This window comes from Lacerta agilis, chromosome 8, assembly GCF_009819535.1.
Source record: "Lacerta agilis isolate rLacAgi1 chromosome 8, rLacAgi1.pri, whole genome shotgun sequence".
In the NCBI taxonomy this organism is placed as follows: domain Eukaryota; kingdom Metazoa; phylum Chordata; class Lepidosauria; order Squamata; family Lacertidae; genus Lacerta; species Lacerta agilis.
Genome location: NC_046319.1, coordinates 82,217,919 through 82,345,399, shown reverse-complemented (window position 1 = coordinate 82,345,399; position 127,481 = coordinate 82,217,919). Strand labels below are relative to the sequence as shown.

General features: G+C 49.0%; 1 protein-coding gene across 1 annotated transcript; it reads right to left on the bottom strand.

Moving 5' to 3' along the window:
* Window positions 1-6,736: 6,736 nt before the first annotated feature.
* On the bottom strand, window positions 6,737-81,591 carry PLEKHG2 (pleckstrin homology and RhoGEF domain containing G2). The gene is made up of 19 exons (XM_033158606.1): window positions 81,556-81,591; window positions 51,182-51,255; window positions 49,664-50,091; window positions 42,423-42,523; window positions 36,219-36,285; window positions 35,103-35,149; window positions 33,930-34,080; window positions 31,009-31,140; window positions 28,300-28,482; window positions 26,984-27,076; window positions 26,650-26,736; window positions 25,169-25,202; window positions 24,310-24,411; window positions 21,938-22,039; window positions 17,340-17,356; window positions 15,963-16,226; window positions 12,320-13,772; window positions 7,151-8,690; window positions 6,737-7,096 (listed from the first exon to the last, which is right to left on the bottom strand). Exons 2-19 carry the CDS (start codon window positions 51,228-51,230, stop codon window positions 6,742-6,744), a joined length of 5,205 nt encoding a protein of 1,734 aa, XP_033014497.1. The 5' UTR covers window positions 51,231-51,255; window positions 81,556-81,591; the 3' UTR covers window positions 6,737-6,741.
* Between the last annotated feature and the right edge of the window lie 45,890 nt (window positions 81,592-127,481).

Genomic DNA, 127,481 nt, shown 5'->3' with positions numbered 1-127,481 from the left:
AGCCGCTTCAGGTTGCACGATTTCGGATTGCTCACCGGAAGTAACGGAACAGGTTACTTCTGGGTTTTGGTGCTTGCGCATGCACAGAAGCGCTAAATTGCAATTTGCACATGCGCAGACGCAGCGGTTTGCGAACGCGCCTCACGCACGCATCGCGTTCGCAACCCGAGCGCCCACTGTAGGGTCATCTAGTCTAACCCCATGTGATGCAGGAATCACAGCTTGTCAATCAGTAAATGCAATGACAGTGGATTGGCAGGTTTTGTGCAACCAATCAGCTTCCCATAACGGGCATCTGGTTGGCCACGGTGAGAACAGGATGCTGGACTCAGGGTCGAACGAAGGTGGGCAGGGGGGTGGGTCACCCCAAGTGCCACCGGGGGGTGACAAAATGGCCCGCTGCCTACCCCCAGCTGTAGGATGGCCAAGGGTGCGTGTGTGCAATTGGTATCCCTATGGGGCGGTCTGCACCAGGTGCTGGAAAATGTTTCCTCTAGAAGCCTAGATGGCTAGATGGGCCGCTGCCTGATTCTGCAGGCTTTTTATTGCGCATGTGTTTTTTATAAATTGAATTGAATTTTCAAATTTTACACATTTTTCTATGAACATTACGTTGACCTCCCACCCCACGCCCCTTCCATGGTGTTCTACCTATGCTGTCGTTTAAATGCCGAACGTATATATTTTTAATTCTTAATCTCTAGGTTTAATCACCCTAAGTATTCATCTCAATCATTATTTCGGAGCTGTTCGTATTTCAAATCACGCTCACGTTTTCATAACACTATAAGACTTCTTTAAATATTCTACGAAATACTTCCATTCGGCTTTTTGTTCGTTTGCTGGTTAGTTACGGTTCTTAGGCAGGAAGTCCTCTGGGAATCGCTTGTAAAGTGTTGCCTGATGCTGTTGTCATGGCATTTTTGTGGGTGCAAGGCCTCTGCCTTCTGGCTCAGTTCCCCCCCCCCCCCATGCAACAGATGGACTAATGCCCCTTCTCCCAGGTGGCACAGGAATGCAGGAACTGGTACCCAGTGAAAACAAAATAAAATAAATAAATTCCTTCCAGTAGCACCTTAGAGACCAACTAAGTTTTTTCTTGGTATGAGCTTTCGTGTGCTGAAGAAGTGTGCATGCACACGAAAGCTCATACCAAGAACAAACTTAGTTGGTCTCTAAGGTGCTACTGGGAAGGATTTATTTATATGTTATAATTGTGATGATTATGGCGCACAGCTGATGAGAACCCCAAATTAACAATCTCAACATTGGGGTTTTCATCAGCTGTGCGCCATAATCATCACAATTATAACAAGCAAAGGCTTGACATATCTCGCTTTGCGTGTCATGAGTCTATCTCATATATTAATCTCAAAACAATTGCTTACATAAATGGACTTTTCTACAATATTCTAATTTTTCGAGTTTCACCTGTATGTGCAGCGCCCAGTGCGCGTCGGACCAGGCGATGTAAAGGAGCTGGACCGAAGGCCCCCCCCCCTTAAAAAAGGTCGACAAGAACAAACTTAGTTGGTCTCTAAGGTCTACTGGAAGGAATTTTTTAGTTTATTTTGTTTTGACTATGGCAGACCAACACGGCTACCTACCTGTAACTGGTACCCAGTAAGGCAGCCTCGCCTCTGGCAGCAGAAGCACCCAGGACTTTTGTTCCAGGAAGCTACACGGAGCTTTTACTTGAGGATAGAAGTTTATAAATTGACACGTGGCAGGAAAAAGAGCCGATAGAGAAACGTCCGTCCCCCCCTCCCAGAACACTAGAACTCCAACGGAGATGAACGTTTCGAAGATTCAGGGCAGAGTTAGAGGACAGCTTGCTTAAAAGCATTATTGCTATTAGGAATCCAAGAAGTTTTATAAGGGGCCTTAACCAACCAGACCACAGATTCAGGCTGGCTATTGCGGCGATGCATGCCTAGGGCAGGGGGAACAATATCATGGCTGTCCGATTACAATTCAGCAGTTGTGTCAAGAATGCATATGGCGACCTCGTGTGACCTGGTGCCACCCAGATGTTTTGGTACCCCAACACGCACCAGTCGCAGCTAGCATAATAATAATAATAATAATAATAATAATAATAATAATAATAATTGTTATTGTTATTGATACCATACCCATCTGGCTGGGTTTCCCCAGCCACTCTGGGCGGCTTCCAACAAATATAAAAATACATTAGAATATCACAGATTAAAAACTTCCCTAAACAGGGCTGCCTTCAGGTATTTTCTAAATGTCAGGTAGTTGTTTATCTCCTTGACCTCTGATGGGAGGGCGTTCCACAGGGCGGGCGCCACCACCGAGAAGGCCCTCTGCCTGGTTCCCTGTAGCTTTGCTTCTCGCAGCGAGGGAACCGCCAGAAAGCCCTCGGAGCTGGGACCCAGGTGTCCGGGCTGAACGATGGGGGTAGAGATCCTCCTTCAGGTCTACTGGGCCTTTGAGGCCGTTTTGGGCTTTCAAGATCAGCACCAACACTTTGAATTGTGCTCGGAAATGTCCTGGGAGCCAATGCAGGTCTTTCAGGACCGGTGTTATGGGGTCTCGGCGGCCGCTCCCAGTCCCCAGTCTAGATGCCGCATTCTGGATTAGTTGTAGTTTCTGGGTCACCTTCAAAGGTAGCCCCACACATAATGTTCTTCTGTAGGAGATGGGTCATCGTGGAGGAGAAACCTCCCCCCAGGTTCCCTACGCACCTTCCCTGGGGAAAAGGCATCCGCAGCAGGAGTGTTGTGCTGGGCAAATGCACAGAGGATCAGGATACCAATGGCTTTGACATATAAAATATTACCTGGCTCAGGTCCTCATTCCTCAAGGACCTCTCCTCACACAAACTGACCCGGACCCTGTGATCATCGCCTAAGGCCCTTCTTCATGTGCCTCCCCCATGAGAGGTCCAGAGGGCGGCAACAAGAGAACGGGGCCTTTTTTGTGGTGGCTCCATTTTTTATGGAATGCTCTCCCCAGGGAGGCTCACCTGGCACCTTCATTACACGTCTTCAGGTGCCAGGCAAAAAAAAATAATATCCTTTTTAACCAGACCTTTGGCTTTTAAATATCTCTGTCCGTTTTGCATGGGTCCTAATGTAGGTTTGAGGGTGGTTTTAATATATTCGCGAGTTTTTGTTAAAATACTGTAACTCTCTTTGAGTTGCCGTAGCTAAAAAACCCGGAATGATAAATCTAATAAATGATGATTGTGATGATTTCATTTCAGTGCCCGAGATAAACTCACTGCAAGCGCAAGCAAAAGGCTTGCCCAAATGAAAACAAAAAACAAAAAAACGAAAATATCCTGAATAATTTTTCAAAAACACAAAGAAAAAGACCGGCTGCAGCTTCGTGGATAAAAAGTTTCCCGTTTATTTGCTCTGGTGACGCCACTCCTTTTCGAAAGAAACAGCTCCACGTCATATTATAAATTGATTTTATGTACACCCCACGTGGGGGAAGAAGACGAAGGGGAGAAATACATCAAAATATAAAAGGAGGAGGCCGGGCGTTATCAGTGATTATTTACAAGGGTGGGGAGATTTTAAAAAAACCAGTACCCATTCTGTGGAGGTCGAGGGAACATTCCCCCCCTGCTGTTAAATTAAAAAAAACAAACCACACACACATACAACCGTTTCACTATAAATAGACATTTTTGTAAAACACGCGCACACACAAAATCCGTTAAGCCACTGCGATTCCCTAGAAAAGGCAGCTTACCCCTTGAACGAAAGTGCATACATTCATTTTCTCGCAAGATTTAAACTGAAGCAGCTCGGAAACAGCAAAAAAGAAAAAAAAAAGTGAATTAGTTTCACATCGGAAACGTTCGAAGAGCAAAAAACTGATTCTGGTCGCTGAGCCAATCGCCCGGTTGCTCCTCTGATCCGCAGGATCACAAGACCTTTGTGTGCCTCTGGCGGAAAATCCAAAGTAGACCCCCCCTTACCCCCTTCATTCTCAAGACACCCACCCACCCACCCGGGTCCAAATGGGGCACGAGGCAGCCCCAACCCCATTTGTTAAAGTAAGGCTTGTGCAGGAGATCTTCCCATTAGAACAGTGGTTCCCAAAGAAGGTGGTGGGATTACCGGGGGGGGGGAGTGGCTCTAAGAGGCAAGGGGGTACTGGGGGTAAGGTGAAGGTAAAGGGACCCCTGACCATTAGGTCCAGTCATGTCCGACTCTGGGGTTGCGGCACTCATCTTGCTTTACTGGCCGAGGGAGCCGCCGTTTGTCTGCAGACAGCTTCCGGGTCATGTGGCCAGCATGACTAAGCCGCTTCTGGCGAACCAGAGCAGTGCACGGAAACGCCATTTACCTTCCCGCCGGAGCGGTATCTATTTATCTACTTGCACTTTGACGTGCTTTTGAACTGCTAGGTTGGCAGGAGCTGGGACCGAGCAACAGGAGCTCACCCTGTCATTGCGGGGATTTGAACCGCCAACCTTCCGATCGGCAAGCCCTAGGCTCTGTGGTTTAACCCACAGCACCACCCACGCTGGAGGCACGAATGACTCTCTGGCGTCACCGGATCAACTTCGCCAACTGTGTCAAATTCATTTAAGTGAAAGCATTCAAACTGGATTTTGAGCAGGTGTGCCATTGATTGCTGCCATTTTGAATTTTATTGTGCCATCTTCCTTATTGCATCATGCAAACCGCGGGTGGCGCTGTGGGTTAAATGACAGAGCCTAGGGCTTGCCGATCAGAAGGTTGGCGGTTCGAATCCCCGCAATGATGGGGTGAGCTCCCGTTGCTCGGTCCCTGCTCCTGCCCACCTAGCAGTTCGAAAGCACGTCAAAGTGCAAGTAGATAAATAGGTACCGCTCCGGCAGAGAAGTAAACGGCGTTTCCGTGTGCTGCTCTGGTTCGCCAGAAGCGGCTTAGTCATGCTGGCCACACGACCCGGAAGCTGTACACCGGCTCCTTCGGCCAGTAAAGCGAGATGAGCGCCGCAACCCCAGAGTCGTCCGCGACTGGACTTAGAATCCTAGAGCTGGAAGAGACCCCAAGGGCCATCCAGTCCAACCCCCTGCCAAGCAGGAAACACCATCCAAGCATTCCTGACAGACGGCTGTCCAGCCTCCGCTTCAAGACCTCCAAAGAAGGAGACTCCACCACACTCCTTGGCAGCAAATCCCACTGTCCAACAGCTCTTACTGTCAGGAAGTTCTTCCTAATGTTTAGGTGGAATCTTCTTTCTTGTCGTTTGAATCCATTGCCCCGTGTCCGCTTCTCTGGAGCAGCAGAAAACAACCTTTCTCCCTCCTCTATAGGACATCCTTTGATATATTTGAACATGGCTATCATATCCCCCCTTAACCTTCTCTTCTCCAGGCATACCCAGCTCCCTAAGCCGTTCCTCATAAGGCATCGTTTCCAGGCCTTGGACCATTTTGGTTGCCCTCCTCTGGACTTAACGGTCAGGGGTCCCTTTACCTTTAAACCGCTACTCTGAATAATGCTTTTTGCAGGGTCGGGGAGTAATGGAAACCAGGTGTGTGTGTGTGTGGCTCGAAAAGTTTGGGAACCACTGGGCTAGATGGTGCCCCATGGATCAGATCTGCATCGCACTCATTTTTGGGACTCCCATAATCCACAGGGTGCGGCCATCATGGCTCACATGAACGCCACATTCTCTCTCTCTCTCTCTCTCTCTCTCGTACCTGACTTGAAACCCTTCCTGACCCATTGCCAGGTCACCCTCCTTGCCGCCTCCTTCTCAATGGTCAGATAAAAGCCCCTTTCCTTCCCAGCCCCCAGTATTCCCTTCCCAAGGAAATGGGGCCAGGGATCGTTGCATATTTCCCTTGGCGATTTCTAGCTAGCTCATCCTTCTCCAGATGTCTCTGGACATTACTTCTTCGCCCAGTGAACTATGGAACTCCCAGCTGCAGGAGGTAGCGACGGTCACCAAGTTGGGACGGCTCTAAAGGAAGACTGGGCAAAAGCACGGAGGGGTCTACTAGCCACCATGGCTATGCTCCACCTCCACGCTCAGAGGCCGCAATGCTTCCGAAGGACCGTTGCCGGAAACTGCAGGAGGGGAGAGTTGATCTTGTGTTCAAATCCTGCTTGCGGGTTTCCCATTGGGGCATCTGGTCAGCCCCTGTGAGAACAGGATGCTGGACTAGAAGGGCCATGGGCCTGATCCAGTGGCAAGGCTCTTTCTTGAGTTCCTAATGGAGCCCCCATGTCCAGAGGCAGTCTATCTTGATTCCTGGGTTCCTAGGGGGCGTTTGGCCACTGCGAGGACAGGATGATGCAGTAGATGGGGCACTGGCCTGATCCACCAGGGGTCTTCTGCTGTTCTTATGTGGGGAGCCATGACAGTTTAAAGGGGCGGTACACATGAGAAAATGACCCCCCCCCACACACACACATACACACCTGCAACAATGACCCCAATTGTTTCGGCACCCAACTCACCCAACTGCTGCTACCAGTGAACTGAAATTGACTCAAACCCAGACGAATTATTCAATCCCAACAGAGTGAGGTTGAAAGAGGGGGAGGAAGAGATCCAGACCACTTCCCCTCTTTTCACACACCCCTTCCGACCGGGGTGGGGGGTGGGGGGAAGGGAGCTGCTTTTCGTTGCCGATCTTTCGGAATGCACACTCACAATTCGTCTCCCTTAAACTCTCCCGCCACCCGGCCTTCTCGCCCCCTCCCTGGGCGCAGTGGTAGGGCTTGGTCCTGGACCCGGAAGCAGGCCCCCCCGGAAAGTTCACGTTTTGGGCCCCCCCTCTAAGGCACTGCCGTTGACCTTCCTGGCGCTCGGCTGCTCCGGGGTGGGCAGCAGCGGGTGGGTGAGGCTGACCTGGGCGTTGCTGAAGGAGGCGATCCTACCGCTGCCACCAATCTGGATATTCACCGTCGTCGAGTAACTGGCCCTCTGGTGGCCCCTCTCGGAGAGCTGCGCCGGGTCCGCGCTCATGGGGGAGTCCGATTCGGGGCAGCCCTCCCCCTCGAGCGGTCTCCTCTGGGAGCTCGGCCGGCACTCCCTGCTCACGTACTTCAGGCACAGGCCTGGCACGTTGGGCCACTTGATGCTGCCAATTTCGTGGGACCCGGAGGAGCCTCTGGGCAGGGGAGCGGGCAAGTTGTGGGGAGCCCCCTTGGCACACCTTAGCAGCACCTGGTCCCCATTTACGGCCAGGCTCTCAGCCAGCCCGCCACTGGGGAGGCTGTTTCCCCGCGGTCTCAAAGGAGGCGACGCGGTCGGCCCCGTGGCAGAGTCCGGCACCAACGGCACCGGGGAGGCGATGTGGGCGGGCGGCTGCCCGGGAGGGTGGGCGCACAAGGGGGCAAAGCTGCAGGCCCGGAGCCCGCTTGGAGGCGGGGAGCAGACTCTGGGCTTTACAGGGCAGGGCGACTGCACCCTGGAGTTGGGCTCAGAGGCGGAGGAGAAGGGGACGCCGTTCTCGAAGGCCTGGGCTGCTGCTGACAAGGCTCGGCGGCGGGGAGGAGAGAGGGGCCCGAAGCAGCGGGAATTGGCCGGCGGCACGTCTCTCGGAAACAAGCCCTCTGGCTTCCCCAGGATGGCGTGTGCCCTGGGCGCCCCCTTGGGGAGCAGAGCCAAAGGGTTTGCCAGGGGTCTCGGGAGGGTTGGTCCAGAGGCGGTCGGCAGGAACGGCACCTGCATCTCCTCGTGAGGAGGGCCGCCGTTTTTGCGGGCCAGGCTCTGGCTGATGCAGGAGGCTGCGATGTACCTGGAAATGGCCGCCGCACTCGAGGAGAGGCACCTGCGGACCGGAGAGGCGGGGAGAAGCTTCGGGAGCGGTGGCGGCGTGCGCTGCTGCCGCTGCCGGGCGGAGACCGGAGGCTCTGTTGCCGCCTGGAAACCGGGCCGTGTTGGGGAAGGGGGTTCTTGGACGGGGCAATTCTCCATGCTGCGGGGCATCGGCGCCTCTGCGGGGCCGGAGGAAGCCAACGGGAGGAGCGCCGTGGCCTTTGGGGTGGAATCCAGGGCCACACTTCCGTGGACCCCAGGCAGCGTTTTGAAGGATTCGTTGCTTGACGCTGCCAGCTCTGTACCGACTTTATCGTTCTCCGTGAAAGGTGCTGGGCCTCTCCCTGTTGAAATGCCGGCTGCCGACAGCTGCAGCCCAGAGCTTGTATGGGAGAGGCCTCCTTCCTGGTTTTGGGGGGAGGCCTGCTCTGCTGGGGGAGCAGCTGGAGAACTGGGCAAACTGGCCTTCGGTTCCTCTACAGAGCCTGGTAAGACATCTTTCATGTCCCCGGCCAGCTCAGATGCAGACGTGGTTTTCTCTGCGCTCGTGGCTCCAAGCGTTCTCTCGGTTACGGATTTGGGGTGCAGAGGAGAACCCCCCAATTTGCACCCCTCTTTGGCAAGGTGATCCACAGCAGGGCCGGGTGACAGGGAGTGTCTGGGGCTTCCTGGTCCTCCTCTGCTTTGCTTGCCTTCTGGGATCTCCTCCCTACCGGCGGGTGCCGAGGCGTCAGACCCGACGCACGAAGGTTGGGGTGCGGGGCACAGAAGTTCCTGCCGCAGCGGAGCCAGGAGTTCTGGGGGGAGAAGCGGGCGGGGCTTCTCGGCACGCAGCTCCAGGGCCGTCCCCCGGGTGGCGGCAGCGAGCGTCGTGTTCTCCTGGACTTGGACCACGTGCTGCAGGGGCTCGTGGATGAGGATGTGGCCGTAGATTCGTGGCTCACCTGCAGAAGGGGAGAGAGGGAGAGTTCAGGGTATCAACTAGGGTCGACAGCTTGCATTGGCTTAATCCATAGATCAATCAACCCAAGTGAGGGTTGATTATCGTATTTTTCGCTCCATAGGGCGAACCGGACCATAGGGCGCACCTGGTTTTTAGAGGAGGAAACAAGAAAAAAATTTCCCCTGGTTTTCCTCCTCTAGAAGCCCTGTTTTTTGAGGATCAGCTAAAAGTTTTGCAGCTTTTTTGCAAAGGGAAAAACCCTGTTTTTTGAGGATCAGCTAAAAGTTTTGCAGCTTTCTTGCAAAGGAGGAAAAGCAAAGCTCCTTTTGCAAAGGGGGAAAAGCAAAGAGGAAAAGGCCCATTTTTATGGGGTTCAACTCACATTTCTGCAGCTTCTAAAGGAAAGGGAGCCTTTTCTACAGTTTCCAGACAGATAATCTAATCAGCCAGTCCCATGTCGCTGGGGAAACAAACAACCTCCCTCTGCAGCACATTCAACAAAGGAGGGTGGGGCTGAAAGGGAGCAGGGACTCTTATCTCTCTCCCGATCTCTTGCTGATCAGCTGCTGAGCGGGGTCCTTTCAACACCCCCTTTTCTCTTTGTAAAATAAAAAGCATGATCCTCTTTTGGCTCCTGGGCAATTCAGCTCCAGGGACCACCATTCGCTCCATAAGACGCACAGACATTTCCCCTTACTTTTTAGGAGGAAAAAAGTACGTCTTATGGAGCGAAAAATACGGTAATCTTTGGAGGGTAGGTTTCTGGTTGCAGATGGTGAGGGCTGAGGTCACCCTGGCTAGTTCGCTAAGGCTACTGAGGTCTTCTTTTGGAAATGGCCTTTCCTCCTAAAACATGCATACCCTCCAACATTTCTCTGATGAAAATAGGGATGTTAATAATAATAATAATAATAATAATAATAATAATAATAATGATATCCTGCCCATCTGACTGGGTTGGCCTAGCCACTCTGTGTGGCTTCCAAGATATATAAAGACATAATAAAACATTAAACATTTTTTTTAAAAAAATCCCCATACAGGGCTGCCTTCAGCTGTCTTCTAAAAGTTGTATAGTTACTTATCTCCTTGGCTTGGGGGCTGCATTACTCCATACCCTCCAACATTTCTCGAATGAAAATAGGGTCGTCCTAATCAGAAACTGGGATGGCTTCTGTAAATCCGGGACTGTCCCTGGAAAAGGTCTGAGGGTCTGCACATGGCAGCCGTTGTTTTTTTTTTAAAGCAATTTTAGGTCCCCCATCCCTTCAAATTTTAGAGGCGCCCGAAACCCTGCTTAGTTGCTGCTCTGTGGTGCTGTTTCCTAAGGCAACGGTCGTCGCGCCCTCTGGAAGCTTCGCTGAGCTCCCCCTTTGCCCCGAGATGCAACAGGAAACGCTTGTGATTTAAGAAAAAAGTCTGCCGCCCCCACCCAAACCGGTCGCAGACTGCAAAATCTTGGAAGACGGACACAAAAGTCCAAGGGAAACAGAGACTGCAGCTGGCCTTGTTTTTGCAGACATTTCTTGCACAGTGGGAGTGGAGAGGTCAGCAATGGGGTGGGGGGTGGGGGTAGGAAGCCAAGCTCCCCACCGACTCAGAACGGCCTCCTGAAAATCAGGGAGAACAAAAAAGATCGGGGAGGGAGGCTTTAGGGCGGTGTAACAGCAGGGGGGGGGGACCAAGGGCACAGTTTGCTTTTCAGATGGAAACCACACACACACACACACACACACACAAACACGGATCCCAATCTCTGGGTCAGCTGATCTTGGAACATACGGACGTTAAGGCCAGCCAGCTGTTCTGGCAATGGCCAACCAGGTGCCCACAGGCAGGATTCGCACCCAAGAGCAGCCCTCTCCCCTCCTGCGGTTTCCGGCAACCGGTGTCGAGAAGCGTTGCTGCCTCCAGCTGTCAGAGCCATCCTGGTTAATAGCCATCAACAGCCCTCTCTTGCGTGGATTTTACTAACGCCCTTTTACTAACGGACCTTGAATTTTCTCAGGCCAAAGCAGGTCCTCATTCACTGACCTTTTCCTATAAGGCCAGCGAAATCTTTTCCAAGCCTCTTCTCCCTCCAACCCTCCCTCCCTCTCTACACTAGTGATCTTCGACCGGTGCAGACCTGGGTCACGGTCGTGGTGTCGGCAAGGCGCAAAATGTCCCGGGCCAGCCTTGTCCAACCCACCTGGGATGTCTCAGCGGGTAGAGTATCTCAAGGTCGTGGGTTCGAACCCAGCACTGGGCAAAAGATTCCTGCATTGCAGAGACTTGGACCAGATGACCCTAGGGGTCTCTCCCAACCCCACAATTCTATTATTATATTATTAACCTATCTTGGGGTCCCAAGACACTGGTTCAAGACCTGTGCTCCACAGAATAGTTTGAGCTCTGAGCCGTTTTTCCTTCCCATATTTGTTTAAAAAGTGTGGGAATGAGTGTAGCTAATCCGTCATCGCCCTGGGAAGGATGAGAGGGAACAACAGAATACGGATGATTCTTAAGGCACAGGGAATAAAAACCAAGAGCCCCTTTTTCCTGTCTCATCTTCCCTGTGGAAAATGACAAGTGGGACATGGGGGGGATAGATGATTGGGAACTCTCCCCCCACAAAAAACACCCAAATATACTGCTAGATACTTCTGTGCTATTTTTTTGTGCAAATTTGCCTTGATGGGTCCACAATTTGCATTTTTAAATTTTTTACTGTGGACCCATCAAGGCAAATCTGCACAAAATGCATACGTCAATCTAGATTTTAAGTGCCACAGAAGCCAGTCCAACTGATTTCCCATGCAAATCCTTCAGTTCATCTGCACGGCATTCCAAATCGCCCCCAAATCTGGGAGACAGCATGGCGTAGTGGTTAGAGCATCAGGCAAGGACCTTGGAGATTCCAATCAGAATCAAATTCATGTTTGGTTACCCCATCCATCACACACACACACACACACACACACACACATTAACCCTGCGTATATATATACAACTCGGTGACCCAATGACCCCCCAAATCCCCCCCAAACTCATCATGGACCCAGAAACACTGTGGCCCCATCCCTAGCAAGGTCCCCTTCCCACGCCCCCCACCCCTACACCCAGGTCCTTGCAGAGCCAGGCAGAGGCCCGGGCCAGGTAGATAATGTGCCCCCCTTTTTTTCTCTGGGGATCTCCAAAGTCTTATAAATAAGTCATTATATAAATAATAGTGCTTTTAAAAAATACACAGGGAAAAGGATTATTTTACTTATTTACATTTAAATAATGGTGAGCGATTGTGAATATGCTGACCCAGGCCCCCTTTGGAATCGGAGGCCCGGGCCAAGTGGCCCATATGACCCCCCCTCTGTTTGGGCCTGCCTACACCTTGTGGGTGAAAACAAGGAAGGCAGGAGGACGACAGGGCCTTGTCGGTGTTGGCCCCTCGCTTTGCTCATATCCCCACCCAGAGGCACGAAGAGCAGCCCGCGGACTTGTTTCGACAGCAGTGCACCCTGCGGATAGATAGACAGATATAACCCTGGGTCCTGAGGAATGCTGGGGGGGGGGGAAGGCCACATTTTCCCAGAATCCTCCGGAGGGGGGCAGGCTAGTTTCGGAAGTGCGTCACACACGGGGTTCACTCACAGTGCGGGATGGCGGCTCCTTGCTTCCCTTCCTGCACCCCGGCCAGGCTCCTGCCGAGGGTCCTCCGGTGGGGGGCCCGAGGCCTCTCCAGCCCCCGGCCCTGAGCTTTCAGGCGGCTGATTTTCTCGCTGTACATTTTCGCCAAGGCCCACACCTTGCTGATGATGCGCTCCGAGTTCTCCAGCAGACACGGGTCCCCGTTGCTCTCGTAGAGGTCCAGGGAGGGCAGGTAACCCCGAGATCCATCGCCCGCAAAAGCTGCCTGCCTCTCCTTCGCCCCCAGGCCCGGGGCTTCCTCCTCCGGATCTCTGCTCGGAACCGAGTGCGGTTCCTCCAAGTCCGAATCCTCCACGATGCACAAGGGTTCGGTGTAAACCGGCGCCTCCAGGGAGGAGGGCAATCCCCTGCCTGCCCCCTTGCCCCCTTTCTTGGGGGTGCCCAGAGAGCTCCGCTCCTTCTCCTGCCAAGCCCTCCGGATCTCCGCACAGGATTTGAACTCGGGCCCTGTAGGCAGCTCCTCCCCCTCCTCCTCCTCCAAGCCACACCCACTTCCAGAAACGTTATGGGCGGCGCCCAACTGGGTTCTACCAGATAGACCCCGCCTCTTCTCAGAATCCCCACAGAAGGCCGATTGGGCCTCGCCACCGGTGGAATCTTCGGAGCCGCCTGGCGATTGGCCGCCGTCCGAGCGGCTCCTCCCCCTCTTGGAATGTTCGGGGCTTGCGGGCAGCTGGCTCCGCCCCTCGCCGGGATCCTCGCGGCCGAAAGGCGGCTGGGCGTTACACGACCGGCTCCTGCTCCTACCGGGACTCCCGTGGCCACCAGCGCCCGGTTGTGGGCGGGGCTTCCCCAGCTTGCCCCCGCCCACTTCCGAGTCCCGGGCATCGTTCTGCCGCAAGATGCTGTTGAAGCGGAGGACGGACTCTCGCACCACGCCGGCGGGCACCGGAGGGGCGCCCTCCATCTTGCACGGACCCGGACCCTTATTTGTAGACTCTGTCCCATCGTAGTAGCTCTTGATTTTCTCAATCAGCATCCAGTCGTCCTTCGTCAAGGTGGAGTCCGCCTTCTGGTCTCGGCCCAGCGAGCTTTGGGCGCATGGGGCCGGCTGCTTCGATTGGCCAGGATCCTCGGGGGTCGGGCTTCTCCTCCCACCCGCCGCCGCCTGCCCCACGCAGGCAGCGCTGCCACCCTCTCCTGGGTTCCTGCGGGCGTCCTCCGAGGCCAAGTCCTCCAGGACGTGGAGAGGAGACGGGCCGGCGGACTCCTCCCGCTGCTGCTCCTCTTCTTCCGAGGAGTCGCTGGTGAAGGGATGACGAGGCATCGGAGGCGGCTGTTCCTGGACCGGGTCTCTCTGGGGGGCCTCTTCCCCCTCCGATCCGCGTTCTTCCACCGCCTCCTCTTCCGCCTTCTCCTCCAGCTCCTCCAACGTATCGCTTCTCAGGAGATGGTCCTGCAAGAGAAGAACGAGGTGGGTGGTGGTTACGGCCCGGGGAACTCCATGCCACTCCAAACACCGAGGCAAAAGAGGGTTAGACCACGACCCCCCCACAAGCTGTTACTTTTGTTCAACAAACCTTTAAGCAGCAGTTGGGGAAAAACATTTTGCAGGCACCTGTGGGGGTCTCTTTCAACCAACGCCCAACGTGGTGTTGTGCATCGGAGACCTGGGTTCAAATCCCTGCTCAGTCATCACGGGCGACTCTTCTCGAAAGAGGCGTGCGAGGTAATCAGAGGGCCTCTGAGCATGTACAGAGTGATTTCCCCTCTGCCACTGAAAATGTCCCTGCATGCTTAGAATTAAAGAGCAAGGCTTCCCCAGAGCTCAGAAATCAGTGTTTTCCATACCGGCTGAAGACTTTGAGACACTAGAGATGGAAGGGACCCAATGTGTCATCTAGTCCACCCCCATTGCTCAGATCTGTCTCAATGGCAACTGGGGAATAAAGTCCTCCCCCTACCGTGCCCATAACTTTTAAAATTCATAGCCTAAGGAGGTCCTCCCTGCTACCACTAAACCACAACTGAACCTGCTCATGTGTCTGTCTACCTTTAACATACTGTAATAACCAGGATTAGACCCAAGGTATTTCACTACTTCCATACAGATGCTTCAGGGGTGATCCACACATTCCCTGTGACCCCCTCCCTCCCCAAATCTACCATATTTTTCGCTCCATAGGGTGCACCGGACCATAGGGCACATCTTGTTTTTAGAGGAGGAAACAAGAAAAAATTTAAAGCCCTCTAAAAGCCCTGTTTTTTGTTTTTTTGAGGATCAGCTAAAAGTTTTGCAGCTTTTTTGCAAAGGGAAAAGCCCTGGTTTTTTGAGGATCAGCTCAAAGTTTTGCAGCTTTTTTTTTGGAAAGGGTAAAAAGCAAAGCTCCTTTTGCAAAGGGGGACAAGCAAAGAGGAAAAGCCCCATTTTTTATGGGGTTCAACTCACATTTCTGCAGCTTCTAAAGGAAAGGGAGCCATTTCTACAGTTATCAGACACATAATCTAATCAGCCAGTCACATGTTGCTGGGGAAACAAACAACCTCCCTCTGCAGCACATTTAACAAAGGAGGGCGGGGCTGAAAGGGAGCCGGGACTCTTATCTCTCTCCCGATCTCTTGCTGATCAGCTGCTGAGCGGGGTCCTTTCAACACCCCCTTTTCTCTTTGTAAAATAAAAAGCATGATCCTCTTTTGGCCCCTGGGAAATTCAGCTCCAGGGACCACCATTCGCTCCATAAAACGCACAGATATTCCCCCATACTTTTTAGGAGGGAAAAAGTGCGTCTTATGGAGCGAAAAACACGGTATATTCTGTTGCTGTAAAGTCATTGATGTTTGTGGCCATCAAAAGATCTTGCAGAAGTGAGTTCCGCAGTTTCCGAAGGAGAGGAGCGGCGGCTTCCTCTGCCTCTTACAACAACAACAACAACAACAACAACAATAAATTATTATTATTATTTATACCCCGCCCACTCTGGGCAGCTCCCAATCAAATATTAAAAACACAACACAGCATTAAACATTAAAAACTTCCCTAAGCAGGGCTGCCTCCAGATCTCTTAAAGGTAAAGGTAAAGGGACCCCTGACCATTAGGTCCAGTCATGGACGACTCTGGGGTTGCGGCGCTCATCTCGCTTTATTGGCTGAGGGAGCCGGCGTTTGTCCGCAGACAGCTTCCGGGTCATGTGGCCAGCATGACAAAGCCGCTTCTGGCGAACCAGAGCAGCACACGGAAACACCATTGACCTTCCCGCCAGAGCGGTACCTATTTATCTACTTGCACTTTTGACGTGCTTTCGAACTGCTAGGTGGGCAGGAGCTGGGACAGAGCAACGGGAGCTCACCCTGTCGCAGGGATTCGAACCGCCGACCTTCCGATCGGCAAGCCCTAGGCTCTGTGGTTTAACCCACAGCGCCACCCGGGTCCCATCCTCCAGATGTCTTAATAATAAATAATTATGCATCTCCTCCCCTAGCTTTGGACAGAATCCCCAACTTCTCTTAGAACCACAGAGCTGTAGCGTCAGAAGGTACCCCCAAGGGTCATCTAGCTCAACCCCCTTCCCCCCTTGAACCCTAGCCGACGGCGATCCTGCCTGCTGCCTGCTTTTCCTGAGTGCCCTGCGAGGCCGAGCCACTCACCTCCGGCCTCTCTTCTCCCAAAATCGGCCCGTCCCTTCCCGACTCTCCATCCAGTCCCCGTTGGCTGAGCAGTTCCAGGATCTCCTCCGTGATGGACAAATTGGCGGGGACCGGCTCCCCGGCCAGAGAGAACTCGGCCTCCCCTTCGTCCTGGTCGGACTCCTCTGCGTCCACCTCCGCCCCGCCGGACGTCACCGGGCAGGGGGGGCCAGGCGGCTGGAGGGGCTCGGCGGCCGGGAAGAGCTCTCCGTCGCTGTCGGCGTGCTGCGGAAAGGGAATGCGGCGTCACGACTGAGATATGAGCAGCAGCGTCAACATAATGCAAGGCAGCCGGAAAAGAGGTCTCTGCCCCAAGGAGGCTACCCACTTTGGCAGAGGGGCAGCGGGAGGGAAGCAGGGCACATGCAGCTGGTCCGTGGTGAGCATTTAGGGAACATGTAATGCCAAAGGAGTGCTGTGGGTTAAACCACTGAGCCGGTCAGAAGGTCGGCGGTTCAAATCCCCGCAATGACGGGGTGAGCTCCTGTTGCTCGGTCCCAGCTCCTGCCCACCTAGCAGTTCGAAAGCACGTCAAAGTGCAAGTAGATAAATAGGTACCACTCCGGCGGGAAGGTAAACAGCGTTTCCGTGCGCTGCTCTGGTTCGCCAGAAGCGGCTCAGTCATGCCGGCCACATGACTCGGAAGCTGTACGCCGGCTCCCTCGGTCAGTAAAGCGAGATGAGCGCCACAACCCCAGAGTCGTCTGCGACCGGACCTAACGGTCAGGGGTCCCTTTACCCTTTAATGCCTAAGGAGAGGCCTGGCTGCTGAATCAGGCCACCTAGCCCAGCATGCTGTTCTCGCAGGGGCCATATGGACCCCGGAATCTGGATAGACTGCCTCAGGAACTGGAAGCTCCATCGGGACATGAAAAGGGACCTGCAGCTGGACCAGGACAAATGTCCAGCTCGTCACAGAATCGTAGAGTTGGAAGGGACCCAAGGGTCATCTAGTCCAACCCCCAGCAATGCAGGGATCCAGCGTCGTAGTGGACAAAGACCACTCAGAACCGGATTACCGCTGGGATACCAGAGAAGCGGCAGAGTCGCCGTAGCATAACGGCAGCAAAAAAGAGTGGTCCCTGCCCCAAAGAGGTTGCCCATTTTGACAAGACGGACGGGAGGAGGAATGCAAGAACACGCAGTTAGTCACCATTTTGCATTTTGGGAACGTAAGGAGAGGTTTCTGGGTCAGGCCGATGGACCTTCTAGTCCAGCGTCCGGTTCTCGCAGCGGCCAACCAGACGCCTCTTTCAGGGAAACCGGCAAGCGGGATTTGAGCGCAACAGAGATGGCAGAGCCGGGGCGAGGAGGCATGCATGGCAGAGAACCACCTACCTTCATCTTGGCCACGTCTGAGAACGTCCGCAGCAGGCGACAGAGGAAAGGAAGAGGAGGAGGGAGGAGGAAAAAAAGGGCACAATCAGAGTCAGTGGCACAGCAGCCGGATTTTGTTTTAAATGACAATTCCGGAGGGGCAGCCATGCTAGTCTGTTCCAACCAAAAAATAAAATATAAAACCGAAAATTTCCTAGCGCGGATTTATTGTGGAAACGGTTTTAATGGACTGGATCCCAGTTCTCCAGGGTTAAGTATCAACTTGACAATGGGGGAGGTCTTCCCGCTCTGCCTCTTAGGGATAGGAATAGGGAACCTGCCGGAGGGCGGAGAAAGGTAGGGATGGGAAGGAAGTGTGGCATAGTGGTTAGAATCCATAGCAACGGAAAGGAAGTGTGGCGTAGTGGTTAGAATCCATAGCAATGGAAAGGAAGTGTGGCGTAGTGGTTAGAATCCATAGCAATGGGAAGGAAGTGTGGCGTAGTGGTTAGACTCCATAGCAATGGAAAGGAAGTGTGGCGTAGTGGTTAGAATCCACAGAAATGGAAAGGAAGTGTGGCGTAGTGGTTAGAATCCATAGCAATGGAAAGGAAGTGTGGCGTAGTGGTTAGAATCCATAGCAATGGGAAGGAAGTGTGGCGTAGTGGTTAGAATCCACAGCAATGGGAAGGAAGTGTGGCGTAGTGGTTAGAATCCATAGCAATGGAAAGGAAGTGTGGCAAAGTGGTTAGAATCCACAGCAATGGAAAGGAAGTGCGGCGTAGTGGTTAGAATCCATAGCAATGGGAAGGAAGTGTGGCGTAGTGGTTAGAATCCACAGCAATGGAAAGGAAGTGTGGCGTAGTGGTTAGAATCCATAGCAATGGAAAGGAAGTGTGGCAAAGTGGTTAGAATCCACAGCAATGGAAAGGAAGTGCGGCGTAGTGGTTAGAATCCATAGCAATGGGAAGGAAGTGTGGCGTAGTGGTTAGAATCCACAGCAATGGAAAGGAAGTGTGGCATAGTGGTTAGAATCCATAGCAACGGAAAGGAAGTGTTGCATAGTGGTTAGAATCCACAGCAATGGAAAGAAAGTGTGGCGTAGTGGTTAGAATCCATAGCAATGGAAAGGAAGTGTGGTGTAGTGGTTAGAATCCATAGCAATGGAAAGGAAGTGTGGCGTAGTGGTTAGAATCCACAGCAATGGAAAGGAAGTGTGGTGTAGTGGTTAGAATCCACAGCAATGGAAAGGAAGTGTGGCGTAGTGGTTAGAATCCATAGCAATGGAAAGGAAGTGTGGCGTAGTGGTTAGAATCCATAGCAATGGAAAGGAAGTGTGGCGTAGTGGTTAGAATCCATAGCAATGGAAAGGAAGTGTGGCAAAGTGGTTAGAATCCATAGCAATGGAAAGGAAGTGTGGTGTAGTGGTTAGAATCCATAGCAATGGAAAGGAAGTGTGGCATAGTGGTTAGAATCCATAGCAATGGAAAGGAAGTGTGGCGTAGTGGTTAGAATCCATAGCAATGGAAAGGAAGTGTGGCAAAGTGGTTAGAATCCACAGCAATGGAAAGGAAGTGTGGCGTAGTGGTTAGAATCCATAGCAATGGGAAGGAAGTGTGGCGTAGTGGTTAGAATCCACAGCAATGGAAAGGAAGTGTGGTGTAGTGGTTAGAATCCATAGCAATGGAAAGGAAGTGTGGCGTAGTGGTTAGAATCCATAGCAATGGAAAGGAAGTGTGGTGCAGTGGTTAGAATCCATAGCAATGGCACTTTCACAAGCAGAAAAGGAATGCTCATCGGAAAAGACAGGAAGTCTATAATTCTACTTAATATTAGCGACTAACTTTTCCCCAGGGGATGTGAATGTAATGGGCCAAATTTTTAGTTTCTGTTATGTGTGCTTAACTTTAATACAGTTGCATGGTTTTGAAGTATATGTTCTTGCACACACACAAACACACACACACAGGTATATACATACAGGTGAAACTCGAAAAATTAGAATATGGTGGAAAGGTTCATTTCTTTCAGTAATTCAACTTAAAAGGTGAAACTAATATATGAGATAGACTCATGACCTGCAAAGCGAGATATGTCGAGCCTTTATTTGTTATCATTGTGATGATTATGGCGTACAGCTGACGAGAACCCCAAATTAACAATTTCAACCTTGGGGTTTTCATCAGCTGTGCGCCATAATCATCACAATTATAACAAGCAAAGGCTTGACATATCTCGCTTTGCATGCCATGAGTCTATCTCATATATTAAACTCCAGAAGCTAATGAAAACAATTGCTTACATAAATGGAACTTTTCCACGATACAGTGGTGCCTCGCAAGACGAAATAAATTCGTTCTGCGAGTCGTTTCGTATTGCGAAAAATTCGTCTTGCGAAGCACGACCATAGGAATGCATAGGAATTTAATTCCCATAGGAATGCATTGAAATTTTCGTCTTGCGAGGCAAGCCCATAGGGAAATTCGTCTTGCGAGTCACCCTTTCGTTAGTGAATGCCTTTCGTCTAGCGAGTTTTTCATCTAGCGAGGCATTCGTCTAGCGAGGTACCACTGTATTCTAATTTTTCGAGTTTCACCTGTGTATACACACACACACACACACACATATATGTGACTTCTGGGGGGAAATGGTATCCTGGAGAAATGGGATCCCACTGCGGAAGTGATTCTCTGAAAATATATATATATTTGAAAGTATATCCGAAAACTGATCACCCACAGAACTTTTCTGTGATTATTCTCCCAGACGCTTCCCTTGCAGGAGATTCCACAACTGACAAATTCCCATATTCCCTTCTTCATTAAAAATAAAATTAAATGGTGGACCCCCCCATCAGATACCTGTGACGTTTTCAGACACAGGGTCCCTCTTAACCAAAACGTGCATTTTGGGGAACCATTTCTTAATCCAGTTGCCTGGTGCTCCCAGTAGCTAGAGGCCAGACCCACCAGTTAAAGATCAGTACCCTCCATAACGTGAAAGAGTTTGGTCCGATAGAAATGAAAATCATAGAATCATAGGGTTGAAAGGGACCCCGAGGGTTATTATTAGGCATTACATGTACAGAAATTTAAAAAAGACGATGCAAAACTTTTCCAATATATGGTAACAGCAGCCAGAATTCTAATGGCCCAAAGATGGAAACAAGATACATTGCCGACGAAAGAGGAGTGGATTATGAAAATATTGGATTATGTGGAGTTAGATAAAATGACAGGGAGAGTTAGAGAACGGCGAGATCAGAAATTTATTGAGGATTGGGGGGGGGGAAATTGTAAATTATTTGAGGGAAAATACACAACTAAATACGTTAGCAGGTTTGTAGTAAAGAATAAATATTGTTGTATGATGAAATAAGCAATGATTATGTTAGTTATGAATATCAAAGCAATGATATATGGAATAAATATAAAAACAAAGAGGGAATAATTTTGGAAACCATATGGAAGGTTTGAGGGAAGTCCTGGCCTAAGGAGGCCAAAATATAAAATGTTCAACAAGTAAATAAATTGTAAATATATTGTATGTTTGTAAAAATGAATAAAAAGGATTATGAAAAAAAAGGAAGGGACCCCGAGGGCAGGGTGGATTTGATTTAAATCAAATCGATTTAAATCACGATTTCAGTCACTAGTCAGTAAGACTTGATTTAAATCACTAGTCGGTAAGACTTGATTTAATTTTCTTTCTTTCTTTTTTAACAGAAAGAGTCGTTCTTGCTGGTATAATCTTAATATTTGCAACCCGAGGAAGGTTTCATTTTTGGAATGATAAATCCTTCAGAGTACAGTACTTCCTACAGTTATATCAAAAATTACTGATTTGGCTATACTATTAGAAATACGTAAACATTATGAAATAATTGTGAGGTTTAATAAGCTAACTGTTTGATTTGGACAACTTTTCTGCTGTGCTTTATTGGAAGGAGAAAAATTATCATTTCCTTAATAGCAATTTAAACAATTTATTTAACTAAAGCAAAGGCATTATAGCGATATGTATCCATGTTTGTTAACTGATGTGGTTAAATATTTGTTTGTTTGTGTTTTTTTAAAAACTTTGACTGAGTTTTAGCACACATGAAAAACCTAAAACAAACCCGTATTTCCTGATGAATAAGCCTTTGGACTATAATGTAACTTAAATAGAAAACTATCTTTAGAAAGATTTTTCCTCCAAAAGCATTTTATTTTAAAAATCTGATTTAAATATTTTAAAATCTGATTTAAATATTTTCAAAAAAATCTGATTTAAATAAAAAAATCTGATTTAAATATTTAAAAAATCTGATTTTTTTTAAAAATTATTTTTATCCATCCTGCCCGAGGGTCATCTAGTCCAACCCCCTGCCATGCAGGGATCGAAACACACGGTCCCCCATCCATTCCGAAACCGTACCGGACCCTGCTTAGCTTTGCAAACCTGCCGGCAGATTTACTGTTTTGCGCCGATTGTTAAGAGCGCCGCTTTTCTTGCGGCGCACTGCCCCCTAGTGCCACTCTGGAGAACGCAGGGCGCCTTTTGCAAACCTCCATCCCGGCCTGCAGAGAAATGGGGAATTCTCCGGAGAAAGAGAGAGAGTCCTGGCTTTTCCTCACCAGACTGCCTGCGGCTGCGGCGATAGGACCCACTTTTCTCCAGCTGCAAGGTGGGGCAGCTCCGCCGCGCTCGTTCGGGGCTGTACATGAACTCCGGTGGGTCTGGGGAAAAGGGAAATGGAAGTTTTATCATGTCCAGAATTTACTCACCGACTGAAGCCGCCTGGGCTCCGTGGCAAAGGCACAGGGCTCAGGCGCTGCTCTTTAACTCCATTTACTAAATTAGTTGCATGCGGGTGGCGCTGTGGGTTAAACCACAGAGCCTGGGGCTTGCCGATCAGAGGGTCGGCGGTTCGAATCCCCTCGATGGGGTGAGCTCCCGTTGCTCGATCCCAGCTCCTGCCCACCTAGCAGTTCGAAAGCACGTCAAAGTGCAAGTAGATAAATAGGGACCGCTCTGGCGGGAAGGTAAACGGCGTTTCCGTGCGCTGCTCTGGTTCGCCATAAGCAGCTTAGTCATGCTGGCCACCTGACCCGGAAGCTGCACGCTGGCTCCCTCGGCCAGTAAAGCGAGATGAGCGCCGCAACCCCAGAGTCGGACACGAGTGGACCTATTGGTCAGGGGTCCCTTTACCTTTACTAAATCAGTGGTTCCCTAATTTTTTGGAGGGGAGGCCATCGCCCGCTCGGCCTCATAAACGCACCCCCAGCGCCCACCTCCCTGCCCTATAAAAAGCGTCATTCTGATGAGCAGGTTTGCACGAGACACTAAGAAGCACGACAATGCAATAAAATCCGAAACGCAAATGGATGCAAAACTAAATTGATGTTCTGATCTAATCTTGCAGCTAAAAAGAGAGAGAATACATTGCACGGAAAGTTATTTTTAGGCATTCTTACAAGGGTGAAAGAAATTTATAGTGCTTTACTGGCCGAGGGAGCCAGCGTACAGCTTCCGGGTCATGTGGCTAGCATGACAAAGCCACTTCTGGCGAACCAGAGCAGCGCACGGAAATGCCGTTTACCTTCCTGCCAGAGTGGTACCTATTTATCTACTTGCACTTTGACGTGCTTTCGAACTGCTAGGTAGGCAGGAGCTGGGACCGAGCAACGGGAGCTCACCCCATCACAGGGATTCGAACCGCCGACCATCTGATCGGCAAGCCCTAGACTCTGTGGTTTAACCCACAGCGCCACCCACGCTGGAGGCATGGATGACACTCAAATTCATTTAAGTGAAAGCATTCAAACTGGATTTTGAGCAGGTGTGCCATTGATTGCTGCCGTTCTGAATTTTATTGTGCCATCTTCCTTATTGCGTCATGCAAACCGCGGGTGGCGCTGTGGGTTAAATGACAGATCCTAGGGCTTGCCGATCAAATCCCCGCAATGACGGGGTGAGCTCCCGTTGCTTGGTCTCTGCTCCTGCCAACCTAGCAGTTTGAAAGCCGGAGCGGTACCTATTTATCTACTTGCACTTTGACGTGCTTTCGAACTGCTAGGTTGGCAGGAGCTGGGACCGAGCAACGGGAGCTCACCCCGTCATTGCGGGGATTCGAACCGCTGACCTTCCAATCGGCAAGCCCAAGAGGCTCTGTGGTTTAACCCACAGCGCCACCCGTGTCCCTTCAATGGCCATCCAACCTCTGCTTAAAAACCTCCAAGGAAGGAGAGTCCACAACCTCCCGAGGGAGTTGATTCTACTACCACGTCAAAATGCAAGTAGAAGGTAAACGGCGGGAAGGTAAACGGCGTTTCCGTGCGCTGCTCTGGTTCGCCAGAAGAGGCTTAGTCATGCTGGCCACATGACTCGGAAGCTGTACGCCGGCTCCCTTGGCCAGTAAAGCGAGATGAGCGCCACAACCCCAGAGTCGGACACGACTGGACCTGATGGTCAGGGGTCCCTTTACCTATGAGATTGCCTGACTCCTGATTGCCTGTAAGAACATGGCCATTTAGTGTGGCACTTTGGAACTCCCTGCCTATTGATATCAAACAGGCGTCTTCGCAAGATGAGCGCCGCAACCCCAGAGTCGTCCGCGACTGGACCTAATGGTCAGGGGTCCCTTTATCTTTTTAAGATACATAACTTTGCATGTGATTTTACCCAAGGTGCAATTTTCCAAAGCAACTTTCCATAATATGAAGCATTTTTTTGTACGCCACCTTCACTAATATATACATTTATCCGCACAATTTTGCGCAGGCTGACTCGCCTGGCGAATTGCATTGCAAAATTCGGAGGCGGGTGAATTTCAAAGGCTGGCGGGATTTTCTTGGAAAACTCTGTATCGGGGGAAGTTCTCCCCTTAAATGTGAACTGCACCAAATCCCTTCCCATCCCTCCTTCATCTGCACTGAAGGGGGCTGGACTAGATGACCTTTGGGGTGTCTTCCGACTCGACAATTCTACGATTCTATGACTTCCTCACCCGATTGGCGCCGGCTTCGGCTGCACGCCACGGACTCATCAACCCGCGTAGAAGGCGAGGTCTTCTTGGGAGCCCCTGGGCTGTAGAAAACCTCCGGGGAACCTGCAGCGAATGAAAATTAAAAATGCAAATACCTTGGTTCTCAGACGCCGAAAACCCGGAAGTGTGTGTTCCGGTTTTTGAATGTTTTTTCAGAAGCCGAACATCCAATGAGGCTGTCAGCTATTTTTTCCGGGGCACCTGCACCAATCAGAAGCAGTGCCTCGGTTTTCGAACATTTCAGAAGTCAAACGGACTTCCGGAACGGATTAAATTTGGCGCTATTGTTTTTGCTGTTTATTTTGCATTTTTGTGGCATTTTCTGGTTAATTTGTTTTTGTGGCTGTGTGGAACCCTGTTCAGCTACTGATTGATTGATTGATTGACTGCGGAAATGGATAAAAAAAAAAACCACCCATCCAAACAACGACTATCATCAGTGCAGGTAAGAGAAAAAAATTATTTTTATTATCTACAATACTGTCTTATTTATTTTATAGTACAGTACACTGATTATTGCTCTCATTTTATGGGTCAATGGTCTCGTTAGAGAGTAAAATTCACGTTCAGTTGCTGTTTTAGGGTTGTTTTTAAAAGTCTGGAACGGATTAATCTGTTTTGCATTGCTTTCTATGGGAAAGCGCGCCTCGGTTTTGGAACGCTTGGATTTTGGAACGGATTAAGTGTGAGAACCAAGGCAGCTCTGTAACAAGGAGACAGGTGCCTTTGGCTTATGCAGAACAGCCCACACCTAAGATCCTATGGAAATGAAAAGCCTCAAGAGTTTGGGAAGGAGGGGGAGAGAGATTCAGGCACTCACCCTGGAAGCTGTTCTCTAACAGGACTTGCTTAGCCTGCAACAAAGAGCAAAAAGGAAGAAATAATCAGAAGGGATCAAGTGCAAGAGACAGCGTGGTGTAGAGGTTAGAAAGTCAGACGAGGATCCAGGAGACCAGGGTTCAAATCCTCGTACTTGGATATGAAGATCTGGGTGACCTTGGGCCAGTCGCTGCCTCTCAGTCTCACCTACCCCACTGGGTTGTTGTGGGGATGAAATGAGGAGGGGGAGAACCATGTAAACCACCCTTCAGCTCCAGGGAGAAAAAGGCTGCGCTGACACAGGACAGAGGACACTGCCTTATTCTGAGCCACGCTGTTCGTCCAGCCGTCTACCAGCTCCATCTGGTACGCAGGATGAGACCCTCCCTGCCTGCAGACTGTCTCGCCAGAGTGGTGCATGCTCTGGTTATCTCTCGCTTGGACTACTGCAATGCGCTCTACGTGGGGCTACCTTTGAAGGTGACCCGGAAACTGCAACTAATCCAGAATGTGGCAGCTAGACTGGGGACTGGGAGAGGCCGCCGGGACCACATAACACCGGTCCAGAAAGACCTACATTGGCTCCCAGTACGTTTCCGAGCACAATTCAAAGTCTTGGTGCAGACCTTTAAAGCCCTCAGCCCAGTAGACCTGAAGGAGCATCTCCACCCCCAACGTTCAGCCCGGACACCTGGGTCCCATCTCCGAGGGCCTTCTGGCAGTTCCCTCCCTGCAAGAAGTAGAATCCTAGAATCCTCGAGTTGGAAGAGACCCCAAGGGCCATCCAGTCCAACCCCCTGCCAAGCAGGAAACACCATCAAAGCATTCCTGACAGATGGCTGTCAAGCCTCCGCTTCAAGACCTCCAAAGAAGGAGACTCCACCACACTCCTGGGCAGCAAATCCCACTGTCCAACAGCTCTTACTGTCAGGAAGTTCTTCCTCATGTTTAGGTGGAATCTTCTTTCTTGTAGTTTGAATCCATTGCTCCGTGTCCGCTTCTCTGGAGCAGCAGAAAACAACCTTTCTCCCTCCTCTATATGACATCCTTTTCTTTATTTGAACATGGCTATCATATCACCCCTTAACCTTCTCTTCTCCAGGCTAAACATACCCAGTTCCCTAAGCCGTTCCTCATAAGGCATCGTTTCCTGGAAATAAACAACTATCTGACTTTTAGAAGACATCTAAAGGCAGCTCTCTTTAGGGAAGGACATCTGATGGGAGGGTGTTCCATAGACTGTCTGAGCTGGACCTCTGTGTCCAGGCTGGACGATTGGGGTGGAGATGTTCCTTCAGGTATACCTAGCCTCTGAGACCGTTTAGGGCTTTAAAGGTAAATCATGAAAGGCCTAGAGGGACCTCTAATTTCTCCTTCTCTCTCCCCGAGCCACACAGGTACCTCCACAAGGTCTAACGGGATTCCAGATTATCTCCCGCCAGCAGGTAACACTTGATGCAGCTACTCCTGGACTCCAGTTACCTTCTGAGGGATGGATGCCGGGTGATTCTCCACGATTAACCTCTTCAGATAATGGATCCACAGACGTTTTTCTTCCTGGTTCCTCACCTGCAGTAGCAAAGGCCAGCATTTGGGTGCATTTCCCACAGCCAGGTATCTCAGGTGTGTGAAAGTATGCCGAGAACTCCAAACTACCTAATATTAGTTTCCCGCAATGCACCTGCCGTGCAGCGCTCACACACTTGGAAATCCGCAAAGCCCCGTGCAATGTTTGCGGGCGTTTCCGTGCTTCCATTTTTGCCTTCCAGCTCAGCTCGACTTTGAACCCCCCCCCCCCAGAGCTCAGATGTCTCACCTGGACCACGTGCTGCTGTTTGGGGATGGAGAGGTCGGAGATTTTGAAGCTCATGGGGTCCTTCGTGTTCTCCTGCAGGGCCAGGTTGCAGCACTGTAGAGTCGGGGGGGGGGGGAGAGAGAGAGAGAGAGCAGGAAATGGCGCCATCTCGTCCAACCGTTGCCTTCAAACCAAACCCTCTTCCAGGACTGAGCTCTGAGATTAAAAATGAACAAGCAGGCAGAGACTCCGCCTGAAGCATGGAGGGGGCGTAAAGAGTGCCTGATTTACGGATAAGCTAAACAAGCTATAGCGTAGGGCCCCACGCTCTCAGGGACCCCCAAAAAATTTGTAAGGGGGAAAAAACACCTGGGTGTACATTTCCAAAATATAAGATAAAAAACAAATAAAATAAAACCTACGTACAGCAACAGTGTTTTGTGTTGTGTAGGCTCCTAGGATGTGAGAAATGGGCCCCGCCTGCTAGCCTGCTCCCTCAAATATCCCTGGTTTGCTCCTTTCTATATATAGGGTGCCTACATTCTGCATGGACCGGTTGCACGGCAACATGCGCAAATGAGATACCGATTAATAATAATAATAATAATAATAATAATAATAATAATAATAATAATAATATTTCTTATTTGTACCCTGCCCATCTGGCTGGATTTCCCCAGCTCTCACTGTCAGGAAGTTCTTCCTAATGTTTAGGTGGAATCTTCTTTCTTGCAGTTTGAATCCATTGCCCCGTGTCCGCTTCTCTGGAGCAGCAGAAAACAACCTTTCACCCTCCTCTATATGACATCCTTTGATATATTTGAACATGGCTATCATATTGCCCCTTAACCTTCTCTTCTCCAGGCTAAACATACCCAGCTCCCTAAGCCGTTCCTCATAAGGCATCGTTTCCAGGCCTTGGACCATTTTGGTTGCCCTCCTCTGGACACGTTCCAGCTTGTCAGTATCCTTCTTGAACTGTGCCTGTAATTCCCTGGATCTTGTTTTTATATGCTTTCCTGGTACAGTGGTGCCCCGCTAGACGAAAATAATTCGTTCTGCGAATCTTTTCGTCTAGCGGTTTTTTCATCTAGCGAAGCGGCAATGCAAACCGCGGTTTTTGCTAGACGAAAAAAAGAAAAGAAAAAAAATTTAGTCTTGCGAGGCAGCCCCATAGACTTTTTCGTCTTGCGGGGCAGCCTTCCGCTAGACGAATACCTTAATCTAGCGAGTTTTTCGTCTAGCGAGGCACCACTGTATTCTGTGACTCCACGTGCCCCCGAAATCCGGGCCTCTCATTCTCCCTCCCCACACCCTCTCCCCCCAGCCCCTCTTACAAAGATGTGGCTCTTGTAGACGAAGGCTTCTCCGCGGCGCTTGGCGATTAGGATCACCTTGCTGAGGAGGAAGAAGACCCTGTCCTTGCGTGCCCGCGGCACCCGGAACTGCCCCTCCAGGACCAGCTCCCCAAAAGCCCCCAGCTCTGGGCCTGTCCAGCCAACCAGCTGCCTCTGGATCTCCTAGAAAAAGGACGGAGGGATGGGGCAGGAGGAAGACAGGAGACAGAGATCAGTTCCCAAAGCGGAAAGAGAGTTACCAGCCGCCACCTAAGAGGATGGCCTGTTTAGAAATCAAGTTGCAGGTGAGTAGCCGTGGTGGCCTGCCATAGTCAAAACAAAATAAAAAATAAAAAAATTCCTTCCAGTAGCACCTTAGAGACCAACTGAGTTTGTTCTTGGTATGAGCTTTCATGTGCATGCACACTTCTTCAGATACCACACGAAAGCTCATACCAAGAACAAACTTAGTTGGTCTCTAAGGTGCTACTGGAAGGAATTTTTTATTTTGTTTAGAAATCACGGCAGTTTGAGCATGCCTACTGGCTGGATCCAGTACCGAGCGACATTGGATGTCCCGATTTTGCGGGGGGGGGGTTGTTCAGGTGCATTCTGGGACTTTGGGCTTGCAAAATTAAAGCGCCCCAGCATACATTCAAAAAGTAATGCCTTACGGTCTGCAAATAAAATAGAAAATTCTTTCCAGTAGCACCTTAGAGACCAACTGAGTTTGTTCTTGGTATGAGCTTTCGTGTGCATGCACACTTCTTCAGATACACTGAAACAGAAGTCACCAGATCCTTAAATATAGTGAGGAAGTGGGGAGGGGTATTACTCAGAAGGGGGGTGTGAATGTGGGATCAGCTGATAGGTGTAGGAAAACCTGTTGACGACTCTTAACGGCTGCAATTGGTCTTACAGGAAAAGGCAAGGGGTGAGATGGCTAAAGATAGCTTTGTTATGTATAATGAGATAAGAATCCAATGGCTTTGTTCAGACCAGGTTTCTCCATGGTTTTTAGTTTGGTGATTAGTTGCAATTCAGCCACTTCTCTTTCCAGTCTATTTCTGAAATAACAACACCCTGCAAATAACAACACCCTGAAGATTCTGGGTCCCGGGGAGACTAGACTGGCCTCCACCAGAGCCAGGGCCTTTTCGGTCGTGGCCCCAGCCTGGTGGAATGATCTCTCACAAGAGACCAGGGACCTGCGAGATCTGACATCCTTCCGCAGGGCCTGCAAGACGGAGCTGTTCCGCCAGGCCTTTGGCCAACGTTCAGTTTGACTCATTTTCTGTTTGTATAAGAACAAGCACGAAGGAGGTTTCTCAGCCCGCTCACAGGTCCTTATAATATCAGTGGAAAAAAGTTGGTACTGGCAAGTACTGTATTAACTGCTTTCAATTTTGACCTGAGGATTGTCATTTGCTCAGTTTTAACTTTAACTTTAATTAATTTGAATTAATCTTGGGAGGCATTTTAACCGACTGACTGCTTGTTTTTATGCACACCGTATCATTTATATGATGTTAGCCACTCTGAGCCCGGCTCTGGATGGGAGGGTGGCGTAGAAATAGAATTATTATTATTATTATTATTATTATTATTATTATTATTATTATTGAAAAGGAATAGGGAAATGCATTGCAAGGTAGGGTGTGTGTGTGTGTGTGTGTGTGTCAATGAATGTGTCAAGAGCCCAGAAGCAAATCAGGATGAATGCTCATTGTCTGTGCAAATGAATCAGAACAAATGATCAATTAAGGGAGAATGACAGAGTCTAATCGTTGTGCAAACTTCCTGCAAGCAAACTTCCTGAATGAATAGATAGTCTGGGGGGGGGGGTCATAAGCTCCATGGGGAAAGGGACCGGTTTGATTTGCTAATAATAATAATAATAATTTATTATTTCTACCCAACTAACGTAGCTGGGTTTCCCCAGCCACTCTGGGTGGCTTACAGCATACAGTGGTAGCTCCAGTTACGAACGGGATCCGTTCCGGAGGCCCGGCCACATCCCGAAAACTTTGTAACTGGAGGCGCCTTTTTACGCACGCGCGACTGAGCACTTCTGTGCACGGCGAAACCTGGAGTATACACTTCTGGGTTTGCTGCTTTTGCAACCCGAAGTTTACGTATCCAGAGGGATATGTAAGCAGAGGGACGGCTGTATATCGAAACATAATAAAACATTAAACATTAAAAGCTTTCCTAAGGTGCAATGTGTCACGCGCATTTTCAGCAATGTATAACAGATTATTTCCTCTGACACATTCAGGTTGCTGTAACGGAAGCAAGTACAATGGTGCCTCGGGTTATGTACCCGATCCGTTCTGGGGTGCCGTTCGCACCCCGAACAGTTCGCAACCCGAGCTTCCATTTTGCGCATGCGCAAAGTGCGATACCGCGCTTCTGCGCATACGCGAACTGCGCAGACCGCTTCTGCGCATGCACAGACCGCGCAGACATGCGCAGAAGCGTCTGCGCAGCAAAATTCACTTCCGGGTTTGCAGGGTTCATAACCCAAAAAAACGCAACCCAAAACGGACGTAACCCGAGGTTACCACTGTACCTGCTGAAGGATCTTCTCTGCTGTAGCACCCAGGGAGGCAAACATCTGGCCGGTCCCTTCTTGAGGACATTTAGTTATCAAATAATTCTGTTGTGCCCTCGGCACAATCAGCTCTTGAGTTTTCCCTTTTTTAATACCTGCAGCCGGGTGGCGTGCTCCTGCTTGCGCTTCATGTCGTTGATGTACCAAGCCACGGCCGTCATGGTGATGCTCGCCTCTTCCACGGCATCGTAGCCGGGACTGCTCTTGTCGTAATGCTTTGCCAGTTCCTGGGAAGGGAAGAGAAAGAGTGTGTTGCGTGACGGAGGGAGTCGGGGTGAGCCGGCAACCAATTGCACGAACCTTGTTTCTTAGAAGAAACAAGGTCTGCGCCAGAGTGCCGGGCCTAATGAATCTTCTTGGTACATCTTGCCCCAGTTGCGGAGACTGAAGGTCCCCACCTCACCACAGCCGGCTATGTCCCTTCCTCTCCAGGGAGTTTCCCAAGCAATCTGAGACTATGCCGGTGCTCCACCTTTTTCTCTTCCCACTTCATACCTCTCCTGGTCCTGGGAGACCAGGGCGGAGGGGAGCTTTTTTGTGGCAGGAGGGGGAAAGACCCTGGCTCCTTCACTGGCCTGACTCCTTCCTGCCACTTTGAACAACCACAAGCAACGCGCGGCTAATAGCGATCTAACAAAATTTTTGTAACATTATATTGTTTCACACTTCCTAAGCAGAAAGTGTGTAATCCTTGCATAAAGTCACAAATCGCAAGAGTCAAATCAACGTTCCGTGAACAAAATTAGAAAGCGTGATCAAAGCATACTGAGATGAAGGCAAATTGTCTTTCAACACTCCGAATCCTGCAAAAGTGTGGAGACAGGTGCTCCGAACGTAGAACAGTTTTTTTCCTGGATTAACGAACTGTTTCAGTGGTGATTCTTCGCCAGCAAAGAAGTTGTCAATACAGGTACTTCAAATAGCAATAGATCGGCAATCGCTGAACGGTGTCAAAAGCTGATCGACAACAAAAAAAGCTGTGAGGCAATATAATTCCAGTTGCAGGTAGGTAGCCCTGTTGGTCTGCCATAGTCAAAACAAAAAAAAAACAAAAAATTCCTTCCAGTAGCACCTTAGAGACCAACTAAGTTTGTTCTTGGTATGAGCTTTCGTGTGCATGCACACTTCTTAAGAAGTGTGCATGCACACGAAAGCTCATACCAAGAACAAACTTAGTTAAACAATACAATGGTACACATTTTTTGCTAGATCACGATTAGCAGCGCGTTGCTCGTGGTTGTTCAGAGTTTTCTGTTTTTGCAACACAGGGGCATTTCATTTCTGCCACTTGGCTTTTCAGTTCTGATCCTCTCCGACACAGACTCTCCCTGCTCACTAAGCCCTGTTGCCCCTTCAGCATCCAACCCCTTCTCTTCCCGGCCTTCTCCCTCTGTCCCTGGGCTCTGAAGTCTTTCTTCCCTTGCTGGTTTCCTCCCACCATTCCTCGGAGTCCAACCGGTTCACAACAGAGGGGCTTGCTCGCTAGGCAAAAGGCTCTGAAACTAGCCACAACGGCTGTGCTCGGCCTCCATGGCCGGACGCCGCGATGTGGCCGGACTCCAGCTGCTGGAAGCCCCAGGAGGGGCCAGCATTGCTCTTGTGTTCGAATCCTGCTTGCAGGTTTCCCCCAGGCATCTGGTCGGCCATTGTGACAAAGATGCCCTTTTACACAGCAGAACAACTGATCATAGAATCCGAGAGTTGGAAGAGACCCCAAGGGCCATCCAGTCCAACCCCCTGCCAAGCAGGAAACACCATCAAAGCATTCCTGACAGATGGCTGTCAAGCCTCCGCTTCAAGACCTCCAAAGAAGGAGACTCCACCACACTCCTTGGCAGCAAATCCCACTGTCCAACAGCTCTTACTGTCAGGAAGTCCTTCCTAAGGTTTAGGTGGAATCTTCTTTCTTGTAGTTTAAATCCATTGCCCCGTGTCCGCTTCTCTGGAGCAGCAGAAAACAACCTTTCTCCCTCCTCTAGATGACATCCTTTGATATATTTGAACATGGCTATCATATCCCCCTCTTAACCTTCTCTTCTCCAGGCTAAACATACCCAGCTCCCTAAGCCCTTCCTCATAAGGCATCGTTTCCAAGCCTTGGACCATTTTGGTTGCCCTCCTCTGGACACGTTCCAGCTTGTCAGTATCCTTCTTGAACTGTGGTGCCCAGAACTGGACACAGTATTCCAGGTGAGGTCTGACCAGAGCAGAATATAGTGGTACTATTACCTCCCTTGATCTAGACGCTATACTCCTCTTGATGCAGCCCAGAATTGCATTGGCTTTTTTAGCTGCTGCATCACACTGTTGACTCATGTCAAGTTTGTGGTCTACCAAGACTCCTAGATCCTTTTCACATGTACTGCTCTCAATGCTGAGCAAAATGTTCGACTTCCGGCCCACAACTCCAAGAAGCCAAATAAGGGACAAAGGCATTACTGCTTCCTTTTTAGCCACAATTTTACTCGAAAGGGTTCCCAACGAACTATCCTTTCGGGAAATAGACAGGGTGTAGCAGAATATCCAAATGCACACAGCCATGGTGTGACCTTATAATCCCCGACAGCTTCACCCTTGTCCTTTTAATTATTCCAGTTACTTTGAACGTTTTATACTGCGGTGCCAATAAAGGTATTTGGTTGATTGACACCGCGACAACCAGGTGCTGGACTAAATGGGCCATTGGCATGATCCAGCAGGCTTCTTATTTTCTTATGCGAAGCTGCGATCACAGCACGAGAGTCCAGGGGCTTAGATTCCCAGAGTTGATCCCTCTTCACAGGAAACTCTGGGAAATGTAGCCGTGCCTGGGAGGGGAACGGGAGATCTCTTAACAGATCCCAGCGCCCTCAACAAACTGCAACTCCCAAAATTATTGGGGGGGGGGGACAGCCATGGCATTGTAGTGCTTTAAATGTATGGTTTGAACGTGGCTCTAAACCTCCACAGCCTTCCTCCTCCTCGCGTTCCCAGTCTGCCCAGACTCTCGATAAGCCCGCCGGGGCCCAATCCTGACCTGCAGCAGCAAATGGTATTTCAGGATCCGTTGGACGGGCTTCAAGAGATACGTCTCCAGGGGCAGCAAATGTGACAGAGTGGCTTGCCTCTCGCGGAAGAACTTGGCCAGGGAGTCGTTCTCCATGCATTCCCGCAGCACCGAGACTGAGCTTGGGGAGGGCGAGAGATGGGAGGCATGGTTGGTTTTTTTATTATTACTTAAAAAAGGAAAATGAAAACAAATGACTCTGAGGGGTTGGGAAGGAAGGGGACAGGTTGGCGGAAAGGAAAGAGGGCGTTCAAAGGAAGGCCGACCTAGGATTTTGCTGAGCGGGAGTCATCTTGACTTCAACAGCTTTCGCCGAAGTTTCTAGTCCTCAGCAGGGAAGAAAAAGCTGCTCCTGGGCATTTCAAGGGCACAGAGCTTCAGCCCGTTGTGGCATGCATTGGGCGTGAGCAGGTTGGAAGGTGATAACAGTGGGACCCCGGGTTACATACAGTCATACCCCGTGTTGCGCACACCCTGGGTTGCGGACGTTCGAGTTAAGAACGCCCGCAACTCGGAAGCGTTTCCGGAGTGCGTGCGACCCCCGGATGCGCAGGACGCTTCTGCGCACTTCGCGCATGCGCAGAAGCGCTCAAATCGCGCTACCTCCGGGTATTCGGGGTTTTGTGTGTGTGTTTGGGATACGCACGCCCACATTACGCACGGCGACCCGGATCGCATTCCACTGTACTTAATACGTTCCGGGTTACAGTACGTAACCCGAACAATTCATTCTGCGCATGCGCAGACCGAAAAAACCCGAAAAACGCTCTGCGCATGTGCAAATCGCACGCGCGTCGGGTTGCGCTTCTGGGTTAGCGGAGTTCGTAACCCAAAAAGTACGCAACCCAAAGCGTACGTAACCCCAGGTACCACTGTATTTGTGAGAATAGGAGAAAGTCACCTGTCCCTGCCTATGGAACTTATGATCCATACTAATGAAAAAAGCTGGTAAATAAGGAATGGAAACTGGCGGGAGAATACAAGATGAATGAGGAGCAGAAAATGCAGCAGAGCAAGAGTGATCTGGGCAAGACTTTCCTCGAAGTGGGGGTTGAGAATGATAGGTTTGGGGGCCCCCAGGGGATTTCGGCAGGAAGGAGTTACGGGGCCCAGACATGTGCTGAGAAAGAGAGGCTTACTTACTTGGGGTAGTTCATGCAGTACAAGGTGTAGATATCGAACTCTTCACTCTGCAAGAGTTAATTGAACCACGTTAGCGTGTACTGAGGTGCATAAGGCTTGCTACTTTTTTAACAGCCAGTAGGCGGCGCTATAACCTTACTTGACGCTTGGGCTCTGGGGACTCTCTGCCTCTTCCTAATGCTCTCTGCAACCTTTTCTTAGCTCCGGGAGAGAGTGTTCTCTTTCGATTGCTTCAACAAGCCAAATCCTATACCCTCGAATTAAAGAGCGAAGGCCAAACCAAACAGCCATTTATAACGGTGTGAGACCACAGAGGATATGAGATGCAATTTTCTGACTGTCCTGGGCAGGCATCGGGCAGAATGCTCAGCTCTCTGCTGGAAAACACCACTATTTATTTACTTTAAAAGGTTTCCCCGCCATCTCCTCCCTACAAAGCCCATAAAATACCATATTTTTCGGCCTATAGGGTGCACCGAACCATAGGGCGCACCTCGTTTTTAGAGGAGGAAACAAGAAAAAAAATATTTTTCTGGTTTTCCTCCTCTAAACGCCCTGTTTTTTTGAGGATCAGCTAAAAGTTTTGCAGCTTTTTTGCAAAGGGAAAAGCCCTGGTTTTTTGAGGATCAGCTAAAAGTTTTGCAGCTTTCTTTGCAAAGGGGGAAAAGCAAAGAGGAAAAGCCCTGTTTTTATGGGGTTCAACTCACATTTCTGCAGCTTCTAAAGGAAAGGGAGCTTTTTCTACAGTTTCCAGACAGATAATCTAATCAGCCAGTCCCATGTCGCTGGGGAAACAAACAACCTCCCTCTGCAGCACATTCAACAATGGAGGGCGGGTCCGAAAGGGAGCCGGGACTCTTATCTCTCTCCTGATCTCTTGCTGATCAGCTGCTGAGCGGGGTCCTTTCAACACCCCCTTTTTCTCTTTGTAAAATAAAAAGCACGATCCTCTTTTGGCCCCTTTTGAAATGCTTGGTCTCGCTATGACATTCTGGACCGGTTGAAGTTTCTGGACGCTTTTGCGAACACAACCAAGGGCAGCCTGGACGTCGTTAAAAGGTCAGCTCGTTCCAAAGGAATCGCAGAGCGAAGAAGCACGAGCGGAGAGATCCTTACCCTTTGAACAAAGCACTCTGCGACAGCCTCGGCGCTGGTGTTTCGCTCCATGTCCTCCAGAAGTTCGCTGCTCGGAGAGAGAGAGAGAAAAGGAGCCGGACGTAAATAAGGCTACTCGAGAAGCTTTCTCCCCCGCCACTGGCCCTGCCCAGTTTGGGGAACAATGCTGGGCTGTGACAATACAGTGGTACCTTCGCTCTCAAACTCAATCCGTTCCGGAAGTCCGTTCCAAAACCAAAGCGTTCCAAAACCAAAGCGTTCCAAAACCAAGGCACGCTTTCCCATAGAAAAAAATGAAATAAAATAAAAAAATCCTTCCAGCAGCACTTTAGAGACCAACTAAGTTTGTTCATGGTATGAGCTTTCGTGTGCATGCACACTTCTTCAGATCCACTGAAACGGAAGCCACCAGACCCTTAAATATAGTGAGGGAGTGGGGAGGGGAATTTTTTTATTTTATTTTGTTTTGACTATGGCAGGCCAATGGCCACTGGTCCCATCACCTCCTGGCAAATAGAAGGGGAAGAAATGGAGGCAGTGAGAGATTTTACTTTCTTGGGCTCCATGATCACTGCAGATGGTGACAGCAGTCACGAAATTAGAAGACGCCTGCTTCTTGGGAGGAAAGCAATGACAAACCTAGACAGCATCTTCAAAAGCAGAGACATCACCTTGCCGACAAAGGTCCGTATAGTTAAAGCTATGGTTTTCCCAGTAGTAATGTACGGAAGTGAGAGCTGGACCATCAAGAAGGCTGATCGCCGTAGAATTGATGCTTTTGAATTCTGGTGCTGGAGGAGACTTTTGAGAGTCCCATGGACTGCAAGAAGATCAAACCTATCCATTCTGAAGGAAATCAGCCCTGAGTGCTCACTGGAAGGAGAGATCCTGAAGTTGAGGCTCCAGTATTTTGGCCACCTCATGAGAAGAGAAGACTCCCTAGAAAAGACCCTGATGATGGGAAGGATGGAGGGCACAAGGAGAAGGGGACGACAAAGGATGAGATGGTTGGACAGTGTTCTCGAAGCTACTAACATGTGTTTGGCCAAACTGCGAGAGGCAGTGAAGGATAGGCGTGCCTGGCATGCTCTGGTCCATGGGGTCACGAAGAGTCGGACACGACTGAATGACTGAACAACAACAACATGGCAGACCAACACGGCTACCTACCTGTAAGTGAAATTACCGGTCCTTTTTAACGGCAGCGGCAAGGTCACAGCGCGGTCACCCTCGGCACAACCGGTTGGGGTGGGGTGGGGTGGAGACGCTCCTTTCTCTAAAGGGTTAACTGGGGCTGTGTGATGCCGCCAGTCAGCTCTGCGGCGGAGCTTCCAACTTTCCCCATGTACTCCATCCGTACCCCCCACTGGGCTCCGCTTAAGCTCTTAAACAGACCCAGATGGGGAAGCAGGTTGCTTGACGGAGAGGTTGGCAGGCGACCAGTTTCGGGGGGAAGCCAAAAAAAGCAGTAGGAGACGGAGCGAGGGAAGGGGAAAGAGGAAAGGAAATGGTTTAAGAAAGGGGGGAAAGGGGGGGGGAGAGAACACGGCTGTTGGCCAGGAGCCCCTGTCTTCAACTTCCATCGTCTGCTGCGGTTTAGAAAGACCTTCCTTTCCTGATGCGGAATACGTTTTTTTTCCCAATGTGAGGGAATCAGGGCTTTTCAGTTTCTGCATTGCAAATGCCCTCCGGGAACATAGGGAAGGCGACGCGTCCATTTTCAGGCACAGGAAAACTGAGTCAGGGCCTGTGGCCAGTTCAAGGTGGCAAGCGGGCAATCTCCTAGGGAGAGCGGAAACTGCTCACAGGTGACCAGGGGGGGGGGGAGTTTTTGCAAGCTGCAAGAGCTTGTTCCTTTTATTCCCTTCAAAGGGGTATGTAGACAGACAAACCAGAATAATAATAATAATAATAATAATAATAATAATAATAATAATAATAATAATTTAATCAGCCAAAGGACTGGTGAAAGCGAGACATGAAAGAATTTTCTGCAATGCTTCTGGACTAAACTGAGAAGTCTCAGGTTCTAGCCTACCTGTAGCATTTCCATCTTCCCTCACCTGGAAGGATGAAGCCTCTATACGTGTGGCAGCTGGTAGCAGTCACTTGGTGGTGAAAGAAACACACTCTGTGCATGCCCAGAGGCGCTCTTGACTTGCTCCAAGTGTTTGCGCATCCGACAGGTTCTGGGACTGATCCAACGGGTAGAGGCGGCCCCGTTGCAACGCAAACACACATTGTGCATGCCCAGAGGCACACTTCACACGTCCCGGATTCTTTGCGCTCACAACAGGTTGAGGAGCTGAACTAAATTAAACCCTCCCCAAGTCCAAATAGGGACGCGGGTGGCGATGTGGTCTAAACCACAGAGCCTACGGCTTGCCGATCAGAAGGTCGGCGGTTCGAATCCCCACAATGACGGGGTGAGCTCCTGTTGCTCGGTCCCTGCTCCTGCCAACCCAGCAGTTTGAAAGCACGTCAAAGTGCAAGTAGATAAATAGGTACCACTCCGGCGGGAAGGTAAACGGCGTTTCCGTGCGCTGCTCTGGTTCGCCAGAAGCGGCTTAGTCATGCCGGCCACATGACCTGGAAGCTGTATGCCGGCTCCCTCGGCCAGTAAAGCGAGATGAGCGCCGCAACCCCAGAGTCGTCCACGACTGGACCTAATGGTCAGGAGTCCCTTTACCTTTTAAGACCAAATAATGAGTAAACTGGGACAGTTGGACACAGACCAGAGAAGGCATACCATTAATCCACTGGGGAACAAAACGCTGGCCGGACACAACCAGAAGCCCAATATATGACTTCCCTGCTGTTCCTTTTCACGTAAAGGCTGGGATTTGCCAGGAAGGTGTCCCCAGAGTGGAAGAACTTTGGGACGCCTCTTTTGAAAAGCGAAGAGCTCTTTGCGCCTGCATTCTTCCTCCAAGGACAAACGCTTCTCCGTAAACTCACACGCTCCGGTCTTTCTCTGACCTCCATCTTCCCCATCCCCTCCAAAACACACACTTCCCACCCACCCCCCTCTTTGCAAACCCCTCTCCGTCACCCACAAGCCAAGCTCAAATTACCTTCTCAGCAAATTCCAAGGCTAAAAGCATTTCCGCCTTGAGAAATGAGAAACCCTCCAGTCGTTCGGGGCCATGTTAACTGCTGCAAACACACACACACACACACACACACACACACACACACACACACACAAAGAGAGAGAGAGAGATCCTGGCTTGCTCAGATCCCAGGAAGGCCAACTGTGTGGCTAAATATCCACTGGAGGGATGCTAAAAGCTTATATTACTGCCATGAGTTCATCACTGCCAAGTTTTTGCCTTGCGTTCTATGAGATGCTTTCTATTATTATTATTATTATTATTATTATTATTATTATTATTATTATTATTAATTTTTACCCTGCCTATCTGGCTGGGTTTCCCCAGCCACTCTGGGCGGCTTCCAACAAAATATTAAAATACAATAGTCCTTCAGATATCTGGGCGGCTCCCAACAGAATATTGAAAACACGATGAAACATCAAACATTAAAAACTTCCCTAAACAGGGCTGCCTTCAGATGTCTTCTGAAAGTCAGATAGTTGTTTATTTCCTTGACATGAGATGGGAGGGCGTTCCACAGGGCGGGTGCCACCACCGAGAAGGCCCTCTGCCTGGTTCCCTGTAACTTGGCTTCTCGCAGTGAGGGAACCGACAGAAGGCCCTCGGCGCTGGACCTCAGTGTCCGGGCAGAATGATAGGGATGGAGACGCTCCTTCAGGTATACAGGACCGAGGCCGTTTTGGGCTTTCAAGGTCAGCACCAACACTTTGAATTGTGCTAGGAAACGTAAAAATCAGGATGCATTCAGGAGAGGCCAACTCCCAAGAGACTGCGATCTACTCACAGAGTTAAAAACTGGCAGTGATCTACCCCCTTTTTGGGGTTCAAGTTAAAGTTGTTCAGCTTTTTTTAAGAAGGCGGAAGGCCCTAAAATGTTCAGCTTCTTTTGGGGGAGCCAATGATCTACCAGTGATCTACTGCAGACGTCCAATGATCTACCGGTAGATCACGATCTACCAGTTGGACATGCCTGCATTAAAGGAATTCCTCCTTCCCACAGCCCAGAGTTAAACTGTGGAACTCTCTGCCACAAGAGGCAATGACGGCTGCCAGATGGATTTAAAAGAGGATTGGGCAAATTCATGGGGGAGCAGTCTCGCTTTTCTGGCCGAGGGAGCCGGCGTACAGCTTCCGGGTCATGTGGCCAGCATGACTAAGCCGCTTCTGACGAAACCAGAGCAGCGCAGGGAAATGCCGTTTACCTTCCTGCCGGATTGGTACCTATTTATCTACTTGCACTTTGATGTTCTTTCGAACTGCTAGGATGGCAGGAGCTGGGACTGAGCAACGGGAGCTCACCCTGTCACTGCGGGGATTCGAACCGCCGACCTTCTGATCGGCAAGCCCAAGAGGCTCAGTGGTTTAACCCACAGCGCCACCCGCGTCCCATATACATAACAGTGAATATGTAATAAATACATAACAATAAATACAGATTCCTCTTTCAGGATCACACGCAAGATCACATTCCTATACTCTGCAGGTCATTCAGATGACTTAGGTCTGCAACAGTTAATTGCTAAGTTACAGGTACGTAGCGGTGTTGGTCTGCCATAGTCAAAACAAAATAATTTAACAAAAAAATCCTTCCAGTAGCACCTTAGAGACCAACTAAGCTTGTTCTTGGTGTGAGCTTTCGTGTGCACGCACACTTCTTCAGATTGGTAAGATTAGTCACATGTAAATTGGTAAGATTAGTCACACGTAAATTGGTGAGATTGGTCACATGTAAACGACGGCTCCTGGGAGAAATGTTTGTCGTAAATGTCATTATAAATCCATCAGCTGGTTATTGGTACCACCCAGTAAGCCCAATTCATTTTATTGTGCACAGCCGAAGGCCTTCACAATGAACAACGGAGGTCGAAAAGCGAGGCATTCCTCTAAAATCACACAACGCACGTCTATAAAAGTCTACAGCATAAAAAAAAGGTTTAAAATTGCAATGCATTAGCAGAACTGGAGCGAAGCCCCTTAGCTGCCAGAGAAAACCTGGCTAGCAGATGTCCAATTTGTAGCTATTTATTGGCCGATAGTTCAGCTCTCACTTACTGGGGGGGGGATCGATCTGAGAACCAATAAAGAACAGGAGATAATAATTTTAAAAAGTTATCTGGGCACAGTATATAAAGGGAAGATCAAAAGAGGACATGATGCTTTCAGCCTGGTTACATCCATAAATGCATTTCCATATTCCGTAAATGCACATGAGCTATTGCATGAGCTATCTCCCCTCTAAGCAAGCCGAGGGCAGGGGCGTAGCAAGGGGGGGGGGCGATCCGACCCGGGTTCCATAATGGAGGGGGTGACAAATTATCAAGGAAGAATTTGGGGGTGGGGAAGAATTTGATTTTTTTTTTTAATGCCTGCCCCGAAGGTCTTATCTTACTATACTATGGATTATATAGCTATATATGAAATTTCACGCATATCGCTTAATATCTTGACCCTCCTCCACCAAAATAGCCGTTCACTTGGCTGTTTTCCTACGTCGCGAAGGCTGAAATTTCCGTTCAGCGGAGCACTTACTGTTCCCAACCCTAACCCTGCGGAAAGCCATCTAATTAGACTTTAATTTGATTTTGAGATGTTTCTAGGAGGTAATTTAAGGATTGTTTGGTTTTATACCAATGTTATGTATCTGATGTTAGCCATCCTGAGCCCGACTTCGGCCAGGGAGGGCGGGATACAAATAAAAGTTTTTAAATTATTATTACTTGATATTGTTCCTTTGTAAGAAAATATGAAATAACGTAAAACATTTTTTGGGGGGGGGGGGATTAAAATAATTTTTTCGCACCAGGTACCACCTGACCTTCCCATGCCTGGGGGGGGGGGACACAATTTTTTTTTGCCCCCGGGTACCAATTTACCTTGCTACTCCCCAGGCCGAGGGCATCTGTAGAAACCTACATTTAACAACGGCCCCACATAATTGCATACATTGGAAGATCTGCGGTAAGAAGAATGGGTCATAGGAACATAGGAAGATGGTGGTGGGGCAATTCCTTCCCATTTGGAAAGTTTATTCTGCTGACGCCAAACCCTCCCTTCCTCCTCCAGGTGCCAGGAAGCGCTGCTGACTCACCTGTTGAACTCGTAGATATCTTCAATGTTGCAAAACAAGGCACTGACTTGTTCTGGTTTGAGCGGCAGGTGTCCACAGTCGATGATGCAGCCCAGGTAGTCCTGTTGGGAAGAAAAAGAAGGAATCAGCTGCAGGGACTATCGCAAACACACCGCCAGGGCAGCATGCCTTAGCCTTTGGTAACCAGGTGCTTGGAACTACAACTCCCAAACGCCATCTCCAACTCCTCGAAAGATTCCATCAACGGCGTCTCCAAAATTTTTTACACATCACTTGGGAAGACAGGCGAACTAATACCAATGTACTGGAAGAAGCAAAGATCCCCAGTGTCAAAGCAAGGATTCTTCAACATCAATTTCGTTGGACTGGTCATTGAATCATAGAATCTTAGAATTGGATGGGGCCACTAGGGTCATCTAGTCCAACCCCCTGAAATGCAGGAATCTTCTGCCCAACATGGGTCTCGAACCCACATTCCTGAGATTAAAAGATCAAACCTATCCATTCTGAAGGAAATCAGCCCTGAGTGCACTCAATGGAAGGACAAATCCTGAAGTTGAAGCTCCAGTATTTGGCCACCTCATGAGAAGAGAAGACTCCCTGGAAAAGACCCTGATGTTGGGGAAGATGGAGGGCACAAGGAGAAGGGGACGACAGAGGACAAGATGGTTGGACAGTGTTCTCGAAGGTACCAACATGAGTCTGACCAAACTGCGGGAGGCGTTGGAAGACAGGAGTGCCTGGCGTGCTCTGGTCCATGGGGTCACGAAGAGTCGGACACGACTAAACAACAACAAAAGAGGTCCCAAACACAGCAACCTTTCCTCATAAGAGGAGTCGCTCAGTGTCACTTGAAATGGGCCAAAGAGCCGGAGACAATGCATAGACAATGAGAGAGGGATGGCCGGGCGAGGCTTATTTTAGACGCATGCAAGAAACCGTCTCCGCAGCCAGACAGACCCCAGCCGGCTTCCCTCTCCTCCTTCTGTGGTCCCAAGAGAGGCCTGAGAATTCCAGAAATTCCAGCGGTAAAGCGAAGCAAGAGGCTGGGGGAAGAGGCTCGGCAGGAGATGGCAAATGGGCTCGTCTCCAGCGGTTGCTTCCACCCTCGAAGGGCTGCAGAGTCAACCCCTGATGTCAAATCCAGCGCTCAAAGACCAAGACAAGGACCCATCCGAAAGAATCACTTTACCATGTAGTGTTTAATTGCCCTCTGTATGATGCTGGCCGGAAGAATTTAGTGCTACCATTAATACAAAAATTGTCTGGGCACCTGACTGACTTTCTTCTTGCTTTTTTATTGCAAAATACTGAACAGTCTGTAACCTTACAAATGGCCAAAAAAAAATTAACTTCTGTTCTGACATTCAAGAGACGTAAGGGATTGTTGGTGGGAATTTGAAATCGAAATTGCTTGGAAGTAACATGCACATTATTTTGTATATTCATTAAGTCTTTTCTTGCACTAATTTTATTGTCGCCAATTTCCTTTTAAATTTAATTGTGTGAGTGTAATTGTAAGAAAAACATCTACTTCTGCTTCATTGACTACGCAAAAGCATTTGACTGTGTCGACCACAGCACTATGGCAAGTTCTTAAAGAAATGGGAGTGCCGGATCACCTCATTTGTCTCCTGAGAAATCTCTATGTGGGACAAGAAGCTACAGTTAGAACTGGATATGGAATAACTGATTGGTTAAAAATTGGGAAAGGAGTACGACAAGGCTGTATATTGTCTCCCTGCTTATTTAACTTATATGCAGAATTCATCATGCGAATTAAGATTGCCGGAAAAAAATATCAACAACCTCAGATACACTGGTGACACAACCTTGATGGCAGAAAGTGAGGAGGAATTAAAGAACCTTTTAATGAGGGTGAAAGAGGAGAGTGCAAAATATGGTCTGAAGGTCAACATCAAAAAAACTAAGATCATTCACCTCCTGGCAAATAGAAGGGGAAGAAATGGAGGCAGTGAGAGATTTCACTTTCTTGGGTTCCATGATCACTGCAGATGGTGACAGCAGTCACGAAATTAGAAGACGCCTGCTTCTTGGGAGAAAAGCTATGACAAACCTAGACAGCATCTTAAAAAGCAGAGACATCCCCTTGCCGACAAAGGTCCATATAGTTAAAGCTATGGTTTTCCCAGTAGGGATGTATGGAAGTGAGAGCTGGACCATAAAGAAGACTCATTGCCAAATAATGGATGGTTTTGAATTCTGGTGCTGGAGGAGACTCTTGAGAGTCCCATGGACTGCAAGAAGATCAAACCTATCCATTCTCAAGGAAATCGGCCCTGAGTGCTCACTGGAAGGACAGATCCTGAAGCTGAGGCTCCAAGACTTTGGCCGCCTCAAGAGAAGAGAAGACTCCCTGGAAAAGACCCTGATGCTGGGAAAGATGGAGGGCACAAGGAGAAGGGCACAAGGAGAAACGGCCTCATCCCAGTATACCTTAAGGTCTCCACCCCCATCGTTCTGCCCGGACACTGAGGTCCAGCGCCGAGGGCCTTCTGGCGGTTCCGTCCCTGCAAGAAGCCAAGTTACAGGGAACCAGGCAGAAGGCCTTCTCGGTGGTGGCGCCCGCCCTGTGGAACGTCCTCCCATCAGATGTTCCCTGTTTAGGGAAGATTTTCATGTTTGAAGGTTTATTCTGTTTTTAGTGTTCTGTTGGGAGCCGCCCAGAGTGGCTAGGGAAACCCAGCCAGATGGGCGGGGTATAAAGAATATTTATTTATTTTATATTACTATTTGTTTGTTTGTTTTCCCAGCATTCAGGGAGGGGGAGCTGCGCGCAGTGGGCAGAGCAACAACTTAAAGCCGATCTCTATGCAGCAGGGAAGTGTAGGGCACATGGCCCTGTCCTGGGAGCTACAGCTTTTCAAAACGCTGGCCTGATTTTGCTGGGGGGGGGGTGCATGTCTGTCCAACCAAGAAACAAGCAACCTTTTTGTGCACAGGAAACTCTCACCGGCTGAAGGCCAGGATAGCACCTTTCCCCGTGACGCAGGGGCTGTCAATGGGTAGGAAGCCCTTGACAGGGAGGAAAATTTAAATATGTGTTTCCTGACCGCAGTGAGCTACAGAGCCCACACCCCCAGCAGGCTGCACCCCCCCTGTTTCAGATCTCCACCCCCTCCACTCTGCACATGCACACAAGAACCAGAAGGGCCCCAAGGGTCATCCAATCCAACCCCCTGCAATGCGCAAATCACAGCTTACTCACACAACCAGACCTTACTGCCTGTGGCTCAGGCCTCGGCAGGAGAATTTAAGAGCATCTCTGTGAACACGAGGACATGAGAAAAGCCTGCAGGATCAGGCCAGTGGCCCATCTAGTCCAGCATCCTGTTCTCAGAGTGGTCAACCAGATGCGTCTTTGGGGAAACCTGCAAACAGGACCGGATGCCGACAGCCCTCTCCCCTCCAGAGGTTTCCAGCATTCAGAACAGGGGTCGGCAACCTGCGGCCCACGGGCCACAAGCGGGGGTCATTTAAACGGCCCACAAGCCGCCCCCCGAACCGAGCTGCTTGCTCGGCAAGTCTCCGCACGCTGCGCTAAAGTGACACCGCGTGGAGCAGGGTCTCGCTTCCATGGCGCCAGAAATTGCGTCTGCGCAGACACGATCCGGCCTACGGACCGATCTCCGCGGGAGTGAACCGGCTCAGGCGAGGTGAACCTTGCCGACCCCTGATTCAGAAGCATTTCTGACTGTAGAGGTTGACCATAGCCATCATGAGTAGCAGGCATTGATAGCCTTAACTTCTCCAGAATTTGTCCAGTCCTGTTTTAAACCTATCTAGGTTGGTAGCCTAGATAATTGGGAAAGGAGTACGACAAGGCTGTATATTGTCTCCCTGCTTATTTAACTTATATGCAGAATTCATCATGCGAAAGGCTGGACTGCATGAATCCCAAGTCGGAAGAAATATCAACAGCCTCAGATATGCTGATGATACAACCTTGATGGCAGAAAGTGAGGAGGAATTAAAGAACCTTTTAATGAGGGTGAAAGAGGAGAGCGCAAAATATGGTCTGAAGCTCAACATCAAAAAAACTAAGATCATGGCCACTGGTCCCATCACCTCCTGGCAAATAGAAGGGGAAGAAATGGAGGCAGTGAGAGATTTTACTTTCTTGGGCTCCATGATCACTGCAGATGGTGACAGCAGTCACGAAATTAAGAGACGCCTGCTTCTTGGGAGGAAAGCAATGACAAACCTAGACAGCATCTTAAAAAGCAAAGACATCACCCTGCCGACAAAGGTCCGTATAGTTAAAGCTATGGTTTTCCCAGTACTGATGTATGGAAGTGAGAGCTGGACCATAAAGAAGGCTGATCGCCGAAGAATTGATGCTTTTGAATTCTGGTGCTGGAGGAGACTCTTGAGAGTCCCATGGACTGCAAGAAGATCAATCCTATCCATCCTTAAGGAAATCAGCCCTGAGTGCTCACTGGAAGGGCAGATCCTGAAGTTGAGGCTCCAGTACTTTGGCCACCTCATGAGAAGAGAAGACTCCCTGGAAAAGACCCTGATGTTGGGAAAGATGGAGGACACAAGGAGAAGGGGACGACAGAGGATGAGATGGTTGGACAGTGTTATCGAAGCTACCAGCATGAGTTTGGCCAAACTGCGAGAGGCAGTGAAGGATAGGGGTGCCTGGCGTGCTCTGGTCCATGGGGTCACCAAGAGTCGGACACGACTGAACGACTGAACAACAAAAGGTTGGTAGCCACCCCTTTGGGAGTTCCAAAGTTTAACCATGTGCTGCACGAAGAAATATTTTATTCCACCTGCCTTCAATCTTCTAACATTAAACTTTCTAGCATTTTATGGGAGGGGGAGAAAAACTTCTCTCTCTCTCTCTCTCTCGCTTGCCTTTTTTTCCAAACTAAAAAGCCCCAAATGCTGCAACCGTTCCTCACAGGGCAGTCCTTCCGGTGTGATCAGACTACAGCCAAATGCCTCCGAGAAGCCCACCTCTCAAGGTGCCGAGACAACGGCTCTCTCTCTCTCGCTGTTTTCAGGAACAGGTAACCGGAAGAACCCGACCGTTCAAAAACTCTGCAAAAACTGGATCGGGGAAACATCTGGCCGTTCGCTCTCTCTCACACGTTACAGCGAAGAAGAACCGCCCCGTTAATTTATGCCATTGAGGTAGGCTGAGAAGCAAACGCTGAATTTTAAACGCTAAAGTTAACTCCTGCTCTTCTGAAAAGCAGAATGCAAACAGGCCAGGGAGAGGGAGGAACGGCTTCCTCAAGACGGTGGGTCTTAAAAGAAATCTCCTTCCTAGGTTTCCCCACATTACTGAATATGTGGACAGGCAACATGAAACCTTCCCGCTGCAAAGATTTTCGACGTGGGTGTGAGATGCAGCCAGGATTTCAACAGCCCAGCGACGGGAAACCTGAAAAAGTCTGCATTGGGCTGCGTGGTGTAAGAGTTTACGGACTTTGGCGGTTGCGGGGGAAATTACGCATTAACTACATGTTTCCGGGGGAGGATCCAGATTGTTATTATGTCATCTGGTGGGATTATATGGTCTGAAGGTCAACATCAAAAAACTAAGATCACGGCCACTGGTCCCATCACCTCCTGGCAAATAGAAGGGGAAGAAATGGAGGCAGTGAGAGATTTCACTTTCTTGGGCTCCATGATCACTGCAGATGGTGACAGCAGTCACGAAATTAGAAGACGCCTGCGTCTTGGGAGAAAAGCAATGACAAACCTAGACAGCATCTTAAAAAGCAAAGACATCACCTTGCCGACAAAGGTCCGTATAGTTAAAGCTATGGTTTTCCCAGTAGTGATGTACGGAAGTGAGAGCTGGACCATAAAGAAGACTGATCGCCGAAGAATTGATGCTTTTGAATTATGGTGCTGGAAGAGACTCTTGAGAGTCCCATGAACTGCAAGAAAATCAAACCTATCCATCCTTAAGGAAATCAGCCCTGAGTGCTCACTAGAAGGACAGATCCTGAAGTTGAGGCTCCAGTACTTTGGCCACCTCATGAGAAGAGAAGACTCCCCGGAAAAGACCCTGATGTTGGGAAAGATGGAGGGCACAAGGAGAAGGGGACGACAGAGGATGAGATGGTGGGACAGTGTTCTCGAAGCTACTAACATGAGTTTGGCCAAACTGCGGGAGGCAGTGAAGGATAGGGGTGCCTGGTGTGCTCTGGTCCATGGGGTCACGAAGAGTCGGACACGACTGTACGACTGAACGACTGAACAACAACATCAACAACAACAACAACATCTGGTGGGATTATATTTCCTATGCTTTGGATTTAAGGTGCCTCAAATCCACCATACAAGCCAGCTCAGGAAAAAGGGCTTGACATTGGCGTGTCGCTGTTTCTTTCTCTTATGATTTATAATAATAACAATATTGTTTTATTATTTATACCCTGCCCATCCGGCTGGGTTTCCCCAGCCACTCTGGGTGGTTTGCAACACATATAAAAACATAATAAAACATTGAGCATTTAAAAAACAAACAAGCAAACTTCCCCATGCAGGGCTGCCTTCAGGTGTCTTCTAAAGGTTGCATAGTTACCGGTACTTATCTCCTTGGCTCCGGAGGGGCGGGGGCAGGTATGACTGTATAGGGAAGGTAAACGTCGTTTCCGTGCGCTGCTCTGGTTCGCCAGAAGCGGCTTAGTCATGCTGGCCACGTGACCCGGAAGCTGTACGCCGGCTCCCTTGGCCAGTAAAGCGAGATGAGCGCCGCAACCCCAGAGTCGGACACGACTGGACCGAACGGTCAGGTGTCCCTTTACCTTTACCTTATTTAATTTTGTTTATTAAATTGACACACCACCCTTCATCTGAGGAACACAGCATAAAAACAAAACATAATAAACAAATCAATACCCCCCTAGTTTTTAAAAAACGAAACAAACACCATGGATTGCTTAACAGCCAAAGGCCCGGTTGAAGAGGAACATCTTCTGCCTAGCGCCTAAAGGTAGATAATGAAAGTGCGAAGTGAGCCTCCTTAGGGAGAGCATTCTGCAAATAGGGTGCCACCACAGAAAAGGCCCTGTTTTCCTGTTGCCGCTCTACTTTACAGGGCTGTTGCCAACAAGCCCCTTGGAGGGAAAGGCAGGATCAAAATGCAGGGGGGGGGCAGGCACTCAGACCTGTCTGCCCTCCCTCCCTCCCTCCCTCCCTCCCTCCCTTCCTTCCTTCCTTCCTTCCCTCCCTCCCTCTCTTCCTTCTGTCCTTACCTCCACGATGCTCCTGAGGTCCCGGACGTAGGACTGCTCCGTCTCCACGATCTCCATCACCACCCGGTCCAGGTGAGACAGCTTCATCCGGCGCTCTCTGGCCCTTCCCAGACTCGGCGACCAACTCGGTCCCGCCTGGGCTTCCCCGGGCCTGTCCAGCAGAGCCACCGGCGTGAGGTCCAGGCTGATGTCGCTGCCGTTTCGGTGCTGCGGGTAAGGCGGGGGGCAGCCGCCCAGCCCCCCGCTGCTGCCGAAGGCGCTCTGGCTGTCCGGCAGAGAGGCGGACGACGCCGAGGAGCTGAGGCTGACGGGGCGGTCGCTATCCGAGCACACGGTGTTGACTGAGGTGCAGCTGCCCAGGATGGGGTCCGAAGCCATGCCGGAGCCGAGAGCGCTCAGCGAGGAGACGGACGAGGGCCGGGGTGCTGCTGGTCGGGGGGCCGGCGGGAGTAAACGTAAAGGAGAGAAAGCAGCCGAGGTTGGAAATAAATAAAAAGTTGCACGCTCAGCCCCCTACCATAAAGGACGTCCGCCCCACGTGCAAAGGAGCAGTTCAACAGGAGGGTCGGTCTGTTTCCTAGGCCCCACCCCACCCCACCCCAAATCTTGTGCATTCACCTTCTCCCTCCCCGGCTTTTCAAAAAAATATAAAGCCTCCTCGCTCTCTTCAACATCCTTTTGTGGCTTTCTCTTTCTCTCTCTCTCTCTCTCTCTCTCACCTTTTGAAGCTGTGGTTTCCCTCGCGAGGGATGCTGGGAGGAGAGGCAGTTGTGCAAAGACGGGGCCGCACACTTGCTCTCCCACGCTTCCTCCCTCTCCGCACCCCCCCCCAGTACCACAATCTTGCATCTAAAGCTTTCGCAGCTTGCAAAAACCGGGCGGCTAGGCAGACACACACACACACACACACACACACACACACACAGGTTTAAAAACCGACAAGCAGACTTTGAAACCAAAGGTAGGATTTATTTTTCAAAAGGCTCTGGAAGGGGAACCCACGCCGGACTGGGCTTTTTTTCAGAGACAAGAGATCTCCAATAAGGCAGCTTTTGCCAATCGGGCGCCCTCGGGAAGTTCTGGATGGAAGCAGGTCCCCTTGGCCCAGCCAGCCCAGCTTTTTGGGGGGCTGCTTTTGGGGCTTCTCCATCTCTGCTGGCGAGTGGGTTTTCTGCCCAGACGCTGAGGTCCAGCGCCGAGGGCCTTCTGGCGGTTCCCTCGCTGCGAGAAGCAAAGCTACAGGGAACCAGGCAGAGGGCCTTCTCGGTGGTGGCACCCGCCCTGTGGAACGCCCTCCCTTCAGATGTCAAAGAGATAAACAACTACCTGACATTCAGAAAATACCTGAAGGCAGCCCTGTTTAGGGAAGTTTTTAATGTGTGGCATTTTAATGTATTTTAATCTTTGTTGGAAGCCGCCCAGAGTGGCTGGGATGGATCAGCCAGATGGGCGGGGTACAAATAAATTATTATTATTATTATTATTATTATTATTATTATTATTATTATTATTACATACCTGCCTTGCCGCCTCTCTTGGTGCTGCCCCTGCGGGCTCCCTCGGGCATGGTGATGTGGTCTCCGGCGCCCGTCCTGCGAGGAAGGAAGGAAACTTTTTAGAAAGGGCCCTGTTCGGGGGAGTTCGCTGAAGGTCCTACACCGGCAGATTTAGGCACCATGCAGATTTAGGCAGATTTCGGCACCATGAGAGCCCGACAGATCAGGCCAACGTTCTCGTTCAGCACCCAGTTCTTGCAACGGCGAAATACATCTGTGAACCTGGAAAGGATAGACTGCCTCTGGAACTGGAAGTTCCATTAAGGCGCAAGAAGGGCCTGGGTGCCGGATCAGGCCAAAGGCCCACCGAGCCCAACATCGCAGTGACCAAATACACCTAAGAACCTAGGACTATAGATAACAACAGCAGCAGCAGCAATTTATTAAAATGTTGAAGGTCGTCCGCGATAGCACCAGACTGAAAAGGTAAAGGTAAAGGGACCCCTGACCATTAGGTCCAGTCGTGTCCGACTTTGGGGTTGCGGTGCTCATCTCGCGTTACTGGCCGAGGGAGCCGGCATTTGTCCACAGACAGCTTCTGGGTCATGTGGCCGGCATGACTAACCCGCTTCTGGCGAACCAGAGCAGCGCACGGAAACGCCGTTTACCTTCCCGCCGGAGCGGTACCTATTTATCTACTTGCACTTTGGCGTGCTTTCGAACCCAAGTGCTGAAACGGAGCCCCAACAACGTGACCCAGGAAATGATGCGTGGCTGGAAACTCCGAACGAAACCGGAGTTCTGGTGGATGCGGAGAGCACCCACGTTGGAGGTGATAGCGGTTTCTGTTTGCTGAAACCCCCTCGCTGCTGGCCACATGACCCGGAAAGCTGTCTGCGGACAAACGCCGGCTCCCTCGGCCTGAAATCGAGATGAGCGCCGTAACCCCATGGTCGCCTTTGACTGGACTTAACCATCCGGGGGTCCTTTACCTTTACCTTAGCTGCTGTGAGAGATTTCACTTTCTTGGGTTCCATGATCACTGCAGATGGTGACAGCAGTCACGAGATTAGAAGACGCCTGCTTCTTGGGAGGAAAGCAATGACAAACCTAGACAGCATCTTAAAAAGCAGAGACATCACCTTGCCGACAAAGGTCCGTATAGTTCAAGCTATGGTTTCCCCAGTAGTGATGTACGGAAGTGAGAGCTGGACCATCAAGAAGGCTGATCGCCGAAGAATGGATGCTTTTGAATTCTGGTGCTGGAGGAGACTCTTGAGAGTCCCATGGACTGCAAAAAGATCAAACCTATCCATTCTCAAAGAAATCAGCCCTGAGTGCTCACTAGAAGGACAGATCCTGAAGCTGAGGCTCCAGTACTTTGGCCACCTCATGAGAAGAGAAGACTCCCTGGAAAAGACCCTGATGTTGGGAAAGATGGAGGGCACAAGGAGAAGGGGACGACAGAGGATGAGATGGTTGGACAGTGTTCTCGAAGCTACTAACATGAGTTTGGCCAAACTGCGAGAGGCAGTGAAGGATAGGTGTGCCTGGCATGCTCTGGTCCACGGGGTCACGAAGAGTCGGACACGACTGAACGACTGAACAACAACAACTAGCTGCTGATATATCACAAAGTTGAAAACCAGATCATCGCCCGGCCGTACTGTGCACCCCGAACCTTTTCAGAACCGAATCCCTTCTTTAGCCTCAGCCTGCAATGGGGAAGGAATGTATAGGTCTGGGGCCCAGAATCCAGAATGCATGCAGAAGGTCCCAGGTTCGAATCTCTTAAGGGCATTTCAGAGTGGGCTGGAAGAGAATGTGAGCCGCTTTGAGACTCCTTCGGGTAGTGATAAAGTGGGATATCAAATCCAAACTCTTCTAACAGAAATCACGGGGTTAGCACTATTATCCATTTATGTTGGGGTGGAAGGTTCACAGGATAGGAAGGACTTGCTCACAGATTTACTGACAGCCGCACAAATTTTTATAGCTGGGAAGCGAAAGTGGGCAAGCAGAATATAAAATGGAGGCATGGTATAAAGAGCTGTGGGGTACAGCCAGGGGCGTAGCAAGGTAAACTGGTACCCGGGGGCAAAAAAATTTTTTGTCAACCCCCCCCCCAAGGAATGGCAAGGTCAGGTGGTCCCAGGTACGGAAAATTTCTTGTCAACCTCCCCATTGATCCCCCCCCCCCCGCAAAAATGGTTTTACGTTATTTCATATTTTCTTACAAAGGAATAATAACAAGTAATAATAATAATAATAATAATAATAATAATAATAATAATAATAATAATAAACTTTTATTTATATCCCACCCTCCCCAGCCGAAGTCGGGCTCAGGGTGGCTAACATCAGATACATAACATTGGTATAAAAATCAAACAATCATTAAATTACCTCCCAAAAAAATCTCAAAATCAAATTAAAGTCTAATTAGATGGCTTTCCACAGGGTTAGGGTTGGGAACAGTATGTGTTCTCTGAACTGAAATTTCAGCCTTCGTGACTGAAGAGTTTTTGATTGTTGGAAACACTTCAAACCAACCTTAGTACACCTTGGAGCCCGGCACGCTTCCTTCAGCGCACGTACCTCTCCTGTACGTTCTCCTTGCTGCCGTCTCCTGTGCTATTCAGCAGAGTTATCTTCTCTTATCTTCTCTCACGCAGCGGGGTTGTGTATGCCAGCATATTACAGACAACAGAGTCCGGCTTCTTTCTAATCTAGAAGCTTTATTTTACAAGGCATAAATCATTACATTCCGGGAGAGTCGCAAGCCATGTTGGTGGCTTCTCCCTTCTCTCCGTTCTCCGAACAACAGAAACAGAAAGTATCACATTACACAGTACACAGAGCATCCGGTGACGCTCTTCCTCCTGTGGGTGGGACAATCTGGTTGAGCTTGTTAACTCTAAAAGCTCCAAACCTCTACACCCCCTCTTGTCCCGCACACAGGGGCGTTGTAAGCTTGCAGCTTACCTCACACAAACCCTCACAGAACTCCCAATGACGTTGGAAGCTCAGGGGCTTCGTGAACCCAACCCTCTGGTTCACCTGACCAGGACAGTACTTCAGCTTCTCCAAGCCAGTCTGAACGCACACGTCTCGAAAGAGAACGTCTAGGTGTTTGGGTCTGGCCTTGACTTGTCCAGACTCTGCCACCAACAAACAGAGTTGGTTGTCCTCCCAAACCATCACGGGCAGGCAACTCTGAACGCAGATCTCTTGGACCAAACACCTATAGAACTCCAGTTCCCTGCAAAGCACTGACAACGCACTGTACCTGGCTTCTGCACGAGAACGAGCAATGAGGCTCTGGCACTGGGACTTCAGCCCGCCTAGAGCTCCTCCACACTGTACAACCATTTCAGACACAGATTTCCTGTCCTCGGAATTTGCCCAACCGCCGTCGCACCAGCGCGTGAGCTGGAGCTCACCGGTAGCTGACAACTCCGGGCAAAACTCCTTAGTCTCCTGCAAACTCTGGAGCACTCTCACCATGCCATTCCAGGCATGCATGCTGGGATTTGCAGCCTCCTTGCTGAACAGATCCACAGCAACTGCTATGTCAGGTTTGCTCAACCATGAAGGAAACAACAGCCTCCCAGGAGCTGACCTAAACACCTCGGGGCTCTCGAACTCAGAGCGTTCCCCGGTCTGACTGTCCTCACCTACACACGTCTCCATGGGTGTTCTGACATTAGCACATTCAGATACTCTGAACTTCTTCAACAACTGCACTACCTTGCCAGTCTGATTGAGCAAGACACTACCGTCTTCGGCTCTGTCTACCTGCACACCTAGGTAAACAGCAACAGGGCTTAGGTTCCTGAGCTGGAAATACTGACCAAGCTCCTCTGCGAACCGTTGCACCTGTCCCCTGGTCTCCACCAGGTAAAGCATGTCCGCACTGGACTGCAGAACTAGCTCCTGCTCTGGACTTACTCCTGCCAGAAACAGGCAGCTATCAGCACAACTCTGGCTGACACCTAGCTTTCTCAAAGCTTCTTGCACGCCTGAGGACCAATCTCTGGCTGACTCCTTCAAGCCAGTGATTGCCTCGTGCAAACTCCACACCTGATTTGGCCCGTTGTCCTCGAACCCTGGCGGAGGTACCTCGTACCTCTCCTCATCCAGGTCGGAATCCAAACAGGCACCCAAACCAAAGTGGCTTGCCTCAAAGCTGCTTTGAGTCGCGACCGCTAACAGCATGCGCGTGGTTTCGCTTCTGAGAGAGGGCGCGTCCAGTACCTCAGAACAATGGACCCCCTCCTCCTGAGTGAAACCTCTGGCTACTAACCTAGCCTTGCACTGCAACTCGTCAGTTGCTGCCGTCTTGAGTCTGCACACCCAACGACCTTCTGACAGCGTCGTGGTTGTGCACACACCCAAAGACCTCATCGAGCTTACCTGCTCTACCATGGCATCCTGCCATTTCTGGGCCTCACCTTGAGATACCCATTGAACCTTCACAAGGCTTTCCAGTTCACACTGAACCAAACAAGCACTCACGCTAGTGGCCGTGAACCTTTCGGGCAGAATCCCTTCAGTGGATCGTGCAGACTGCTGTGATACCACTTCAGATTCTCCCTCTGCTCCAGTTGCACTGGACTCCACCTGCACATCCTTGACGTCAGGCATCTCACCTACAGACTTACTGCGCCTGTGCATCCTAACTGAACCACCCAAGGATGACGTTGGCGCGCCTTTGGGCTCCTGCTTCACTCCCAAAGAACCCTGCTCTTGCACCAGGACGAGACCTGCGCCAGGCTCTCCTGGAGAAGAGTTGCCACACAAAGAGTCACCAAGCGTGGCCTGCCTCCTAGTCCTTGACATAGGAGTTGCGGGTGCACCCCCAGGCTGCTGCCTTGGAGTTGCCCCTAGCTGCGCTGCACCCTGGTGATGGCCGGGAACTCGGCCCAAGCCACCAGCAGGTGCTAAAGCCACAGCGATACCCCCTCTTGGGGCTGATCCACCTGGACCATTGCCACCAGCAGGTGGCGCATTGGCCTGTCCAGCACTGACAGGACCATCCAGAACATCATGGCTTCTAGGGATGTGTTCCAATCCATTCTGCTCAAAGAATTCAGCACTCCTGCTGACTAGAACCTGGGTCTGGTCACTATCTGGGCTAACTAACCTCCAGCTACGCAAGCTGGGTTCGTACCCACAGAAAAACACTTTCGGAACCTTGGTACCACCCAGTTCCACCCAGAACCCTTGAGGAAGCTCTGCATCCAAGAGCATGTCTTCAGTGGCAGCATGCAGCATCCTTTGCTGCCTCTCTGCAAGACCACATACCTGTGAAGAAAGCAGGTTAGTCACACTGTGCTTACTCCCCCTCTCACTGAGGACCTGTGAACAGCCTACTCCAGTAGAAACCTGCTGTTCCACCAGTGGTACTCCCTCAGTTGGCTCCTTGAGCAACGCAGACCACATGTGGTGAGAGAAAGCATCAGCCAAACACTCAGAACAACACGCTCCCCCCAGGTTAGCTTCTGGCTTCCCTTCAGAAACAGCCACATGAACCAGGGAAAAGGGACGCGTGGTTTCCCTTTCAGACGTGGGGTAGCAGGATGCCGACTCCTCGACCTTGCAAACCCTGCAATCAAGAAAGCTGTTACATGCCCTTAACTTGCACCCTTCAGAGAACTCAGGCTGCTTCAGCACACTGTCCCAGTGGCGACTTGCCAGCCTTTGGTACCACTGACACAAACATAAGTGGTGCATGGGCACACTGGTGCACTGAGCAAACATTCCATCAGTGCCACCACCTTCCTCTGTTCTTGCTTGAGGCCCCTCGACAGCAAACAGCCCGTCCTGGCTGCATTCCATGCGTAGAAGCATCTTCTGGCCCCTGCAAGCAGAACAGGTGATAATCACAAAACAAACAGCAAAAACATTGGACAGAAGGTTTGACATAAACAAATACAGAGTTATGTCAACAGCCACAGAAAACGCCAGTTCTGTCCCTTGGATCTGTCCCTTGACTGTTAGCAAAAAGTCAAGCCTTTTCTTGCCTCCAACAGTCAGTTCTCCAAACTGCTCTATAGGAGACTCGCAGTTCCTCACAAGTCCACCAGGAGGAACGACGACGACGACGGCAACCATCACACGCAGCCCACCAGGGTTGGCCTCTCTCAGCGTTGCCTCGGTGACTGCATCACAACAGTAGGGCTTATCTCGGCTCCGTCCTTCTCACTCAGCTGGGCACGTGACCTGATGGCTGTGAGAAACGGCCTTGCCCTTATCTTCAGCCATGCACGTCAACAAAAGACCAGGTGCAGGCGACGTGACAAAACACAGCTCCACAGTCAAAACTTTTTACACTGGCTTCAGACTTGGAAACAGCCCCTCCCTTTCTGGGAGCAAAGCCCACGGCGATCTGGCCCCCCTCCTGCTTTCCATGGCACTGTTGCTTCTCAACAGCCATAAGCCGAGCTGGGGGCGAGCTTTCCAAAGCCACTTCAGCCAGTCCCTCAGCCCCGTGAAACTGGGCTAGGGTCTTCTTCCAGGCTTCACAAGCACTGGCCAGACCTTCCTCCTCACAGGCGTTGGCCAAAACATCAACACTCTCAGGGAACAGCCCTCTGCATTGAAGCTGTGAGGCTGGAGGTGCTTGCAAACAAAAGCTGCCCTCCTCCTTGCTGGGAATGCTATGGCTCCCTCCATCTTGCCCAGGGGTAGCGTACTTACGAATCTGTGGCTTCTCACCCGGCTCCACAGATGGGGGTTTCACCAGAGAGGTACAACTGCTTTTGCAGCCCTCGATCTGGGCTTCCCTGCTGCCTTCCAACCTCTGGCAGCAGGTTTTAGGCTCCTGAGCCATTCAGCAGACTGCTGAATGCTCCTGCTGGCAAAGCAAACTCCCTGGATGCTCCATCACAGTCCAAACCAGGGAGGCACTTCTCAGCTTGGCACACACGTTCTGGATCCTTGGAACTGCTCCAGAATCAATCCAGAATGGGGAAAAGCCTGGATCCATAACCTGAAGAGTTTTTGATTGTTGGAAACACTTCAAACCAACCTTAGTACACCTTGGAGCCCGGCACGCTTCCTTCAGCGCACGTACCTCTCCTGTACGTTCTCCTTGCTGCCGTCTCCTGTGCTATTCAGCAGAGTTATCTTCTCTTATCTTCTCTCACGCAGCGGGGTTGTGTATGCCAGCATATTACAGACAACAGAGTCCGGCTTCTTTCTAATCTAGAAGCTTTATTTTACAAGGCATAAATCATTACATTCCGGGAGAGTCGCAAGCCATGTTGGTGGCTTCTCCCTTCTCTCCGTTCTCCGAACAACAGAAACAGAAAGTATCACATTACACAGTACACAGAGCATCCGGTGACGCTCTTCCTCCTGTGGGTGAGACAATCTGGTTGAGCTTGTTAACTCTAAAAGCTCCAAACCTCTACAGTGACATAGGAAAACAGCCAAGTGAACAGCTGTTTTGGTGGAGGAGGGTCAAGATACTAACCGATATGCATGAAATTTCATATATAGCTATATAATCCCTAGTATAGTAAGATAAGACCTTTGGAGCAGGCATTTTCAAAAAGAAAATTCAAAAAAATTCATTTCCCCCCCCCAAAAAAACAAATTGTTCCTTGATAATTTGTCACCCCCTCCATTATGGAACCCGGGGCAGACCACCCCCCCTTGCTACACCCCTGGATAGAGCTATTAATGATAAATTAACACGTGCTGTTAAGGTAAGATGGGGAATATGTAGGAGAAATGATTTTGAAGAGATATGGAGGGCGTTCGTAGAATTTGTACTGTTAAAACGGAAAGGGGTAAAACCAGCGCAAGAGGCGTCGAAATTTCGGGTCTGGCTGCATAATGCAGTATCCTATTTTCTTAAAACAAAATAAAATAAAAAAATTCCTTCCAGTAGCACCTTAGAGACCAACTAAGTTTGTTCTTGCTGTTACAGGTGGGTAGCCGTGTTGGTCTGCCATAGTCGAAACAAAATAGAAAATTCTTTCCAGTAGCACCTTAGAGACCAGCTGAGTTTGTTCCTGGTATGAGCTTTCGTGTGCATGCACACTTCTTCAGATACACTGAAACAGAAGTCACCAGATCCTTAAATATAGTGAGAGAGTGGGGAGGGGATTTTTGTTTGTTTGTTTGTTTTGACTATGGCAGACCAATGGCCACTGGTCCCATCACCTCCTGGCAAATAGAAGGGAAAGAAATGGAGGCAGTGAGAGATTTCACTTTCTTGGGCTCCATGATCACTGCAGTATTACTCAGAAGGGTGGTGGGAACGGGTCAATGGCTGATGGGTGTGGAAAACCTGTTGGTTAAAACCTGTTAACGACTGCAATTAGTCTTGCAGGGAAAGGCAAGGGGTGAGATGGCTAAAGATAGCTTTGTTATGTATAATGAGATAAGAATCCAATGTCTTTGTTCAGACCAGGTTTCTCCATGGTTTTAAGTTTGGTGATCAGTTGCAATTCAGCCACTTCCCTTTCCAGTCTATTTCTGAAATTCCTTTGTATTAAGACAGCTACTTTGAGATCTTGTATAGAATGTCCTGGGAGACTGAAGTGTTCTCCTACTGGTTTCTCTGTCTTGTGATTCCTGATATCAGATTTGTGTCCATTTATCCTTTGGCTTAGGGTTTGGCCTGTTTGTCCAATATAGAGAGCTGAAGGGCACTGTTGGCATTTTTTTGTTCTTGCTATGAGCTTTCGCGTGCATGCACACTTCTTCAGATACCATTTTCAGATACTATTTTCTTAAGTTCCTATGAGGTCTGTGGGTGGCGGAGGCAGAAACTCTCTCTCTTTCTCTGTGACTGGTGGTTCTTGGCTAAACCGTCAGTTCTCCTTGGACTGCCTCTCTCGCCCTCCCCACACAACGGCCTTTGTTCCAGCCCTGTCCCCTGGAAGTCTTGTAAAAACCCATAGAGGGTTGGGTAAACGAAAACGGGGGATGCGTCACTCCATCCTGGAGAGGGGGAGAGCAAAAAGGTCGCTTGGTCTGCGAAACAATGAATTCATTCAAGAGAGGCGGCAGGTCAGGGAGGAAAAAGCAGAGCCCGCCGACCTCCCCACTCCTCGCCCTCCCTGTCCCCAGTACCGTATGAGAACTTTTAACCACGCTGCGGGGAAGGGCGAGGGGGCAAAACACGGAGAATGAAAGGAGAGGACCGGATGGAGGAAGGAGGATGCAAGCAGGACGCCACGCACATCACGTTGCAAACCTCTCCGAGTCTGCCAAGACTTAAGAACCTCAGGACAGCCTCCTGGATGAGGCCAAAGGCCCATCGAGTCCAGCATCCCAAACAGGTCCCTGTGGGACACTCTCCTCTCCAGCCGTTTCCCGCGATTCAGAAGCACTGACATGATACCTACTAGGGTCAACTGGCAGCATAGCTGTCAAGTTTCGGATTTGAAAATAAGGGATCAGCACCCTCACCCGTCCTGGGGACAGTCCACGGTTCTCAGGGACACAGTCCACGCCGCGGTATTCCCCCCCCCAGGCTACAAATTAATTTACACCAGGAAAGAGAAATCAGGGCAGAGAAAAGAAAGCACTTATTCACGCAGCACACGGTTAACCTCTGGAACTCCCCGCCACAGGGAGCAGCGATGGCCACCAACTTGGATGGCTTTAGGAAAGGATTAGGCCAATTCATGCAGGAGGAGAGGACCACTGATGGCTTCTGGCCAGGTTGGCTCTGCTCTGCCTCCAGTTAGGGGCAGCAATGCTTAATCTGAGCACCTGTTGCCCAGAAACATTCGTCTATTTTATCTTCTTCTTTATATATCTGTCTGTCTGTCTGATTGTTGTTAGGTATTTATATTCCACCTTTTTCTCCAAGGAGCTCCCTGGTCCTAGTCCTCATTTAATCCCCACAACAGTCCTGTGAGGTAGGCAGGCAGGCAGGGCTGAGAAAGGCAAGGACCCAAGGAATCCCCAGACTCCAACTCTCCTTCCCGGAAATAAGGGAAATGTAAGGGATATCAACAATAAGGGATAGCAGCGGGAAACGGCTTGGAAGAAGGGAGTTTCCTGCAAAAAAAGGGAGACTTGACAGCTATGACTGGCAGATGAAATTACTAGATGGCAAGATTCCCCGGGGAAATCAGAAACCAGGATGATCAAAACTTCAAGAACGGGACAAATATATACTACTGTATTTGGAAAGGCCACTGCAAACACTTGGAACTCTTTGGCAGGCTTTAAGTAACCCCTGCAACCATACACAGACTTTGGGTATAATGGAGGATGGAAAATTAGATGGACTTATAACATGCAGGGTTGTTGTTTTTTTTAAAAAAAAGTTATTTAAAGAAACCACGGAGGGGAGGGGGGAAGTCTTGGGACTCGGAAGAATCTCGTGCAAAATTATAATATGTGTAACAACGTTATCTATGTGAGTGAATTTGTAAAACTAAATAATTTTTTAAATTTAAAAAACAGCCCTCTCCATGAATTTGTGCACTCCTCTCCTAAAGCCATTGCTGTCTCCAGTGGCAGGGAGTTCCATAGTTTAACTATGCCATTGCTGTCTCCAGTGGCAGGGAGTTCCATAGTTTAACTATGAAAATCTGCTTCCTTTTACCCATCCTGAATCTTCCAACATTCAGCTTCGTTGGATGTGCACGAGTTCCAGTGTTTACGCGAGGAAGGAAAACCTCTCTCTTTCTCCACCCCCCCTTTTTGTATACACTTGTATCATGTCGTCTCTAATTCAACCTTTTCCCAAACTAAAAAGTCCCGAACGCCGCAACCTTTCCTCACTGGGGAGTTGCTCCGTCCTCTTGACTGTTTTGGGATCACACGGCAGGACATTGTTCCAAACCGAGATGTCCTCTCCCAAGAAGACATTCCCAGGCTTGTTTGCACTTTTGTCTCAGCGACGTCTACGCCAGTTTGGTGTAGTGGTTAAGAGCGGCAGACTCGTAATCTGGGGAACCGGGTTCGTGTCTGCACTCTTCCACATGCAGCTGCTGGGTGACCTTGGGCTAGTCACACTTCTCTGAAGTCTCTCAGCCCCACTCACCTCACAGAGTGTTTGTTGTGGGGGAGGAAGGGAAAGGAGAATGTTGGCCGCTTTGAGACTCCTTCGGGTAGTGATAAAGCGGGATATCAAATCCAAACTCTTCTTCTTCTTCTTCTACGCTGGCTTGGTCGTGTCTGCAGAATGGAAGATGGCAGCATCCCCAAGGACGTGCTCTGTGGGGAGCCGGCTTCAGACACCACTGGCAAAACTCTGTGCTACAGAGATGTCTGCAAACGTGACATGAAGCCCACCGTGTGGGGATCCCTTGCAGACGACCACAGTACCTGGAGTCACGACAGTCAGGGCATGTATTCACGGCAGTGACCAGAGGAGGAATGCCCGCTGGGAGGAGGGCAGAGACAAGAAATGCCACACTGCATCTGCAGCAGAACAGCCGGATGCCTTCATCTGCCCCGGCTGCAACAAAACATGTGTGATGCAGCAGCTAAAAAAGCCAATGCAATTCTGGGCTGCATCGATAGGAGTATAGCATCTAGAGCAAGAGAAGTAATAGTACCACTGTATTCCGCTCTAGTCAGACCTCACCTGGAATACTGTGTCCAGTTCTGGGCACCACAGTTCAAGAAGGATACTGACAAGCTGGAATGTGTCCAGAAGAGGGCAACCAAAATGGTCCAAGGCCTGGAAACGATGCCTTAGGAGGAACGGCTTAGGGAGCTGGGTATGTTTAGCCTGGAGAAGAGAAGCTTAAGGGGGGATATGATAGCCATGTTCAAATATATCAAAGGATGTCATCTAGAGGAGGGTGAAAGGTTGTTTTCTGCTGCTCCAGAGAAGCGGACACGGGGCAATGGATTCAAACTACAAGAAAGAAGATTTCGCCTAAACATTAGGAAGAACTTCCTGACAGTGAGAGCTGTTCGACAGTGGAATTTGCTGCCAAGGAGTGTGGTGGAGTCTCCTTCTTTGGAGGTCTTGAAGCGGAGGCTTGACAGCCATCTGTCAGGAATGCTTTGATGGTGTTTCCTGCTTGGCAAGGGGTTGGACTGGATGGCCCTTGGGGTCTCTTCCAACTCTAGGATTCTAGGATTCTATGTCCCTCCCACATCGGTCTCTACAGCCACAGCAGGAGCTGCAACCGTCCAACAGCTTGACCTCACCCCCAAAGGCGTGCCGTTACGTTGTCTCCTGAGACAGACGGATGCCAACAAGAAGAAGCTACGTCCCAGCCACGGGGACACGGGTGGCACTGTGGTCTAAACCACTGAGCCTCTCGGGCTTGCCGATCGGAAGGCCGGCGGTTCGAATCCCCGCAATGACGGGGTGAGCTCCCGTTGCTCGGTCCCTGCTCCTGCCAACCTAGCAGTTCGAAAGCACGTCAAAAGTGCAAGTAGATAAATAGGGACCGCTCCGGCGGGAAGGTAAACGGCGTTTCCGTGCGCTGCTCTGGTTTCCGTCACGGTGTCCCGTTGCAACAGAAGCGGTTTAGTCCTGCTGACCACATGACCCGGAAAGCTGTCTGCGGACAGACGCCAGCTCCCTTGGCCTGAAAGCGAGATGAGCGCCGCAACCTCAGAGTCGCCTTTGACTGGACTTAACCACCCAGGGTCCTTTACCTTTTACCTTGCCTTACATCCCAGCCACACTCAAGCCAGAGGTTTCTGCAAAAACACTCTCACACATCCCTCCATCCAGAAGGCATTGTCATCGTTCAAGAAGAGGGTGGGAGAAAGTCTGCGTGGGTTTTGCCTGGGGAAATTCTGCTGCCTAGGGGGAGTCCGGGGTCCACACAGAGACACGTAGGGGGCCACGTTGCCACGGTCAGTAGCCTTTGGGCCTGTGGCTGCAAAGGTAACGATGAGGGTGTCAGCCTTGGTAAGTTACAGGTGGGTAGCCATGTTGGTCTGCCATAGTCGAAACAAAATAGAAAATTCTTTCCAGTAGCACCTTAGAGACCAACTGAGTTTGTTCTTGGTATGAGCTTTCGTGTGCATGCACACTTCTTCAGATACACTGAAACAGAAGTCACCAGATCCTTAAATATAGTGAGGGAGTGGGGAGGGGTATTGCTCAGAAGGGGGGTGGGAATGGGTGATCAGCTGATAGGTGTGGAAAACCTGTTGACGACTCTTAAAGGCTGCAATTGGACAAACAGGCCAAACCCTACGCCAAAGGATAAATGGACATAAATCTGATATCAGGAATCACAAGACAGAGAAACCAGTAGGAGAACACTTCAATCTCCCAGGACATTCTATAAAAGATCTCAAAGTAGCTGTCTTAATACAAAGGAATTTCAGAAATAGACTGGAAAGAGAAGTGGCTGAATTGCAACTAATCACCAAACTTAAAACCATGGAGACACCTGGTCTGAACAAAAACATTGGCTTCTTATCTCATTATCATGACAAAGCTATCTTTAGCCATCTCACCCCTTGCTTTTTCCTGTAAGACAAATTGCAGTCGTTAACAGGTTTTCCACACCTATCAGCCGATCACCCATTCCCACCACCCTTCTGAGTCATACTCCTCCCCACTCCCTCACTATATTTAAGGATCTGGTGACTTCTGTTTCAGTGTATCTGAAGAAGTGTGCATGCACACGAAAGCTCATACCAGGAACAAACTCAGTTGGTCTCTAAGGTGCCACTGGAAAGAATTTCCTATTTTGTTTCAGCCTTGGTAAGAGAATCCTGACACCTTCTCCCTTCCACTGCCTCCGGGTGAGACAGGCCTGCAAGAACTTGGCACCGGAGGCACGGAAGTCTGGCAGGCCTGCTAGCTGGTGACAAACTGGCAGGATCCAGGCCGGAGAGAGAAAGAAGGGAGTCCTTTGATCCACAAATGGGTTTTCATTTCCCCCCATTTATCTTCGCCGGAGGAGAGCAGATCAACACCCAAAGCTGTAGTCTCCCTCTACCCTCCCGCCTTCCTTCTTAAGGGCTTTCTCCCTCCCAAGCTGCAGGGTGAAGAGTGGGCAGTGGTGTAGCAAGGGAGGGGCAATGGGGGGCAGGGCGCCCCGGGTTCCAGGGGAGGGGGTGACACTTGGCGGCCCCTCCCGCCACTCCCCAAGCCGAGCCCCACCACCCGGCACCCCACCTGTGCTGCTTTACGGAAGGAGGAGCGCTGGCCCGGATGGACTGCACATGTGCGGCATTTCCACGCATGCACAGTCTGTCAGGACGCTCCCGTCCCCAGGGGGGGTGCCTCTGCGCTGTGTTTGCCAACCGGGCAGCCAAGAGGCTTCCTCCGCCCCTGATAGCGGGAGGGTCATTAGGGAAGAACCTGGAAAGAAAACTGCCGGGATCATAACACCATTATACAAATCTGCGGTGCAGCCACCTTGGAAGTACAGAGGTTTCTTGGTTCTCACGCTTAATCCGTTCCGGAAGTCCGTTCCAAAAACCAAAGCGTTCCAAAACCAAGGCACGCTGCTTTCCCATAGGAAGTGATGCAAAACGGATTGATCCGTTCCAGACTCTTAAAAACAACCCCTAAAACGCCCATTTAACATGATTTTTACTACCTTTTTTTTAAAAAAAATATTGATTATTATAATTTAACACAGAGAAAAACACCGTAGTCCAACTGTTATTGTATGACATTACAAAATAAAAATTTACATACAACGTTATCTTGTCCGTATTTTGTCTTTTGTATCTTAATTAATCCCCTTTCAACAAAGAAAGGAAGAAAAAAGAGAGAGAAAGAAAAGAAAAAGAAAAAAAGGGGGGAAGGAGGGGGGGGAAACACCTCTATATATAAAAACTTGCATATCTTCATATCCACAGAAAATAGTTCCATGAATTTTACTATCTAACGAGACCGCTGAAATGGGTCCCACACAGCCACAAAAACAAATTAACCGAAAAAAGCCTCGAAAAACAAAAACGCAGAATAAATAGCAAAAACAAAAGCGCCAAACTTAATCCGTTCCGGAACTCTGTTTGACTTCCAAAATGTTCGAAAACCAAGGCGCAGCTTCTGATTGGTGCAGGTGCCCCGGAAACAACATCCGACAGCCACATCGGACGTTCGGCTTCCGAAAAATGTTTGAAAACTGGAACGCTTTCTTCCGCGTTTTCGGCTTTTGAGAACCAAGGCGTTTGAGAACCAAGATACCACTGTACTGAGCTGGATTATTCTTTCCAAATTCATACTAGAGGAAAGAGGGTGGTCGCATTGCTAAACTATGGAACTCCCTGCTTCAGGAGGCAATGGTGGCCACCAACTTCTTTTACAGAAGATTAGGCAAAGAACTTTGTGCACAGTTCTGGTCAGCTCACCCGGAAAAGGAGATTGCAAAGTTGGAAAAGGTCTAGAAAAGGGATGAAGCAATTCCCCCATGAGAAAGGTTGCAGCGTTTGGGACTTTTCAGTTTGGGGGCGGGGGAGAAAGAAAGAAAGAAAGAAAGAAAGAAAGAAAGAAAGAAAGAAAGAAAGAAGGCAAGCGAGAGATGACACGGTAGAAGTTCATAAAATTACGCCTGGTCTAGAGAGAGTGGGTGGAGAAATGTTCTTCTCCCTTCCTCACCACGCTGGAACTTGCAGAAACCCAACAAAACTGAATTTTGGAAGATCCAGGGTAGGTAAAATAAAGTGCTTCTTCATGCAGCGCATAGTTAAACCGTGGAACTCCCTGTCACAGGAGGCAGTGACAGCTACCAACCTGGGGGGTCTAGAAAGAGGACTGGACAAATGCATGGAGGAGGAGAGGGCTATTGGTGTCTCCTTTCATGCGAAAGGCTGGGCTGGATGAATCCCAAGCCGGAATTAAGATTGCTGGAAAAAATATCAACAACCTCAGATATGCTGATGACACAACCTTGATGGCAGAAAGTGAGGAGGAATTAAAGAACCTTTTAATGAGGGTGAAAGAGGAGAGCGCAAAATGTGGTCTGAAGCTCAACATCAAAAAAACTAAGATCACAGCCACTGGCCCCATCACCTCCTGGCAAATAGAAGGGGAAGAAATGGAGGCAGTGAGAGATTTCACTTTCTTGGGCATCACTGCAGATGGTGACAGCAGTCACGAAATTAAAAGACGCCTGCTTCTTGGGAGAAAAGCAATGACAAACCTAGACAGCATCTTAAAAAGCAAAGACATCACCTTGCCGACAAAGGTCCGTATAATAATAATAATAATAATAATAATAATAATAATAATAATAAATTATAATAATTTATTTGTACCCTGTCCATCTGGCTGGGTCTCCCCAGCCACTCTGGGCGGCTTCCATAAAATATTAAAATACATTTAAAATATCACAGATTAAAAAATTCCCTAAACAGGTATTTTCTGAATGTCAGGTAGTTGTTTATTCCCTTGACCTCTGATGGGAGGGCGTTCCACGGGGCGGGCGCCACCACCGAGAAGGCCCTCTGCCTGGTTCCCTGTAGCTTTGCTTCTCACAGTGAGGGAACCGACAGAAGGCCCTCAGAGCTGGATCTCAGTGTCCGGGCTGAATGATGTATAGTTAAAGCTATGGTTTTCCCAGTAGTAATGTACGGAAGTGAGAGCTGGACCATAAAGAAGGCTGGTCGCCGAAGAATTGATGCTTTTGAATTCTGGTGCTGGAGGAGACTCTTGAGAGTCCCATGGACTGCAAAACAAGATCAAACTTATCCATCCTTAAAGAAATCAGCCCTGAGTGCTCACTGGAAGGGCAGATCCTGAAGTTGACGCTCCAGTACTTTGGCCACCTCATGAGAAGAGAAGACTCCCTGGAAAAGACCCTGATGTTGGGAAAGATGGAGGGCACAAGGAGAAGGGGACGACAGAGGATGAGATGGTTGGACAGTGTTCTCGAAGCGACTGGCATGAGTTTAGCCAAACTGCGAGAGGCAGTGAAGGATAGGCGTGCCTGGCGTGCTCTGGTCCATGGGGTCACGAAGAGTTGGACACGACTGAACGACTGAACAACAAGAATGGAAGTTGAACGGTGCAAGGGCACTGGCGGCAGGTGGCCTCATTAGGGAAAGCGTGCCTCGGTTTAGGAACAGTTTCGATTTAAGAATTGACCTCCGGAACGGATTAAGTTTTTAAACCAAGCTACCACTGTACTCTAACCACTACAGTCCCTTTTTATAGTGGGTGTCCTCCTTTCCCACTCCATCCCCACCTTCCTTCCTTCCTTCCTTCCTTCCTTCCTTCCTTCCTCCCTCTCTCTCGCTCTCTCTGCCTGTCTTCCGCCTTCCTTTTTAAGGCCACATTCACACCTTAAATAGAAATTGCTACGATGCCACGTTAAACCGTCATGGCTTCCCCCAGAGAATTATGGGAGCTGTAGTTTGCTAAGGGTGCTGAGGGTTGCTGCAGAATTGCCCACTATTTATTTGGTGTCGCCTCCTAGGCTCCGCCCCTGTGACTCCTAGGCTCCGCCCGGGAATCCCAACCCCAGGTCTAGGGGCCTGCAGCCTCCAATGGGGTTATCGCATGCTTTTCGGGACATTTTCCTGACACTTTTCCCTATTGTAAAAAAACCCAATTTTGGGGTTGTATATGGGTGGGGGAGCAGCTTTGTTGTGCAACAGTGCAAAAGGAGCTTTCATTGCACATCCCGTATAGGCTTGTGATTTAGCTGTGATTCCTGCATTGCAGAAGGTTGGATGCTGTGTGATTGAATCCCAGCCCCCCAAATATTGAATGTCTGGGAGCTTCCCTGGGCAACCAGCCTCCGTCCAATGGTCACCTTCAGTGGCTGCGAGAATGTCAGTGCTGGATTTACGTATAAGCAAAACAAGCTATAGCTTAGGGCCTCACACTCTCGGGGGCCCCCAAAAAGATTTTAAAGGGGGGGACCCTGGGTGTACATTTCCAAAATATGATAAAAAACAAATGAAATTAAAACTACATACAGCAACCATGTTTTGTGTTGTGTAGGCTCCTATGATGTAAGTCATGGGTCTCGCCTGCTCCCTAAAATATCACTGGTTTGCTCCTTTCTATATATAGGGTGCCGACATTCTGCACGGACTGGTTGCACGGCAACGTGTGCAAATGGCTTGAGATACCATACAGAGAATTGGTACACCTTGACCATGAAAATCTAGCTGACGAAGAATTAGCAAAACAGGGCCTTGTCCTGGAATTTATTTCAACTGGAATTTGTTTTAATACTATAATTATAAAACTGTTTGAAGACTTTAAAACTGATCTCCCGCCTGGCCAGATTTCTTGGATTCTTTTATTTTTGACTTCTGTGTATTATTACCAAGAACTCCAATTTCTACAGCGATTCAAGATGGACTGGTTGCACGGCAACATGTGCGAATGCCTCGAGATACCTATTAGTTCCATAAATTACCATACAGCATATATTCAACACACAAAAAAAACAGTGACAATTTGTTGTTGACAAAGGATACCCCCCAATCCTGGCGAAGGGAGAGAACAGGGAAAAGGGACCCTTTGAAAAGGAGACTTGACGTCACCCCTCCTGTCTGCCAAAGGAGCATTCGCCCTCCCCTCCAGGGCTCCTGTTTAGAGAACCTAAGCCACAGAAATTTTCGCTGCTGTGATGCTCCCCTGCCAGGAGGCCAAACAGAGAAAAGGGAGAGGGAAGATCTGAAGTGGTGGAAAAGTTTTATGGGGGCCGAATCCAAGGGGGGAGCCGCTCGCCCAAGCCCTGCCCCCTTTGTCCAGCCTCGCACACCAGAATACTTCCTCCGGCGCAGGAGCTGTGGGTTTCTCTTTGTCTTGAAAACTTTGGGAAATACGAAGGTTGCGATGCCGTCTCCGTACGGGGCGGGTTTGAAAAATGACGAGAAAGGAGATTCCGACTGAGAACACATGGGGAAACTTTCTGTTCGTAAGAGATCTTCGGTAGTGAAAAGGACTCCATCGGAAGCAGCCTTCGAAATTCCCAATTGCTCCAGGCGCATTTTGCGACAGGGGAAATTTCATTAGCGCAAGCAGTTTCTGAGCTCTGGGCGCAGAACTACGCCTAAGATTTCGGATTAAAACTGCAGAGTGGAAGGAGAGGGGGACTCTCTTTTTTTCTGCTTCCCCACTTCCAGCTGCTCTCTGAAGGCTGGAGAAGAGACCCTCTTAAGAATATTAGGGGGGTGGGCAGGCGAAGGACTAGACCATGTGAAAAAAAAGGAATATAATATTTTAGTTGCAGTTCGTTCATTTTCAGCTTTGTATTATAAAAAAAAACTGCACCTAGACATTCAATTCTTCTGCCCATTTAGGTGCCATTTAGCTCCTAGCTTTCACATCTCAGTTTCTAACACTGTTCGGGAGGCGGTGGACTCTCCTTCCTTGGAGGTTTCTAAGCAGAGGTTGGATGGTCATCTGTCGTGGATGCTTTAGCTGAGGTTCCTGCATTGCAGGGGGCTGGACTAGATGACCCCCAGGGATCCCTTCCAACTCTATGATTCTATGAAAGGACAGCTCCTGGGGGAGAGGTAGGGCAGGGGATCTGGAGGCAAGATGGAACAGGGGAATAATTTCCTGCTGGATCAGGCCAATGGCCCACCTAGTCCAGCATCCCGCTCTCACAGGGGCCAAATACCCCTAAGAACCTAGGAATCTAGATAGACTGTCTCTGGACCTGGAGGTTCCATCATAACACAAGAAGAGCCTGGATGCTGCATCCGGCTAAAGGCCCACCCAGTCCAGCATCCTCTTCTCACAGGGCCCGACCGGATGCGCACAAGCAGGATTCGAACACAAGAGCGACTCTCCTCTCCTGCGTTTCCAGCAACTGCGATTCAGAAGCATTGCTGCTCCCCGCTGTGGAGGCAGAGGATGGCCATCCTGGCCTTTGATACCCCTCTCCTCCATGCATTTGCCCGATCCTCTTTTAAAGATATCCAAGTTGGTGGTCATCCCTGCTTCCTGTGGCAGGGAGTTCCATAGATTAACCTGAAGAAGTGCCTCTTTTTCCCCTGTCCCGAATCTTCCAGCAGTTAGATTTATTGGATCTCCATGGGTTCTAACGTTATGAAGGAGAGAAACTTCTCTCTGTCTAATTTCCCCACGCCAAGCATCATTTTATAAACTTCCAATTCTTTATCCTCTTAGGACTCTGCCAGATGTACCTTTGCTCCGCATTTCCAGACACAGGTCTGTGCTTTAAAATTTGCTGTCAGAGCAATTTATTATTATTATTATTATTATTATACTACAGAATTTCCCTACGAAGACCTGCCTTTTTGCCGCTGAATTGGAGCAAATGGCAATTCGTGGAAAACCCCAAATGCCTTTTTGTTCTGATTCAGCATGAAAGAGCTGGGCTTCCTGGGAAAGTGTCTGGGCCAAAAAAAAGAGAAGAAAGTGTTTGGAACATGGACCTGGAAAGAAATCTTGCTCTCCTTTTCTCTAAACTAATAAGTACCAAACACGGCAACCTTTCCTCCATCCCTTTAATCATTTTGGTTGCCCTTTTCTGCACCTTTTCCAACTCCACATTGAGGCGAGGCGACCAGAACTGCCCATGGTATTCCAAATGCGACCGTAGAATCGTTGGAAGGGACCCCCAAGGATCAACTAGCCCCAGCGCCCTGGCATGCGCCTGTCCCGTACGGGGATCAAACCTGCAACCCTCGTGGTTATCAGCACCACAGTCGAACCAACTGAGCTTTGACCATTGGGGTTGCTGGCTGCTTTACAGATATGTTTAGTGTTTGGAAGGCTCCTATGATTGTAGCCTGCTCCCTAAAATATCCCTGGTTTGCTCCTTTCTATATATAGGGTGCCTACATTCTGCATGGACTGGTTGCATGGCAACATGCGCAAATGGCTTGAGATACCTCTTAGGTCCATAAATTGTTGTTGTTCAGTCGTTCAGTCGTGTCCGACTCTTCGTGACCCCATGGACCAGAGCACGCCAGGCACGCCTATCCTTCACTGCCTCTTGCAGTTTGGTCCATAAATTACCATATAGCATATACTCAACACACAAAAAACAGTGACAATTTGTTGTTGACAAAGGACAGCTGGACTCCAATCAAGGGCCCCATTGCCTTCAGTAGCTTAGGGCCTCATCAGATCTAAATCCGGCCCTGCCTGGGACCTGGAAGGGACCAAGCCAACCTGGAGACTTCAGGTCACCCCTGGAGGACCAACAACCCTCAACCCCCCTGTGTACACCACCATCTCTTGTTTGGGAGAGAGTGGGGTGGGATGCAAGAACCAGCCGCTTTCAGTTTTCCACAAATGCCATTTTCTGGTGCTTTCCAGTCCCCAGAGGGAATTTTAACGCTTTGCTCCTTTGAATCCCGAGACAGCTGCTCCATCAAGCTCCTTCTTTTCTGAAACGTTGATTTGGCAAACCTTATCGGAGCGGACCAGCTGCCTCGCTGCCGCCTTCGTTCCGGAATGCGGCATTTGGCCGGCGTTTGCCAGATTGGGCATTTCACTCCGTGTCCTTCCCCGTCTTCTTCTTCCTCCCCCTCCTCCTCCTCCTCCTCCTCCTTCCAGCTGCCTATGCCTGCGAGAAAAGAGGCCTTGCATTTCGTAATTGCGTCTCATCAGATTCCATTGTCAGGGGAACAAACGTCAGGATTTGTGGGATCCGCCTGTCGGAAAAAGGACAGGACCTCGTTGGGAACAGCGTCATTGATAGGCATAAGAACATAAGGAGAGCTTTCTGGATCAGGCCAATGGCTCATTGAATCCAGCATCATCTTCTCACAGTGGCCAACCATATGCCTGTGAGAAACCCGCAAGCAGGATGCGAGCGCAAGGCCAACTCTCCACTTCTGCCATTTCCAGCAACTGGGATTCAGAAGCACAGCCATTATGTCTTTGTTCAGTCGTTCAGTCGTGTCCGACTCTTCGTGACCCCATGGACCAGAGCACGCCGGGCACCCCTATCCTCCACTGCCTCCCGCAGTTTGGCCAAACTCATGCCAGTCGCTTCGAGAACACTGTCCCACCATCTCATCCTCTGCCGTCCCCTTCTCCTTGTGCCCTCCATCTTTCCCAACATCAGGGTCTTTTCCAGGGAGTCTTCTCTTCTCATGAGGTGGCCAAAGTACTGGAGCCTCAGCCTCAGGATCTGCCCTTCCAGTGAGCACTCTGGGCTGATTTCTTTAAGGATGGATAGGTTTGATCTTCTTGCAGTCCATGGGACTCTCAAGAGTCTCCTCCAGCACCAGAATTCAAAAGCATCCATTCTTTGGCGATCAGCCTTCTTGATGGTCCAGCTCTCACTTCCGTACATTACTACTGGGGAAACCGTAGCTTTAACTATACGGACCTTTGTCGGCAAGGTGATGTCTCTGCTTTTTAAGATGCTGTCTAGGTTTGTCATTGCTTTCCTCCCAAGAAGCAGGCGTCTTCTAATTTCGTGACTGCTGTCACCATCTGCAGTGATCATGCAGCCCAAGAAAGTGAAATCTCTCCCTGCCTCCATTTCTTCCCCTTCTATTTGCCAGGAGGTGATGGGGCCAGTGGCCATGATCTTAGGTTTTATGATGCTTTCCCATTCTTAGACCGAGGTAAAGTTCGCAAACCGGGACACTACTTCCGGTTTTGCGGAGCTCGTAAACCGAATCGTTCGTAAACAGGGCTGTTCTTAAACTGAGGTACCGCTGTCCTGGGCTAAAACTAGGGAGATCAAGGTCCCCCATTGTTCTTGGGCCAGTTCTAACCTACCTCAGAGGGTCGACACAAGGAAGAAACAGGATAGGGAAGAAGGACCATGTAAGCCTTGAATTTATTCCAAGAGAAGGCCAGATGTAAATGAAACAAATAAACCAATAAGTGGGTCTCCCAGGGCCACAATGGGGGGAGCTCAAAAGCCCAGGAGGCTTCCAGACCAGGGAATGTGGCTAGCTGTGATTCCTTCATTATAGGGGGTTGGACTAGACGACCCACTGGGTCCCTTCCAATTCTGGGATTTGTTTGTTTTTAAGCTTACTTGAACCCCCCCGGAAAGGGTAAACTCAGGTGAAGGGGTTGGGGGGAAACCGTCTGACATTTTGATGCCAAGTAGACACTGCAGGGACGTGGGTGGCGCTGTGGGTTAAACCACAGAGCCTAGGGCTTGCAGAAGGTCGGCGGTTCGAATCCCCGCCACGGGGTGAGCTCCCGTTGCTCGGTCCCTGCTCCTGCCCACCTAGCGGTTCGAAAGCACATCAAAAGTGCAAGTAAAGTAGATAAATAGGTACCGCTCTGGCGGGAAGGTAAACGGCGTTTCCATGCACTGCTCTGGTTCGCCAGAAGCGGCTTAGTCATGCTGGCCACATGACCCGGAAGCTGGACCCCGGCTCCCTCGGCCAGTAAAGCGAGATGAGCGCCGGACACGACTGGACCTAATGGTCAGGGGTCCCTTTACCTTTACCTAGACGCTGCAGAGGGAGTGGTTGGTGCTGTGGTCTAAACCACTGACCCTCTTGGGCTTGCCAATCGGAAGAGGAGGAGGAGGAGGAGGAGGAGGAGGAGGAGGAGTTTGGATTTCATATCCCGCTTTATCACTACCCGAAGGAGTCTCAAAGCGGCTAACAATCTCCTTTTCCCTTCCTCCCCCACAACAAACACTCTGTGAGGTGAGTGGGGCTGTGAAACTTCAGAGAAGTGTGACTAGCCCAAGGTCACCCAGCAGCTGCGTGTGGAGGAGTGGGGAATCAAACCTGGTTCACCAGATTACAAGTCCACCACTCTTAACCACTACACCACACTGGAAGGTTGGCGGTTTGATTCCCCGCAATGACGGGGGTGAGCTCCCGTTGCTCTGTCCCATCTCCTGCCCACCTAGCAGTTCAAAAGTGCAAGTAGATAAATAGGTACCGCTCCGGCGGGAAGGTAAACGGCGTTTCCGTGCGCTGCTCTGGTTCGCCAGAAGCGGCTTAGTCATGCTGGCCACATGACCCAGAAAAACTGCCTCTGGACAAACGTCAGCTCCCTCGGCCAGTAAAGCGAGATGAGCGCCGCAACCCCAGAGTCGTCCGCGAGTGGACTTAACGGTCAGGGGTCCCTTTACCTTTTTTTTAGATGCTGCAGAAGATTTCCATGGCTAAGGGTCTGCAATCTGACCATGAGCACCCATCTGGAGCCCTGCTCAGATGCCAGCTCTGGGTCCTATCCTGGCTGCTGCTTGGGAACGTATGACTCTGCCTGAGCCAGACCCATTCAGTGCTGCCAGCCCCAAAAATTAGAAACGTTACTAAAGAAGCTGTTGCTTTTCCCCCCAAAATCAATGCGGTTGAATATATTTTTTTAAAGACACCTACGTGGTTACCTTGTCAAAAGAATCGGACTTTTCTACGATCTCGGCAGCATGCATAGGAACTCAATGGAAAAACAGCCAAAAAGACCTTACACTGAACGCTTGGGTACCACTCAAGATATAATGGAGAAAACTACGTATAATTTGAGATATCGACGGGGACTATTTGGCCTTCCTTTGTGACATATACAGTGGAAACATCGTTTTCAAGACACGGCCGGCAAATCTGGAAAGATGCTTGGTAATCTGGCAATGTCGATAGTCTTAACTTGGTCTTTGCTGTTTTAACCCACGCCCAACCGGACTCATTCTGCGCGCCTGCTTTATCGTTTCGCTCGCTGCCTTTCAATTTTTGTTTGCCACCGGCCGGCGGCCGTTCCCAAACCACCTTCTCTCCCCATCCAATCTCCAAAATAACAGCAGCGATGGAAATAAACCTCATAACGGGAAGGGAAATTCAGCAAATGGAAATAGAATGGAAAGGTAATTAGTAGATGTTTGGAAAGGGAAACAAATTATGTATATTTTGAGAACATTAGATGTATAAGTTTGAGAGATTAGTTATGAAATTATGAAAATTGGACAAGAATGTGAAATTTAAAAAGTTTGATTTAAAGAAGACAGAACATGGAAGATTGGAAGTCGATATTAGATACAGAATATGTTATTTTATGTAATTACTATATGTAATTATATGTGTATATTAAAATCAATAAAAATAATTGTTAAAAACAAAAAACAAAACAGCAGCGGCTGTGCCCCACTGCCATTTCCGCTGCCAGCGCTCTCCGCGGCTGCCCGGAAGTTTCTGGGGAAGCGGGAAGCAGAAAACAACGTATATATTAGTCCGTGCCATCACTGCTGAAACGAAAGGGAAAGGCTTTGCGGAGAAACCCAAGACATCCCATTTCCTTCCGAGTCCAGTAGTAGCACCTTGACCCGACATGAACCGGACCCTTTTCGAAACACACAGAAACTCCCCAGGGCAAGTCAGGCAGGCAGCCTTCAAGGAGCCAAGTCTTGTTTTGGGCTAACCGCATCCATACAGAGAGGCAGTGTGGTGTAGCAGTTAGTGTATCAGACTAGGACCTGGGATAGGGTCAGGGTTCAAATCCTGCCTGCCCAGTCACGGAGCTCGTTTGATATGACCTTGGCTGGAGGCTTGTCCCTTAGCCTAACCCACCTCGCAGGGTTGTTGCGGCGTTGATATGAGGACTGGGGCCTGGGTTCGAATCCCCACTTGGCCACGAAGCTCACTGGTTGTTTTGAGAATAAAACGAGGAGGGGGGAGAGCCACCGTCCGCCCCCTTGAGCTCCTCGGAGGAAAAGGTGGGGTTCAAATGCAAAACGTAACGTTGTCAAGAATATCCAGAGCAGAAGCTGAACCGGGCCGCAATCGCAGAGTCCATGTGCTGAGTGCATTTTCTCCCACCGCAAAGTAACTGCAGCTGCTTGCAGCTGGGCAAGTGGGGGAATTTGAATTCTAAGCCCAGCACTCTAGCCGTTACGACACACCGGCTCTCGATCCTTTCAGCTCCTGCCATGCCTTCCCAGCACCTAAAGCAGGGGTCAGCAACCTTTTTCAGCAGGGGGCCAGTCCATTGTCCCTCAGACCATGTGGGGGGCCAGACTATATTTGGGAAAAAATTAAAAATGAACAAATTCCTATGCCCCGCAAATAACCCAGAGATGCATTTTAAATAAAAGAAAACATTCTACTCATGTAAAAACACGCTGATTCCCGGACCGTCCGCGGGCCGGATTGAGAAGGCAATTGGGCCTTAGGTTGCCTACCCCTGACCTAAAACTCCCCCCCCCAAAAAAACCCATAGGCTTTGCAGACCTTTTACAACCCACTTTCTCTCTGCTCTGCACACCCACTTCCTTGACTGCATAAATGTCTCCCTCTCCTCTTTCATGTCCAAATCTGCCCCTCCAAACCCAATCCTGTAAAATTCAATCGCTTTTTCCGATGCAGGACCCCCACCCCCACTCCCCGTGCCAGAAAGAGCGCCTGACCGCCGGCCGGCCCCCCCCCCCCCCCGGTCGCAATTCGCTCCTCCATATTCCACACACCCGCTACACAAAACCGACATACGACTCCCTTTCTCGCTCCGTTGAAAAACTGAGCATTGCATTCCACGCCCAGCTCCTGGAACAGATTGCACCCCCACCCCCATCTTTTTCCCACTCTCACAACTGTTCCAAGCTGAAGACCTCCCTTGCATTCAGCCGCAGAACAGATCCCAGACACGCTCTTTAAGGTGCTACATCTCGCACCCGACACTCACTCGCTCGCACTGTTAAAAACATCCCCGGGGACTTTCCTAGGAAGGATTCCTGGAGAATAAGCCAAGCCAAGCCTTTCCACTTCCTGTAGGAAGCCCAAGAACAACAACCAACCCCTCAAAAAGCAAATTGTGCAATACGCACCTAAACCCTGCCCATGCACAAAGTTCAAAATGTGAGGCGGGTTCTTGAGGCAGCGCTCGGTGGTTTGGCACACGGGGCGCACCAGGCTTCGCCAACCTGGCGCCCTCCAAATATTTTTGACTACAACGCCCATCAGCCACTATCAGGGCTGATGGGAGTTGTAGTCTAAAACATCTGGAAGAATCATAGAATCCTAGAGTTGGAAGAGACCCCAAGGGCCATCCAGTCCAACCCCCTGCCAAGCAGGAAACACCATCAAAGCATTCCTGACAGATGGCTGTCAAGCCTCCGCTTCAAGACCTCCAAAGAAGGAGACTCCACCACACTCCTTGGCAGCAAATCCCACTGCCGAACAGCTCTCACTGTCAGGAAGTTCTTCCTAATGTTTAGGTGGAATCTTCTTTCTTGTAGCTTGAATCCATTGCCCCGTGTCCGCTTCTCTGGAGCAGCAGAAAACAACCTTTCTCCCTCCTCTAGATGACACCCTTTGATATATTTGAACATGGCTATCATATCCCCCCTTAACCTTCTCTTCTCCAGGCTAAACATACCCAGCTCCCTAAGCCGTTCCTCATAAGGCATCGTTTCCAGGCCTTGGACCATTTTGGTTGCCCTCCTCTGGACACGTTCCAGCTTGTCAGTATCCTTCTTGAACTGTGGTGCCCAGAACTGGACACAGTATTCCAGGTGAGGTCTGACCAGAGCGGAATACAGTGGTACTATTACCTCCCTTGATCTAGATGCTCTACTCCTACTGATGCAGCCCAGAATTGCATTGGCTTTTTTAGCTGCTGCATCACACTGTTGACTCATGTCAAGTTTATGGTCTACCAAGACTCCTAGATCCTTTTCACATGTGCTGCTCTCAAGCCAGGTGTCACCCATCCTGTATTTGTGCCTTTCATTTTTTTCCCCCAAGTGTAGTACTTTACATTTCTCCCTGTTAAAATTCATCTTGTTTGCTTTGGCCCAGTTCTCTAGTCTGTTAAGGTCATTTTCAAGTGTGATCCTGTCCTCTGGGGTATTAGCCACCCCTCCCAATTTGGTATGATCTGCAAACTTGATCAGGTTACCCTCAAGCCCATCATCCAAGAGGCCCGGTTGGCGAAGCCTGGTTGACACGTGTGTGTGTGTGTGTGTGTGTGTGTGTGTGATCACACTGGTTCCTTTTGGTTTGGTCTTTCTTTAATCCTGATTCTCATAGGATTGCAGAGTTGGAAGGGGGGACCCCAAAGGTCATCCAGTCCAACCCCACGGCAATGCAGGAATCACAGCTGAAGACTCCCCCAGGGACGGCCATCTAGGCACTGTTTCAGGAAGGAGAGTCCGCCAGAGAAGGTGGGGCATGTGGAGGGCTTCACTTTGCATTAAACCTCCCCCCCTTTGAAATAAACAGTGGTTTACTCCAAAGTAACTGCCCTATGGGAAATGGAGAGCTGTGTGACCCAGCATAATCCACATCTTGGGAAGGGTGGTAGCTCAATGGTAGAGCCGGCACCTTCCGTGAAGAAGGTCCTGCGTTCAAATCCTGGCGGGAAAAACTCCTGCTGGAAACCCTAGAGCAGGCATCCCCAAACTTCAGCCTCCATATGTTTCAGACTTCAATTCCTATCATCCCTGTCCACTGGTCCTGTTAGCTAGGGATCATGGGAGTTGTAGGCCAACAACATCTGGAGGGCTGCAGTTTGGGGATACCTGCCCTAGAGAGCTGCTGCCAGTCCGTGCAGGTAATACACAGCTGGGTGGGCTCAGTACGAAGCAGCTTCCAGAAAGGGTTGAAGCTCCGTGGCAGAGCATCCGCATTGCAGGGGGTTGGACTAGATGACCCCTGGGGGTCCCGACCAAGTGTAAAATTCCATGGTCTCCAAAGGAAGGCTGGGAGAGGCTACCTGCCGGAAAGCCTGGAGAGCCATGGCTGCCAGTCAGTGATGCCCGTATGGAGCTAGAATGGACCAATGAATGGTCCGACTCATTGACTGGTGCCCAAGATAAAATGGTGCTCTTTTACTCTGGATTAATGCTCCCAGGGTGAGGAGTGCGAAAGATGGGTCCTTCGGTTCCGTAGAGAAGAGCATAAGACCCATCCTGGGCATTTTGAGCGCAAAATTCTGCCTTTCCCCACCACTCTTGATGGAGACACCAGCTGGACAGTTCCACGGTCCAGCCCTCACTTGAAACCAGCGAGTTTCAATCAGTTCAACCGAGTTTCCTTGTTGGAAAGATGCTCAATGTTGCAGCACTGGGGTGGAGCAGGGAGTCATTTAAGCAGAAGGCGACCCAACCCAAAGCGTGGTGACGGCAGCGGTTCTTGCAAAAGAACATCAACTGGAATCAGGTGAGAGAAACACAGAGCTGTAAGGTTGGAAGGGACCCCCCAGCGGTCATCTAGCCCAACCCCCCTGCAAGGCAGGAATCTCAGCTAAAGAATCCCCAATGACCACCCAACCTCTGTTTAAAAACCCCCAGTGAAAGAGAGTCCACCACCTTCCGAGGAAGTACGTTCGAGTGCCAGAGGTTCCTACCCTCAAAAAGCCGTTCCTAAAGTTTAGCCGGAATCTCGAAATTTGAACCCAATGGCTCAGGTCCTCCACTCCGCAGCAGCAAGAAGTACTGTAAGTCTGCCCTCCAAAACCCCTTCCTCGGGGGTGGGGTGGGACGCCAAGGGCGCGCCTTAGCCCCACAACCTGCTTTTCGGCACCAAAGCTCGGCTCTGGGGAAAACGGCAACGGTGCCTCTGAACATGCGCAGAGCGCCCAACTCCTCCTGACACCAGCGACGGGGGCTGATGAGAGCCAGGCCCCCAGAAATGCGTGACAAAAGTTTACGAGAGGAGAGGGGAGCGTGACTTCTCGGCGCAGCAGTGGGGAGGATTCCTGGCACCAGAACTTTAGAAGGCCATGCTGGGGATTAAAGAGGCCTGCCCCACAGAAGCCTGTGTGCTGGGGAGGAGGCGCCGTTCCTGCGAGGCAGTGTCCCTCAGTTCAAAGGCGGGCCAGTTATTCATCACATTTACGCCCAGCGTGTTTTACAACCCTGCCTTGCATTCTTCCTGGGACCGCCACACCCCACGGCCGCAGATAGAGGAAACCAGGCCCACATGATGACTAACCAGCTGCATGCCCCATAGAGCATGTGCAGAGAGCTCTTGTTTGTTTATTTCGTTGCTGTATTTGTACCCTATCCCTCCAAGGAGCGAGGCGGCGGCGTTAATCCCCATCCTCGGCAAAACCCCCACAACAACAACCCTGCGAGGTAGGCTTGGCCGGGAGGCAGGGAGCTTCGTGGCCAAGCAAGGGATTCGAACCCGGGTCTCCCAGGTCCTACTCTAACCGCTGCACCGCCCTGGCTCCCTCAACCACACCTGGAAGCAAGCCTCTGTTTAGCCATGCAAGGCAATATGGAACCTCAAAAACCCCCGGCACAAAGGAGCTTTTTTGTTTCTTAAAAATAAATTTGGGGTGGGGGAGATAAAGAGGTCCAGCTTAAATCTACCTGGAAGGTGCGCAATCTTTGGCCTGAAAGCGATTTTATCCACACTAAACCCCACAGTGCGCCTGTGAGCAAAAAAGCACTCTGGACATGCTCTTTAAAAAAAACAAACCCCTTTGTACTCCAACATTCGCCTCTCCGCCAGGATCAAAACCCAAACCTTCCAGCACAGCCAATGGGAGCAAGCCCCCCAGGAAACTCAAGGGGGGCTTACTTCCGAGTAAGACATCCATGCATGCATTATAGATTACACACACACCCCGGACATTTTTGGGGACCCGCTGTTTCCAAAGCGGATCGAAGCGCGACTCACCCTTCCAGATTGTGCCGGACTCGGAGTCTTGGCGTCTCCCGGCGGGACCAGTCCTCTCAGTTCCCAGTCCAAACCATCACCGCCGCCTCTTCCATGCTGGGGATACTGGCCGAGCCCCCCCGGGCGTGGGAAGGAAGGCAAATGCTTCTGGGTCTCAGATCCAGCTTGTAGAAAGAAGAACGCTAATAAAATGCCTTCCTTTGACTGCTGCGCGCACTCGGAGAGGTCTTTCTCCCTTTTCCCCCCTTTCTTTCTTTCTCCCCCGCCCCTAAAGCTTGTGGGGAGAGGGGGGGCTAAACCAGACCACCCCCCAAGCCTCCTCTTCCAGGTTCCCCACCCCTCCTTTCCTTGCAGATTTCCTGGGATTGGGGAGACAAATATAGCCTTTTTTTTGGAGACAAGGCGCGCAACAGATCCCAGCTGGAGAAACTGGGAGATGGAAGAGGAAGGGGGAGGGGAGAGGGGGTGGAGGGAAGGAGGTGGGGGGGGGGAGAGGAGAACAAGCAAATGGAGGGAAAGCGGGGGGGGGGTTGAATGTTGCACGGGGTGGCGAGAGGAGAGGAAGAGGGAAGAAAAAGGCGAGCAAGAAATTCTCTCACACTCACTTCTGCCGGAGAGTTTCCTGTGCGCAGACAGATGCTGGAGGGGGGGGAGAGGGAAGGGGGAGGGCTTTTAACTCCTTGCTCTCCAGACTGGCAAATCTGCTCCGTTTTCCTGGCAGACAAAGGCTAAAAAAGGGAAGTCCGTGTGGTCGAGTTTGTTTGTTCTTCCACGTAGAAGCTGAACCTTGAATATCCAAACGCGCGATGGATTCCCCCCGGCGCGTAATTCCTTACCAAAATAATAATAATAATATTAATAATAATAATAATAATAATAATGTTTGCTGGTGGTGGTACTGTAAGCTTGGCTGGAATTGGCACAGAGGCTTCTCACCCACAAGTAATTTTCTGGTGCGGGGCTTTGGGAGAAGCGCGGCGAGAGTTTTCCTGAGCATGCACAAAGTGCATTTAAAAACCGTTGGCTGGTGGAACTGTAAGCTTGGCTGGAATTGGCACAGAGGCTTCCCCCTGTTACACCAACCATACTTAATTTTCTGGTGCCGCAGCTGAGCCCCGGGGCTTTGGAAGAAGCGCGGCGAGAGTTTTCCTGAGCAAGCACAAAGTGCATTTAAAAATTGTTGGCTGCTTGTAAGCATGGCTGGAATTGGCACAGAGGCTCCCCCCTGTTACAGCACCCATACTTAATTTTCTTGTGCCGCAGCTGAGTCCCGGGGCTTTGGAAGAAGCGGGCGAGAGTTTTTCAGAGCATGCACAAAGTGCGTTTAAAACTCGTTGGCTGGTGGTGTCGGGTAGGTAGCCGTGTTGGTCTGACGCAGTCGAAATAAATATCAGGTATCTGAAGAAGTGTGCATGCACACGAAAGCTTATACCCAGAACAAACTTAGTTGGTCTCTAAGGTGCTACTGGACAATTATTTATTTGTTCGTTTGTTTAGTTCGTTGGCTGGCGGTACTGTAAGCTTGGCTCTGGAGGGTTCTCACCACCGATTGTTTTCCCAGTGCCACCTGGAACTTGTGAAGAAACATGAGAGTTTCTCTGAGCATGTACAAAGCTTTTTAAAAGTTTTTCTGGTGGTACTTTAAGCCCGGCTGGAACCGGCACAGAGGCTTCCTGCCACAAATTATCATTCTGGAGTCACAGCTGAGCCTTGGGACTTGCGAAGAAGCACGGCAAAGGTTTCTCTGAGCAGCCACAAAGTGCCCGTCCCAAAAACACAAACATGCACCTTCGTTGTTGAGAAAACGCCAAAGCTTACCCCCTCACATGCTTGGCGTTGAAGGCCAATGTCCCTGAGTCAGAAAAGGCTTCCCACACCCATTCGCTTGGAAAATAAACAGTGACTAGACTACAGACTCGGGAAGCTGCGAAGACATTCCTACGGATGACTGAGAACTGGTAGCTGCTGGTGAAGAGTGAAACACGCTTTATTTCTCAGCCAGATGTTGCTGGACTACAACTCCCATCATCCCCAGCCAGCAGGGCCAGTGGTCAGGGATGATGGGAGTTGTAGTCCAACACCATCTGGAGATCCGAGGCTGAGAAAGACTTCCCTGCAATATGGGAAAGAGAGACATCTGGTTCAAACAAACCGAAAACATTCCTCAGATGCGAGGAACTTAACATTACGCATATAAGTCTGCAAATACATTCCAAAGGTTTATTTTTAGGTTTCCGATCGGCCCCGCACGCCAGTGGGGACGTTGGGCTAAATTATGTCAATTTCGTTTTCTATTGGTTTCCAGTTTCCCCAGTCTTAAATTCATTTCCGCGTCAGCTTGAAATTTTACTTTTGATCCTTGCAAAAACCCGCAGGCATTTCCCCCCCCCCCGAACAGACACATTTTTGTATGCAATTTCTGCACCCCATCCCGTAGTGATTATAGCCAATTCGCTTTTACTCAGAGTAGACCCATTGAAATGAATGGAACTAAGGCATTCTTTTCTCAGTGCCCCCCCCCCCCTTGTGAACGTGAACGTCTGCATACACCTATGTTTCGGGTTGGAGATTCAGCACCGCAAATTCTGGTTCATGTATCGGTTCTGGGAAAGTGCAGATTGGATTTCGTTCACACCAAGAAGCCGAACCAAAACTTCTCAACCGATGCTAGAGCGCACTGAATGATCCGACTCTGCAACATTTGCCACCGAGAGGACTCAACACTGCCTTCCCATTAGTTCCCACTATATTGTTGCTTTATTTATTATTTAAATTATATCTCATTTTCCCGTTAATTATGTTGTTTTCAAATGCGCATTTCATATTTGATCTTCCTCTGCAACATTTTATTTTGGGAGTGCTTTTTTTTGATGTATTTTTTTGATGGAGGCCGTGAACTGCTTCGCAGTATTTTTCTTTTAAAATATAAAGCAGCATAGGAACGAAATCAACAGCAGCCTGTTACAACATTTATATACCCGCCCCCCCCCAGAACGTAAGAAAAATGGTTCAATGAAATAAACACAAGAAAGGCCTGCTGGATCAGACCAATCCCCTCCCCCCCCCCCAGCATCCTGTTTTCATAGTGCAGACCCTCCAAGCGTCCCGGTTTTCCAGGGACAGTCCCGGAATTACAGAAGCAGCAATCCTGGTTTCTTATTTTATCCCAGAATGTCCTGCTTTTCTTTTTCCTTCCCCTTCTAAGTTTCTAATGAACACGATCGTGTGTGCAGGTGCAAAAAATGTTGAAGGAAAATGTAACCCAGGTATCCCCAAACTGCGGCCCTCCAGATGTTTTGGGACTACAACACCCATGATCCCTAGCTAACAGGACCAGTGGTCAGGGATGACGGGAATTGTAGCCTGAAACATCTGGAGGGCCGAAGTTTGGGGATGCCTGGTCAAGACTGTGCAGCCTTACACTACAATCCTAAGCATTTTTTGCAGAGAACTAGGGCTTGCCGATCAGAAGGTCGGCGGTTCAAATCCCCGCGACGGGGATTAGGATGACCGGAAGGCAATTAATAGTGACAACCACAGTAATAAATTTCGCATTTAAAACAGCATTCATAATGCAGGGAACGGCTTCCTCCCAGGAAGGTGTTTTCATGCCTCAACCAGGGCCATGCCAGAACTTGCCTGTGCTCAGGAGACGTTCCCGAGTTACGTAGGTGTCCCAAAACACATCTCTTCCCCCTGTTTCACTTTCAAACCCCAAGCTGTTGGCACGGGGGCTTCTCATTGCCATTTGCGTCGGCACTTGGCTGATGCCAGCTCTCAGGGGAAACCAGATGGGATTTCTCTCCCGTTCCAGGAGGGAAGCAGGTTGCGACCGACAGGCCCTCCAAGGGAAGTTTTTAAAACGTCTCGCATTAAGTTTTTATCTGTGCTGGAAGCTGCCCAGAGTGGCTGGGGCAAGCCGGTCAGATGGGTGGGGTACGATTAGGGACGCGGGTGGTGCTGTGGGTTAAACCACAGCGCCTAGGGCTTGCTGATCAGAAGGTCGGCGGTTCGAATCCCCGCGGCGGGGTGAGCTCCCGTTGCTCGGTCCCAGCTCCTGCCAACCTAGCAGTTCGAAAGCACGTCAAATGGCAAGTAGGTAAATAGGTACTGCTCCGGCGGGAAGGTAAATGGCGTTTCCGTGCGCTGCTCTGGTTCGACAGAAGCGGCTTTGTCATGCTGCCCACATGACCCAGAAGCTGTACGCCGGATCACTCGGCCAGTCGGACAAGACTGGACCTAACGGTCAGGGTCCCTTTATCTTTACCCATTATTATGATTATGGAATAGGATGTCCCTGTTTTCATCAGATAAATGTTGGAGTGCATGGGCAAAACCAAGGATGAGAGGATGGCGGCAATAGAATCCAGTGGTCAGAGTAGTTGTGCCCAAAGAAGGGTGGCAACACAGCGGCTTCCTTAAAAACTCTTTCCGGAGCAAGAGCAGATTGTTGGATCTGGGCCTAGGCACCGTACATTTAAAGCAACGTTCTTGGGTCTCCAAATGTTGTTCGACTACAACTCCCATGGTCCATGACCTAAGCGGCTTGCGGATTATGGGAGTTGTAGTCCCACAATGCTTGGTGACGCAAGGTTATTTTTTTATTTTATTTCGTGAAATTTATGTACATCGCTTGAGTGTAAAAAAACAAAAACAAATCACCCTTAAAGCTGTCAAAGGACACGGGTTTAAATCACACTAAAAAATTCAACCCTGCCCCTGCCCCAAACCAAGATTCCTGGGAATCGTAGCGGCACCCTCACAATTCCCTCCACACCCTTAGCAAACTACAGTTCCCAGGATTGCTTTTGTGCTTTCATTGTGCTCCAGATGCACGGTGAGTTAGAGTCTCTCCATAGAGCTAAAAGCAAAGTTTGGCCAGCAATGACTCCGGCACGTACCCCCAAGGCCTCTGCAAGGCGACGGATGAGACAGGCCTCCGCAGCAGCAGGAGAAATAAATAGGATCCAGATGGACGAGGGAATGTGCGGCTGGCTCGCTTGCCTGCACACGCAAGCATTGCGTGGGAGAAAGGCGAGTTCGCTCGTAAATGGAGGCACGGCAAGCTAAAGAGAAGGGAGGAAGCGAACGGAGGCCAGGACTCAGGAAGGAGGAAGGAAAACAGCAGCATTCCTATCTCACCTCCTTCTGTAAGACAGCATCTTAAAAAGCAGAGACATCACCTTGCCGACAAAGGTCCGTACAGTTAAAGCTATGGTTTTCCCAGTAGTAATGTACGGAAGTGAGAGCTGGACCATAAAGAAGGCTGATCGCCGAAGAATGGATGCTTTTGAATTTTGAAGAATGGTGCTGGAGGAGACTCTTGAGAGTCCCATGGACTGCAAAAAGATCCAACCTATCCATTCTTAAAGAAATCAGCCCTGAGTGCTCTCTGGAAGGGCAGATCTGGAAACAATGCCTTATGAGGAACGGCTTAGGGAGCTGGGTATGTTTAGCCTGGAGAAGAGAAGGTTAAGGGGTGACATGATAGCCATGTTCAAATATATAAAAGGATGTCATATAGAGGAGGGAGAAAGGTTGTTTCCTGCTGCTCCAGAGAAGCGGACACGGGGCAATGGATTCAAAGTACAAGAAAGAAGATTCCACCTAAACATTAGGAAAAACTTCCTGACAGTAAGAGCTGTTGGACAGTGGGATTTGCTGCCAAGGAGTGTGGTGGAGTCTCCTTCTTTGGAGGTCTTGAAGCGGAGGCTTGACAGCCATCTGTCAGGAATGCTTTGATGGTGTTTCCTGCTTGGCAGGGGGTTGGACTGGATGGCCCTTGGGGTCTCTTCCAACTCTAGGATTCTAGGATTCTATGATTCTATGATCCTGAAGCTGAGGCTTCAAGACTTTGCCCACCTCATGAGAAGAGAAGACTCCCTGGAAAAGACCCTGATGTTGGGAAAGATGGAGGGCACAAGGAGAAGGGGACGACAGAGGATGAGATGGTTGGACAGTGTTCTCGAAGCGACTAACATGAGTTTGGCCAAACTGCCGCCTAGAGTGGCCGGGGAGACCCAGCCAGATGAGCGGGGTATAAATAAATTATTATTATTATTATTATTATTACTACTACTACTACTACTACTACTACTACTACTGCGGGAGGCAGTGGAAGACAGGAGTGCCTGGCGTGCTCTGGTCCATGGGGTCACGAAGAGTCGGACACGACTGAACCACTAAGCAACAATCTCACCTCCTCCTGCAAGGAGTTCGAGGTGGCTGCATGCTTCCCATTTAATCCCCACAACAATCCTGCGAGGTAGACTAGGCTGAGAAGGGAACCTGAGGATCATCTAGTCCAACCCCCTGCAAGTCAGAAAAAGGCAGCTGTCCATCGTCAAGTGAATCCATTACCGCTGCCCGTTACTCTGTTTTATATCCTCCAACATTTCTCTGATGAAAATAGGGACGTCCTATTCAATGCTGGAAGCTGCCCAGAGTGGCTGGGCAACCCTGTCAGATGGGCGGGGTCAATAATAATAATAATAATAATAATAATAATAATTTGTACCCCGCGCATCTGACTGGGTTGCCCCAGCCACTCTTGGCAGCTTCCAACAGATGTAAAAACTGAATAAAACATTAATATTTTTTTTAAACTTCCCTCTGCAGGGCTGCCTTTCAGATGTCTTCTGAAGTTCGCACAGTTACATATCTCCTTGGCTCAGGGGTCGCACAACTCCACAACCGGCAACATTTCTCCGATGAATATAGGGACGTCCTTAGGAGATGCGGGATCAAATCAGAAACCAGAACGGCTTCTGTAAATTTGGGACTGTCCCTGGAAAACAGGGACCACTACGGTTTCAGCAGATGCCCTCTGCGGACTTCGAGGGGAAATATTTTGCAGTAGCTCATATGGTACAGAAATGCATTTATGCATGTAATCAGGTTGAGGACACCATCGCGCTGTTTCTTGATTTGCCCTTTATATACGGTGCGCAGAGGGGAAAAAAATTCTTATCTCCTATTCTTTCCTGGTTCTCAGATCGATCCCCGCAGGAAGTGATAGCTGGAACTCTGAGTTGATAAATAGCTACAGATTGCACATCTGGTAGGCAAATTTGCTCCGGCAAATAAGAAGCTTCGCTCCAGTTAGGATCATGCATTGTAATTTTAAATTTTTCATAGAACCATAGGGTTGGGAAAGACCCTGAAGGTCATTTGGTCCAAACCCCTGTAACGCAGGAAAATGCATCTGCAACCTTTATACTTTCTCAAACCTTTTTTTAATTGATTTTCATCCCATCCCCCCACCCCCCAAATTGGTCACTAATTTAAAACAAATGAAATGAAATGAAAAAACAAATTAACAAAATCGAACCTGCAACCTTGGCATTATGCTCTAGCCAACTGAACTTTCATGCTCTAGATGCTGCAGACTTTTATAGACTTGCGTTGTGTGATTTTGGATGAATGCCTCGGGGTTTTTTTTTTTTGCCCTCTGTTGTTCATCGTGAAGGCCTTTGGCGATAGATAATAAATGGCCAAGTGGAGATTGGCCTAGTCGGAAGCTCTAACCGCTATGCCACATTGCCTCCCCGCTTAATTTTTAAAAAACACCTTCATACTAAGTAACGGGTTACAGTTAAAAGAGGAGTATGTTGAGCCTTTGATAATTTACTAGAGGCAGTGCTGTGTAGTGGTTAGGGTGACAGGCTCACACCTGGGAAGGACCAAGGTTCAAATCGCCACTCGGCCACAAAGCTCAATGGGTGAGACTTTTGGGTCCAGCCACCGTCGATCTCAGCCTGGCCTACCTTTCAGTGTTGTTGTGGGGATTAAACAAGGAGAACCACGCAGGCCATATTGAGCATCTTGGTGAAAAACACAAATAGAAATACAGTTACAGGTAGGTAGCCGTGTTGGTCTGCCATAGTCAAAACAAAATAAAATTAAAAAAATCCTTCCAGTAGCACCTTAGAGACCAACTAAGTTTGTTCTTGGTATGAGCTTTCGTAAGGTATCTGAAGAAGTGTGCATGCACACGAAAGCTCATACCAAGAACAAACTTAGTTGGTCTCTAAGGTGCTACTGGAAGGAATTTTTTTTAATTTTTATTTTGTTTTTACAAATATAAATGAAATAAGTAGAGAGGGGCACCATTTCGAGTAAAACCGCACCTCCTCTTCGAGTTGCAAAAGGGTCCTTTGTTTGCTATTCCGTAGTTCCTTAAACTTTGAAAGAAAATGCCGTTAGGTCGCTGGGAATATTCACAGGGATTTCGATGATAATGCTAACCGGGAAGACTCAGGAGGCTACAAATGTGCCAGGCTGCCAGGCACTGCAGGAGTCTTGGGTTGGTGTGTGCGAGTTTGCCCTGCGGCCCTCCAGAGCAGTGCAGGATTGACGTATAAGCTAAACAAGCTATAGCTTAGGGCCCCACTCTCTTGGGGGCCCCCAGAAAAATTAAAGGGGGGGGGAAATCTGGATGTACATTCCAAAATATGAGATAAAAAAGCAACAGTGTTTTGTGTTGTGTAGGCTGCTACGATGTAAGTCATGGGCCCCGCCTGCTAGCCTGCTCCCTCAAATATCACTGCTTTGCTCCTTTCTATATATAGGGTGCCGACATTCTGCATGGACTGCATGGCAACATGTGCAAATCATAGAATCATAGAGTTGGAAGAGACCACAAGGGCCATGAAATACCTGTTAGGTCCATGGCTTGAAATACCTGTTAGGTCCATAATGGCTTGAAAAACCTGTTAGGTCCATCAATGACCATATAGCATATATTCAACACAAAAAAAAACAGCGACAATTTGTTGTTGACAAAGGACAGCTGGACGTACAAAGGGTCCCGTTACCTTCAGGAGCTTAGGGCCTCATCCAACCTAGCTCCAGAGAGGTTGATGGACTCCAACTTCCATCATCCCTCAGGGTGTCTCCTGGCAACTCTCAGCACCCTGAACAAATGATATTTCCCTGGATTTTTTGGGGGGGGGGAGAGAATCAGGCCATTTAAAGTGGCACAGCGGTGCTTTAAACGCATTGTGCTGATGGGTCCTAGGAGCCGGGCATCGCAGCCTCTGCTTTCCGAGACGGCAGGCACCTTCCCCCATCGCCTGGCAATCCCTGGTGCTTCCCGGCTGGCACTGCCTCTCTCCGGAGGAGCACAAAGGCCCGATTCATGGCTCAAAACACCTTTTCCAAGACAAGAGGAAAAGGAGAAGGCTCTCTCTCTCTCTCTCTCTCTCTCTCTCTCTCGCTCTCTTTTTCTCACTCTCTCTCTGTGTGTGACTCACAAGCTGGATTGTTGCCAGTCAACACAGGCTTGCGACTGAGTCCCTTTTGCTAGCTTAGGGGAGGAAGGAAGGTATAGTGGTTAGAGCAGAAGACGCTTCCAGCCATGGCTACTAGCCAGGCGGGTTCAAAGAATCACAGAATTGTAGCGTTGGAAAGGGAATCTGGTACAACAGCCCTGCAAGGCAGAAATGACAGCAGGATTGATGAACTAATTTGTCTTTTTGAAGACAACGACAAAGAAGAGTTTGGATTTGATATTCCACTTTATCACTACCCAAAGGAGTCTCAAAGCGGCTAACAATCTCCTTTTCCCTTCCTCCTCCCCCACAACAAACCCTCTGTGAGGTGAGTGGGGCTGAGAGACTTCAGAGAAGCGTGACTAGCCCAAGGTCACCCAGCAGCTGCATGTGGAGGAGCGGGGAAGCGAACCCGGTTCACCAGATTACAAGTCCACCGCTCTTAACCACTACACCACCCTGGCTCTCAAGCTGGAAAGATAGCAACAAGAGGCACAGATTCAGGATAACTTTATTCCCTGGTAGGCGTCGGACCCCCCAGGCAGAGAACCAAAGACTGAGCTCGCGCGGCAAAATCGACACCGCCAAGATATTTATGATCCATTTGGGAACAACTATCCAATTGGCAGGAACAACCCCTCCTTTATTGTCTTCAGGGCCTCGGGGAAGCTGAGCCCCACACATCAGAGGACTACATCCACACTTCCGGCTGTCCCTCTGCTTTCCTCCAGGGAAGCCCGCTATGCGCTGCCGAATCGGAGCAAACGTCAATAGGGCACAGTCTACGTTTCTGTGGAAGCTTTGTGCAAGCAAATCAGGACAAAAGCAAGAGGAGTTGGAGACTGGAGCGGTTTCCCCAGGGAAGGTTGCAGACTCTCCTTCCTCGGACGTTTCTCAGCAGAGCTTGGGTGGCCATCTGCCATGGATACTTTAGCTGAGATTCCTGCATTTCGGGGGTTGGTCTAGATGGCCTTTGGGTGGCGGTCCCTTCCAACTCTACAATTCTGATTCTATGAAAGCTCAATGGGCAACGGGAGGAGCCCCAGTCCTCGACAGCAGAGCTCTGCAGGAAGTGCCGGATTCACGTATATGTTAAAAAAGCTCTAGCTTAGGACCCCACTCTCTTGGGGGCCCCCAAAAAATTAAAGGAAAAACACCCTAGATGTACATTTCTAAAATATAAGATAAAAACCAAATAAAGTAAAACCTACATCCAGCAACAGTGTTTTGTGTTGTGTAGGCTCCTATGATGTAAGTCATGGGCCCCACCTGTTCGCGTACTCCCTCAAATATCACTGGTTTGCTCCTATCTATATATAGGGTGCCTACATTCTGCATGGACCGGTTGCATATGTGCAAATGGCTTGAGATACCTATGAGGTCCATAAATGACCGTATAGCATATATTCAACACAAAAAAACAGCCGCAATTTGTTCTTGACAAAGGACAGCTGGACATATAGAGGGCCCCATTACCTTCAGGAGCTTGGGGCTTCGTCAAACCTAAATCCTGCCCTGGGGGTTGGTCTAGATGGCCCTTGGGGGTCCCTTCCAACTCTACAATTCCGTAGTTCTATGAAAGCTCAATGGGCAATGGGAGGAGGAGCCCCAGTCCTCGACAGCAGACCTCTACAGGAAACATCTGATTGCATGAATAACGCTCTGATTGCCTGAATAATGCCCTCGCTTATTTGTTTGATGTTCAGGCAGAGGCTGGAGGAGATATATCTATGTATAAATATAGAAATACCAGTCTGTGTTCCTGCTCGGTCGACTCGCCAGCCTCCCTTGCCATTCGCCCACATTAGCCCCCCTACAACATCCCCCCCCAAGCAACTACTGTACTAAAATAAGAACATTTTGCTGGATCAGGCCAAGGGCCCATCTATAAGAAGTTGTGGACTTTGGAAACTGTGTTTTTTCGGGTTATTTTTTAATTTTTTTAATTTTTATTTCTTCTTCTTCTTCTTCTTCTTCTTCTTCTTCTTCTTCTTCTTCTTCTTCTTCTTCTTCTTCTTCGTATTATTATTTATTTATTCACTAGTTTAGCTATTCTTTTTTTCTCTTTCTTTCTTTTGTCTTTCTCTTTTCTTTCTTTCTTTTTTTTGTTCCCCCCCCCCCCCCCAGTATAAAAGGATGTGGCAAAAGGTAATAGGTACAGAAGGATGAAAAGATGACACAAACAATCATTAAGTAGTGTATCTAATTTTATTAAAATTTTGTTTTAGTTGGAGCTGGTTTGGTAAATCAATGAATAAGATATACATGTACAGGTGATTTGTATCTGCTACTTTGTTAACTTGAAATTTATGGGGGAAACAAAGTTACACTTTTGTTGTTTGTTAATTTGAATTTTCTTGTAAAATAAAACTATGCAATAAAAAAGAAAAAAAGAAAAAAAAGAAACTGTGTTTTTTCCAGGGGGGACGGAATACCCAGAATGCTCCTATGTTACTTGGTGGGATTTTATTTCCTAGGCTTCAGACTCAGATCTGCTCCACACTCAGCATCCACGCCACTTCAGGAAATAGGGATGTGTCACGGCGGCCAACCAGATGCCCGCAGGAAACAAGCAAGCGTGACCCGAGTGCGAAAGCAGAGAGTGGTACCCAGGAGCATCGCTGCCTCTGGCTGTGTAGGCAGAGCATAGCCATTGTGGCTAGTACAAATCCGTAGTAGCCCAGAGGGACAGCGCAATCGGTAGAGCATGAGGCTCTTCATGTCAGGTCGTGGGTTCGAGTCCCACGTTGGGCGAAAGATTATTGCATCGCAGGGGGGTTGGGCTAGATGACCCCCATGGGTCCCTTCCAGCTCTGCAAATCTGCCGTTCTGTGAATTTGCATGATTCCCTTTCAAAGCCGCCTAAACTGGCGGCCACCGCTGCCTCCTGTGGGAAGGAGTTCCAGAGGTTAACTCGGCGCTGAGCGAAGAAGGACTTCCTGTTCTGTGTCCTGAACCTTCCAACATCCAGCTTCATACTGCTGGGACAGCTTAGAGCATGCGACTCTTAGAGGCAGCAGCGGTTCTGAATCCCAGTCTCCGGAAGCCGCAGGAAGGCAGAGGGCTATTGGGCTCATATCCTCCTTGTGGGCTTCCCAGTATGGACTCTGGTTGGCCACTGGGAGAACGGGATGCTGCACCAGATGTTATAATCCTGCGTGACGACAGCCTTACATTTTATTAGAATCATAGAATAGAATCCTAGAGTTGGAAGAGACCCCAAGGGCCATCCAGTCCAACCCCCTGCCAAGCAGAAAACACCATCAAAGCATTCCTGACAGATGGCTGTCAAGCCTCCGCTTAAAGACCTCCAAAGAAGGAGACTCCACCACACTCCTTGGCAGCAAATCCCACTGTCCAACAGCTCTCACTGTCAGGAAGTTCTTCCTAATGTTTAGGTGGAATCTTCTTTCTTGTAGTTTGAATCCATTGCCCCGTGTCCGCTTCTCTGGAGCAGCAGAAAACAACCTTTCTCCCTCCTCTATATGACATCCTTTTATATATTTGAGCATGGCTGTCATATCCCCCCTTAACCTTCTCTTCTCCAGGCTAAACATACCCAGCTCCCTAAGCCGTTCCTCATAAGGCATCGTTTCCAGGCCTTTGACCATTTTGGTTGCCCTCCTCTGGACACGTTCCAGCTTGTCAGTATCCTTCTTGAACTGTGGTGCCCAGAACTGGACACAGGATTCCAGGTGAGGTCTGACCAGAGCAGAATACAGTGGTACTATTACCTCCCTTGATCTAGACGCTATACTCCTATTGATGCAGCCCAGAATTGCATTGGCTTTTTTAGCTGCTGCATCACACTGTTGACTCATGTCAAGTTTATGGTCTACCAAGACTCCTAGATCCTTTTCACATGTACTGCTCTCAAGCCAGGTGTCACCCATCCTGTACTTGTGCCTTTCATTTTTTTTGCCCAAGTGTAGTACTTTACTTTTCTCCCTGTTAAAATTCATCTTGTTTGCTTTGGCCCAGTTCTCTAATCTGTTAAGGTCATTTTGAAGTGTGATCCTGTCCTCTGGGGTATTAGCCACCCCTCCCAATTTGGTGTCATCTGCAAACTTGATCAGGATGTTATAATCCTGCGTGACGACAGCCTTACATTTTTATGTATATAGGAAGATATTATGACTCCGTCGCAAAAACATGTTCCTTTTGATGCCGAACCACGCCATGGGTTTTGCGGCATTAAGGACTCATAAATGTCTCGCGCAGGCCCGTCTCCTGCACAAAAGGGTTGTCGCGGGAGAGCAGATGCTGGGCGCGGAGAATCAAAACCAGAACGATCACAGGAGCTTCATCTGGGCGTTTGATGTGGAAATGTCTCGAAATAACTCTCGGCGCACGTCCCCACGTGATCCTCCCATTGTCTGCAGCCAGACTTGCGCAGGAGAGATGCCTGGTGGAAACCGCAGCATATACCCCGATGATTGACCCAAATGTGCTCCTAGGGGCTGCGTTCCGCACATCACACACCCCTCCCGGCTCACCGCAGCGACTGAACCCCAGAAACCGGGGGGTCACCTGAGTGCCTGTATCGGCCCACACCTTGCGCACTTGCGAGGGGCTTCAAGCGATGGGTTTTTGTGCCAAGGCAGGACTCAGGATTAAGAACAGAACAAGGAGGGGGAAGAAGAGAAATCCCCGCCGGTGTGTCGGCGACCTCAAAAACTAGACCCTGCTGTCTCGTAAACTCATCTTTTTTTTCTGCTTCTCTGTGAAGTCACTCCTCAGGAATGTGCCGGGGCCAGTTTTCTTTCTTTCTCTCTCTTTTTTTCCCAAAGCAATTATTCTCTTGAAAGAAAACACGTGTTCGCTAAATGCTCAGGAGCCAAAAGGGAGGGGGGAGAGAAGTAGCAGGAGACTGGGGGGGGGGCAGGAGGGGAAAACATGCAGGGCTCCACTTACAGCCACTGCTTCCTTTCGATCTGCTGTTTCTTCAACCTTGATGATCCTAGAATTGAAGAGTTGGAAGGGAACCCCAGGGGTCATCTAGTCCAAACAGGGGGCATAACAAGGGGGAACATAGGGGGCGGACCGCCCCATGTTCCATAATGGAGGGGATCAAGGAACAATTACTGCCCTACTAGGACGGTTCATAAAAAACTTTTTTCTTTTTGAAAATGCCTGCTCCAATATGGGCGGGGTATAAATAATAATAATAATAATAATAATCCCCACAGCTGTTCCTGGGTGGGCTCGAACCACCAACCTCCTGGTTAACAGCCAGATGCACTGACTCATTGTGGCTCTGGTATCAGATGAGCGGGGGTTTGAGTTTGGTGAGGCCCCGTTTGGTGAGACCACCTTCCACTGCCCCGGAGGCAGCGAACTAGGTGCCTCAAAGTCATGCCGTTTCTTTCCCGGGTCCTGCTGTATTTGTGCAGTTGACATTCCCAAACAATTTTGCAGTTACTTACTCAGTGCGACCTCTCAGGCATGCTTCCTGCTCCGTTTTTTCCCCCGCATGCGAAGCCGCGGTGGCCATTTTAGGTGAGGGCACTGGGGACCTTAAAGAGCATTCTCCCCCACCCTATTCCCAAAATTACGCACCCCAGCGACACAATCCCCTCAGAGCCGGTCTTACTCAGTGCGACCTCTCAGGCATGCCTCCTGCTCCGTCTTTTTTTCCGCATGCGAAGCTGCGGCGGCCATTTTAGGCGAGGGCACTGGGGACCTTAAAGAGCATTCTCCCCCACCCTAGTCCCAAAATCACGCACCCCAGCGACACAATCCCCTCAGAGCCGGTCTTACTCAATGCAACCTCTCAGGCATGCCTGCTGCTCTGTCTCCCCCCCCCCTCGGTGCATGCGAAGCTGTGGCAGCCATTTTAGGTGAGGGCACTGGGGACCACCCCCAGCTCCACCCCACCTCCACCAAAAGCAAGTTCGCCTGCACCACGTTTCCACTGAGCGGTTTGTGTCAGAAAGTCCTCAGGTGCTTACAGATGGCAGTTATAAAATGGTGACAGGGCATTGTTGCTCTGGCCAGGTCTGATGATGTCGATGGGCGATCCGCCTTTCTATTGGATGCCGTTGGAGTCTTCATTCCTTTTGCTGGTGAGGTATAATAGGCGCGCCACTTTTTTTGCCTTTATTCTATATTTTAGGCATGACAGGTGTGGTGTTTTTGAATTTTTATGATGCCAGATCCTTCCTCGATGGTAAAGTTATGCTTTGCCCTAATTTGATGCTGTTTGGTGCAGCGGTTACGGAGAACATCGGTGTCCGCCGCGTACACAATGGGAACATTTTTTTATATATAGATGAAGATGTTTTAAATGACTTTTGTTTAAACCCCCCCCCCCCTGAAGCTTTCCTATTAGGTATTACAGGAGTGGATATACCAAGATTGCAAAAAAAAAATCTTTTAATATGCAACGACAGCCGCACGAATACTATTAGCACAACATTGGAAAGAAGTAGGTGTCCCAGCAAAAGAAGATTGGCAAGTGAAATTAATGGAATATGCTGAAATGGCAACATTAATAATAATAATAATAATAATAATAATAATAATAATAATAATAATAATAATAATTTTATTTGTTTCCTGCCCTCCAACGGCCAAGACCAGTCTCAGAGCGGCTAACATGATAAAAAAATATGCAATATGCGTTGAAACAGACATCAATTACATCAATTAATTAAAATACGTCTTAAAATTAATTCAGACAAGTTAAAATCTGGGCAGGCGGCAACTGACATTGAAACTAAGGGGAAGAGACAACAATGAATTTAAAGAAGATTAGAAGGACTTTATTGCATATATAAAGAAGCAATGTACACAAGTTAATACATTAGCAGGATTCTAGAAATACTTGTAATGACATTATGAATGGACAGGAAGTAATTTCAATGATTTTTCAATTCCAAATGGGCATGCGGTATGATGATAAGCAATGGAACCAGGGAAGGGACTAGGGGGAAGTGAATTTTTTTCATGTTTGATTGTGAAGATATACTGTTTTGGGGTGTTTTGGAAAATTAATAAAAAAAATTTTTTTAAAAAAAATAGATGGACTGTTCGGACCATTCGGTCTGGATTTCCACACACACCGCTGTGGTGGGGGGCTGCTGTATCTGGCTAGCCTGCCTGGTTACACCCTGAAAAAGGGGATTTGGAGGAAGATGTTGGCTCCGCTGGCAGGAATGCAAGGAAAGTTGCAGGAGGAGCAGAGACGGAAATGGAAGATTACTTTTATCTAAACGGGTCTGCACGCTCTGCAGCATTCCATAGAATTATAGAACTGTAGAGTTGGACGCAGAGACATCCCCTTGCCAACAAAGGTCCGTATAGTTAAAGCCATGGTTTTCCCAGTAGTAATGTACGGAAGTGAGAGCTGGACCATAAAGAAGGCTGATCGCCGGAGAATTGATGCTTTTGAATTATGGTGCTGGAGGAGACTCTTGAGAGTCCCATGGACTGCAAGAAGATCAAACCTATCCATTCTCAAAGAAATCAGCCCTGAGTGCTCACTGGAAGGACAGATCCTGAAGTTGAGGCTCCAGTACTTTGGCCACCTCATGAGAAGAGAAGACTCCCTGGAAAAGACCCTGATGGTGGGAAAGATGGAGGGCACAAGGAGAAGGGGACGACAGAGGACGAGATGGTTGGACAGTGTTCTCGAAGCGACTGGCATGAGTTTGGCCAAACTGAGGCAGGCAGTGGAGGATAGGGGTGCCTGGCGTGCTCTGGTCCATGGGGTCACGAAGAGTCGGACATGACTGAATGACTGAACAACAACAATAAACGTAAAGGTAAAGGGACCCCTGACCATCAGGTCCAGTCGTGTCCGACTCTGGGGTTGCGGCGCTCATCTCGCTTTATGGGCCGAGGGAGCCGGCGTACAGCTTCCGGGTCATGTGGCCAGCATGACTAAGCTGCTTCTGGCGAAACAGAGCAGCGCACGGAAACACCGTTTACCTTCCCGCCGGAGCGGTACCTATTTATCTACTTGCACTTTGACGTGCTTTCAAACTGCTTGGTTGACAGGAGCAGGGACTGAGCACTGGGAGCTCGCCCCGTCATTGCGGGGATTCGAACCGCCGTCCTTCCGATCAGCAAGCCGTAGGCTCTGTGGTTTAACGCACAGCGCCACCTGGGTCCCTAACAACAACAACAATAATAATCACAATTATGGATTTCTGTGCCTGTTTCAGCTTCTGCTTTGGGATCTGAAGGCCGGAAAAGAAATAAATTTCAGACCACCACCCAGAGCCAGAAACGAGCCTGGTTAATTTTTAGGCTTAAGAAAAGAAAAGGCGGGGGAATGAGACACTTTCCAAACATCACATTTCCCCCCCCCCACGAGCCTTGAAAAAATGTCTCAGGAGTTGAGGTTTCCTGAATGCAAGCTCTGAGAACGCAGGAGCCTGTCTTATCCATCTCCATCCCCTCCATTTCAGCTTTTCCTTTTGACCAAAGTTAGAAAAGGTTTTCCCCACCCTACAGCTCCTGCCCCAAAACCAATATTCCATCCACCAGGATTTCGGCTAAATCCCCCGCTCTCTCTCTCCTTCTGGGGCCAAAGGCATGCATTGCCTTTTTAAGGCAAGGCTGGGAGAGGCAACCCATGGTCAGATTACTCACTCTCTGCCCTAGTGTCATGGGAACCAAAATCTCAGCCACTGTCTCTCCCAGCCCCCTGCCCCCCCCCATCCCCCTGCCCTGCTGGTCCCTTTGAGGGTTCACACAAGTGCAGCGATGGAGCAGGCCCAGGCATGGCCAGGAAACCTGTTCCAAATTGTTCCAAAAGGCGTGGTGTAATAAATGGCGACGTTGCCTCTGAGAACGTGCAGAGGGCTTTCTCTCCAGCTGAGGAGGGTCGCGACACGGTGCTCACACGAGGTTTTCGGGATTCAGTTTCGACAGAGACGATAAATATTACGAAAGAAGCTTCTGTCTGCTGTCTGGAATTAGCGCGGCTGAATGTTTTCTCTTTTTTCTCTTTCAGCTCAATTTCATCGGAGGTTTTCAACATATAATACAATAAAACCCAAAATAGGTAATAGCCAAAGAGAGCCAAATAATAAAAAGGGAAAGGAAAGAGAGAGGAGAAGCGACGGAGAAAAAAAAAAGAAACACACAGACTCAAAACACAACATGTTCCTATCTTTCTCAGTCTCACACCTTGGGGGAAAAAACACTCAATTCTGTCTCTGACACAGATCTCTCCCATCCCTCTTCTCTCTGTACACATCTGAATGTTTTCGATGATGTATAGTCGAAAGAATTGAGGTATGATCTTGGCAACTTGGATCGCAATTTCAACTCAATGGGGAGAAGCCCGAAATCTTTACACGCGTGACCAGACGCTTGGTACCACTCGCCCTGGAGCGTGGCCACGATGGAGAAAATGGGATCTTGACAAGCACTAGAACCCGCGGATACTTTTTATATACGATCTGGCATTATTTTACTACAAGACAAGCCTCGTCACAAGCCTTGCAGATCTAGAATTATAGGAGTGGTCACGTTCCAGACAATCTTTGTAGCACAGTTAAACCGCGGAACTCCCATCCACAGGAGGCAGCGATGGTCACCGACTTGAATGCCTCAAACATAAAGGTAAAGGTAAAGGTACCCCTGACCATTAGGTCCAGTCACGGACGACTCTGGGGATGCGCGCTCATCTCGCTCTATAGACCGAGGGAGCCAGTGTTTGTCCACAGACAGCTTCCAGGTCATGTGGCCAGCATGTCAAAGCCGCTTCTGGCGAAACCAAAGCAGCGCACGGAAACGCCGTTTAACTTCCCGCCAGAGCGGTACCTATTTATCTACTTGCACTGGTGTGCTTTCGAACTGCTAGGTTGGCAGGAGCAGGGACCGAGCAACGGGAGCTCACCTCATCACGGGGATTCGAACTGCCAACCTTCTGATCGGCAAGCCCAAGAGGCTCAGTGGTTTAGCCCACAGCGCCACCCGTGTCCTGGCTCAAACATAGGATTAGACAAGTTCATGGAGGTTGAGACGGACAGCGGCTACTGGTAAAATGGGCACCTGGTTGGCCACTGTGAGAACAGGATACTGGACTTGATGGGTCCGTGGCCTGATCCTGCAGGTTTTTCTTAGACTCAGTTCTGCAATGCAATGCAATGCAATGCAATGCAATGCAATAAGGCTGTGGAATGAGAGCTAATGACACAACACAACACACTTTTCAAGAGAATGAAGGAACTTAGAGCAAGGACTGAGAGTTGCAGGGACTGGAAGGGCCAGCTCTTTCCAAACCTCACGTGACCAAGAAAGATCCCCCCCCCAAATACCCTGCTTTTCATTTCTTCCTGGCATTAAGAGCACCTTCACCTGTTTGTTCCAGTGACTGTCCCCCAATCTGGTTCTAAGCCACCCGCTTGAGAAAAACTGGGAAAAGGGACAGAGCAAAGGTCCGGCCTCGCCATGTCCAATTTTGGTATGGAAACAAAAAAAAGGCAGTTTACAAGCCGAGAATCCAAAAGAGCTTAAAGAAACTGATAAATAGAGGAATTATTTTGGTCACAGACTTGGCACAGAGACACTGCCTGGAATAACCAAGAGGCCTGGGAACAGAGTGGGTGCATCCGGCGGGGGTCAGTTAGCTCTTTGGAGTTTGCTCAGCCGGTCGGGTCTGACTAGAGGGCACCTCAGAGGTCCTTTAGTCTGACCCCACACAACGGCAGGCTGAGGAACGTGTCAGAAATGCCCTCACTGGGTCAGGCCAAAGCGAATTTGTCTAGTTCGTGGAGGGGCGGGGGGAGCGTCAAACCCAGTCGGGAAATGCGGCCCCCCGACCCCTGTCTCTGGCCCTTGGAACTCTCTCCAGGCCACACCCCTTCCGGAGCCACACCCCTCTCCCCAGGCCACACCCTTTAGCAGCTCTGCTTCTCCCTCTCCTTGTATGTTTTGGCCAGGCTGGGAGGTCTCCTTGAACCCGGACAAATGCCTCTTGCTTAGAAGTCGGATAAAGAGGGAACTCCGCCTAATGATTCCAAGCAGAGATTTCCCCCTGTCTGCATTGGTTTCAGATGTTTCGAGGCGCACTTATTGCTGCATTGTTTGCCCGTTGGCCTGGGATCCCTTGGGAGGTCGGTGGGGGGAAATAATTTAATAAATAAGAAACGAAAACACGGTTATTTTCAGCTGGTTTCCCCCCCCCCTAGTTTGAGCCGTTATTTCATGACCTTAAGCTGGAGAACAGTTTTAGAACGGAATCTGCACCGCGGTTTAAGCCCAGTGGCGAACGGAGCTGCTTGGCTGCACGGGGCGGCAAATGTGGAGGCACCCCCGGGGGCAGGGCACCGCTCCGCCACGTGCATGCGTCCTGATGCATGCGCCATGCATCGTGACGTCACGCCGCACGGGCGTGACACCTCGCTGGAGTGCCTGGCGTGCTCTGATCCACGGGGTCATGAAGAGACAGGCACAAATAAAATGACAACAACACAGAGAGTTAAGAGCTTAGGCAGCTTCAGCGGTGGGTGCCAGACGCCCCCCAGAATTCGGCACCCCCTGCACCCCCAGGTAAAGACGGCCCTGACTGGATGTACATTTCCAAAATATAAAATAGAAAACAAATAAAATAAAACCTACATGCAGCAACAGTGTTTTGTGTTGTGTAGGCTCCTGTGGTGTAAGTCATGGGCCCTGCCTGCTAGCCTGCTCCCTAAAATATCCCTGGTTTGCTCCTTTCTATATATAGGGTGCCTACATTCTGCATGGACCGGTTGCCTGGAAACATGTGCAAATGGCTTGAGATACCTATAAGGTCCATAAATCACCATATAGCATATATTCATTTTCTCAGATGGCACCAAATTGGGAGGGGTGGCTAATACCCCAGAGGACAGGATCACACTTCAAAATGACCTTAACAGATTAGAGAACTGGGCCAGAGCAAACAAGATGAATTTTAACAAGGAGAAATGCAAAGTACTACACTTGGGCAAAAAGAATGAAAGGCACAAATACAGGATGGGTGACACCTGGCTTGAGAGCAGTACATGTGAAAAGGATCTAGGAGTCTTGGTAGACCATCAACTTGACATGAGTCAACAGTGTGGTGCAGCAGCTAAAAAAGCGAATGCAATTCTGGGCTGCATCAATAGGAGTATAGCGTCTAGATCAAGGGAAGTAATAGTACCACTGTATTCCACTCTGGTCAGACCTCACCTGGAATACTGTGTCCAGTTCTGGGCACCACAGTTCAAGAAGGAGACTGACAAGCTGGAACGTGTCCAGAGGAGGGCAACCAAAATGGTCCAAGGCCTGGAAACGATGTCTTATGAGGAACGGCTTAGGGAGCTGGGTATGTTTAGCCTGGAGAAGAGAAGGTTGAGGGGTGATATGATAGCCATGTTCAAATATATAAAAGGATGTCATCTAGAGGAGGGAGAAAGGTTGTTTTCTGCTGCTCCAGAGAAGCGGACACGGGGCAATGGATTCAAACTCCAAGAAAGAAGATTCCACCTAAACATTAGGAAGAACTTCCTGACAGTGAGAGCTGTTCGGCAGTGGAATTTGCTGCCAAGGAGTGTGGTGGAGTCTCCTTCTTTGGAGGTCTTGAAGCGGAGGCTTGACAGCCATCTGTCAAGAATGCTTTGATGGTGTTTCCTGCTTGGCAGGGGGTTGGACTGGATGGCCCTTGGGGGTCTCTTCCAACTCATAGAATCTTAGAGAAACTCTAGGATTCTAGGATTCAACCCAAAAAACAGGGACCATTTCTGTTGACAAAAGACAGCTGGACATATAAAGGGCCCCATTACCTTCAGGAGCTTAGGGCCTCATCAAACCTAAATCCGGCCCTGGCTGCAGAGAATCTTCTTCGCATGCAAGAGCTCCAAGCATTCAATCTCTAGCTGCATCTCCAGGGAAAGACCAGGTGGAGCTGACCGTGGAAAAAAAGTGATTTCCTTTATTCTGTCTTTTTAACGCTGGCTCATGATCACTGAACTGACAGCTTGAATTTCAAGTTGGGCTGAATTCAAAGGCTGCTTCATTTTTCATCCTTGCCCTAAAACTTTGCCTTTGGACTGCCTGCAAACATTTAATCTGAAGGACTGGTGTGAACTCTAGTGGAGAGTAAAGAGAACTACATCCGACCCCCACATGGTGTGGGTTTTGAGCAGATCTGCAACGCAGATTTGAAGAAGGCTGAACAAAATAAAAAAATAAAGAAAATTCCTTCCAGTAGCACCTTAGAGACCAACTAAGTTTGTTCTTGGTATGAGCTTTCGTGTGCATGCACACTTCTTCAGATCTTGCACACAGATTCTTCAGAAGTGTGCATGTATATATATATATATATATATATATATATATATATATATATATATATATATAGTATATAAAATTATAGGCAGAAGGAATGAATATGTGATAAACCAGAAAGGGAAGTTGGGGGAAGTCGAGGGGGGGGGAATAATAGAAAATGTAAAACATGTGGCGGTTTTTTATTTAGTATTGATTGTGTTAAAATTTTGTTGGAAAATCTTAATAAAAATAATTTTAAAAGAAAAAGGAAAGGAAAAGAGAGAGAGCAGGAGGCTGGACTAGTTGGGCAATGATCCAGCATCCTCACCTTATGTTCTGATGAAGCAAACTTTTCTTACTGATTCTACAATGCATTTTAATTAATTGTGTGATTTTATGTACACTGTGCTATTTTTACCTGTTGTTAGCCGCTCTGAGCCCGGCTTTGGCAGGGGAAGACAGGATACAAATACAATTATTATTATTATTATTATTATTATTATTATTATTATTATTATTAATTTTATTATTTGTACCCCGCCCATCTGGCTGCATCCCCGTCCCCCCAGCCACTCTGGGCGGCTTCCAACAATTATTATTATTATTATTATTATTATTATTAGTGCTCTTTTGGGACTTTCCTTCCAGAGATTGCAAAAACTCAGGTTCGCATTAAGTCAGGCAAGGCAAGGTTCGGAGCCTCCCTTACCACGATATGCCGCAGGGCAGCTCACGTTCTTCTCGAAAAAGCATGTTTTGACATGATGCTCAGGGAGATTGCATGGTTAATCCGACTGGGATGAAAAGCTGGCATTACTCAGGGCTTATTAGGAAATGAAGGCAAACTGCCTTATCAGGACCGGCGAGGCAGCTACAGAAGGAAACCAAGCAGCTAGACCTCATTGTCTGAGAAGGCGCACGCGAGGAATTTGTGCACAAGGGCCAGCGTTTGCTGTTGTTATATGCACAGAGTGGAAAATTCACAATGGTTTAATATGGAGGCATGGTTGCTGAAATAGCCGGGGGCAAAGTTGGCACATTGAAAAACTGTTGTTGACATTTATTAGTATTGTTAATGGGAATTATAGTCCATTATCCTGCACATAGAATCCTAGAATCATGGAGTTGGAAGAGACCCCAAGGGCCATCCAGTCCAACCCCCTGCCAAGCAGGAAACACCATCAAAGCATTCCTGATAGATGGCTGTCAAGCCTCCGCTTCAAGACCTCCAAAGAAGGAGACTCCACCACACTCCTGGGCAGCAAATTCCACTGTCCAACAGCTCTTACTGTCAGGAAGTTCTTCCTAATGTTTAGGTGGAATCTTCTTTCTTGTAGTTTGAATCCATTGCCCCGTGTCCGCTTCTCTGGAGCAGCAGAAAACAACCTTTCTCCCCCCTCTATAGGACATCCTTTGATATATTTGAACATGGCTATCATATCACCCCTTAACCTTCTCTTCTCCAGGCTAAACATACCCAGCTCCCTAAGCCGTTCCTCATAAGGCATCATTTCCAGGCCTTGGACCATTTGGGTTGCCCTCCTCTGGACACGTTCCAGCTTGTCAGTATCCTTCTTGAACTGGGGTGCCCAGAACTGGACACAGTCTTCCAGGTGAGGTCTGACCAGAGCGGAATACAGTGGTACTATTACTTCCCTTGATCTAGACGCTATACTCCTATTGATGCAGCCCAGAATTGCATTGGCTTTTTTAGCTGCTGCATCACACTGTTGACTCATGTCAAGTTTGTGGTCTACCAAGACTCCTAGATCCTTTTCACATGTACTGCTCTCAAGCCAGGTGTCACCCATCCTGTATTTGTGCCTTTCATTTTTTTTGCCCAAGTGTAGTACTTTGCATTTCTCCCTGTTAAAATTCATCTTACAGGTGGGTAGCCGTGTTGGTCTGCCATAGTCGAAACAAAATAGAAAATTCTTTCCAGTAGCACCTTAGAGACCAACTGAGTTTGTTCTTGGTATGAGCTTTCGTGTGCATGCACACTTCTTCAGATATTCATCTTGTTTGCTTTGGCCCAGTTCTCTAATCTGTTAAGGCCATTTTGAAGTATGATCCTGTCCTCTGGGGTATTAGCCACCCCTCCCAATTTGGTGTCATCTGCAAACTGCAAACATGTAAGAGATCAACATTTTTGTGTGGCAGTGACACACTCTGGAACTCCCTGCCTATTGACATCAGGCAGGTGCCGCCACTGTACACTTTTGGACACCAGCCAAAAAAACCCCCACATCTTTGTTTAGGCAAGCTTGCCCAGATCAATCAATCAATCAAATTTATTCGACCGTCAGTCAGTACACAATCATTATCCGTACCAAGATTAAAACGTCTAAACATCTCAAGGAGCTGAACACAATGAGAAGTGGATTATACAATTAGACCCATGTCAATACTGTGGGTTTTAACCTTATGGCGTTTAAGGGCCAAAAAAAGGAAAGAGGAAAAAAAAGAAATTTGGCCATTGAAATTATTCAACAAAAACAAAACCTGTCTTTCTCTGTCTACTAGGTTAAATTGGCCTAGGAGTGGAGCTGTAAGTTTTTGTCTAAGATCTGCATAAAATGGGCAGGTCAAAAGGATATGTTCAGTTGACTCAAAAGGATATGCTCAGTTAGGGTTAGGGTTCGGGTTAGGGTTAGGGGTTCGGGTTCGGGTTTAGGGTTAGGGTTTAGGGTTTAGGGTTTAGGGTTTAGGGTTTAGGGTTTAGGGTTTAGGGGTTAAGGGTTAAGGGTTAAGGGTTAAGGGTTAGGGGTTAGGGGTCAGGGTTTAGGGTTTAGGGTTTAGGGTTTAGGGTTAGGGTTTAGGATTAGGGTTTAGGGTTTAGGATTTAGGGTTAGGGTTAGGGTTAGGGTTAGGGTTAGGGGTTCGGGTTCGGGTTCGGGTTTAGGGTTTAGGGTTTAGGGTTTAGGGTTTAGGGTTTAGGGTTTGGGTTAGGGGTTAGGGGTTAGGGGTTAGGGGTTAAGGGTTAAGGGTTAAGGGTTAAGGGTTAGGGGTCAGGGGTCAGGGTCAGGGTTTAGGGTTTAGGGTTTAGGGTTAGGGTTTAGGATTAGGGTTTAGGGTTTAGGGTTTAGGGTTTAGGGTTAGGGTTAGGGTTAGGGTTAGGGTTAGGGTTAGGGTTTAGGGTTTGGGTTTAGGGTTAGGGGTTAGGGTTTGGGTTCGGGGTTCGGGGTAAGGGGTTCGGGTTCGGAGTTAGGGTTAGGGTTAGGGGTTAGGGGTTAGGGTTAGGGGTTAGGGTTAGGGTTAGGGTTAGGGTTAGGGGTTGGGGTTAGGGTTAGGGGTTAGGGTTAGGGGTTAGGGTTAGGGTTAGGGATAGGATCTCTGGCATATGGAACTCCCCTGTATCTTCCCCACAAAACCGCCACAAAACCACCCTGTATCTTCGCCACAAAACCGGTTAGTGTTTAGGGTTAGGGTTAGGGTTAGGGGTTAAGGGTTAGCGTTTAGGGTTAGGGTTTAGGATTAGGGTTACGGGTTAGGGTTAGGGTTAGGGTTTGGGGTTTGGGGTTTGGGGTTTGGGGTTAGGGTTAGGGACAGGATCTCTGGGCATATGGAACTCCCCTGTATCTTCCCCACAAAACCGCCGATTCCAGAACATTGCCCAGATGTGTAGGATGCTGACGTGTGTTTTAACCTGGTTTTTAGCTTATCATTGATTTATTTTATTTTATTTTATTAAAAACCTTTTAATGATTGTTTTAGACTGCATTTAGGGACAAATTCTTTGTTTATTCTTTTTGTAGAGGGATGTGGGGGGCAGGTGGGGCTCGTCCACCTGGGGAGGTAGTCCATCTAGGAGAAGGAAACGTCTGACCCTAAACCCCGATGCCTTGTGGGCAGGGCCAGATTGAGGTTTGACGAGGTCCTAAACTCCCGAAGGTAATGGGGCCTTTTATATGTCCAGCTGCCCTTTGCCAACAACAATTTGGTGCTGGTTTTTGTGTTGAATATATGCTAGATGGTAATTGATGGACCTCATAGGTATCTCAAGCCATTTGCGCATGTTGCCATGCAACCGGTCCATGCAGAATGTAGGCACCCTATATATAGAAAGGAGCAAACCAGGGATATTTGAGGGAGCAGGCTAGCAGGTGGGGCCCATGACTTACACCACAGGAGCCTACACAACACAAAACACGGTTGCTGTGTGTCGGTTTTATTTTATTTGTTTTTTATCTTATACCAACTGTACCCGGCCACGCGTTGCAGTGGCTCATTTGGTTCAATGGAAAAGGAAGGTTGAAAAGAAAAAGCACACGTTTGTAATTCTGTGGAGATATCACCTCCCTCCCCACAGCTTTTCCCACTGAACTCCCGCCTGCCTCCTCTCCGCCTTTCCCCTGTTTTCGCCTCCCTCCCCACCGCTTTCCCTGTTGAACTCCTGCCTGCCTCCCCTCCTTCTTTCCTCCCCTTTAGTGGAAGGAGACCCCGTTTTCGCCTGCCTCCCCACAGCTCCTCCTGTTGAACTACCGCCTGCCTCCTCTCCCAACTTTGAGAACACTGTCCAACCATCTCATCCTCTGTCATCCCCTTCTCCTTGTGCCCTCCATCTTTCCCAACATCAGGGTCTTTTCCAGGGAGTCTTCTCTTCTCATGAGGGGGCCAAAGTACTGGAGCCTCAACTTCAGGATCTGTCCTCAGTGAGCACTCAGGCTGATTTCTTCAAGGATGGAGAGGTTGGATCTCCTTGCAGTCCATGGTACTCTCACGAGTCTCCTCCGGCACCAGAATTCAAAAGCATCCATTCTTCGGCGATCAGTCTTCTTATGGTCCAGCTCTCACTTCCATACATCACTACTGGGAAAACCATAGCTTTAACTATACGGACCTTTGTCGGCAAGGTGATGTCTCTGCTTTTTAAGATGCTGTCTAGGTTTGTCATTGCTTTCCTCCCAAGAAGCAGGCATCTTCTAATTTCGTGACTGCTGTCACCATCTGCAGTGATCATGCAGCCCAAGAAAGTAAAATCTCTCCCTGCCTCCATTTCTTCCCCTTCTATTTGCCAGGAGGTGATGGGACCAGTGGCCATGATCTTAGTTTCTTTGGTGTTGAGCTTCAGACCATATTTTGCGCTCTCCTCTTTCACCCTCATTAAAAGCTTCTTTAATTCCTCCTCACTTTCTGCCATCAAGGTTGTGTCATCAGCATATCTGAGGTATATCTTTTCCGGCAATCTTAATTCCGGCTTGGGATTCATCCAGTCCAGCCTTTCGCATGCTGAATTCTGCATATAAGTTAAATAAGCAGGGAGATAATATACAGCCTTGTCGTACTCCTTTCTCGATTTTGAAGCAATCAGTTCAAATCAGTCAGTAGCACCTTAGAGACCAACAAAGTTTGTTCTTGGTATTAAAAGCCTGGAACGGATTAATCCGCTTTGCATTACTTTCTATGGGAAAGAGCGCCTCGGTTTTGGAACGCTTTGGTTTTGGAACGGACTTCCGGAACGGATTAAGCTGCAGAACTAAGGTACCGCTGTATTTTACAATCGAGCGGAACTGCAAAGGCTGCCGAGTTTTCAAAATAAAATACGGTAGAGGGTATTGGGCAATAACTCATTTTGTGCCCCGTGATCTTGAGAAAGTTGAGCCTATGTCCTCTTGAAAGGGTTGCTCAACCCCCTTCCCTCTCCATCTCACGAGGAGGGTGGGTGGGGTTCATACTTCAGCCTCGCCTGTTCCTGCAAGCAAACACTTCCCCCCCTCTCCATCCGAACTTGACACTCCTTCAAGGTTCAGACCAGAACATTTCCCTGTCCGCAGCACCTTGAACAAATGTCACCCTAAATGGCACTCTTCAATCAGCCTCAAGGGGCATCACAAGACCTGAAGGAAGAAGTGGGGGTGGGGGTAGAGAGGAGATTTTCAAAGAGGCAGTGTGGCATAGTGGTTAGCGTTTTGGACTAGGACCTGCTGGGAGAGATCATTTTTCAAATCCACCCCACCCCACCATGCCGGATTTAGGCCTGTCGAGGTCCTAAGTTACTGAAGGCAATGGGGCTCTTTGTACAGGTGAAACTCGAAAAATTAGAATATCGTGGAAAAGTTCATTTATGTAAGCGTAATATGGAGTTCCCCTTCATGGATCACTGCCTTGTCGTGGCGAAGGGGCTTGAATTACTCAGGGAAGCTATGAGCTATGCCGTGCAGGGCCACCCAAGATGGACAGGTCATAGTGGAGAGTTTGGACCAAACGTGATCCACCTGGAGTAGGAACTGGCAACCCACTCCAGTATCCCTGCCAAGAAAACTCCATGGACAAAGACAACAGGCATATAAAAGATATGACGCTGGAAGATGAGCCCCTCAGGTCGGAAGGCGTCCAACATGCTACTGGGGAAGAGCGGAGGACAAGTACAAGTAGATCCAAAGCTGATGAAGCGGCTGGGCCAAAGCCGAAAGGACACTCAGTTGCGGATATGCCTGGAAGCGAAAGGAAAGGCCAATGCTGTAAAGAAAAGTATTGCATAGGAACCTGGAATGTAAGAACCATGAACCTTGGTAAGCTGGATGTGGTCAAAAATGAGATGGCAAGAATAAACATTGACATCCTAGGCATCAGTGAACTAAAATGGACGGGAATGGGCGAATTCAGTTCAGATGACTATCATATCTACTACTGCGGGCAGGAATCCCGTAAAAGAAATGGAGTGGCCCTCATAGTCAACAAAAGAGTGGCGAAAGCTGTACTGGGATGCAATTTCAAAAATGATAGATTGATCTCGATACGAATCCAAGGCAGTCCTTTTAACATCACAGTAATCCAAGTTTATGCACCAACTTCCAGTGCTGAAGAAACTGAAATTGACCAATTCTATGAAGACTTACAACACCTTATAGAAATGACACCAAAGAAGGATGTTCTTCTCATTATAGGGGATTGGAATGCTAAAGTAGGGAGTCAAGAGATAAAAGGAACAACTGGCAAGTTTGGCCTTGGAGTTCAAAATGAAGCAGGGCAAAGGCTAATAGAGTTCTGTCAGGAGAACAAGCTAGTCATCACAAACACTCTTTTCCAACAACACAAGAGACGACTCTACACATGGACATCACCAGATGGGCGACATCGAAATCAGATTGATTATATTCTCTGCAGCCAAAGATGGAGAAGCTCTATACACTCAGCAAAAACAAGACCTGGAGCTGACTGTGGCTCTGATCATCAGCTTCTTATAGCAAAATTCCAGCTTAAACTGAAGAAAGTAGGAAAAACCACTGGGCCAGTAAGATACAATCTAAATCAAATTCCTTATGAATACACAGTTGAAGTGAAAAACAGGTTTAAGGACTTAGATTTGGTGGATAGAGTGCCTGAAGAACTGTGGATGGAGGCTCGTAACATTATACAGGAGGCAGCAACGAAAACCATCCCAATGAAAAAGAAATGCAAGAAAGCAAAGTGGCTGTCCAATGAGGCCTTAAAAAAAGTGGGGGAGAGAAGGCAAGCAAAATGCGAGGGAGATAGTGAAAGATACAGGAAATTGAATGCAGATTTCCAAAGAATAGCAAGGAGAGACAAGAGGGCCTTTCTAAACGAGCAATGCAATGAAATAGAGGAAAATAACAGAATGGGAAAAACCAGAGATCTGTTCAAGAAAATTGGAGATATGAAAGGAACATTTCGTACAAAGATTACCACAATTAAGGACAAAAGTGGAAAGGACCTAACAGAAGCAGAAGACATCAAGAAGAGGTGGCAAGAATACACAGAGGAACTATACCAGAAAGATATAGAGGTCTCATGCACCCCAGGTAGTGTGGTTGCTGACCTTGAGCCAGACATCCTGGAGAGTGAAGTCAAATGGGCCTTAGAAAGCCTTGCTAACAACAAGGCCAGTGGAAGTGATGATATTCCAGCTGAACTATTTAAAATCCTAAAAGATGATGCTGTTAAGGTGCTACACTCAATATGCCAACAAGTTTGGAAAACTCAGCAGTGGCCAGAGGATTGGAGAAGATCAGTTTACATCCCAATCCCAAAGAAGGGCAGTGCCAAAGAATGCTCTAACTACCGCACAATTGCACTCATTTCACACTCTAGCAAGGTTATGCTTAAAATTCTACAAGGCAGGCTTAAGCAGTACGTGGACCGAGAACTCCCAGAAGTGCAAGCTGGATTTCGAAGGGGCAGAGGAACCAGAGACCAAATTGCAAACATGCGCTGGATTATGGAGAAAGCTAGAGAGTTCCAGAAAAACATCTACTTCTGCTTCATTGACTACGCAAAAGCATTTGACTGTGTCGACCACAGCAAACTATGGAAAGTTCTTAAAGAAATGGGCGTGCCGGATCACCTCATCTGTCTCCTGAGAAATCTCTATTTGGGACAAGAAGCTACAGTTAGAACTGGATATGGAATAACTGATTGGTTCAAAATTGGGAAAGGAGTACGACAAGGCTGTATATTGTCTCCCTGCTTATTTAACTATATGCAGAATTCATCATGCGAAAGGCTGGACTGGATGAATCCCAAACCGGAATTAAGATTGCCGGAAAAAATATCACAACCTCAGATATGCTGATGATACAACCTTGATGGCAGAAAGTGAGGAGGAATTGAAGAACCTTTTAATGAGGGTGAAAGAGGAAAGCGCAAAATATGGTCTGAAGCTCAACATCAAAAAAACTAAGATCATGGCCACTGTCCCATCACCTCCTGCAAATAGAAGGGGAGAAATGGAGGCAGTGAGAGATTTCACTTTCTTGGGTTCCATGATCACTGCAGATGGTGACAGCATTCACGAAATTAGAAGACGCCTGCTTCTTGGGAGGAAAGCAATGACAAACCTAGACAGCATCTTAAAAAGCAAAGACATCACCTTGCCAACAAAGGTCCGTATAGTTAAAGCTATGGTTTCCCAGTAGTAATGTACGGAAGTGAGAGCTGGACCATCAAGAAGGCTGATCGCCGAAGAATTGATGCTTTTGAATTATGGTGCTGGAGGAGACTCTTGAGAGTCCCATGGACTGCAAGAAGATCAAACCTATCCATTCTCAAGGAAATCGGCCCTGAGTGCTCACTAGAAGGACAGATCCTGAAGTTGAGGCTCCAGTACTTTGGCCACCTCATGAGAAGAGAAGACTCCCTGGAAAGACCCTGATGTTGGGAAGATGGAGGGCACAAGGAGAAGGGGACGACAAAGGATGAGATGGTTGGACAGTATTCTCGAAGCTACTAACATGAGTTTGGCCAAACTGCGGGAGGCAGTGAATGATAGGCGTGCCTGCGTGCTCTGGTCCATGGGGTCACGAAGAGTCGGACACGACTGAACGACTGAACAACAAAAATATGGAGTTTAATATATGAGATAGACTCATGACATGTGAAGCTTTTGTTTGTTAGACTTGTGATGATTATGGCGTCCAGCTGATGAAAACCCCCAAGTTGAGATTGTTAATTTGGGGTTCTCATCAGCCGTACGCCATAATCATCACAATGATAAAAAATAAAGGCTTGACATATCTCGCTTTGCATGTCATGAGTCTGTCTCATATATTAGTTTCACCTTTTAAGTTGAATTACTGAAAGAAACGAACCTTTCCACGATATTCTAATTTTTCGAGTTTTCACCTGTAAGTTCAGCTGTCCTTTGTCAACAACAAAATGTCACTGTTTTTTTTATGTTAAATATATGCTGTATGGTAATTATTGACCTAATAGGGATCTCAAGCCATTTGCATGTAACAAAATATGTATTTTACATATGAAAGGCACAATACGGATGGGTGACACCTGGCTTGAGAGCAGTACATGTGAAAAGGATCTAGGAGTCTTGGTAGAACACAAACTTGACATGAGTCAACAGTGTGATGCAGCAGCTAAAAAAGCCAATGCAATACTCAAGAGGAGTATAGCATCTAGATCAAGGGAAGTAATAGTACCACTGTATTCCGCTCTGGTCAGACCTCACCTGGAATACTGTGTCCAGTTCTGGGCACCCCAGTTCCAGAAGGATACTGACAAGCTGGAAGGTGTCCGTAGGAGGGCAACCAAAATGGTCCAAGGCCTGGACACAATGCCTGATGAGGAACGGCTTAGGGAGCTGGGTATGTTTAGCCTGGAGAAGAGAAGGTTAAGGGGGGATATGATAGCCATGTTCAAATATATCAAAGGATGTCCTATAGAGGAGGGCGAAAGGTTGTTTTCTGCTGCTCCAGAGAAGCGGACACGGGGCAATGGATTCAATCTACAAGAAAGAAGATTCCACCTAAACATGAGGAAGAACTTCCTGACAGTAAGAGCTGTTGGACAGTGGGATTTGCTGCCAAGGAGTGTGGTGGAGTCTCCTTCTTTGGAGGTCTTGAAGCGGAGGCTTGACAGCCATCTGTCAGGAATGCTTTGATGGTGTTTCCTGCTTGGCAGGGGGTTGGACTGGATGGCCCTTGGGGTCCCTTCCAACTCTAGGATTCTAGGATTCTATGAATAGACCGCAGCTAATTAAGACGTTAAAAACCCATCAAATGGCAGGTTGAGATCACCAGATTAGAGAAGCTTTGATCCAAGAACTTTCTAGCACAGGTGAGTTGTGCAACTTCCAAATACAGTATTGCAGGGATTATACATTATTGCAGGGATTAGGATTCCGCCCCGCCCTCGTTGCTTAATTTGGGGGGGGGGGGAGATCAAAGAAGTGGAAAATCCCCCCCCCACACCCTTTATGTCTGTGAACTTAACCAAGGCACAAACAAGCCTTGTTGTTGGAAGAAGGAACCACGTTTCATCAGATAATTTTTAAAGCAATCCCAATTCACAGACATCAGGGAGAGTTCATTTATCATAACCGCTGAAAGCAGACTACTGTACTAAAAAAACAAGAGAAATACAGGTGGAAGTCAAAGGAAATGAATAAGGGACACAAACCGGTATAGAAGATTGGAAAGAAAAGTTTAACTGCGAAGGGAAATCCTTTCTAGGAATTTTGCATACAGATTATTTAAAATTATGGTTTGTACTCCTGAAATGATTCTGTGCATTGGAAAAAATGTGTTTTTTTTTTCAGTTTGTCTTTTTTCATTGTTTCTATTTGTTTGATAATGGATTGTTGTTGATCGTTTTTTAATGGCAAAATCAATAAAGCATACAATTAAAAAATACAAAAAAGCGGAATATTTTTATTTTTCAGAGAAAAAAAGATCAGGGGAGGGGGAGAATAGGAATTGCACAAACAATAAAAGGAGTGGTGGAGGTTGAGATGCCTGCATTGCAGCGGGGTTGGACTAGATGACCCTTAGGGGTCCCTTTGGCCGAAAGCTCCCCATTGGCCCGGAGCCCGCGGAATCGCCACACTCTCGAGAGCGCCCTCACCTGCCACTCCAAAGGTGGCGCCGGGCCAGGTAAGGCGACGCACGCGCGCGATGACGTCACGAGAGGGGGCGGGGACCGCTCCTTAAAGGGCCCGCAGCGCCGCAGGTGAGAGGAGCTCCGCGAACAGCTGGGAGACGGAGGGGCGCGGAGCGCAGCCTGACACACCTGGGCTCAGGTGAGCAGCAGCAGCAGCATCTGCGGGAAGTGCGCGCGCAGGGGGGGGAGTTGGAGAGGCGAGGTGCGCGCCCGCCAAATGGGCGGCAGACGCGTGTATGCCTGCGCGCGTGTGAATGTGTAGTTGCGTGTAGTGGGCAAGAGTCTTGAGACCTGCAGCCAGGGAGAAAGTGCGGTTCCCGCAGGAAGGAATATATATCTTGTGTGTGTTTCTGTTTTCTCACGGGAAGCGACGCTTGCCCTCCGAGGATGCAGGATATGATAAGGGAGCGAGCGTGCAAAAAACAACAAATTTAATGCAAAATGCGCCCTCTTGTACGCCGGGCACAGATGGCAGCAGCAGCGAGGGGGCAGGGGTGCGTTTTCTGAGGGCAAAGGAAGCAAGGAGCAAAAAGGCAGCTCGGGAGCGCGCAAAGGGAAGGCAGTGTGGTGTGTCGGTTAGAGAGCTGGCGTAAGACCTGGGAGGCTTAACGCGGGGGGCGGCCGACCTCACCTTACTCAGAGTAGACCCATAGGACTTAATGGAGACAGTGCGGTGCAGCGGGTACACTGTCAGACTGAGACCTGGGAGAGAGCAGGGTTCAAATCCCACCAGGAAGCTCCTCTCAACGCGGGGTTGGGCTGGATGACCCTTTGGGGACCCCTTCCGACCCGGCAAGGCTATGATTCTTTGAGAGACGGAGAAGAACTTTTCCCTACTTGCTTTCTCAATGCCGCGCATAATTTTTTTTAAAAATGCCTATCCTGTCGACTCTTGCTTCTTTAAGTCCCAAATGCCGCAGTCTTTCTTCATAAGGGATTCTCTCCACCCCCTCGATCATTTTAGTTGCCTTTTCCTGACCCCTCTGCAATCTCCTTTTTTAAGGTGAAGTGCGTGCGTTCACTCACACGTTCACAAACAATCCATCAACACAAGATCTCTGTGATCCCAGCCGGTTAAAGCGGCAACTTGCATGTTTAATTTAGAAGAACAAATTTAATGCAAATTCGCCCTCTTTGCTAATCTTCTGCCCTCCAGATATTTTGGACCGCAGCTGGATCAAACTGTATAGTTGCTTTCCCCGCCTCGGTTTTCCTCCTCTGTAAAATGGGGACAAAAGTTCCGATCTGTTTTCTGGAGCATTGTGGGTGGATAAATGCGCCAGGCCAGGCTGCTGTTCTAGCTTTGATGTTTAAATAACATATTGTGTGTGTTCGTTTAATTGAACTGGAGCTTGGAGCCAAAAACTTTATTGGGAGCAGGAGAGAAAGAGCAAAGCACATTTATGGATGAGAAATGATTATTATTTATTGATTCGTTAAATTTGTATTCCGCCCTTCATCCGAGGATTGCAGGACAGTTCACGACGTTAAAAATACAAAATGGAAACACAAAAATGCATACTAAAGCAAAACAAACCAATAACCCACCTCCCAATAACTTATTTCCATTTCTTATTTGGTTATTACCTTATTTGTCCACTTAAGGCAGCCTTTGCTAACCTGGTGCCCTCCAGATGTTTTTGTTTTTTTAAAAAAGGAATTTATTCAATTTTCCATAAGAAGTAACAGAAAAAAGATTACAATACAAACAAACAAATACAAAAAAGAAAGAAAAACATTAAGAAAAATACAAAAACATTAAAACACTTATCTATTATCTTAATCGTATTTTAAATCTTCTTCATGGGACTTCCCCCGTCCTCTCAACAGCATTCATTTCTAATTTACTTTAGTAACTTTGTAACTATTTTGCAATCATTCACCATAATTCTTCAAATTCCAATATCATCCTATCTTATTTCTATAAAAATTAGTTATAAATTCATTACTTCAAATACAAACAACAACATCTTAATTTCTTATTTACTATTCTACTCTAACATTACATAGCTATCACCTATTGGTTTCACTGATTTCACTTCAGATATCCAACTTTTCACGATGCTTCAAATAGTCCTTAAATTTCTTCCAATCTTCTCCCACCTTCTCCTCCCTCTGGTCTCGGAGTTTCCTGGTCAGTTCTGCGAGTTCCATGCCTCCAGATGTTTTCGATTACGACACCCAGCAGCCCAGCTCAGAACATCTGTAGGGCAACAGATTGACAAAGGCTGATTAAATTAAGGCGTTTCCTCCGTGTGCTTCAGCCAAAAAGGCTTGCAACATGACTTTCATGCGGGCAATCAAAAGAACACAGGCTCGCATTCTAAAAGTTGCAATCCGAAAGGAAACTGGGGTGGGGAGGGAAGAGGAAAACCAGGAATCCCAGGTACCGATTTGCAAACTTACCAAGTACTGTACTCCTTATAGCAACCAGGGGGAATGGAAACAGTTCCGAGAGAGGATGCGCCGAACCAGTGAAATGATCCTGTTTGCCTTCTTTCATTGAAGCAGTTCAAACAGCTCTGTTGGTAGGAGGCTGCAGTTGGAAAGCCAGAGTCTGTGATTCTCAATCCTCTGTGGATTTTTCTCAAAAAAAGATTATAGCTCAGTTGGTTAGAGGTTGGAGGATGGATGGCGGCTAACAGATTCAGGTTGAATCCTGACAAGACAGAAGTGCTGCTCTTGAGGAACGGGGGGCGGGCAGGTGTGGGGAACTCCCTGGTCCTGAATGAGACAACTGTGCCCCTGAAGGACCAGGTGCGCAGCCTGGGAGTCATTCTGGACTCACGGCTGTCCATGGAGGCGCAGGTCCGTTCTGTGTCCAGGGCAGCTGTCTCCCAGCTCCATCTGGTACGCAGGATGAGACCCTACCTGCCCGCAGACTGTCTTGCCAGAGTGGTGCATGCTCTGGTTATCTCCCGCTTGGACTACTGCAATGCACTCTATGTGGGGCTACCTTTGAAGGTGACCCGGAAACTGCAATTAATCCAGAATGCGGCAGCTAGACTGGTGACTGGGAGTGGCCTCCGAGACCCCATAACACCGGTCCTGAGAGATCTACATTGGCTGCCAGTACGTTTCCAAGCACAATTCAAAGTGTTGGTGCTGACCTTGAAAGCCCTAAATGGCTTCAGCCCTGTATACCTGAAGGAGCGTCTCCACCCCCATCGTTCTGCCTGGACACTGAGGTCCAGCTCCGAGGGCCTTCTGGCGGTTCCCTCCCTGTGAGAAGTGAGGTTACAGGGAACCAGGCAGAGGGCCTTCTCGGTGGTGGCGCCCGCCCTGTGGAACTCCCTCCCACCAGATGTCAAAGAAATAAACAACTACCAGACTTTTAGAAGCTTTTAATATCTGAAGGACAATTGTATTTTAATATTTTGTTGGAAGCCGCCCAGAGTGGCTGGGGAAACCCAGCCAAATGGGTGGGGTATAATTAATAAATTATTATTATTATTATTATTATTATTATTATTAAGCATGGTGCTGATATCACCAAGGTGGCAGGTTTGATCCCCCTGCAGGACAGCTGCATATCCCTCCATTGCAGGGGGTTGGACTAGATGATGCTTAGGGGTCCCTTCCAATGCTATGATTAGACTGCAGCCTGACGGAATGGCTGCCGCCGCAGTCTGTTTCGTGCCGAACCTATTTCCTGTTGATTTTGGTTGTGCTGACTTTGGAGCAAGCAGGTTTAAGACTGTAGCTTTGGGTTAAAACCCAGCTTAAAACTCAGTTATGATTTGTGTGCGAAGTGCGTTTCCTTCAAGTAACTCCGGGGATGAAATGAGCTCTGTGTCCGAAAGAGTAGCACTATTTATGACCAGGCTGGTGTCCACAGGAGCGAGGTTTTCTGGACACACGCAGAGTGCCTTTGACTCACCACCGAGGGCAGATCTATTCACTTAAAGCACATTTGCAGCTCATAGCTCTCCCTTAAAAAAAACACCACATACACAAAACCATGGGAACTGTAGTTTCGCCCACCCAGAGCTACAATTCCCAATATCTTAAACTAGCAAGGATTCTTGCGAGGGAGTCATGTGAACATAAGGAGACCCTGCTGAATCAGGGCAGGCGCCCATGTAGCTCAGCATCCTGCTCCCACAGTGTCCGACCCCATACCAGTGGAAAACCAACGAACAGGATTCGAACACAAGAGCAGCTCTCCCCTCCTGCGCTTTCCAGAAGTGTTCCTTCCTCCAAGTGCTAAGCCATCGGTAGCCCTCTCCTCCACGGATTCCCCCGGTCCTCTATTATATAGCCATCAAAGATTGGAACCTGTCGCCGTTTCCTGTGGCGGAGAGTTCCCTAGTTTAACTGTGTGGTTGTTTTTTTTAGTTGCACCCCCGTGCAACGCAAGGGGGTTGGACTTGATGACCCTTGGGGGTCCCTTCCGACTCGACGGTTCTGTGCGGCTGCGCTTTCTGTGCGGATCTGCCCCCGGAACGAGCGCAAGTAGCCTGCGAGATTTTTTGCAGGGTGGAGATCTGAGACCTGTGCTGTTGTTGAAGGTCCTTGTCGGTTGCTGCCCCACCCTGCTTGGCAAATGTCCTCGGCCGCCCCATGGTCAAGGAGGCTTGGACGGCACCTCCTTCTAGGCTCCTCCTCCTCCTCCTCCTCCTCTGTTGCCAGCCTAAAACTGCTCTGTCTTCACCTGAGCTAAGTTGACAAACATCTCCTTTCTCCAGGACGGTTGGATCAGCCCACACACTTGACATTCAAGTCTTGCGTCCAACAAGCAGGAAAGAGGAGCACTTTTCACCAGGCAAGCCTCCCAGCTCTCGTCTTTGTGTCTCCTGGGCGGGACACTTCCTGGCCGAGTTCCTGAACACACACACACACACACACACACAGTGGATGCAAAGAAGACCTATTTGGGGCACCAGGTAAGTTGCATCAAGCACAGGTTTTCTTGGGTGGCCAGGGAAGCTGGCTGTGTTTGGGGGATAGGGCTATCTCTCCGAAGGACAGGTGAGTGGAGGCAGCTGGAACGCCAACCGCAGGTCGATTCGTCTTTGTGCGCCTTGAATGTCAGGTTTCTGCACTTGGGTGGGAAGAACCAGGTGCGCAAATATGAGATGGGGGGGACACCTGGCTTGCGAAAGGGATCTGGGGGGATCTCGGTGGACCACAAGCTGAACATGAGTCAACGGTGTGATGCAGCGGCAAAAAAGGCCAATGCTATTCTAGGCTGCATCAGAAGTATTATTATTATTTATTTGAATTTATATACCACCCTATACCTGGGGTTTTCAGGGCGGTTCACAGGATAAGAAGCACAGTCGTACCTCGGGCTACGCACGCTTCGGGTTGCGTACTTTTCGGGTTACGAACTCCGCTAACCCGGAAGCGCAACCCGACGCGCATGGGATTTGCGCATGCGCACAGAGTTTTTTGTGGGTTTTTTCGGTCTGCGCATATGCAGGACGAATTGTTCAGGTTACGTCACATGACCCAGAAGCTGTACGCCGGCTCCCTCGGCCAGTAACGCGAGATGAGCGCCGCAACCCCAGAGTCGGACACGACTGGACCTAACGGTCAGGGGTCCCTTTACCTTTTAAGGGACGCGGGTGGCGCCGTGGGTTAAACCACAGAGCCTAGGGCTTGCCGATCAGAAGGTCGGCGGTTCGAATCCCCGCAATGACGGGGTGAGCTCCCGTTGCTCGGTCCCAGCTCCTGCCCACCTAGCAGTTCAAAAGCATGTCAAAAGTGCAAGTCGATAAATAGGTACTGCTCCGGCGGGAAGGTAAACGGCGTTTCCGTGCGCTGCTCTGGTTCGCCAGAAGCGGCTTAGTCATGCTGGCCACATGACCCGGAAGCTGTACGCCGGCTCCCTCGGCCCGTAAAGCGAGATGAGCGCCGCAACCCCAGAGTCAGACACGACTGGACCTAATGGTCAGGGGTCCCTTTACCTTTTTTACTGTAACCCGGAACGGATTAAGTACATAACCCGGAGTACCACTGTACTGTATAGGGAAGTCATAGTCCTAGTCTCTTCTGCCTTGGTCAGACCTGTGTCCGGTTCTGGGCACCCCGGTTTAAAAAGGAAATTGACAAATTGGAACTCGTACAGAGAAGGGCAACCAAGATGATCGAGGATCTGGAAACCAAGCCTTATAAGGAACAGTTGAGGGAGCTGGGTATGTTTAGCCCGGAGAAGAGGAGAGGAGAGATGATAGCCATCTTCAAATACTTTAAGGGCCGTCACATGGAAGACGGAGCCAGCCTGTTTTCTCCTGCTCCGGAGGGTAGGACTCGAACCCATGGTTTCAAGTTACAAGAAGAGAGATTCCGACTAAGCATGAGGCAGAACTTTCTGACAGCAAGAGCTGTTTGGCAGAGTCTCCCTCAGGAGATGGTGGACTCTCCTTCCTTGGGGGATTTTGAGCAGAGGCAGCTGGATGTCAATCTGTCATGGAGGCTTCAGCTGAGATTCTCGCATTGCAGGGGGTTGGACTAGATGGCCCTCGGGGGTCCCTTCCCACTCTAGAATTCCACGATTCTATGATTCAGTTAGCCATGTGGATCTATGGTTCCCGATCTGTGCCCGAAAACGCTCTTCAGACCAACCCCGGCATTTTGCCTAGCTGGACAGGGTATCCTTGACCTCTAATAACGGCTGGATTTTGGTCTGATGCGGCCCTCAGCTCCTGAAGGTGATGGGGCCCTTTCTATGTCCAGCTGTTCTTTGTCAACAACAAAGGGTCACTTTTTTGGGTTGAATATATAGGGTAATTTATAGACCTAATAGGTATCTCAAGCCATTTGCACTTAACAAAATATGTATTTTATCAAAGTAATTGTTGAACTGAAATACAATTCAGAAGTATATTCATAGTGAAATACAATTAAGAAGAAGTATATTCATAGTTAAAAGGGACGCGGGTGGTGCTGTGGGTTAAACCACAGAGCCTAGGGCTTGCCGATCAGAAGGTCGGCGGTTCGAATCCCCGCAATGACGGGGTGAGCTCCCGTTGCTCGGTCCCTGCTCCTGCCCACCTAGCAGTTCAAAAACACGTCAAAGTGCAAGTGGATAAATAGGTACCGCTGTGGCGGGAAGGTAAACGGCGTTTCCGTGCGCTGCTCTGGTTCGCCAGAAGCGGCTTAGTCATGCTGCCCACGAACTGCTAGGTGGGCAGGAGCTGGGACCGAGCAACGGGAGCTCAGCCCGTCATTGCGGGGATTCGAACCGCCGACCTTCTGATCAGCAAGCCCAAGAGGCTCAGTGGTTTAACCCACAGCGCCACCTGGGTCCCACTGACCATCAGGGATAGGAATGGGCAAATCTCTTTGGGGTATTGCTCATTATCATCATCATCATCATCATCATTTATTATATATTTATCCGTTGCTTTATTCATGAAAATAACTGGGGGGTGAGGTCAGAAGGAACGCAGAATCCTTTCTCCTTCGTGTTCTCCCTGGCTAGCAGGCATGTGGTAGAGCAGTGTTTTTCAACCTTTTTTGGGCAAAGGCACACTTGTTTCATGAAAAAAATCACGAGGCACACCACCATTAGAAAATGTTAAAAAATTTAACTCTGTGCCTATATTGACTATATATAAAGTAATTTTTCAATTTTTCCCACGGCACACCAGGCAACATCTCGCGGCACACTAGTGTGCCGCGGAACAGTGGTTGAAAAATACTGTGGTAGAGAATGATAAGGAACCGAACTCGCAGAAGCCATTGGCGATAAGGGCATGTTCGGCGGCCAAAGATTCAGTAACAGGCATCCCACGTGATCAATATACAAATAAACAACTACCTGACTTTTAGAAGACATCTGAAGGCAGCCCTGTTTAGGGAAGTTTTTTAAATGTTTGGCGTTTTCTCGTGTTTTTAATATTCTGTTGGGAGCCGGCCAGAGTGGCTGGGGAAACCTAGACAGATGGGCGGGGTATAAATTCTTAAGATTTAGTGTCAGGAGTATAACGTATTCCTGGACACCGCAGAGTTAGACGCACACTTTTTCTGGAAGCTTCTGGCTGTTGTGTAATTGACTGGACAGCACAACGCAGGAACTCAGCAACTCACTAGATAACTATATACAGTATTTATTGAAGCAACTAGCATCCATAAGTTACTATGTACAGACTTTACAAAATAAAAGAAACAAAACATAAAATCTTTTCTTCTCTGTCTCTCTCTCTCTACACTGACCACTTTCTCCACACCAACACCTGCACCACACACTAACCACAGAGGCTCTCACACAGAGCTCAGTCTTTAGGAACTCGTTGACCAATCACAGGTCGTTGCTAAGGGTCTGAGAGAGAGCAGATCTGGGCTTTCTGCCAACTGCTAATTGCTTGGAGATAGACAGCTGAATTTCTGCACGTAGGCAACTCTGAAATCTCTAACATAAATAAATAATTTATTATTATTATTATTATTATTATTATTATTAGGATGGAGTGACTCCCTTATGAGGAAGTAGTTTGCAGAGTTTGGGACTTTATAAATTCATAGTGAGAAAAGTGGGGCGGAAGGGGGGAGTTTCTCTCCCTCTCTCGTAACACTAGAACCTGTGGTCATTCAACGCAGTTGAGTGCTGGAAGTCTTATAGACATGTAGAGTTTCAAAGGGACCCTGTCGGTCATCTAGTCCAACCCCCCCCCCCGCAACGCAGGAATACGGGGATCAAATCTCCAACATTGGGTGTTCTCAGCGCTCTAACCTGTAAAGGAAAATCCCAGGTGTGGAACTGCCCAGCCACCTGGCCCTTAGGGATAGGCCCACTGGTTTCTGCGGAGTTAAATAAAAGAAGTCCAGCCACTGGAGCAAGGACAAGACAGGGTTTATTATTGCGCAATAGGTTACAGTCAAACTGCACACCCAGAACAGCGTTACAAGAACTTTTAAAAACTCCTATTATATCCCAGAATACAGTTTGGAAACATCATTACTACATCACGAAAGGGAAGGGTTATTCATGATTGACATATAGGAAAGACAAGATTTGCTTATGGGGGAAACAGAGCAGTATCAGGAAGATAAAAGGTAAAGGGTAAAGGGACCCCTGACCATCAGGTCCAGTCGTGTCCGACTCTGGGGTTGCGGCGCTCATCTCGCTCTATAGGCCGAGGGAGCCGGCGTTTGTCCGCAGACAGCTTCCGGGTCATGTGGCCAGCATGACAAAGCCGCTTCTGGCGAACCAGAGCAGTGCACGGAAACGCCGTTTACCTTCCCGCCGGAGCGGTCCCTATTTATCTACTTGCACTTTGACGTGCTTTCAAACTGCTAGGTGGGCAGGAGCTGGGACCGAGCAACAAGAGCTCACCCCGTGGCAGGGATCCGAACTGCCGACCTTCTGATCGGCAAGCCCTAGGCTCTGTGGTTTAACAAGGATACCTTGAGCACTTATCTGGGAGAGAACAATGGGATTCCGATTGAGGGATATTAGCCCAGTGGCTTCCTGAAGCACCCAGAGATTACCTGCTGAGGCATCTCCCTGTGTACGTGGTCTCTCGCCTACTGGATCATGGCAGAGAGATGGGTCCCCTTAAGGGCATCACTCCATACCCCAAATGAGTTTACTCAGGAGGAGACTTTGCTTAGGTGACCACCCCCCCTCCCATAATTTCCGTAACAAACCGACTCAGCTACCCACTGCCTCATCCGGCCACAGAAAAGGAAGCCCCCTTTTCACGCACCACAGGGTTAAACTATGGAACTCCCGCCCACAGGAGGCGGTGATGGCCGCCAACTAAGATGGTTTTTAAACAGGATTGGACAGATTTGTCGAGGAGGAGAGGGCTGTCGGCCACTGCTCTGCCTCCACAATCAGAGGCAGCCACGCTTCTGAATCCCAGTTGCTGGAAAACACAGGAGGGGAGAGTTGGTCCTGTGTTCGAATCCTGCTCGTGGGCTTCCCGTTGAGGCATCTGGTTGGCCAACTGTGGGAACAGGATGGTGGACTAGATTGGCCAGTGGCGCAGGAAGATTAGAAGAAATTTGGACTTTGTTTGAAAAAAAAAATATTGTAATATTTAGATCTTAGACCCCTTTGGGAAGTAATGTTAGGCTTTTGGCAAAGATGTTGGAGAGGAAATTTATCAGATAGAAAATAGTAATAATTACAGAAATAGGTGTTGATACAAGGAACTTATAGCTAAAATGCGAGAGATGAAGTTATAAGATAGGAAATGATTAAAATATAGGTTTGGATAATGTCAAGATAAGAAACTGTCAATGAAGATAGGAAATGAATTTCAAAAAGAGGAGATCGAGGGAAGCCTCCTGAAGTTGTTAGAGGACAATGTGAATCGTGTATATAAGAATTTGTGTGTTGTGTTGTGTTGTTTGTTGTTGTTGTTTTGCTTGTATTTTTCTTATAAAATGAATAAAAATATATATTTTTTAAAAAATAGATGGGCCCCCTGTGGCCTAATCTTTACCTTCTCAAGGAAACAGTGTGATGCAGTGGTTAGAGTGCCAGACTAGGACCTCGGAGACCAGGGTTCAAATTAGCACAAAACTCCCTGGAGCCAGCATTGATCTGGCACCCATAAAAAATGTGTGTGTTGGGGCGGTGGGAAAAAATAAAGTGTGTATGTTATTTTTAGTGGGGTGGGGGGGACCAGTTTGGAAAGATCTAAGCGCCTCCTCTTCACCTCTGGATTCTCCGCCCAATGCTGCTTTACGTTTCTGTTTCTGTTTTTGTTTTTTTAAGTGAATTTGCCGTGCGCTTTCGTGCAAAGTTTAGTTTGACTGCTCTCTAACTTTGCACGGAGGTTGCTTCACCCCTTGGGCCCTGGCTCGGTGCTGCAAACCGGCTGGGTCTGTTCCAACAGGTAGGAGGGAAACTATTTAGTTTTGCTACCCTCTCCTTGAACCCTTCTGCGCGGGGGAGATTATTGCAGCCTTTGGAAACGGAACCTGGAAATATTCTATTCAATGCCTTAGAAGCATTCCCCCTCCTTTTTTTTTAATCATTGTGGGTTTGGGGGAGGGTCAGCCTGGATGATTCCCAGAGCACCCTCCAAATCTTGGGGTCCTGTACCCGGGGAAGGCTAGAGTCTAACAGAGGGAGTTGTCTAACTGGCCAGACAAGTTTCTTTGCAAGACGGTGAGCTAAGCTGCCCACTGAAATGTCTTCATCAGCTTCCCCGTTCTTGCAAAAGCTGCAATAATGATGCCTAATAATGCGTGGGTCTTCCTTCCACCCCCTCACCTATCTGCTAGGCAGGAGAACAACAGTCAGAGCTGTAAACAGGCTGGAAGCTGGAGACACAGAGACCTGCGTGCTCTCTCTGTGCTGCATCCAAATGGAGATTTGGGGTCCGACACTGTGAGCCCCTCCATACTGTGTGCAGGTTTTATATATACAGGTGAAACTCAAAAAATTAGAATATCGTGGAAAGGTTCATTTCTTTCAGTAAGTCAACTTAAAAGGTGAAATTAATATATGAGACTCATGGCATGCAAAGTGAGATATGCCAAGCCTTTATTAGTTATAATTGTGATGATCATGGCGTACAGCTGGTGAGAACCCCAAATTAACAATCTCAACTTTCACATGTACTGCTCTCAAGCCGGGTGTCACCCATCCTGTATTTGTGCCTTTCATTTTTTTTTTTGTCCAAGTGTAGTACTTTACATTCCTCCCTGTTAAAATTCATCTTACAGGTGGGTAGCCGTGTTGGTCTGCCATAGTCAAAAAATAAAATAAAAAATTCTTTCCAGTAGCACCTTAGAGACCAACTAAGTTTGTTCTTGGTGTGAGCTTTCGTGTGCATGCACACTTCTTCGGATAATTCATCTTGTTTGGGTTGTCAACTTTTTCCTTTTTTGCGGGAAATTCCCTTATTATAGCATTGGGGAAACAGCAGGGAGGGTTGACGTTTCTTCTCTCCTGCTGAGATGGCTTGCAAACCATAGCCTTGAACCGGAGATCCCACCTCTAGTGGCTGCAAGAGCTGAAAGAACAATCCTCCGAGACCCGCCAGAGTCTAATTAGCAGGGGAGAATGAGATGTTCTCTAGGAAATCTTCCCCACTGGCAGAGGTGCTGCAGTTTGTTTACCAAGCTTGGCATCGGAGGGATCCAAAACAGAGCGAGGTG

What these genes read in the sequence shown, in the direction of transcription:
- PLEKHG2 (XM_033158606.1), bottom strand. Translation starts at nt 51,230, where the DNA reads ATGCCCGAGGGAGCCCGCAGGGGCAGCACCAAGAGAGGCGGCAAGGCA. An exon ending in GATATCTACGAGTTCAACAG is followed by an intron (nt 36,286 to 42,422) that starts GTGAGTCAGCAG and finishes CTCTCCGAGCAG; the next exon opens with CGAACTTCTGGAGGACATGG. An exon ending in GTTAGAGAACAGCTTCCAGG is followed by an intron (nt 24,412 to 25,168) that starts GTGAGTGCCTGA and finishes CATTCGCTGCAG; the next exon opens with GTTCCCCGGAGGTTTTCTAC.